At 43.8% G+C, this 142,152-nt stretch overlaps 2 protein-coding genes across 2 annotated transcripts; one reads left to right on the plus strand and one right to left on the minus strand.

Moving 5' to 3' along the window:
* Positions 1 to 1,042: 1,042 nt before the first annotated feature.
* Positions 1,043 to 87,811, minus strand: ABCA12 (ATP binding cassette subfamily A member 12). The gene is made up of 54 exons (XM_075153739.1): positions 87,743 to 87,811; positions 83,413 to 83,506; positions 68,348 to 68,495; positions 65,610 to 65,698; positions 64,049 to 64,158; positions 63,124 to 63,309; positions 62,153 to 62,331; positions 59,071 to 59,183; positions 57,864 to 57,960; positions 53,581 to 57,735; positions 52,835 to 52,950; positions 52,026 to 52,132; positions 50,284 to 50,537; positions 50,053 to 50,165; positions 49,506 to 49,630; positions 48,508 to 48,681; positions 47,420 to 47,584; positions 46,239 to 46,440; positions 45,512 to 45,651; positions 44,821 to 44,940; positions 43,556 to 43,646; positions 42,015 to 42,194; positions 40,245 to 40,560; positions 37,540 to 37,654; positions 35,864 to 36,193; positions 34,901 to 34,970; positions 34,661 to 34,795; positions 33,800 to 33,955; positions 32,852 to 33,029; positions 31,085 to 31,303; positions 30,239 to 30,435; positions 29,688 to 29,848; positions 27,821 to 28,045; positions 26,508 to 26,646; positions 24,923 to 25,175; positions 23,574 to 23,660; positions 22,289 to 22,382; positions 20,604 to 20,731; positions 19,602 to 19,689; positions 18,082 to 18,187; positions 14,482 to 14,536; positions 13,820 to 13,997; positions 11,732 to 11,847; positions 10,953 to 11,112; positions 9,344 to 9,612; positions 8,483 to 8,693; positions 6,731 to 6,840; positions 5,973 to 6,117; positions 5,693 to 5,827; positions 4,245 to 4,348; positions 3,891 to 3,983; positions 3,341 to 3,446; positions 2,483 to 2,620; positions 1,043 to 1,287 (listed from the first exon to the last, which is right to left on the minus strand). Exons 1-54 carry the CDS (start codon positions 87,809 to 87,811, stop codon positions 1,168 to 1,170), a joined length of 11,964 nt encoding a protein of 3,987 aa, XP_075009840.1. The 3' UTR covers positions 1,043 to 1,167.
* Positions 87,812 to 114,960: 27,149 nt separating this feature from the next.
* On the plus strand, positions 114,961 to 139,426 carry ATIC (5-aminoimidazole-4-carboxamide ribonucleotide formyltransferase/IMP cyclohydrolase). The gene is made up of 16 exons (XM_075153745.1): positions 114,961 to 115,167; positions 115,787 to 115,913; positions 117,685 to 117,761; positions 118,846 to 118,912; positions 121,258 to 121,346; positions 122,708 to 122,859; positions 122,992 to 123,148; positions 124,900 to 125,025; positions 125,195 to 125,302; positions 126,531 to 126,616; positions 127,840 to 127,929; positions 129,587 to 129,715; positions 130,696 to 130,788; positions 136,732 to 136,914; positions 138,446 to 138,601; positions 139,079 to 139,426. Exons 1-16 carry the CDS (start codon positions 115,146 to 115,148, stop codon positions 139,196 to 139,198), a joined length of 1,782 nt encoding a protein of 593 aa, XP_075009846.1. The 5' UTR covers positions 114,961 to 115,145; the 3' UTR covers positions 139,199 to 139,426.
* The last annotated feature ends 2,726 nt before the right edge of the window (positions 139,427 to 142,152 follow it).

A 142,152-nucleotide genomic window follows, 5' to 3' on the forward strand; every position in this document is an offset into this window, starting at 1 on the left:
AAAAAAGCAGGATGTGCGTGCTGGTGTGCTGAACTCAGCTACTGGGGGGCGGCTGCTCAAAGGGAGGCAGAGATCTCGTTTAAACCCAGAGGGCAAAGTCTTTGAAGGAGAAGCTAATTATGCCTTATTATGCATAGAAAACACAGCTCTAGAGTTACAGGGGCAGCCACCGCGCGGGTGTTGAGGAGGAAGGACACCGAAAAGGAAGCAGACAGGCAGGGCCGCCTGGGAGAGGGAGGTTTTCTGAGCAAGGGAGATGCTCATTGCTTTTACCCTGCTCGGGGAAACAATCTTACGAAGCAAATTTCGTATCAGAGAATTCAACCAATACACCTGCCGCATACCATTCTTCTGCTGTAATGGAGAAGCCCTGAAGAAGAAAGGGGCTGCTTGGTGGAATGATCTTCTGTTGGGTACCAAGAGCCAGGAACTGCCTGGGACGGGAGGACTTACTCGAGGAATTACAGGGAGCTGGAATAAACTACAGGAACAAACCGAAACCACTGGAAGTGCTGACTTTTAAAATAATTATATTTGTACTGACAAAACCCACACATACAGATAAGCTTTATGTCATTACCAAAGACGGCCCCCACCAACGGCATATGCGACTCTCAGTACATAACACCTACGTCCTCGCCACACCCCTGTGAGGTAGCGCGAGGCCGTGAACCCCATTTCACCGGGGGGAACCTGTCAAAACTGAGCGGCTTTCTCAGGGTCACCCAGAAAGTCTGTTGCTGAGCAGGGAGTGGAGCGTGGGCTTTCAGAGAGGACAGCCACGGGGCTGCTTTTTTGTGAAACACCCTGCACAGCCGATAGCTCCTCTGCTCCATCACGGCCATTTCTGCTGTAAGCAAATGGCCACGAGCAGCAGGTGATGTCAACTAAGTCCTCACAGGCATAAAAGTGATCATAAAACAAGAACTGGGGGAGAAAAAAAAAGGAACCTGTGGAAAGACCAATCTGATTTGTAACCAAATGCCAGTCTTAAATGCCTACTGTGTTCCTAGTAACAAAATAAGTGCATATCAAAAAAAAGTATTTTAAGAAAATGTAACTTTTTCTCTCCACCATCCCAGAATCATAGAAAACAGGGCTGGAAGGACCCCGAGGGGTCATCAGGTCTTTTTCCCAGCTTCTCTGATCCCCTGTGGTTGGGTCCCTTCAATAGATGGTGCTTATGGTGCTGTCTTGGCTACTTGTGTCAGAGCTGTCCAGTGTCACATCAGGACCTGCATCCACACCATCAGGATCTACTTGATCTTTAGCAAAGTTGATGAAAACCTAGAAGTTTAAAGGAGAACATTCAGTATGTAACAGCATAAAAGAAGTTATAATATCAGTGAATATACAAAAGGAATGGCTGTTCGTTTGACTGTGAGCCTGGAGAGAGTGCTCAGGAATGGATTCACGCTGGATTTGAGAATTGCAAATGTTGGGCTTCCGTGGGCTAATGTACATAAATGGATGCACGCTCCTGTACCTCGACACCTGGGATGCAAAGGTAGACATTCCTGTACAAAACCCAATTGCCCCGCAGGTCATGTTTCAAAAGTACTAGCAACATAATACCCGTGTGGTAGCTCATTTTGATCACAGTGTAATACAGCTATATTATTACTTATAAACCCATCTGTCTATATATAATTGACATCCATACACACGCAACTGCATATTATATAGATAGGTATATATAATCACACCTAACAGTCTTCGTTTGAACAGTATCTAGTGAATACATAAAATATTCTTACTCGAACACTACCTGCAATCACATTTGCACATACACAAATCCAAGCCGTCCTCCCACAAAACACGACTTGGGGCTTCATGAGGTTTGTCTGCCCGTTTCTCTCACCACTGCCCCTTTTTAAAACAATATTGAGGACCTCCTCCCCCAGACGTCTAACAATTTGCAGGATTACAGGGCTGCAGTTTTTGCTCCTCTCTGGGGCAGACCTGATATATCAGATGCTGATGGTCAACAGGATGATTTCTTCTGGGTAGTCCTTGTGGCTGATGTGTTTCGTACAAGATTTTGATACCAGAGGGAATGTTCTTCCAAGGGAAAATGGAAGGAACTTAACCATGAAGCTAGGTTTGGAGTAATGCTAAATGAACTTACAACCCAAATACAAGAAAGAGCAAAATCAAGCCCATTCCCAGGACTGGTGGAAAGCCTAGCACTGGACTCGGGGGTGATTCATAATCCTGCCCTTTCACGAGACTGCAGAAGTCAGCAGTGGCAGAAGGAAGAACAAATCCTTTATTCTACAGGCAGCTTTCTACGTGCACTTTCCTAGCGCCCGCACAGGTATCTGGAGGCAGTGGTACTGATGAAGTATCCCCAGGAGGAATATAGATGGAAATCCCTTTCAAAATGTCGTCTGTTGTGTGCAGCAGTCCATTGTGTGTAACCATCAGTCTGCTCCCCTGTTAACAGTTTTAAATGGATGGCCACACATCTTTAATTCCTTACCTCCTCTAACGTTGTTTGACTCACTGAGAAGTGCCTGATATTGAAGGCTGCTTTGCTGGCTTCCAGAAGATCAAATATATTTGCTACCCCTCCTGCAGAGACTGGAACGTGATACTCCACCATGCTGAAATGCTGATCCTGTGGGAACAGGAATGATGGGGTAAAGGTTGCTGCCTACAAAGAGCCAACAGATCTGGTAGCTGTCTGGCTGAGAACAAAAGCAAAGAGGAGCTGAACCATGGCAGAATGAAGGGGCAGAGCGTGTGTTCTCTCCTTCTGGCTCCCAAAGGTGAAGAATATTATTGTCTGGTATTGACCGGTGTTTCCTCATTGGGAGTTTTTGTGGTTTTTGTGACTGGGAGGTGATAACTAAGCCCCAAAGCTGGAAGCTTGAGGATAGCCATAGCATCTTCCAGCTCCAAGTCTGCCGTTCTGATTAATGCAGAGATTGGGTTACGGACAACGGATGGGATTTGTGACTTGGTTACTCTGGTTTTACAGTTATTCAGTCACTGGAAGCACCCGACCATCTCATTACCCACTGAATACGAAGTGGGTCTCCCTGCAGTCCAGGCTTCAGTGGGACCATTCCCAGGGGCAGAGGGTCACCTAGCAGCTGCCTTATAGGATCGCTGCAGCTGTTTGGCTGAAGTTATTTAAGCCACCAAGGAACTTGCATGCTCCAGCGCTTGGACAACGTTGCTGGTAGTGCTGACAAACGTGTGTGTATGAATCCCTTACACTCTGAGAGCACGGATCTATGTGCACAGTATGTTACAAGATGTCTACTTTGCAAGATGCTCTTGGTTAATTGAAGGGATTGAGAGGGCCTCTCCTGAAAGCATTTGTCCTGCTTACCTTCAGGCATGTATTTGGAAAGTGTGATTTCATGAACTCTGTCAGCGTCTCAGTGTTAACTGTGTTGCTATTTAAGTGCATCTTCACAGTGAATCCTCTTCCAAACCTGGGGAAAAAGAAAATCACAATTAACACAGTAGGAAAGAGAAACAGATAAAGAAAATCCTTTGAGAGTGCTGCACAGCCTCTTTGGGGAAATCTAATCCAGGCAGAGTGCAGCTTGAATGGGGTCAGGGTTGTTAACCCGGAGTGAATCTTAACAAGAAGCCGAGCTATTGTGATAACTAATAAAATCGAAGCTCAACCCTAACATGCATTTCACATTTTCAGCAGTGAACAGATTACTTTGGGGAACACATCTCTGGGAAAAAAGGCTGTGAGAAAGCGCATTAGTTAACACAGAATTTCAATGGTGTAGTAAGAAACAAACCAGAAAATGATGTTATTTAGATGCCCATTAACAAAGGTCTCATGTTCTGAGCCCTCAAAGCTGTAGGTGAGTAACTGCACACGCCGCTCAGTAAAAGTGAAATAGGTACATTTTACTGACCTGCTCTTGATATGCTGCAAAGAGCCAATGCACTGAAAACTCCCGTTCACCATAATAGCCAGCCTGGTACAGAGGGCTTCACATTCTTCCATGCTGAAAAACCAACCAAGAAACTCTAATAAGTCACTGAGAAGGTATAAAAAAATAGTTATTTTAGCGATCAGAGAACATTACTGATCTTCCCTGAAGTGTTGTGGGTCTCTGTGGGCACCCACATTCAGCCACAACAACCCCCAAACCTGTCATAGCTTGGTGCCCTGAAATTCTGCAAGGACCAACGGGGAGTGTGAAGGACGGGCCTCTCCACACCTCCTGCAGACCCTGAAACAGGAGACAGAGCCAAACCAGCCCTACCTGTGGGACGTGAGTATCACCGAGCATTTGTTCTGCACTTCCTCACTGATGATTTTCCAAAGGTGGCGTTTAGCATTTGGATCCATTCCAGAGCTCGGTTCATCCTGTTGGGAAAGACAGGACTGAATATAAATTTGCACTCAAAATCTGACCTTCCTAACACTTGTGCTCTTTTTAGGTCCATTATTAGTGTTACGTTTGCTAGTAAGGACCCACAGGAGAGCTTACACTGGTACAAATCCGGGAGAAGGATTATTTTCAATTGCATTACGGATTTGACTGAGACATCCTACGCTCCCTTCAAGCGGAAGCAAGTCAGCCTGACTAAGACCTCCATCCTCACGGCCCTTTGGAACTGCACAGCTCCCCGGGTGACTGGTGGGAACTCTCAACCTCTGTTGGACTCTAGAGGAACTGACCGGCTGTGACAGCACCATCTAAGATCAACCATTGATCATGCATTTTATATCATGGTGGTTTAAATATCCATAAAAACCACAGGCATAACCTCAGACAAGCAGCTGTCCGCTGGCACTTGGTTCCCATGTGCACCACGTGCTCCCTCTCAATATGCTGACAAAGCAGGTGTTGCATTTCTCCATTTAGAGAGACAGTAAGCCAGAGATGAAAGATGGTATCTGCTATCTTACGCATTGCTGATAAAATTGTTAGCCAATTTCCGACTGACAAATTGTTATTGTTGAGGATAACGCCTTATGTAAGGCAGAAATGAAACAGCTTGGGTTCAGGCAGCAGTCAGTATGGAGGAAATTTTCTCACCTTCTATTTTTATTGAGATTTTTTTTTATGTCACAAAAGCAGCTAGAGGGCTGGTGTACGTGGTCAGAAGTAAAGGCATTAGTGCTGGGCCGATACAAGTTGGGGCAAGGAACATTTATGTCCACTAGGTATCAAATTTAATATTGGGAAACCTGCATTGCACACATTCAAAACACAGCAAGTGGAAAAACTGCACAAAAAGGTCTATTTTAACAATGGCTTATCTCATGGAAGAACTGGAAAGTTCAAAGTGAAAGACAAAAGGGGAAGCCAAACCTAGAAAAACAGTTCTATGTTCTAATCCTGAGGGAAGTTGTCCTTTGCTCTCCTACAGATTTGGAGCCTTGGATACTGCTTTTCTTGCAACACTGTGCAGGGCAGTCGATACAAAAAACCCAAGATAGCGCTGGGAACATGGAGAATTTCATTGGCAAATATAGGCTAACAGAGAAACTGGCAGACTCACCACTCTCTTATGCTCTCAAAGAAAATTTGGGTGCTTGTTGGAATCTAAACTTTCCTCCGATGCATATGTTGTCAGGCTAAGTATGGGCATTTGGGGAGTGTCCTGCAAGCTGTGCCTAAGAAGGTTTTGCTAGACTGTCAAAGTTCCTCTGCCAGCCCAGAGATCTGCTCCTCTTCCCCCCAACAAGGCCCCCTTTTCTCACCAGCAGCAGAATTGATGGATTCCCAATGAGAGCCAGAGCAGTCGACAATTTTCTGTTGGTGCCATAACTGCACATAGAGGTGACTCTGTCTTTGTAGGCCATCAGATTCAGCCGGTGGAGAAGCTGAAGTACAACCTATGGGAGCAAGAGTACAGCTTTCACAACAATGTCCAGGTATAGATTACTACATGCATATCTATTTATTGAAAGACTAATTAAATCAACGTAAAGGCTCTCAATAACTGGAGAATGCTCTAAGTCAAGCCCCAGTGTTACTCACTCCTTTGATCTCTCTCTCTGGGATGCCATGGAGCCTAGCATAGTAATACATGTGCTCTTCCACCGTCAGCAAGTCATCCAAGGCATCTTCTTGAGGACAGTAGCCAAAGAGTGACCAGTGTGCCTCGCTAATGTCATTCAAGGACCTGTGTAAGGAAGTCAGCAAGTCATTTTAAACACACTGAATTTCCAATGCACTCTGGAATCAGACAGGAGAGAGAAAAAACCCTTTCTCCTGCTTCCTACTCCTTCCCCAACCCTTGAAGGAAAATGCTATGAATTTGCAGACCTTCACCTTTTAGGCCCTCAGTTCTGCAAAGAAAGAATTGTATTTGCAATGTCTGTTAGTCACGATGTCTAGTACATAGCTCACCAATTACCGCCAGCACTTCAGATGGCACAGCTGCCACCAAGCCTTCTCCTGTTAAAGAGCGCTTTGAGATGAGTCCTAGTGGTCTCAAGATTCTAGCTCAGAAGTGGGATCACACTCAGCTGAGGATCTGATCCCATTTGCAACGGAATGAAGTGAAAGAAACACCACTGAGAACAAAGAGGTACGACAGCAAAATGCAAACTCTAGGGAAGCAACTATACCATCTTCAAAGGATGAAATTCCCTGCCTTATTTATTTTTGCTCTGTTTTAAATATTTTTTTTTGTTTCGGACTTTTACATTTCTTTTCCTTTGCCATCCAGCCTTAAAAACTGCTCCCAGGCTGATTTGCTCACGCCTCTTCCCCAGAAATCACATCCTCCATACCCAGAATGATCCTGGACCCGCAACCTTCCGCTGGATGCTCCGATATCGCCTGTCAACATCTTAAAGATGGTCGTCTTTCCAGCTCCGTTCACGCCAAGCAAGCCAAAGCACTGGGTTGTGGGAAAGAAAGGTAGAAATGTAACCATGCTGTAACCATTTATAATACAGAAATATTGCTCCGAGATGAGTGCTCAGTGCATCTCGTCTCTTCTTTTCTCTGGACCCTTGAGCAAGATGAATTGCAAGAGCGGCAGAGGTACTCAAGAGCATACGAACGTTATAATGGAGGTTGTTTATGGTGCAATATACTGCAGCTTATATTAGGACCATTTGTTTAATATGGTGAAGAATCAAGGATGTGTCTCTAATAGAGTCATTCCTTTTACTGCAAGGTGCATTTTTGCAGTGAGCTCATCTGACAGGCCAAATCCTGATCATCTAATTTGTGCAAAGCCTCCCATTGACAGGAACAGAGCTATTCATAGGAATGAGGTGAATGAGGTTTGTGCTGTCATTGGTAAGACCTTAATGTGACACAAGATTTTTGTCAAATAATCTCACTAATGCACTACATTAATAAGATTAAGAACTGGCTCCCTGTAGTGCAGTTCAGTATCTCACGCTAAAATCTGTGTTTTATTGCTAAGGTTGGAGATACGCAGTTGTGTGTTGCATAAGCAATTACCATTGTGCTGATAATTACTATTATTTTGATATTGTTAGTACAGACCAGCTGATGTGAAAATCCTCGCGTGTTGGGCCCACTGCAGAGGCACAGCGTCGACCCAAGGCTCTTCCCCACCTCGAGGTCCGTGCAGGGACGGTATCTGTGCACAGTCTGCGGCACAGGGCCATGGCCTCTGCTGACACCAGCATCAGGCTGACTTTTGCCAGAAGCTAGAAACCTCGATGCCAGTTGCGGCTTGGAAAAAAGCCTCTGCCAGAAAGATCAGTGCCACAGTCTCGATGCGAGGCTGCTGTCCTCCTGCCCAGCACCCTACATCCTTTCATCCCAGTATCTCAGCGGGACCCAGGCAATCAAAAAAAATGAGGTACCAAGGATTACTTCCAAGCTTCCCCACAAGTCAAGGTGCACAGCCTGAGGCAGGGTCTGGTCTCCAGAGGCCCCATGAACTTTCCTCTGGGTCTCAGAGGTGTTCCGTATGCTCCTGTCTTTTCTCATGAGTCAGTGTTTTTGTAGGTAACTGCACTGACATGACCAAAGAATCTTTTTTCCTTTAGAGTTAGTTTTAAGTCTTGAGTCGTGAAAACGTGTTCAGCTGAAGTGATTTGTCTTTCTCCGATGGGAAATACAAGTAGATAAGCCTGACTCACCAAACAGTTTAGGTGAATAATTGCAACTGGACAAATTCTGCTGTCTTCATTTACCAGACAGTAATCCACAGTGACCCCCAAAAATTGCACTGTGCTAGATGCTGTACAAACACAGCACGCAGACATTTTGCTCTGAGTACAGCTCCATCACTGTCCCATCCACTTTTCCTCTTCCTAGAGCCTTCAAACTATCACTTGGTGTCCCAAATCCACCAGGAGCCTTTAGTCACTTCCATAACCCCAAGAATCAATAACTAAGGCAAAGGAAGGAAGGAAGAGGTCAGAGCAGAACAAACCATTACAGTCATGCTGGGACAGCAGGAAGGAGTGGGAGAGAAGATGACAGTGAGACTGTGGATCTGTTCCAGTTTCCCTCCCCAGGGCAGAAGGTGCCCACAGCCTTTTCTCCTCGCTTACCTCTCCAGCAGGGATCCCAAGGCTGATGTTTTTCACAGCCGTGATGCGTTTGTGAGGAAGGTGGTAGATCTTTGTGAGATTCTGGAGCTGCACCACGTCGAAATCAGCTTTGCCAGACTCCACCCGATTCCTCTCTGCCTGGACGTCTCCATCCTCTTCAGCCGCGGGTGGCAGAAGCGATGCTTTGCCGTGCACTCTGTCAAACAGGAACCTATGGGGAGGGCAGAAAGGGGGCTTTACCCTCTGGCAAGCAGACAGCAGTGGGCCTGTGTGCTTGGGATACTAAGGAGCCTTCCTGCGACATCCCAGGGCATGCAAAAAATACAGAGGTATACAGACAGTTTCTATTCTCTCCTGATATTTGCACCATTTAGGGAATTTAAAAACCCAATGTTCTCTTTCTGCCTAATTTTTTTTCTCTTTTTCAGCAAATATTCCGAGCTGGAGGAGGTCCTGCCTTGTGGACACACTTGTAATGCAGGTGACAGGACTGTTCTTCCTCTTCCCTGTCTGCACCCAGGCCAGAGGAGACGGGGAGATTCAAACAGCTGTCGGTGGGCTGACTGCTCTTACCAGCCAGCTGAACATCAGCCCACCAAACCCAGAGCCCTGAAACAAGGGCCATACTCTCATCCAGCAAGGACTATCAAGGGACTCCACTAACCTATACCTCTATTAGTTAGTACTCTAATTACTGGTAGGTACCGGGACTGCTGCCAGAGAAAACTTACTCCATGTTTGCAAAGTGTCTTGGAAATTTATGGGCTTCATAACTGACAATGATGGTGCAAGAGCCCAGAATTAAACCACTGAACGCTGGCTTGGTCTGTTTTTCATTGCAAGACTCCAGATGTTACTTACTCTAGTATGTTGTTCCAAACTCTCTGAATCATCCTGTCATGAACTGTAAGACGAATGGCAAAAAACACGGTGCCCTGGATAAACATGGCAAACAGCTTGGATGTGGTCTTGTCCAGCTCAAAGGTTTTGTCAGGGTAGTCCACTCCATAGGCTTTTAAGAAGCCCAGCAGCGCTTGATCCTGTGACAGTTCAATCAAGCCATAGCCAAAGCAAAATTGTGGGAACAGAAGGAACACATGCCTTAAGTTTTCAGCGAGATCATGCAAGCCCTGAAAAAAACAAAAAGCAGCACAGTCAGTCACTGTTTTTATTCATGGAATAAATTCATAGGTTTTACTGTGGGACTGAAGTGTAACAATTACATTGGGATTTGCTTGTGTCTCAGAGCAGAGATAAATTGAGAGCAAAGAGCTCTGGAGACAGCTCGTTTCACAGGCATAAGGTCAGAAAAGTCAACAGGCAGCTCTGAGGTTGTGATCACCCATAGCAAACAGTAGCCAGTTCCTGGCGCAGTCCCTCATTGCTGCTCCAGCTGCCTCACTCTGTGCATGCAGCAGCCCGAAACGCACCCACGAGCCAGAGCTGAATCCTGCCACTGAGCTGCACTGTGCCTCCCAAAACTACAGAGCCGCTGCGCCAGCCTGCTGCGGGGCACAGCCCACTCACCAATCCTGCTCCTCTGGAGAACTGTCCTATCTGTTTTCCTTGGACAAACATCTCCATAAAGCACAAGATTTGGCTTTAAGAGACATAGAAGGGCAGTCTCATACTTACAAACTCTCGTACATGGAGATTTGGTACATTTCTAGCAGAAGAAAGGATTAGTGCACACAGCAAAGTGGAGAGGCAGTAAATTAGCATGGAAAGAGACTGAATCCTTGCCACTGGGGCACAGAGGGATAGAAGATTATCATAATTGCACATCCCTAAAATCCAGAGGGTTGCTAAACAAGCACTATCCAGCTAGAGAGAAAAATCCAACCCAGCTATTGTTTTACAAAGTAATTGACCTTCATAAAAGAAGAAAACTAAATGTAAGGTGTACATTTTATCCCAGTGATTCCCAGGGATATCTCAGTTTAAGAGAATGCTTTACTTTAGGGAATCATCACTGTCTCCGAGTCATTTTTCATCCTTGCAGGGAGAAGATGATTGCATTACAGATCTAGATGACAGACAGCCGGTGCTGGGCTTAATGCAGCACATGTCAGACTCAGGACAATGACATCTAGTTGTCACTCTCCACAGTTCGTACTGCAAGAACTTAGCAATGGTTCAAAGTCCCCATCAACTTTTTATCAAACATCTATACCTACCTCCTGCCCTTCTCTGCACGGGCAGTTTTCTACCTCTCTTTTTGTATTCTCCCCTCTGTCGCCATCATTTCCTTCTTTGCTGGAGGTGCAGATTTACAGACAAGCAAGATTCGTATTTGACTCATGTCCTGTCTATGGAGAACCCCATTAAGTCCTGCGACTAGTGTCCTCTGCTTGGTCTACCTCAAATATCTTGAAGCCAGCCAGTTGCTAAGGACCTGATCAAACCCACCAAACTCAACAGGAAGCCTCCTGTTGTTTCACCAAGGGCTTACTATTAGTCAGGTTCCTACCTGGTCCGTGGCCTTTTCCTGGGAGAGCAGAAATACAACCGAGTGAGTAATGATGGTATTGATGCCAAAGAACAAGTTGACGCAGACGTAAACAATGAAGGCCATTCCTGTTTCTTTGAAAAACCCAGCCAGCAGGTACATCCATGAAAACGTTGCGTATCTATAAATCACCAACAGTGCAGAGAATACTACAGTAACTCAAAGTGTTATTGAAAACAAACAACTAAAGACCTCAGACAACGTAACAGTTCTGTTTTGGCCTGTGACTAGATTTCCGTATTACAGGAGCTTAAAGAAGGAAAAATGCCTTTGTATCTGTTAGAATTTGGAGAAGTTGTTTATGATTCATACTTTGAACATGGAGCCCCAACTGAAAGCAGACAGACTGGGCCTGGAGGATTCAAAGCTAGGGAGACAGTTTTGCTAAGTTTTCCTGAATTGTGCTGCTGTTTGGTTTTTTCTTCCCCCCCTCTCTGATTTTGAAATGCTTCTATATCTTGAACTTTGCAATAGTTCGGTAAGCATCTGCTTACAGCTTGGGCTGTCACTGTGACCTTGAATATTTCATATTCTCACGCAGAGTTTGCTTTGAGTAAAGCAGGCATGACAACAGTAGTTTAGCTCACTGCTCTTGGAAGAAGCACTAGGAACGAGTCACCATTTGTAAAGTGCATGTTGAAGAAAAAAGCCCACGTCTTGGACCTCAAATTGCAGCAGCCTACAATATCCAGTTCCTCACTCTGTGCAACGATATTTAAATAACTAAGCTCTACACTTACCCAAACAGTAACAGCAGAAGAAATACTGCCAGTAAGTTATTGTTGTTGCAGAAAGCTGGTATCTGGAAGGATGAAATAACTCCTATTGAGAGTCCAATAGGGACCATAAAAAGTACCTGCAAAATGATATTAAAAAGATGTTATTAGGATGATAATTCTTAAACATTTTTCTAGAACTATGCAGAAGGAACAATGCCAGGTCTGAAACTGGTCCCACAAGTGAAGCTTGGGTTTTCTAAGGGAAACCAAATACACGTGGGGTCTCAGTCCTCCTGAGACTTTCGGGAGTCTTGCAAATGAATTCCCACAAAGCCACTTTGAATAGGCTAAGCCTCAACATTCAGGACTGTGGGCAGAAAGTGCCTTAAAAAAAGGTTGTGAATGAAAAATACCCCTTTGGGTTTTCTGTTAGCCTTGCAGTCAGACCACTTCATTGTGTCCTGTAAATCTAGTCTTTTATAATGTTGAGTCAAGCCAGGGACCTACCAAACGTCTGCTTTGAGAGGTTCCTCTCTTCCCCAGCTTCGGGATTTAACAGAATTTACTGGCAGGGATTCACTGAGAAATATCAAGTTGCCGAGAGCACTGGATTAGTTTCAGCCCGCTGAATACTGATTGTGGCAAGGACTCTGGGGATTTTTCCACAGGCTGATTTACAAACATGCAGTGCTGGAGCAAGGGCCTGGATCAGGGAAGCAGACACGGGCCTGCCCCATCCCCACCCCTGCACTGCAACTCGGGGCTGCTCTGCCAAGCCAGACTGCAGCCACGCTGCCTTCAGACCCCTTTCAAGCCCCCCCTGCAAGGCAGGAGATACTTGTGCTGTTGCCTAATCACACCAGCCCCTATAAGCAGGCAGTTTAGACAACTTAGTGGTGAGAACTGTATCGTTAGGACTGCTTTGTTAGTGTGCATCGTGTTAACCAAAACACCTAGAAGCTTAGGCTGTGCTCTGCAGAAAGAGTCGAGGCTCACATTCCCTAAGGGATTTCAGCCCTCAGCCCTCACTGCATCAAAGAGGGCTGGCCACCCAAATGCCCTTGAAGATTTTCATATTTTCGGGAACTGATGATATCACTGGGATTTTAGGCACTAGCAGAATTGCATCAATAGAAATTTGCCGGATACATAGAGCTGATCACCATTACAGCATAGCTGGCAATGCCAAAGCTCACAAGCAGAGATAGTCTGCACTTGCAGATCTCTGTCTATGTGAGGGTTTGACATCGTGCACCGAAGGTAATTCATAAGACACAAAGCACTTCAGTCTATAGACACTGTGCATATTTATCCTCTTAGCCCAGCGATGCTTTCCAGCAGTGCTATTAACCCTCTTTACCATGAGGAAACTTAACTTCAGGGAGAACAAGGACATGCCTATGCCACATAATGCAGGACAGTGCTGGGGAGCTCAACTATCTATAGGAACAAGGTGGTAAATCTATACAGTGCAGTGCAGCACTGTAGAAAGGAACTTGCTCAGGCCCTGGAAGGCATATAGCTGCATTAGTAGCTTTCTGTGCTATGTGGTGCTTAGTTGCTGGCTGGGGTCAAACCACAACACTTTCCTTGGCTTAAAAACCTTTATAATATATAATCTTAAAGAGAACATTCAAGCCAGCAATGGATTTTTGCCCAACAGGGGAGTGTCAGCTGTGAGATGTCTGCTAATGTCACACCCCGTACTCCCAGGGTTTCCAAAACGGCTGTAGCCTCAAGCCCCAAAGCCTTACCCCAGATGCGTAAAGCCTGCACGACAACTAATCTAGCCCTGCAAGCTAAAAGAAAAGCAGCTTGCTGCTTGCATGTTAAAATTGAAATCAAGCTCTGGCCTGTTCTGTGTTGCTCTCATATAAATGTGCTGAGTGTTTTGCATACACTCGAGAGAGAAGGAATGCCTTCGCTTAGCAAAATCCAGTGTTGCGGTTCACATTTAATAGTCTTCAATGCCTTGGAGAACAATTACTACATTACGCTCTTGGTAGTAATAATATTAAGAAGTCTTGGCAACCAACTTTAAATAAAGAACTTTTTTTCCCCTGCTGTGTAATGCTACTCTTGGTGCATTTAGGAATGTGAATTATTTACCAGATCATAAACGAAGTTAGTCACCCAATAGCTTGTCATCCCCATGCCTGAAATATGCTGCAGTTGTTTGGCTTTGGTTTGATGTTCTTTTACCACGTAGAGCACAAAGCTTGCCGTTGTGATAGAGTAGCCAACCAAAACAGACATTGAAACGATGATGTCGAGTAAGCTGTTGAGCCTGGGGAGAAAGTGGAGAAAGATGTATATGGTGAGTCAAAGTAGCACATTTCCCCCATGGCAGAGGCACTGTTCAGAGCTCAAAAGCAAAGAGGTCCTGATTCTGTGGCAGCATCTTTTGCTGATGTTAATTATGCCTAGCAAAAAGGGTTCACAGCACTGAGTCGTAACACTGTACCATAACATTGATTGGAAAGGTCAAAAGGAAAATTATGTAATTATTATTATTGTCCAAAGTACAAAAACGTGTGATGCTGTAACTGTGACCTCCAGATCTATATGGGTTCCTACAACGAAACAGGAATCAGCAGCTCTGTGGCATGCAGGATGCTACTCGTGTAGGGGGAATGAAGACAAGGAAGAGAGCATTTTCATCATTTAGAGAAAGATATTCAGTAATTTAGGCTGTTTAATGGTTTCCAAGAAGCCAGCTTGCTCCTTTTGAAGCTAAACAATTCGGGCATCAGCCAAATGAACTTTCTTACATTACTTGTTCTTGACTCTGTCCTCCAGGATATGGGTGAGCTGATAAGAAAATACCTACAAAAACAAAAAGAAAAGAAATTGAAAATGTGGCTAACTTAAAGCTTCCTTCACCTGTTCCTGATATTGACAGTAATACAGAAAACTCTGAGTAGAGAAGAAAAGCATATCAAAAGCCTGTTTTTGCTCTGTCATCTTGGTGTGATCTTGGGCAGAATTTTGAGCATCCTCATTTTTCCTATGACTTCACTTCGATGCACAGCAGATCTGAAATTCAAACTCTAGGCCTTGTTTCTGCATCTATCTGGCTGATAATATCATTCACTTCAGTGAGAGCACTCCCACACGTAAAATTAGGCACATGCTTGTGGGTCCAGGTATTTTAGGTTAGATTCCTCAACATTGACACATTCAAAACTAATGAGTATGGGTTTTTTTAAAGCTGCTGTTTGATGTTCTCACTTAATTTCATTTGTTCTTTTATCACTAGAAACAAATCATTCCCTATTGGCTCTCTCCACAACTATTATCTTCCTATGATATATGTCTTTCTCAATATGGGCATCTGTTGAGATGCTCGCATAAACCCAAGTAAGCTACAGACACTTTTGTTCACAGTTTGGCAATGAGTTAATTCTGAACTATTCTGTCTTACACAGCTGGGGGGGGGGAAAAGAAAAAGATCATTTTGTCCAAAGGAACTAGCAAAAATGCATTTGTAAGCCCAGCGTGATGTTTTCCAAAAAGATCCCTTAAAAATGGGTTTGTATCAAGCACAAGCTGCAAGAGAGAAGTTTTCTGCTCATGTACAGTTATCTTTATAAGATTTAGTTTAAGTACTTCTTTACCAAAGAGAACACCTAGCTCAAAATATACTAGTATTGTTCATCACAGCGCATTTGCTTTGTTCAGAGGCAATTTGTGCCTATAAAAACAGAGTTTTCTAACAAAGGGAGGAACTTGGGGGGCTCTGGTGGGCCAGTTCCAACCTCCAGTGAAGGTCTCTGCCTTGGTCCCACCAAGACAACAGCTCAGGCTCTAAGACTCTGGCACCTGAGAAAGGGTTTAGGCCAAGATGTTTATGTGCCTAAAAACAAGGTTCTTAATCCGTATTTAGGCACCTAAGTAAATGCCTCAGTTCTCAGGGAGTGCTGGAGGACCTCTATTAAATCCAGAGAGATTTGCTAGAACATGCCACCTCTGAAATGTAAGCGCCTTACAGCCAGGTGCCTGACTTTCAGCAGTTATACGAGGAAGAATTATTCTACGCTATTTTCCCTATGAACGAGCACTCCGACATGGGGACCAGAAAGGAGGAGACTGTGGATTTAGCTGACTAAGTGCCATACTGAGCAAATAAATTTGAAAAGGAAGATTTCATAGGAAATTAATTTTGGAGAGGGGAAAAAAAAAAACCCAACATCTCAGTCTTGTCATCAGTGAGAGAAATGGAGTTAAAATCTTGGGCTGCTGATAAAGCCACACAAACAGTCAGGAAATGTTTCCCTTCTGTAAAAGAGAAAGAGAAAGAAAGATACCGTCTGTCTAATCTGTTGATACTTCACTATAAAGCCATTTTCCTTTACTGAAGCTTAGGCTAGAAGTCAAAATTTCCATTTCAATGCTTTCTCTTTTTTGTTGGTTGGGATTGAAAGAAGAGAAAGCACAATATACATAAGTCAAAAGCTATTATGACTTGCTTAGTGACAGGGTAAAAAGCTTTTTATGTATTTTTTAAAAATATACAGAGTCTAAGTCAAACCTCTAAAGCGGGACTGGCACCTCTTTCAAACTGCTGAAATGACAACACACTTTTATCTGGCCATTTCAATGGTTCTTAAGCTGTCATTTACTTGTCACAACAACAAATAGATTTAGCTGCCAAGAACATACCACGCAGAACATCTGTTCAATTGTATTTCAAACTGGATTTACACTACCCCAGGGGAGGTATCCTCGTCCATTCATTTTATTTCCCCCATTCTATGGCTTGGATCATTAGTGGGAAGCGGAGAATTATCTGTCTGGTCATTTACTACTAAGCATTTCTTTCCAAAAACACATAAGCAGCAGGACAGATGGAATAAAACCTGCTGGTATTCTTTCCCACTGAAAATTGTTATTTTGCTGGTATAAACTTTCCCTGTGAAAACTTTCTGACTGTTCACACAAGCTTCCTGCCTTTGCTCTCGCTACAGCATGTGTTGGGAATACAGAGACAGGGCAAGAAGCTTCACTGCTTAATAATTCAGCTGCTCTGGGATGTTCCTGCCGCTGGAAGCGCCTGGCTCAGGTCTCCTCTCTCTGCACCCGGGCAGGGGCTGGCAGCCTTGTGATACGCTCCTGCAGCGCGCACCAAAGACCTTGAACCTTCTGACCTGGAGGGCATGCTGCAAATCTCAAAGGCACGAGCCAGTGGGTATTTTAGGATGGCGGCGGGGACAAGGCACTGGTTTTGCTTGTGAGCCAAGCTTGTTGTGAGGGGAGTTTTAGTGCATCGGTATGTGGAGGTGGGAAGAGACACATGCTGTTTTGACTTGTAATCAGCATTCTGCTGTTTCTTTAATTCATGGCATGGCACTCAAAGCTTCAGACCTGATGCCTTTTCCATTAAAGTTCAATTTGGACACATCAGTGAGGAACAGTCTTATGAGCAAAGAGACACTGTCACCTATTTCACTGTCACCTGGAACGGCAGGCCTCTGAGGTGAGGGGGTGCTAGGAATGACGAGGACATGGCTGGAAGGGCACCATTTGTCAAAGAAAATCAATTGGTAGGGCATTCCTGCACACAATTGCTACTCTTGTCAGATCCCATAAATCTCTGTATAAGATTTCTCAAAATGGCATCAACATAAATCTCTTTCTCTTCTCCCTGCACCCCTCCATCTCTAGAGACAGGCATACACACAGAGACATATTTGTGCCCACGCTACACCCTTAACGTAGCCTAAATTGTAAACGGTAAGATAGGGCGCCCTGGTTTATCAGCAGGAATTTGGGTTGCTGCATTACATTACTGAGGAGAAGCTATGAGAACTGATAACCCCAAATGGGTTTCTAAGACTCCTTGGAATCTGTGTATGTCGTGTGTCAGAGGAAAAAATATAGCTGAAAATTAGGTTTCTCGCTTAATCTCACACACTCTGTCTCAAACACAAACATACACATACCCACACATACTGAGTTGCTCTCAGCAGAAGGCTGACATATTAAAATTTACTAATTTAAACCACCCCTGGAGATGATCTAAAGTAGCCTTTCTATGCATAACTAATGGGCATCTATCAAGAGACAGCTATTTCAGTACCATGATGAGAGGCAATAAATCAAATAGCAACCATTGGCATTTTTTGGATGAAGGAAGTGTTTTACATAAGAGCTGGGGTCTTCCCTGTCCAGCTCCCCTGAGTCTTTGACAAAGACAAATTAAATATGTGATTTATTCATGTTTTTCAATTCTGTTTTTAAAGGAATTGCATAACTGGGAATAAAGAAATGGCCTCATTGAAGTCAAGGTAAGTGTTGTCATCGATTTCAACAAAACCAGGATATTCCCCCCAAAGGGGAGAAATTACCTGCTCATGTAAAGGGACACTTACCATATTGGGAAGTCTCATTTTTTGGCAAGTTAGCTCGAAGAATGAAGTTGTTCAAGCTGTTGAGGTAGGCTGGAAGGCTGTGATAACCTTCGGGATTATACCACACCTGCACACAATTGAGAAATTGAAACAATTTAGGAGAGAAATTGTTACTGATAACATTTTGGTTTGTTCTGCTTGCACAAATGAATCATTCCATGGTTGTTATCTAAAGTCATAAGCTCTACAAGTTAAAGTCCAATGATTAAGCCACATCAAGTACCGAATGAGTACAAAAGCACATTTCACTTTCAGTACAAGCAGTCCCATCAGCTTCATTTGCCTTCTGGGAGAGAAGAAAGAAGCACTAGCTGGATATGTGACATAAAGCATACAGACACTTGTTTTCTTCTCTGTAATAAGTTGCTCAGATCTGATGAACACCATCAGTGGAGACTTCCCAAAGAAGGCTAAGCAGTCGAATGTCTAACACTCCTTGAAAGCCAGGGGGAAAAAGGTTGCTTTAGGGGAGAAAACAGCCAGTTGTCACCTTCTCATTCAGCAACAGCCCTTCCCTCCCCGTGGTAACTTTTCTTACCTATACCGTGATAAACCCTGAGAACCGAGAGGGAAAAAAATCAGGTCACAGGACATGCACTTTGGGGGGATTTACCATCACCTACTTTAGGCACAACCCACAGCACCCAGTTGGAGATATAAATTACCTATCAAAGGACAGAGAGCTTAGGCTATTAAGGTTAGAGGCTTAAGCGCAGCCCACAGCATCCACCTTTGCATATCCCCAAGTCCTGTGTGCTCAGTGATTTCATTCTCCTTGCCCCAGCAGAACAAGGACTGGGGTCTGCCCTGCTTCCAACACTATCAAGGTTTCCAGGTATTAAATCTGACATGTGATAAGCAAATAACAATGCTTTCAGACCTAAGTTGAAGCTGTAAGATTGGAGGGGTGAAAATATCTGCAAATTCATTACATGAGCTCCGAGTGTTAGTGAAACAATAAACCCTGTGATTCGCTTTTATTGGAGCCACCTCTTAAAACAGCGCTGCTCTTGCAGGAACACTCTCCTGGTAGCTAGGTTTTGCAATGAGATCACAGGATCTTGTCAACTCTCTTGCATTTCCCTACTACCTCAGATTTCAGCCTTGGTGCTTTTAATGCTGATGCGTTACAACATTTTCACTGAGCAGAAACAGAGAAACGGGTATCTCAGGATGTACCAGACAGCCCTAGTTAAGGTACATATGTTCCCTCATGAGATAAAGGTGCTACTAATTGATCTTTTCACCTCTGTATAATAAAATTATGACAGCAGAAAAATTGTCTCCTACTAGCACGAGAAGTCAGACCAATAAAGAAGAATGGGGAGAGAAAAGGAAATGAACTGCAAGTCATCTCGCCCATGCCAAGCTGCAGATTTCAGAGGGTTTCACTTTATTTTCTGAAATATCCCTGAACTCGACATCACTTCTCCTGGAACCCACACTTCCCCTGCTAGGACGAGCAGATGGAGGTTAGTTACCTTAGTCAATGTTCTGTTGGGGGGCACTGGCCTGATATCGAACTGAAGATCGGTTGTCAAAGGCAGCCCGAAGCTCCAGCCACCATACCTGAGTGAAAACCAGAGGGAAATGCATTGCTACCCTCATTCAAAAGCTTTAATACCTTCGATTGGTGCATGTTAGTGTGCCACTGTCACCCCAGTTAATTCTAGCTTGACTTAAAAGAACTTATCCCAGTACGTAGTGTGTGGCCAAGCCAACACTGCTGCAGGAGCCCTTATTTGGGGGAAAAAGGGAAACAGAATCTTGGCAGCACTATCACAAAACTGTGCTGAAAACCCCCACCTGGGAAACATTTTGGAGCCACATGGACTCCTAACCCACTTGCCTACCACATTGGAATAAGTGGACTGCTTCTTACCCAAAAGATGAGCAGCTCAGTTTAAATCGATGGCAGATTAACATATTCCTTGACAACCTTAATGGCAGGCTATTTTTGCCCTAAGACATGCTGCGCAGCTGTGTTGCAGAGTCCAGACACACTAATAGCTCTAACAGCCCCATGGTGCAAGAAAACGTTCAGCCTCTAATTTCACTGGAATGGATGCACTTGTTTAAGTGAAGCACACACTGAGACTTTTCAGAGAATCAAACCTGGAGGAAAGTCTGTCCCCAGGGTTTGCTTCATGACAAGCTGTGTCAGATTTTCCTCTTTTTAAGCATTTCTGAGTCAGACAAAGGCTTGTCTGTGGATCCAGCCATCAGCCTATCAGATGATTGACACGTTACCCCTAGGCTATCTCCACTATGATCAAGCGGAGCACTTGCACGAATCTGTATCTTTAACTCCATGATTGCAGGACGTTTTACCTCTTTTCACCAGATTCACAGAGACTATCAGCAGAGAGGCCCTTCTAAACCCCTACTGCCCTGTCACCTCTTCAAGCCCAGTGGATATGACATGTATAAGAGGCTGCTCCCGGTACAATTCAGAGGAGAAGAACTGGAGATTTATGCTGTACCGTTTTTGCAGGAAGTCTTTGGTAGTTGCCAGAATGTAGGTCTCCACATTGTGCCCTGTAAGGTTGTAAATTGTCCGTGTGGAGAAGGTCCTTCTGTGTGGGGGAGTGTAGTTCGTCTGTGGACATGTCTGAGCAGAGACAAATGAACAAAAATGTTAGTGTCTGTGTTTTAACTAAAAACTAGCATATCAGGACAAGATTGAGAGTAGGCAATGGCAACATTCTGGTCCTGGGACTGATTCCTACAGAAGCTGATAATTCACAAATCAGGATGCAAAGACACATGGCATACATCCCTGCATGCTGTCCTGAACATATTTAGCGAGGTGCTTAAAAACAACCTTTGCTTAAACCTACATTTCAGTTCTATTGACATCAGTGAGACCTTGAAATATGCTTCATGCTACACAGGAAGATTTTTGCTGAATTAAGACTGATCCTACTTAGCAGAGCGTCAGAGTGACGGCACAGACAACAGCAGAGGGCAAAACAACTCATGGAGCAGAAAACTCCATGGTGGTCTCAAACTCTCATCTTGCATTTCACAGCAGCTACGCTCTACATTTTTGCTTTACTGTCAGTCATTCGGAATATTTTACAGAGCTTCAGAGAAACCTTGGATTACTCCTGAATATATAATTTAACATGCTGAGGGTCAAAATCACATTGACTGTTTCATAAGGTTGAAGTGTCCTACCAGACAGCATGCTGGCTGCTTCTTTCAGCTCATCCATAACAAAAACCCTGGCCTCCCCCATTGTGTATCTGTTCATAACTTTGCTTCAGAATACACAAAATAGCTTCCTTCACGCTGAGGAACACCTGCCTGTGCCTGCTAGAGGTGAGAATCAGCTTTGAACATTATCCTGACTTACCGGAGAAACGATGCCAATACTTTTAATGATGTGAAATTAAGTGTATATCCAGAAAACTCCATAAAATAGCTGCATTTTAAGGAATGACTAGGAACATTCAACTAAGTACTTGCTTTATCTTACAAATGGCATCACACTGCGCCATGAGTCTGATTTCCTACTGGAAAAAAGCTGAAGACAGGTGAACAGCACTGGAGGGAGGAGAGCTCAACTTCAAACTGGACTGTAAAATTGTAACATCATTGGGGCACAATCTGCCTTTTCCCCATGTGCATAAAAAGACACTAAGCCCAGCAGTGCCCATATCTGATTCTGTATGTACCACCGTAATACAAATAACTGATGTTATTAATCATCACTATTTATAATACGAAGCAGAGTAAAAGCAGATGGATCTAGACTTTGCATGAAGTTAAATTCTGAAGCGCAAACAGCAATAATAGCTGTGCTTTCATATAATGACAGTGCTTGTATAAAATGCAATTTTCCTCTTGAATATATGTTCACCTCAGCTAAATGGGACAATCATACAACATTGAAAAACACCGCTAAACCGTTTCCCACCACGGGGAGGAAGGCAGATATATTAGCATGCGAATCTTCTGAGGATGCTCTTTCCTTTCCTGTCCCCGAACTGGTGCAGACAGTGGTTATCCAGTATACAAAATCAACAAGGCCAAAAAGAGACAGGAGGAATCTGAACACTGAGTTCCCCTTAGTATTATGCCCGCCCACAAAACCACTCCCAGCCTACAAGGCTCCCCAAATATCCCCCCAAAACTCCCTCTCTTTTGGGTTTATTCAAATTACCTGGATGCCCTCTGTGCAGTTGCAGGCAGAATATTTAGTTCTCTGGTTTCCACTGAAAATCCACTGGCCAAGCATGTCCTCCTTTAAACACTGCCTGAAAATGAACACATTTTCCTCTGAGGTTCTCTATGCTCAGGTGTGCAAACGATGCTAATTGCTGTCATGATTAATGACAATAAGGATGGCAGTGAGCAGCTTCAGCAGAAAAGCAGCTTCTTGTCAGCTCTGGGTGCTTCAGGGAAAACCCATCCTCATGCCACCTTCAGTGCCTCTCAGCAGAGAGCCCTCACTACCGCTCTCTGTGCCTGGATTCCTTTAGAAGGAATCCAGACACCACTTCATTCCCACAGTAGACAGTGTAAGGACTCAGCACGCAAAGGCAAAAATCATCTTACAGTGCAGAAATAAGGGCTATTGTCATTGCAATAACTGGGGAGTCCTGCAATGGACTGTATTGACTAGGCAGTCACTGTAAATACTCAGTATAAATATTTGCCTGCAGATATGTGGCAGGCGTGAGCATGCAAGTCTGCTAAGGGCTTTACTACCACTTCCTTGAAAATTTATCTGCAGACGGCGAAGTAAACCAGCTCTCATGGCACAACTTTTAGATACAGATAATAAAAGCTATGCTGAGAACTTTCTGGGTGGGCTCAGTGTTATAATTGGGATTATTGGGGCGGCAAGGACTACTTCCCAGACACGAGAATAGGTTGCTCTCATCCTGGCATCCTGCCACCACCAAAGCTGCTCCCTTACTACTCATAGTAATAAAGGAGTCTACTTGTGGTGGTGAATACTTCTTGAGGCAAACAAAGAACACCGGTGTCAAGGTCCTGGGACTGTGTGGTAGTCCCAGTCTCAGCCTTAAACCACAGTATGGTTTCCTGTCTTCAAGAATATCTACAGTTCTGTGCTGGCAGACACAAGCCTTCGCTCCAAGCCGCACGGGAGCCACGTAGGCTCTCAGCCGGGCTGAGGTCTGCTTCACACCAATCATGACTACACAGCTCCCCGCTTGCATCCTGCCAGTTCAAGTCTGCGAGCAGCGCAAGCTTGCGCTTGCCTGCAAAAGGCCAGTTAGACATCTCCTAATGAGCTGAAAGAGTTTGCAAGTCAATCTGAAGAAAGGCAGGAGATATTTTTTTTTCTCTGCATGTGGCACCGATGTATGAAAATTCTGCAGATGATCGAAGATGGTTATTAAGGTCTAATGGCTAATGGTGTTATGTCAGTTCTCTCGCAGATTCAGAATTTAAATGGAAGAAAACCAAGAACTACTTACGAATTGCTTTCATTCATGCATGTGTTATCCGTTCCAGGGAAAGCAAGCATCGAAGCGACTAAAGCATCTGTGGTTTCATTAAAATTCCTAAGATTTAGCAAAGTAAAAAAAAAAAAGAAAAAAAGAAAAAAGAAAAATGTTCAAGGTACTTCTACTACCACTGAGCAAAGGAAAACTATGTCTCAATGAAACAGGATTTATTTAAGATGCTAAATAAATGGTTATTTGTGGTGCTAGCCCTGCAAACCATCTAAGTACATGCAGTACATGAGGGCAGTCACACAGGTTTAAAAGGACTGCTTATTGCTTAGAGCTGCACACCTAACTCCAGTGATTTGCTGCCGCTAGATCTAAGCAAGGTACCAATGAACTTTTGGACAATCAAGATTCTGTTTCCAGGGAAAAAGCATCTACTGCAATTTTCAGGCACTACTCCCAGTGTTGCCTCAATCAGCTCTCTCATTTGTGAAGTCCATTTGTTTTTGGTCATTCAAGATGTTTCTTGCTTCTGACCCAGCTTTCTAACAATGATCCATCAGGAGAAGCAGAGAACATTAGGAACAGAGGACTCAGACATGCAGTTCTGGCTCATTCCCCCATCTAGCAGTACTGAAGTGGAAAGGCATGAGCAGTCCTGGGAAAGAACACCTAAGAGCAGACATGCTTGCTTTAGAGCTAAATTTTATATTTCTGACTTAAAGCTGAGAACCACTAGAGAAAGACAGCAGTTCACATCATGAAATCAGAATAATACAAATTATAATCATTTTGGTAATCAGATTTTTAAGCACAATTAAATAATTCAGTGATGACATCTAAATCACACCGAAAAAGTGCATGCCTTTCAAATGACTGTGTGCCTTGGACTAGTGGGGCCTGGACAGGAGAGCATGTTCGGTACTGACAGAGAGGAGGGTGATGCAGACAGTTCACAAGATGGATAGAATTTGACCCCAGAGTTGAAATGTTGGAGACAACTGATGTGGGGACCTCCATTTCACATTAGGGGAGGAGTATTAAGAAAATCCCCTTGGGGCGATAGGCTGTCACATGGCTGGAGGACTCCAATGGCAAACACAAAGAATACTCCTCATATTTCACAGTTAATTCCAACCGAGAGGTTGTTTTTCTAAAACTTTCTGATTGCTGGTCTAAGCCAAGCCATCTCCCCGAGAGACCCCTTAGGAACAGGATTTCTACATGTTATCTGCGTAACAACTATACATATAACATAGCTACATATTATCTGCGTAACACTTTTCCACTGGGTCTGCTTAGAAATGATCCTGACGGTAAAACTGGCTCTTTATAAACAAATGGATTTAAGGATCACAAAGAACACCACTCACCCAAAGAAGTCTGCCTGGTCGGATGTGCCGTACAGAGAGGGGGAAAGAATCAGTTCGGGATATTCAGTCTCCTTAGTTCTCAGCGTCCCAAGTCCCATCGCAGCCATCACAAAGAGGACCGGGAGGATGACCTGAGCAATGAAGCCTCTGACATCCCGCCGGGTGTGGTGGAATCTCTTAATGAACAAAGCTGTTGTCTTCTTAAGCAGCAACGGCAAACCCTGCAGGCTTTTTGACCTAATCAGGAGCTGATCTGGGTACAAAAGAAGAACGCATTTTGTCAGGGATCAGTATTTGTGAAATGCAGGGAATTGATGGTTATAGTACCCTGGGAGTATATTTAGCTTCCTGCACTCCTTTACCTGGCAAATCAAAACTACGAAGCTGGAACATACGCAAGGGTCAGGCTTGGGACAGGACTCAGATTTTGGCTCTTGAGTCATAAGCTCATCTAACACCACTTTTTTTGTTTAATTTCAAATGCATACATGTAGTGAATTCATTTTGAGATCTTGCAAGAGGAACACAGGCTTCCAGATGCAACAAGTTATCTATATCCTACCTACCCAGCTGCAACTTACAGGGGAAACTTATTATTCTTTTGTATTTGCAAACTGAAAATTTTCGTAATTTAGAAAGCAGGTCTTCAGACAAATCAATAAGAGAATTAATCCTGAAATAAGAAAATAAGGCACATAAACCAGTTGATCTTTTGCATGGACAGGGTTGTGGTATACTAAAAGCAGAGCCAAATCCTGTGCAACCTATTCCTCTTTATGAAATATTAACCTATATAATACATGAAGCAAATCCTTCTCAGGGTTCTCATTAAGGGTGACACAAAACACTTCTCTGCGCATATGAGTTACCGTTTACAGTAACATTTACAGTGCAGGTCAGCTTTGAGAAGCGAGTACAAAAATACCTCTGCATTGTCCCTTGGATGCCTCCTTAACTATAAATGGTGTATCTATAAGTACAAAAAAAAATTTCTGCTCTGAGAAAGCATTTCAACCAGGTATTTGCTCATTTTTGGGCCGTGCCAGTTTTTGCAGCTTTCAAAGCCTGAGAGATACTGGTATAGCTTGATTCTCTTGTGAACGTGAATTTATCCCACTGTCTGACCCTTTGAGCTGTTTGTTTTACCATACTGCAACGACTGGGACACCGCAAAAAACAGCAAAGAGGACCCAGCTCAGAGCTGTGCTGCTTTTGCAACAGGCTAAGGGGTTCCCACAAAGTTTCTCTCCAATTCTAGTAGTTATGTACACCAATTACAGCAATTACTTTCAGAAGTATACATTTGCTCTTTCACCCACACATTGTATTTGATTAGATTAAAACCTGGATCAATTTAAAGGAAGGCAGATGCAAACAAAACCCCTCTGCAATTTATTCTGTGATTCAGACTATTCCAAACTAGTGGATCTAAACTGTTGAGTGCTGTCCTTCTAGTGATTTGTGATTTCTGGTTGGGTGAAATGCGGTTTTCAACAAAAAAAGAAGACGAGAACTCAAATCAGTCCATCTGTCACGGTTTGCATCTGCAACAAATCTGGAATGAAACCTGGACGTAATTTAGTACCATCTCTTTCTGTGAAGGTATCCGTGCTCATAGACATTTCGTCATTGCCAATTTGACCACTGGCTCCAGGCAGCTGTTGGGGCAGTTCAGCATCTTCTTGCTGGTCATTCACTAGCTCTTTTGTCAGATTGAGAAACACCTATGGAGCAAGAAAATATGAAAGAACATTGTTCCAAATGACTCCATTTACCAAAATAATAATCGGAATCCACTCTCCTACTTTGTAGCTGTAGCTGGTACAGCAATTGTGAATTACAATCCTCTTTCTGTTCCCTTTGTGCTCTGCGAGAGAAATGAACTTTTTTTCAGTATAAAATTGTTGTTGTCCAGCTCCTTGTCACCTCTTGTCTCTCTCCTGCTGCAGCAGTAGAAACTTAAACCTTTGCACCCTGGACTTACCTTGTCCTAATACCACCTGCTACATGACTACTGAGTAGGTGTAAACGAAGCTGGATTTCAGCTCAGGCCCTACATAACTCTACTCCCTCCACACCCACACAGCGAGCAGCACACGGACAGCTCTCCATGCCTGGCACCAGTGAAGAAAGAAGGAGGGCTGTTTCCCTGGGATATTTTCCCCTCTAGCCTCTGACAATCCCAGCTGCCTCCATGCTGGGAGTGTGCACAGTCGTGGCACCCAAGCTGCACGTTGTACATGCTGTGTAACTCATTCTTGCTGTCTTAGGAAAACACCTTAAAAGCAAGCAAGAATTTCTGAGCAGAAGGGTAACAACCTCCTTCCCTCCTTTCTGTAAGACACTGCTCATCATTTCAAGTTACTTTTTGTTTCTGATGCAACTAAATGTTTGTGTTTATTTGACCAGAGATTTCCCATGGGCAGAAAGGTGCCTGTGTTAGTCCAAGATGCAGCAGGTGACTCATTTGTACAATACAGCATCCACGTTGAAGTTTATCACTTAGATGGTTTGCTAACTCCCTCCCTGCTGACTGCCTCTGTAGACAAACCCAGATTCGTGGAGTCCAGAAGAATAGTTCAAAGAGAAACACGTCATTGCCCTCTCTCCTTAGTCTAACTCCAGCACCTCATTTTCTGGGTAAAATGCCAAAAAGCTGTTAGCAAGGTGAGACAGCGGTACACTTCGTGCGTTAGTATATGTATAGATTTATGACTACATCTACACACTCACATGTTCGTAAGTGTAACACAGCGAACATCCAAACCACTTCTTCCCCTGCCTGCAACTCTCACGTTGAAAAAATGCCACCTTCTAGCCCAGAAAGCAGAGCTACACAGTGCTGTAAAGTTAATCTCCATAACATTTCATTAAATAGAGCGGATCCTGAGCTCATACCTCTTCCACAGTAGTGTTTGAAATCCCGTAGCAACCAAGGTGGAGATCACTCAAGCTGGTATCGAGGGCTCTGAGAAGTGCCTGGTAGGCCCCTGAGACTGTGGACTTGAAGGGAGGAAGCACGTACACGAGCTCTCCACCAATATCCTCCTTGAGATAAGCCTCCGGGAGGTGGGACTGGATCAAGGAGGTCACTGCTGTGGTGTCACACTCCTCTATCATGTTCTGAAAAAGGAAGAAAACACTGTGGTCACTGAGGGCTGCAAGGTCAAACTTCCTACCACAGGATTTAGCCCAAATCCTGTCCCACAGAATAATCAGTAGGTGATCTCAGTCCAGGGGTGCAACATTTCAGTTTAAATATCGAAAGGAGATGAAAGTGGGTTTCTGGCCCTTGAAGAAGAGGGGGTGTGTGCCCATCTTGGTCCATCCAAGACCTCGCTGGGCTCCCTCTGTCTACAGGGATACTGTGGGCCGAATATACCACTTTGCACTAGCTAGAGGGTTTGTAGTACAACAGAGGAAAAGCCTAACCACAAGAGAGCTGACACATGAACTCATCTGCCAGCACAAATACACTCTTTTCCCATGAAAAACAGGGCTTGCACATGCGTCTTTTTAAATTTTCTCTATATATACTGCCAGCAATTTGGAAGAGGGGCTGCTCTCTTCTGGTATCTGCACATTATTCTGTGTGCTGGGGCTACGAACAGCCCTGTAATAAATGCTATCAAGAGCAGAGTTCCCCCCTCCTTGCAAGCAGAATATTTTGCCTCAGGCCAGATACTATCGATGGACTCTTCCTATCTGCTTTATTTCTCTGAACTCCAGAATTCACACACCCTGCACCCAGCCTTGCCTTTAACCCTCAAGGAGACCCTGTTCTTTTTCAACAAAGCAAAGCACTGACATTCCTCTTTTCCGAGGGCCACAGAGGCTGGTCCGGTGGCCTCCCTCTGCTTCAAGGGAAGTGGGGGCCACACATTCTTTAGCATCCCTCACCGAGAAGCAGTGTGCTCACATCCAGATCCTCAATACTTCTTTGGTACCACTACCGTCCTTGGATCTGTCGCTCAGCTCCTGCCGATATAGCCGTAAGTGCCTGCATCCCTGAACAAGCCTTGATGGTCCCCCTCAGAGATGAAGCTGCTGAGAGCTCTAGCTCAGCTCCATGCAGGCTCGCAAACAGGAGAATCTCTGCCTCTGCTCCCAGCAGTGCCTGCTGTGGTGACCGTGCTCATGAGACAGGAAAGGGAGCTAAGGCCCAGCAGGGAAGGGAGGATAAAAAGGACTGCAGCATGCGCCTGGGATACAGAAGGCTCAAGTTCAGACCTCTGCCTTGTCTATTAATGCTGCAAGGCTTTGTGTAGAGGGGCTGAAGCTAACACTCTTGTGTTTTGGGGAACTCTCCACATAGGCTGTCTTTTTGAAGGAAACTTATTTATAAAAAAAGCATGTGAATTCCAGCATGGGACAGGCAGAGCGAGCCAGAGAGTAGAGTGCACTGTAACCCAGGTATGTCAGTGGTTGGTGCACATGAAAAAATTATCTTACTGGCAGCCTAAGGAAACAGTCCAGCGTATTCTTGAGCCTGTGTGGCCAAACCCAAGGGTTTCAACCCAAAACACATCCCACTTTCACCCAGGCATAAAGTGGACGCATAAAGAAGTGAAAATTTCACTTTCCATGACAGTGAAATTATACTGGAACAATCATTCCACTGCAGACATCTAAGACTGAGATGAACCTTCTGCAGCCTGCTTCATTTCTGTGGGACACTACGACATGCCTTCTTCTTCCCTGTCATACGACTGACTCAGTTTCCCACCCAAGATGCTGAAAATTTAGGACCAACTCAGACACAAACCTTCTTTTTTGTGAGTGTCAGGTGGTATCCATCCCCAAATGTTTCCTTGAGGTAGAATGGCGAACCACAACATTTGAGCCCTCCATGCTCTAGGAAGGCGATTCGGTCACTCAGAACTTCTGCTTCATCCAAGTGATGTGTTGAGAGAATGATGGTTCTGCCTGGAAAACACAAAGCTGATGTCAGCCACCACAGAATAAACACATGTGATTACATGAGACAGGTGAAAGCTATGCTGAATGAGGAGACAGAGCATCAGGTGAAAATCGACTGCGCTGCTTTGGAATTAGTGAAACTGGATGGAAGGCAGCATTAGAGAGAAGCTGAAAGTTACTGTCAATTGTGTATTATGGTAAAGTTACTTTTCAAATGACACTGTGAATTTACAAAAAACAACCAGGATGCACCCAGAGGGTCTGCAAAATCCCAGTCTCCCACAATTCGTTCTCTGTGGTCTCCAAAACCCACAGTTCAAAGCCACTCATACCGTATTTTCAAAAGTGACACGAATCACCTTTGCCACTGGGCAGCATCTTGTCTCATCACAGTACCTTTTTTATTCTTGGAGATAATTTCCCAAATACTTCTCCGAGAGCATGGATCCACCCCTGTGGTTGGTTCGTCTAGTATCACCACTCTCGATCCACCCAGGAGAGCAATAGCTATAGATAACTTCCTCTTCATCCCCCCGGACAGGGAGCCAGCTAGCTTGTGACGATGGCTGTACAGTCCAGTCTCCTTCAAAGTCCTTGAAAATAAAGAAAAAACAACGTTGTCCTTCAGGCATCTTTTAAAAGCAGGGAATCTGAAAATACCCAAAAAACCATAACTGCAAATGAAAAACTGCTCAAGTATGGACTGCTCTACTGAATGGTCACAGTGCAGGGAGATGATTCACCCTACAGCTCAGTCACTGGGATTTTAATTTAAAACATTTTTTTAGGATGTTTTCAAAGTTTCCGTCTGACAAGTCAAGGTTAAAGGCTCAACCTCATCGACTGAGAATACGAAGATCCAAACTCCCTGGCATGTTCTGGCTGCTTCACTTCTCCGCAGAACCAATAAAGCCGACATCATCTTTCTGACTGGTTGATTAAATCTCTTTCTGGGGAAAATTGTAAAGCAGCAAGGACTAGACCCTTAGGCCTATAAATTCATCTCCAAAGAATAGCCACAGAAGTTTGTAAACCCCCTGGAGAAGAGACGTTATTTTCTTACAGTCACAGATATCAACACTCCATATATTCCTCTAGTCAGACCAAGGCATTATTTGAACTCTAAGCAGGGTCTGCAACAGTCCTCAAAACCATTCATTTGAGCTTTGCAGTGGCAATGGCACTACCACACAATAATTTTGACAGCCCTCTCTCCCTTCTCCAACCCTGCTATTTTTATACCTCTTCACTTCTTGGTAGAGCTCCTGTTGACTCCAGTGAGGGACTTTGATGTACCCATAGAGCAGCAGGTGTTCCTTTGTGGTGAGGTAGTTAAAAAGCACGTTGTGCTGCATACACACACCCATGTTCTTCCTGATAACTTCCTGGTCAGTCCTGATGTCTTTGCCATACACAAAGATAGTACCTGATGATGTAGGGAACAACCCAGTCAAAATAGATCTGAAAGGAAAAATAAATAGAAAAGGAAGTTAGAAAAAGGAGAAAGCCATAGGTAATTCTTTCACATGGTCCTGTACCTATCATCCCGTTCAAAGTTTCCTTACTTCACCATCACACTTCTTCCAGCCAGAGACCACTAACTACTGCTTCTTCTGCTATCTGACCATGCTTTGGCAGAGTGGTGGCAATTAACGTCAAAGGAATACTTGTACCCCTCTGTGGGAACGTGAGGGCAAGTACCAAGCTCACACACTGAACCCTGGCTACTTTTCACATGTACTTTTATCTTCTTCAGCCTTCCCCTCCCTCAGTCAGAACCATTGCATATCCCATACATCAATACTCATGAATGCTGTTGGGCTTCAAATTTAATCACTGGGAATTCATATAATTCAGTTACTCTTCATTCTTTGAGGTCTGTCTGCAGTATCCAAACAGCTTCATATCACTAACCGCAACAGAGATTGAAAACCACATCTTCATCTTACTAACCACATCAGAGCATGGAAACCTGATTTCACTGCCATTATTTACAAGAAATGGGGGAGGGCTTCCAGACAAGACACTTCACAGTGGGCAGCACTTTCATCTAGTTTAAGCAAATAATTACCTACCTAGCAATACCTAACACCTTGACCTGAGTCAAACACCCTCTGCTCAGAATAACTACTTGCACAATACAGGTCATTTTTGGTGCTGTCCTACGGGGACTAAAGGGAGAAGATGCGTCTCAGACTGCCCTTCACCTCCCCAGAGGTTCTCTCTCTCCTGGGACTTTTAACCATCATTAAAAAGGAAAGAACTAACTTGTGACCTTACTCAGGATTTGAAGCCTGCACTGAGTTTCATGAAGCCATTATACTTTTCTGTATATCACCTTTGCCTACACTTTGCAAAGAGGATATGAGATGAATTGATAATAAGGTGAGATGAAGCACACATCTGTCTTATTGTTTCTGGCTCTTCTGAGGCTTCTATTTATCAGCTTAATGTTGCTTTCAGAGTGATGCACATATATATCAGTGGAGAAATCAAGTTCTACAGGTCTGTTTTAGTGCTGTTATCTAACAACTCAAATAATAATTTATAAATGGCAAGGCTGGAAGGTCTGAAAGGCCGATGTATTAACCCACTGCCATTCCAGACCAGCCAACGCATGAGTTTGTACAGCTGAAATATAACTTTATTAAGCTTTCTTGCTAATATCACTTCAGCTTTGGTGTGTGCACAAGCTACCCACAGCTTTCAGAACAACCTAACCCCAGGCACCATAGTGTCATGGAACAAAATGCTAGAACAGCTGCTGTGCTGTGCATTACAGGTACCCTACCAGATTAAAAACCATGTTCCTAAGCAGAAAAGAACCTTTAATTCTAATAGATGAAGGGACTGCTGAGGTCATCCATGAGCAAGATAAAACCACAAGAGAGATTTGGCCTAATAAAGCATCTTATTCAGTCTCCCAACGCTGCACAGCGCCACTTGCTCTCTTGTTCACCCAATCATGCCCCACAGTATAAAAAAAAAGCAGATTTAAAGGATACGCACATGGTCGTAGTTTTCCCGGCTCCATTGTGTCCCAGCAGGGAAGTGATATTCCCTTCATAGAAGTTGAGGCTGAGGTTGTCCACTGCAGCTTTGGATCCATAGACCTTTGTTATGCCATGGAGGGAGACTCCCAAGGTAAGATCAGTGGGCTCCGGTTCCAGGTGAGGAGGGGGGGCACCTTTGACACCAAAGGGAAGGGTCAGAGGACAGTTACTGCACTGCAGCAGGTGTTTCTGCTACTTTTTTCACCTCAGAGATAAGCAGGGCTTTTAAAAACAAAATACAGCAAAAGTAGGTGCCTTTCAGCTAGGAATGTAGAGAACATTTCACAGGATCTGTATCATTTTGAGCTCTCTGGGATTTCTCCTTTTTACTTCTGCAGCTTCTAATAACTCCTGACAATAAGCATTAATCACTTTTGAAAAGGTCTCATATTTAGATGTTTTGGAGCACCTAACAATTTATACTAAGCAAGCACAGAAAATTAGAGGACATACAGCAAAACTACTGAGTTATTTTCAGTTAGGTAGAATCAGCAAGCTTTTATGTGCGATTTCACAATATTTTACAGGCTAAATAATTAAAGAGATGAATAAAGAAGCACACATCCCTTTTGCCAAGTGGAAACCTCTATTTGCTTGCACAAACAAAAGTGTATTTCTACATAGAGCATTGTAGAGTGAGATATATGCATCTAAGGTAACTGCCCAACTACAACATACACAAATATGTATGTGAATATCAGTACTGGATTTCCACACCGAATAGGAAGAACGAGCATAATTTAAAATCTCTATTCAGGTAAGTAACAGCTTCCAATTTTTCTTGTGATACAAAGTAAGGATCAATACAGAAATGTGCTCTCTGAGTATGGTGCCCCTTTACAAATTTGGCTTCCTTTACCTAAAACGTAAGTTAGTATGGCTACCTCATCTAGCATTCACATACATATCTTGTTGTTGAGGGTGGCTTCTTTCCTTAACATCAGCTTGGTGAAGAGAAGGCCTTTTCGTTTCTCATTCCAGAAGGGAAGGTAACTGTTGTATTCGACCCAGTAAGATGGAAGCAATGGGAAATACCAGGGAGCAGCCATGCCGTATCTACCTGCAAGGAGAAGAGGAATCTCATTCAGGTATCTGTTTCTGCAAGAAGTATCACCATTGGTGTGCACTCAAAATAGCAAAAATAAACTCCACAGAGATCTGTCCCCTCTTGATGTGCTCATGTACTACGGATACTCGGTAGAGAATTTGCCCAATTGACACAGTAGGAAGCATTTGCTAATTTGTTATTCTGAGTAACTTCATAGCTGGAGGGCAGGAGTACTTTACATTTTCCACTGAGTAGATTTCCGTATGCCAGTGGACTGCTTCATTAGGTGAGGAAGAAAAGCAAAAGACAAATGTACTGGCTCTTGCCCAAGGCAAGAATTACTTTTTGAAATCAAATAATGTAAGTAACGCAACACAAAATCACTCAACTGACAAATGCAGGCTAACATGCTCTGTTCTCATTTTCACCGAGCTGACCACAAACACATCCTCCCATGTCCTTGGCTTCAGCTTCTTCAGGAGACCCACCTACTCATGTGATAAGCAGAGGAACCCTAATTCTCCCTCGTTCTGCTCTGTCTCAGTTTCATTAATACTCTCGGATATCCACAAAGTCATGCTCCCCTTGATCTAGAAACAGGGGTATCCTGTGTGTGCAGACTGTCTTACTGCCCGAACGATGGAATCAGCCAGTGTTGTATTCATTGTTTTCCAAAAGAGATGGTACAGCACCAGCCTCAATGCTTTGTATCCTTACCTGGGAAAACATTCCTTATATACCATCCCAGGATGAAGTAAATGAAAGAGTCTATCAGAATGAGCCAGCACATCCAGCCAAAGGAAGTGTTGTCGCCAATCATTGGGGACTTATACATGTTCTCCCACTGCAGACCTGCAGAAAGGAATTTAGAAATACAAACAGAATCCATATTAGTTAATGAAATGTCACAACCATAGTTTTGTCTACAAAGCCTAGTTTTGTCTACAATAAACATACCTATGCCCTGTGCCTCATATCGAGCAATGTATTGACTTGCATAACTGAATGCAGTTGGAGACAACAGACTCTGTGGAATAAACAAAACGGAAAACAAAGAACTTATGAATTAGTCTCAAAGAGAAATCAAGTCAGTCAACCAATCAGGTACCTCATTGGCTTGGTCCAGTAGCCAGAAAAATGAGTGGTTTTTTTTTTCTTTCCCCAACAGTCACAAAGAGCACTGGACCAGCCTTACGATGGGCAGTGCTTCTGGTGATAGGCTGTAGTGTCTCCTTACAGCCTGCCTGCCTTTTGCTTCCACACCCAGGACCCATCTTCCTCCCTCATACAAGGCTTTATTTTAGGCTTTTGAAATACAGCAGTGCTTGAGAATTACCTGCCATATGGTCAATAATTTTACCACTTGCATTAATAGATGTCCTTTCCTGAATTTAGTGACTCAAAGAAAACAAGTCTGGCTACTAGGACCTAATACCTACTTATTTCTACCCTTGGTAAGCAACAAGGCTTTACATCTATTTCCATGGCTAGGAATTTGAGATACATGAAGCTAAAGAATGAGCAGAGCCAGCCCTCCTTCACAGCCCTGCTACCTAAACTCTTTACTGAGACAGCCTCATTTTTCATGGTGGTTGAAAGTAACCCATTTTGCTTTGCAATTCAAAAGGGCAAAGTACATAACTCAAGCTACTCTGATGCAGCTGGTAGGTGGGAACTCAATAAAATTTCACAAGTATTGCTTTCAGTCATGCGATACAACTAATTCCAGTTCTCCCTCAAACAGGCCACGGCCAACTCTCCTGTCATGCTGTCGTACCCATCAACATCCACGGATAGAATTTAGAAAGGCACCCAACTCACGTATATTTGTGACACAAGCCATAATAAGAGCTGAAGTTTATTGAAAGTGAGTGTCTGCTTCCACACACGTGGTCCCTGTTACTGAAAAGCGGAACTTACCAGTAGGCTCTTCACAGAGAAGCTCAAATGATTCTCGATGACGAGCAACACGATGAAGGGGAAGAAGGTGAGGATGTACACGAGACTGCCCACCAAGGCTGCTATGTTGGTGTTATTGAAGAAAACACTGATGAAGTAGCTCATGGCTATGATGGACAGGCTGTAGTCCATAAGGTACACAAACAGGAGAGCTGTGTTTGTTTTGGGAAGGATGTCACCCACTTTTAGAACAATGATAAGGAAGGTGACAGTAATTAGAAGGAAGATGGCACACTCTATGAACCAGGCGATGAAATGGCTGCTGGCATTAACGCCCATCATTTTCATGTACTACAGAGAGAAAGGTGAAAAAAAAGAATCACAAATGACAACTGTTTATTAAGAGATCTTTCTGCTGATATTGAACTGTTTCTTTTTTCAGTTTCTGGACAGGGCATACAACCAAAACATGCTCTTTCATACTTTGGCATACTGCAAGTTGATAACCAGGGAGAAACGATGCACTCACATTTCTGGAATGCCCTCAGTTTGCAAAGCAGTCTATTGCAAAAGAACAGTACAGACAGGAACTGCAAGTAAGAAGCGTCACAGCCCGCAAGCTCCAAAGCAACTTCTGGCCTTAGATTTGTAACTTTTCTAAAGCATTTTGGTTATTTTTTAAAATAATGCTAATTGATCCAGTGGCTTGAGTGTAAAAGCTCTTAAGTATCTTTGAAACCAAACCATTTCTCACACCCCCCCAAAACAACAAATAATAGCTAAATTACCATGGTTATAAGGAAGCAATATGAATTTATATTGGCTGATGATCAAGTCCACACGACTTGTATAAAACTGTAAATTTGTACTGATAAATCCAAAAGAAACTACAGGTGCTGGTGTCTTGTTGTAGACTATTACACACCTAAAAAGATTACTGACACCCTGGTATTTAGAGACAGTGAAACTGGGTTCCCTAAATCAGCGTAAGGCGCTGTCAGCTAGCCACTGGGGTTCATTCATTTTCAATCTCATCACAGTTCACAGAGTGCCCTTTCTTGGAAATGTTTTTGGTGAATCAGTATTTGTTTCCATGGTACCGGATAAAAACCAAATCTGCTTGAGCTTTTGTTGCTTGCTGAAGCTTAGTTTTACAAAAGTTCTTTGCTGCTCATCTCTGTTGACCGTGTTCACACTGAAAACCTGAGTTAATTTAATAAATTCACTATGTCTCGATGTAATTTCTTTTTCAATAGGCAACCTGAATGAAGAACTTAATTTCAGAGGAGCTGATGTAATATGTAGCACCTTCTGAAATATTAAGTATAATAACTTCAGGGATAGCAAATAAGTAACTTTTCATGTCTATGTCCCCAATAGGTATGGCTCAAAGCCAATTTTTAGAGAGCTTTAAATCTTCAGAAATCTTGTAATTTTGTGAGGTCCCCATGTTTCCAGTGTTCAGAACTGCAAAGCAATATTCTCACCACTTGAAGGGCAAATGCCCTGCATTTCTATGGTTTTGAGCTTGGTTACAATGTCAGAATTCAAACACTGCAGGTCAAACAATAGGTATTTGGAATATTATTTTCCTTAATGCTTGTTTTGCTCCATTTAGTATTGCACATGAGACATACTACCCACTAATAAGGAAAATCTGTTTATAATTTTGCACGCCCCAGAAAGTTTTACCGTACCTCATAAAGCCTCAGATCTTTCTCTTGAACAAGTGTTTTAACAAAATCAGCTATAAACAGCACCCAGGCAGCCATCAGAGCAAATGGAAGAGAATAGGTCACGCTGGTTAAGAACCTGTAAAAGGCAAATGCAGGCTTTAGCTGAATACAAAATGTTCTGGGGATTAAGGCTTTACACAGAATATATTTTTCAGAATAATACTTTGGTACTGGAAAAGACATGCTTGTATTTCAAAACGTGGAGTATAATTAATAATTACAAAAAAAGCTATTTTGCCATTGCATCGGATTTTCTATTCATGAAACTGCTGACTGTTCAAATTTTTTTTTCAATTTTTAAATTACAGAGGGTTTTCCGGATGCATTCTGGAAGTTTTGCTTGGCAGCACCATTGGCAGGAGTAGAAACTGCCATGGGCAGTAGCATCTCCTGGCTCTCTGATGGGGTGCATCCCATTTTGAAACATCACAGCAGCCAGCCATAATTCCCAGTTCTGTTAATAGATATAATGGCCAAATTTTGTAATCAGGCCATATTTCCTGGTGCCGGAGTTTGGACATAGGTGCTTCCCCTCAGAGTGTCTGTCCTATCACCCCATGGGACAGGTATTGCGGATCCAGGTCTACAACGTGGGCTTCACAATTCTTGGCTCCTCAATTTAGTTAAAACCTTCTTCCTGTGCCAAATGTGCGCAGAAAAAAAGATAACAATGGCCAACAGTAAATTTCTCCTTTTGTGATGGAAAGTAAGTTTTTATACCAGGAGATTCACTTCATTGTATCTACAGGGCTTATGCTTTCCTCCCTCATTTCTAAACCTGGCTTAAAAAAAAAAAAATCAGTGTTATTCCTGGGAAAAGTTTAATGTACAATAACAGTAAGAAATCAATATGATTACATTTGGTTTTAAGTTTTTTTACCTGTAAAGCTGAACTTTTCCCATAAACCAGCGCTTTCAGGAAATGCTTCCACGCAAATGAAGTCATATTTATAAAGAACAATGAAAAGGCATTTCAGCAGCTCTACTAGTTCTTTGTTGTTTGGGGTTTTTCTGGCTACCACCTTGTGCATGATCTCTAGGCTATTAAAAATTCAGCATTTCCCAACACCTTCTGTGTACTAGTATATATATTCCTTCCTTTTCCCTACAGGATGGTAACTATATGATAACAATCGATAAACAGTCATTTTATGATGACTTCTACTGGACGCAAATCCAAAGCCTTTAGGTATTTTAATAACTGAGCAAACTCATGTCCCTCTGAACCTGGGGTGGGGAGGGAAACCCGAAAGCAAGCTCTTTTCTCAGCAGCCCAAGAACAAGAAAAGGAGCAGATAGCACTGTCGTAAATGCTTCCAGCAGCCAGGTAATCATTGTACAAAACTATCAGCAATAATCCATGTATTTGCTGCAGGAAGTTGACGCTTGGTTTGAATGCTTACTGCCTGCATATTTGCAGGCACTTTGCATGCTGTTACCTTGAGAAGAGATTATAGGTCCCTAGCTCTCTTAAGTGACAGGCTGACACAAGAGGGTCTGCTATAGCTCCTATAGCTATAGCTCCCAGATAACCTTTCAGCTCATGCAGCAGACACCGCAGGCTTTTCAATAGGAAGAGTTCTAAGGTCTAGTCTGTACTTCTAGTCCAAGGGAGACCCTCATGTCAGGGTAGAGTGACCACCCAACCTACCAATACTATTTGCTGAACATCTTTCAGTGCTTTCTGATGGACATGAAATCCCTTCCCTGTGTGTTTTCCACACAGTTTGGCCACCAGCTGCGGTCACGGTAATAACTCTGAGGAAGTACCATGTTGCCAGCTTTCCAATGCAGACCAAAATTGTTTTGCCAGAGGGGCAGGTCCTCAGCTGTGAGAGATTCGCTTCTCTCTATTGCATTTGGCAGAGATGCAGTTTATACTAGCTGCAGATCTGGCTCAAGATGAGTGGAAAGGAAGATGATCCAAAACTTTTTGATCCGCTTCACCATTCAAAACTTATCCTGGTCCACACACAGTTCACACTGCACTGCCCTGTATAACAGGCTGTTAACCCTGGCAACTCAGCACATCAAAAGCTTCTCTGTCCTCCCTCATTATTGCAGAGATGAATGGTACATTTTCATCTTCCCTCTTATCCTTCTTAAAGCATCTGAGAGGCACCTGTATTGAGAACTATTCACTACACACCGAACATTAGCTAGAATCACTGCAATGAATAACAAATACCACAGCTGAATAGCAATCTCTAGGAACAAAGCTCATAAACCTAGGGACTCTTTTTTTGCCCCATAAATACATTTTCTAAGTTTTGCTGCATTGTCTGCATGTAAACACCTGCAGAACAAGCCAACACTCATATTTAACCCAAGTCCTGCCAACCCCAGTCTCAGTTCCACCATGTGTAGTACAACAGGGACAGCAAATTTTACTTGCTGTAAAACCTATAGTTACCATGACAATTCAGGTACATACAGAGCACCGAAAACAAAAGATTAGGTAAACTAAACATAGACCATGTATACTAGAGTCCAAAATTCTCTCTTTTGTTCAGACCCTTGGAAAAAAAAAAACAACAAACACAAAATGAAGTTATTTCTATGCCATGTGAACATGGCGTTAAGGAGACCAGCGCAGCCAGTGAACTCCACTGGTCAGACAAGATGAGCTTACATAAAGCATGAAGGCAAAAGCCACACAAACTTACATATCCTTGTTGTAGCAGGGGTAAGGCATGGCCTGGACTTGAACAGCTATTTCCTCTGGATTCTTGCCAGTCTGTAACTCAATAATGGCTCTTTCAATGCTGTCCTGGATATAAATAAACGCCCGGCTGTAAATCTGACTCTGCGAGGTGGAATTGTGCGGCCCCACTGTCCAGATGCGCTCCCTTATTCTGTTGGTGGTTTGCGTGATCCTGCTGCTCATTCGGATGGTGTAGTTGAGCACAGGAGGGAGGGCCAAGTCCCCGAGAACTGAGCGTCCAGGGCTGCTATGGCTTGAAGGCAGCTTGAAAATGATACCTTGGGAAAGAAAGGGAAAAGGCTTTCCTTCAGAGTCGACAGTACGGGAGCAGTACACACAGATACGTAGGAACTCGTCATTTTTATAAGCCTTTTCTACATTACAATCCATCATTTCATTTCTTTGCTGCACAAATAATGCTCAGATGGGTAGGCTGCTTATCGAGGGTCTAGAAGTGGAAACTATACATCACTGCAGCTACTCGTACTTTCAAATGTGACATTGGGTGATTCTGGGTGCGAAATACACCCCCAGGGCCTTTAAATCTTTTCCCACTGAGCATTCAAAAATCAAAGGCCCTGAAAATAACCAGCTGTATTTGGAAAAATCTTGCTGTTAACATGGACTGTCACATATCTGTTAGGTGTGTCACTCAGCACACGCACCTCTCATGAACGTGGCCAGAGGTACTCTATCAATAGAGCTCACATAGCGATGCTGTAACATAAAAACCTCAGGAATGCGGTGTTGAAAATTGCTCATGACCTATACACATATTTTTGTGCCCACACAAATTCCTTCAAAGCTGAGATGTCGAAGAATATAAAAGCTTTGCAAGTCCTGTTAGGAAATGACATGCTGTAGATACAGTTTGATAGACAGGACTTTTTTCCCTTTAAAATGTCTGTTTGAGTAGAGGCAATACCACAGATGTTTTTCTCTCCAGAATGTTTTTCCTGATTATTCCATATATAAAGCATACGATGGAATGGAGGACAAACAGGGAAGAAAACTGCTTTTATGGGAATAGACAAATATTATCAGGGTCAGAAGTTCCAAGAAAAGAAAAGATTTCTATCTACCCCTCAATTATGAGGTATAAAACCAAACAGGACTTATCAGTAAATCCTAATTGAGGAGATATTGGGCATTCTTTAAAAATTAAGACACATTTGTATCATTCAAACTAATATAAGGTCTTATTCTCTACTCCCCCCTGCCCCTCTCTGCAGTCTGATCTGAAGCTGCAATCCTATCCCACAAATGTGAAAAGTGTGTCTGAGAAGACCCAATACAATATTGCAGTGCTTGGCTGGAAGGTCTCAAGAGCTTTATGACCATCTAATAATCTGAACTGTCTCATATCTTTCTCGATTAAAGCATCTTTTCCCATGGGGGCCTGAAAGAAGGCAGCTGTTGTGAAGATCTCCTAAGGGCAGAGAAATTTTGTTCAAACTGAGAATTAATCAAGAGAAAACACCAGCTGACCAAAGGCTTTCTGCACAGACAGTGGAGGTGTAAGAGAAGAGGAGGTATAAAAAGGAGAGTGTAAAACACTGCCATAAGGAGGTTTCAGTGTGCAGTTCCCATACACACTGGCTCAAAATCGATTGCTGTGCGTGGGAGCTGTGACCACAACAATTGCTGGTGGAAAGCCAAACTTCTTATGCTGAACTCCCACCCTGTACCAGGCTAACTTTAACTTACAAGGGGACTCGAGACTGTCACATACTTGCGAAAAGCTCGTTCTTCAGAAAGAGCTCTTTAGCCACCATTTCCATTTCCTCTAAGTTTCTGACTGCCTGAATGCGATTAAATGAGACACAGGAGGACACATTTACAGCAAGGGTAGCTAACGTATTCAGCTGATCGACAATGTCAGCGTTGTTCTGCAATTCTAGCCGAATATCATCTGGAAAAAAAAAAAAAAACAAACACAAACAAAACCAATAGCATCACTACACATAGAAAAAAATCCATCACATCATTCCGCTCTTTACACTAACAATGACACCAGAAAGTAAGGAAAAAACCCATCATCCTAAACATTAAGTGTAAAATACATTTCTGCACTTAGCAGTGCAATGAAGGCAAGTTGTTAACCCAATTTTTATGTTAATAATTTGTCATATGCTCATGAGTTTGCCTTTGGGAGGATGCCAGCAATGGGATGTGACAGCCATCCCCAATCAGAAGTTGCCACTAACCTGCTGAGGTTTTAGACTCTCATATGATGCTCGCCATTCTTTCCACTTCTTATGGTTTTTGATGTAATCAACTCATCTGTTGAGCTGCTCTGTCTCAGGGGAGAATGTGCTTTATACAAGCACATCAAGGAAACATTATGTCTGTTGTGCTGATGTGTGTACTAAACCCGATAATGCACTTTAATAAAGACGCTGCTGTTTCCTGGCTGTTTTAAAAGGTGACTGCATAATGCAGTGTAACTAATATGGAACAGCTGCTGCAGGCACGACGATTTTATGGGGAGTTAAGACAGGAGACGCTACTCATGAAATAACACAGGGGTCATCATGAACAGTATGTAAATATCCTTCTGACTGCAACAGACTACAACCACTCTTGGTTTATGCTGGGTTTTGCTGGTGTAACCCAGATTTATGTTGACATGTATGGCCACTCATTGAAAAAGCGGGTAGGGACAATAAGACCAGCTAGAAGGGACTGTGATCACCATGCTGTGTACTAACAGGGGATGCATTCACCACCGCTGTTAGCTGATGATTCCCACAGTGCAGATCAGCAACTCTCGCCTTGAAGGACCATGCAGGACCACCAGAAAACAGCAAATTCCAGCAGAGCATCTCCTGTAATGATGCCTCTGGCTTCATCAGCCTGGGTACTTTTATCTGATCCCTTGCTTTTCTGCTCTGGAAAACTTTCAAGTTGAACCCTGATGTGATGCAAGTGAGCTCTCCACAACATTTCCCAGCAGAGTCCCAGGTAGCTCATTTGAAGTCATAATTATGGCTAAACAGTGTCCTCCAGTGGCCACACTCAGCTGCAGAGATTCCCATCCTACTATCCCTTCAACACTCACGAGAAACATCTCTTCATACAAGCCCTTTGCTTTCTAAGAGTCTTTTCCCATAGACCACAAGATTTTTTGAATCACAGATGAGATTGCCTTGCACTAAAGCATCTGATACTGGCCAAAGGAGAGCAGTACCAGAAGATGGCTGCAGTTTAGTGACTCTGGAGCTCGCAGACCTAAAGTACAATTAGGAAGGCAGCAAATGTGGAACAACTTACCCAGTTCATTTATCTGACTCAGCAATTCAACTGCATCCAAATCCACCATCAGCTTGATAAAAACCTGCACAAAGGGATTCTGCAGGGTGTTCTATCAACAAGCAAAAAGAAAAAAGCATAGTTTGACCAGAGCCCCTTTGAGCTTATTCAGTGTATTTCTAAAATACAACAGATCAGCTGCCTTCACTGAGTACAAGCCCCTCCGACTCCTTTCCTGATCTTCCGTCTTTCACTCTGTGTATCAGATGGGGAAATGTTAGCAATGAAAACATCATACAAAGCCCTGTGATTCCAAGCCAGTGTTTCTTGGAGTCAACAGAAGATGGCTATTGAGTCTCCACCAGGCACTAGAGTCCCATGGAAAAATCGTGGATAATCTTTGTTATTCTAAAAGTGCAGTAAATTTCATTTGTGTCTGTTTCAAGTCCTGTGAACACAGCCAGAGGACAATGGGTAGGGGACCAAAATTTATCTTGGAGACCAGCAGACAGATTTTTGTTTGGCTGAATAGTTCATTATCCCACCAATGAGTACAGTCAGCAGAGACTATTTCATTTCACTTTTACATCTTCCACTCTGGATTTTCTCTCAGTGCCATGGAAATGACAATGAATTCCAGCCACTGAAATTAACTTCTAGTGCTTTAGGGTTCCAGAGATCTCATTTTCATAGTTTTGTAAGAAAAGGAGACAACTTTTACTGCAGAGAACGGGAAGCATGTATGTGAAACATTACAGCCTACTGCTTTCTGTATCCAAGCAAGCCTAGGCTCCTTAGGAGGGGAGAAAGAAATTTTATTTACATTCACTGAGGTACAAACACACCTTCCAGCTCTTATGTGTGTACCCAGAGCTACATGCTTATTATAGATACTGTTTCATTTTCTGAAAAAAAGTCATTTCTTGCCTGGTCTTGGCTGGCTGGATCACTCCATCAAGCAGAAAGTTAATTTATAAACTGAAGAGCATTCCTTGCTCATCTTAGTCCTCCAGCAGGCCTCAGCATGGCCAGTGTCAAGGAGCATATTACAAACAGATCGTTTCAGAAAGAGGATTTGCATGGAAAGGTGCATCAGGAGTATTTCTGTCACAGGAACAGGCAAGCAGGCACAGAAACTATGAAGTCCAGGACAAAAGCCTGAGAAGGGTCTCCCCAGCGGACCTAAGATGTCCCTGAGGTCACTGGAACCCCAGTTTATTTCATTGAAGAAATCCATCCTCCCAATTCCCTCCCGCGAGAGAGACAGGGGAGGTAGGATCTCATACCTTGATCATCGGAACAGTCTGGTTTAACTTAGTCAGTGAATTCATGATGACAGGAGACTTGTCCAACCACTCCTGGGACTTCAGGGCTAGATCAGCCATCTGCTTCAGGGTTGCATTAGACTATAAAAAAGCCCACAACATATAAGGAGTCATTTATTCATTACCTCACAGCTTTTAAACAATAAATAATAAATCAATAAAACAGCTAAGACCAAATTTGGTTTCCTTAGGATTTTTCTTAGCGACCTATCACTGTCTGGCAAAATGCCCCTTAACACACTGAATTTGGATGTAAGTACTTAAAAATATGGCCTCATATGTGACATTCGGCGCATGTCTTGGATATCAGCTTTCCTTCTACCACTGGTCTGCTTGCGAACAAGTACTGGTTATAGCATTTGTCCTGGGAGACCTCTCTCTATTACTGGCTGAAAATACAGGGGTGAAACTTCATAAACTGAAGGCCTTAAAAAATTCTATTATAAATATTAGACCAACAGCAATTTTTTGGAGGTAAGATTCATTCAAAGACAAAAGATGACTCATATGACCAGCAATGCAACTAGGAAAAGATAATTTGACTAATACTCCAAACAGTCAGAAAATAGACTTCTGCTTCTCAAAGAAACAAGCCTCTGCCCACAATCCTTTTGAGTGGGCATATTCTGATGTACTGTAAACAGAGCCATACCTTTCCCATGATTGCTCGAGTTTCAATGGTATCTGGTGTATAAAGGATCTTCCCAAGCACCATTGGTTTTAAAAAAGACCAAATCAAAGCTCCAGTTGGGGTCTTGACCAGGTCCAGGTAAAACGATAAGCAAAACGGTGCTGCAAGGGGAGAAAAGCAAACAAATTGCACTGAGCACAAAGAGACCAGACATGAGAAAGCTACCAGTGTATTTTTCCCCATCCGCCCAGTTTGTTGCTGTGTCCAGTGAATGACTTCAGGGTGCTCTTCACTGACTGATATAATGTGTCTTGACAAAAGCAATCCACCCCCAAGATCTCCTGTTGCTGAACTCAAGACAACAAGAGCGTCATTGTTCAAGCCAAGATCCTCTGCTTGAAGGTTATATGGAGTTTTGTGAACTCAGAGGTGCTAATAATGTCCGTACAGTCGGAAAAACTACACATCAAGAAAAAGCAGTGACCTGTCAAGCCCTAAGACCAGATCACCAACAAATGGGAAACAGTGCAGTGTCAAGCACTGCTAAGCTACATAGGCTGTTTTCCTTTTCACATTTATGGAAATAAACCACCAATAATTAAGGCAGTGCAGATCTTCAGCTAGCATAAATCATGAGCACCTACAGCCCTCCAGAGACATATGGGGGAATAGCTCAGCACTGGATCTCTCTGGAAACAGCAGAGTTTGGCTCTGAATTACTTTTGCCTTAAGGAAAAGCCAGACTTACTGGAGTCATGAGGAATCCCATATTTCCTCATCATCTTTTGGACATAGACATCCTCCACAGAAGAACTGTTGCTTATAGGGTCTCCAAAATCGGGAAGCAAGGACTCAAAAAACAGGGGTGTGATCTCCTGGTTGCAGAGGACTTTTGACATGGACTTAAATGTGCCATGTGTTATCCTAAAGTTGTTTGGTTTAAATAATGCCTGCAGAAAAGACAAAATGCAAATAAATGCTGCACACTAAAAGCATCCCGTTCTGAGAGGAAAAATAAATAACAGAATTAGAAGGCAAGGACTGAACATTTTTACACTGCTTTCTTATGAGAAATTTGTCTCTACAAAAAAAGGGACTTTCCATGGAAATCATGCTTTTATGGCTAATCTCTGCTATGACAGAGGTGGGAAATTAATTTCCAGGTATGAGATCCAATGTGGGAATTGCCTGTAACGTGTGTATAGGAATTGCCTATAATGTGTGGCTGGTGACACATATATACCCTGGGTTACAAGACAGAATTTGTCACACAGATGTGCCATCCCCTATCCCCATTTAGTCCACGACGGCATGTGGTTCTGCAATGCGCAGGTAAGGTGATTACTAGAAATGATTCCTGTGATCTATGCTGACATTGACTATGGATCAGAGAGGGATTGAATCCAGTGCTGGATGAAGTTAGTGCAACCGGCAGAGCAGGACTGGGTTTGTACTGAATGTTTTGGGCAGTCTTGAGGCTTTGGGTGTGTTCTAACGCACACTAAAGCTAAAGCAAATTTTTGCTGTTGACTTACATGGTTTTGGATAGCCTTTAGTGGGCAGTTCTCCAGTTGCTTTCACAAGCTGACCCCTTCCAGTAGACCGGTATATTTTGCTGGAAGTCTACCCTCCTTCAAGACAGTTGTTTATCCCCTGCATTTTTCTTCCTAGTGTCCCTCCCGCAGCCCATGTTCCTAGTGTCTGCCCAGTCATGAGCACATGATGGTCCCACTGCTCCAAATCAAAGCTCTCCCAGGAAGGCAACATATAAGTTTGACAGAGATTCTTCTTAGGACACCACTGCTTTAAAAGAGAATCAGTAATCTATGATTTAATGCACCTTTGACTTCTAGGGTGCTGTGGAAACTGTTCCTGTGGAAACTGTTCCAGTGGTGTTTTGCCTCCAAAGCACACGCAGACTACACATACCTTAGTCAGTGGCACATTTCTAGACTGCCGGAGCTTTTTCAGTGAGTGAATAGCTTGTAGCAATGGATCAACGCCAGATTCAACCTGGTGTCTGAAATATTTCATTTTTGTCAGAAGGCCTAACATCTTGTCCACGGGTTTCTGAAGTTCCTTAGGGAAAAACATCTACAAGAGGCAGGGAGGAAATCAATTATGATTAGCAGGAATCTGTGCACACATGCATGTACACGCCCATATTGTGTTAATTCCAAGACAAAGCTTGTGGGATTTTCAAAACTGCTAGGAGGCTTAGGGAGCGGATGTCCCATGGGAAATGAATGGGATTTATATTCCTAAATCCCCAAGCGCTTTTGCAAACCACTCCCCTGAATATTACATATTCTGAACAGTGCATGTTTCCAAACACATACAGTTGAGAAATGTGTATCAGATATTGGCTGGGATATAACCCGAGTCTCTAAGAGGTAGCATTTCGCACAACACAGATGTCAAACGCTACAAGTGACTTTTGACCTGAGCCAAATTCACTGGCATTCTCATTTAATAACTTTTGTTCCCCAGGATCACTTCTGTAACATTTTAAAATATTTGTTCAATATGCATTTCTCTGTGAATGGTATTTTTACATGCTGTGTATATAGTTGTGTGTGCGGGATATTTGAATCATTTAATAACTTGGCAGTGCCAACTAGACTGGGAAAATATATTTTACAGGACTTTTTCCAGGGCTTCCCTTTTCAAGGAATAAAAAAATTTAGTCCAGTGCCTTATTTTTGGGGAGCCTGAACTCAGTTGGGAATGTTCAAGAGGTTGTGACACCACATAAACAATACTAGCAGATAGGGAGCCATTTAGAGTAGGTCCAGTGCCTTTAAATGAGGTTTGCTGGTTTACACCAGCTGGGATCCTCATTTATATCCACACTGTCACAGCATGGATATGCAATAAAAATTACTGCATGAGCAAAGCCTGATCTTTGGCTTGTATATATCAGTATAGCTTCTGGCCACTGCAATGATATTTTATGACCTTTCAGCCACTAAATGCAGCAAAGACTATAGAAAGCACTCTACAAATCCAGCACTAACCTTGTATAAGAAATTGTAAATGTCCAAGTGTCGTAACAGTGTGACCCCCAGGATGTACGTCTCACGAGTCCTCTCTGAAAGAGAGAGATTGCAGAACTCCTCTACTACTGTTTGCAGCTGTGGGTCAGCAGGACGGATGCCGCAAGACTCCAGCTGGAGGATCTGAGAAATGAGCTGTGTTTGCACAAAGAAAGAAAAGATTTGTTAGGGGGTAGACTGCTCGCTCCAGTATGCATGGATTAATCTTGCCTTGCTGCTGTTCTTTCCACACTGTCATATTTCAACCCTGAGAACCAGAAAACGCCTACCCATTACTCCTGCTCCAAGGGACAAATCCTAAGGACTGTGTTTTACTGCCCAGCTTGCACAGTACTGCCGAGCTTTTGGGGCTTTAATTTCCCACTGACTGATGCATGTAAAGTTTGGAAAAGAGCACGCTGTTTGGGGCTCAGTCCAGACAAGATGATTGGGAAGGGGAAAAGCATCTGGAGCTCTGTTTGCGCAGGAGGCTGAGGAAGGCAAGCTCATCTCTCATTATGGGAGGCTATTTTTGGACCCCGAGTGCTCTCACGAATTGTGGCTAGAGGTGTGCTTTCCATCCGGACTGCAACAACTCCTCAGCACTGAGGACCCCACCAAGGACTCCACTCAGTCCTCATTAGTCCGTTGCAGCGAGCTGTGCCCTTGCTACGGATCGGAGCAATCACTCACCAGGCAATGCATGGCTGCTTACCAGCTACTGGTGACAGCCAGAGAAACCATATGGCTCTTGGTCTCCAATGGCTGAACTGACATCGATGACTGCTCTTACTGCGTTTCTGGTGGCTATTTTGATCCATAACATGCTATGCTGTCTATCCCTGTGGGATCGTCTACCTCTCCCTGTGCTGTCACACATGCAGTGATCTGCTTAGCTGCATTCACTAACAAATTCTGGTTTTAATGGTCTGAGAGGTAGAAAGCAACAAGATCTCCCACCAGGATAACAGCAAACTTACCTGACTGCTGTTTTCCGGGAGAGATGCTTCCAGAAGAGCATCAATACTGGCTGTGGACATTCCTGTTGTGTTTTTGAGATCCTCTTTGAGCTGGTCCACATTTTTAAACACATCTCTCAACTTTTCTGTAAAGAACAATCAAAGAACAATTGACATACAGCAATCTCAAGCACACAGAGAGGACTTTAGGTAAAGTATGGAAGCGCGGTACATCACTGCTGATAAAAAAAAGGAAACAACTTGCAGAATACAGCCATGTTTCCTAGGTTTTACAGTCTGATTTGTGGGCTGAAGTCGACACATCTACTAATAGCAAAACCTGCTCAAATACAAAAACTTGGGACTTTCAGCACATAAGACGTTTTGGGCAGTACAGAAAACAAAAGGGTGGTCTAGAACAGGCTCTAGAGGACATGGGACATGGTGTATGGCTATTTCATTAATCCCATTTCTTCCTGGCACATAAACAAGTCTTGGGATTTCCAGCAGAAATTACGATACCAGTGATGATGTTTACCAATATTGTAAAGTAAATACAGAAAACTACCTTGCTTGCTAGAATCTGTTAAATTCTCAGTGATGTTCAACATGGAATTCAAAGCAGTCATATACTGAGGAATCTCTTGAAAGAAAGCAATTTCTGGTACATTTTCTTGAAACCTAAATTGGAAAGACAAAACAACCAACAAAATTGGGAATATGAAAAGAAGGCAAGAAGCCATTTCATCATTTCATAAATAGAATACTAAAGCAGTCTAACTCAGAGGGAGAACCTCACCACTTCATTTGTGTCTGGATGTTTGAGGCATCCCCAATCAGTATATTTTGAAGCTCTTGTGAGATTCTTCTGTGATTCAGTACATTGGTCACAACTTGATTGCTCAGTTCAATAGCGCGGAGGAGCTGCTCATGAGATTGACTTTGTTCACACAGTTCTCCAAAGCTAACATTAGGGAGATGGCAAATATGCTGTATTGACTTAAAGCTCTCATAGTCACAAAGAAGTGTTGTCAGATCCCGGAGGCGAGATATCTTCAAAAGAAATTTTGAAAATGAAGACAAATGCACAAACACCCGTTAGATGACAGAATTATAAAAGGCAAGTTTTATAGAGTCTAGCTGTCCTTTTCCATTTTTCTTTAGGATTAAAATTTTAGTATATATTTTCAGTTCATTCCAAAGGTCTCCAATAGAACAGTTTATAACAATCATTCCTATATGAGTTTGTAGCAGACCTGGCTACACAACATTGCACAGGATCTAATAAACCTTGCAAGCCTTAACATATCATTTCCCCTGCCCAACACACATACGTAGCAATACTCCATTTGGACTTACCTGTTGACCAATTAATCTTCCCAGAGACCAAATAAATCTACCTTGTGCAACAGGTTTAGCCTTTCGGACACCACTTGGTCATCTCTACTACAGCATATGAAATGGAGTTAGCTAGAAGTCAGGAATTCCGCACCTGCCAACCTGTGTAAAATTATAGTCCTGTGCCTACTCTGCTATTATGGGCTGCCCTCTTGTCTGACATCATTATTTACATTATCAGTCTCTTATGGCAAGAACTGTTTTCTGTTTTGTGCCTAAAAGTACCTGTCACACTGAGGCTCATCGTATTATTGTTACAGATATATTAAGCAGCAACAGCATTGCATACTGTTATCTTTTCTAAAAAAGACTTTTAAATTCTATTTCTTATACAGAGAAATAGAATAAAATGCATGCATGCTATTAGTGCAGTCATGTATGTATGGTGTAAGAAGCATTTCAACCGGAAGAGGCATTGCCAAATCCAAAGCTGTGAGGGAAAGCCATGAATCAATATTGCTTAGGCGCTTAATCTCAGAAACCATTATGGTGTTGTGAGACATCTAGGGCTAAGGGAGCATGTGGGGACTTGGACTCCAGCCACGCTGGTGTTGGTATAGCTCCTTAGGCATAGTGGTAACTAAGTTAGTAGTGGTTATAATTGCTAATTGGGTATGCACAATTCCACTGATTTTCAGCAGGGCAGAGGTATCTAACTGCTAGTTGTGCCTTCGAAAACTCCTCCCTACGTACTTCTCAAATGAAGCTGAGGCATCCCAGAATGATCTCAGCTCTGCAAGGTGCTTTGCTAATTCTCAACGTACTGAACTTAAAAACCACTGGTGCACTGATTTATGAGGAATATGCTGCCAATGGCAATCTATGCAGTGCTCATCCTTTTGGGATGGCTGATGGAAAATAGAAGCCATTATATCCAACAGACTAGGAGGACAGAAACACCTCTACCTTCTCAGAAAAATGGGTGTACACTTGGTAGGGACTTATACAAGAACAAGTTCCTCAGCCCAGTTTAATGGTGACCTTTAAATATAGGCAGCAGGCAGAAAACAGAGTTTCAGTCCTAGTTTTTATCAGCTGTTCTTTTAAGAAACTTTTTTCAATATGCTGTTTTTCAAAACCTCCATTGCACATTCATGTATCACTGCGGGATGTCCTTCAAGTCAGCATTTTAAGCAGACTCACTTTTAGCTTCAGGAGCTCTGGTATGGATGAATGTTTCTCAGAGGTGTTATTTTGCATGAAAGAGTTCTTTTTCAGATGAGTTTGCTTCAAAAGCAGTGTGATGTTTTCTGTGCAAGGAAGAAAACAAAAGTTACTTGAGACAAAAATGCCAGACTTGCAGAAACTTCGCAGATGGGAATATCGGCACTTTTATTCTGAGGCCTACTGAGCCTTGCTATTTTCCACCAAATTCATGTGGCCCAGGACCTCTGAAATCACAGACCAAGACCTAAGTTGCAATCTGGATTATAACAGATCCAGTCCACGTAGGCGCTCTGGTCCTAAAGAAATTCACCCCTACTGGTAATAGGACTTCTGACACTGCCCTTCAGAGCACACATGGTATCTCTATTCTGTGAGCAGATAAACCTCTCAGGTTTTACAATAAGCTCATACGATGAGTATCTATGTGAAATACCATGTTAACTCTCAAAAATAACTGCTGTCATCTTATGGGTACATAAAGCTGTGAAGGGAATATAGGTTTCTATTTGTAAGATTTCTTTATCTGAGTGTCAGCAACCTGTCATCACATAGCAAAGAGTAGATGTGCCTTTTGGATAGAGTTGGATGGAAAACTTATATCCGCAATGTGACATAACTCAAACAAAAAAGGAGTCTGGCTTCCCTAGGTCTCCCAGCTCCAGTTAATTGCCAGCAGATGAAAACATGTAGCACCATTCCTTCCTGTCATTAGACAAAACACTTTGAAAAGACAGGCACAACATATTCCAGCTGAGGTCCCACAACATTAATGAAATCATGATTACCTGTCAGTTTGCTGTCTTCAACTTCAGTGGCATTTATTAAACACATCAGGTAAGGGTTATAGCTGTTATTCACTGTCACCTGTAAAATGGTGTTTTCAAATTCTAAAAACAGAAATCTGAAAAATAAGATAGGATTTTAAATCAGCTTCTCCTTCAGAAACAAGGTATATTAGTGAGCAGCCTGTCAGCTGTATAGATGCTGCTCCTTGGCAATGTAAATAAGAATTCCAGATGAAGCCATGTGTCTCCCATGACATCTCCTAAGTGGGTACCCTCCCAATTTTATTTCATCAATTCTTTTTGCTGTTATCTCTCAAAGCTGTCATTCACTCTCAAACCATATGTACAAGAAAACACACTTGGAAGGTTCACTGTGGATGCAAGATACAGATGGGAAGGTATGCCTAGGGGAGACTGAGAATAAAAAATTAGAGTCATACCACAAAGAAGGGGTTTCTGAAGAGTTTATCACTGGTGGCAAGCCTCCTACAGGATTCTGCTTCCACTGTGAACCGATACATGCCAACACAGAAAATTTTTGAAAGTCTCACTTTTGGCTGTATGTTCAGTTCAAGGAGAAATTTCCTCTTCTTCAATTTAACCCACCTTAGACCTAGTGTCCTAAACTATGGTGATCACAGGCTTAAGTTGCTCCACTGGAAGAAAATAATATACTTCACATGCTGGAATGAGAATGGTGGTCACTACCCATAAATGCAATTACAATACCCAAACAGCAAACTCACCGTGTGATCAAACTGGTTGGTGACAGAGTTTGGTCACTCTGAGCCCAAGGTAGGGTCTTGTTGTACACGGTTTCTGCCATGACAATGAAGTGATGAGCGACAATATCAATGACACTATCAAAACTAGTTTTGTTAGAGAGAAAAACCAAACTGGAACTTATATTGAATTCATTTAGCAGATCAAACAAGTTCAGCCTCTTGAGAATGTAGTGACTAGCTTCTATGATTTCTAGAGCTGACACATCGCTAGCAGAGTTGTTTGCCACTGCTTCCAACAACTTTGCAAAGGCAGCTGCTTCGGTTAGATTCCTTTTGGTGTTTAGGAAACTGTCAACCACATCCCAGACACTTGAGTAATAACTCCATTCGGTAAGGTTGAAGGCGTCTTGGAGTCTCTGCAGCAGGTCATTCATGTGGAGCTCATCCTGTGCCACATTGAAGAGCGAGGACAGGTAATTCCAGGCTGCCAAGGTGTCAGAGAAATTTAGGGAGTTCAGTACTGTTTCATTCACCATGAAAGGAATGAGCATGTTCAAAAGCTGAGACGGGAGCACATCGCCCACATCTTGGACTGGGATGGGACAGGAGGCGTTACTCTGCAGCAGCCCCTCCGTGAGAGCAGTCAGAGCTCTCACCTTCTCCTGTACCCAAGAGTTTTCCAGCTCGGAGACAAGGCTTAATTTGGAAAGGAAACTCAGAGAAAACTGCAGAGACTGGATGATGCACGACAGCTCTTTGGAAAAGCGTTCACTGCTGTTCTTGTAGACAGCAGCAAACTCCGGAGACAGTTTCAGGCTTGTTATGGCAAGCTGGAACACTTTTTTAAAGGTGTCATTGCCCATTGTTCCACTCTCCACGCTCATGGAATCAAAGAGGGGTTTGCAGGGGCTCCCAGCTAAGGACTCGCTTAGAGTGGTATTTTCAAACAGCATCTCGAGTGTTATGTAGAGCATGTCCTCAGCAGAGCAGTTCTGGGGTGTCCCATAACCATTGTCGCTGTTCTCTAGGAAAGGACTCAAGGCTAAATGCAAGAACTCCCAAACTTTTGCCTCTAGTGAAGTATTGTGCCATAAGGAAGACTCACTGAACTCCTTCTGCAGCAGCAAATGTGAGAAATGATAGACAATGTCCATTTTTTCTTCAAATGTTTTGTTTAATTTGGTGTCATGAAGGACTTCCATTCCTGCTCTCCATATTTCAATCAGTCTCTGGGCATAGTTACTGTAAGAATCAAATAATAGGTTGATAGTTTCAAGCTCACTGATATTATAACTTTTCTGCAAACCTTTTAAAATTAAGATACTCCTTTGCATGGCTTGCAAGTACATGGAGATGTTGCTTCCTCTGGAGTCGTCTTCATCGTACAGCTCAAATATGGAAGATGCAAAGTTTACCAGCTGCTTCAGTTCCTTACTGAAAGGAAGACTGGAGTCATTTTTCATGGTACTGAATTGATTTTGCAGTATGTCTAGAAGTGACTGGGAAGTGAGAGTGTCTGTACTATTCCAGTTCATGGACTGGAGTACTTCAGCAATCTGCCAGAAAGCACGAAGTTCATTTCCCTGCCTTCCATAAGGGGAACTCTGGAGTTTCTGCATTAGCTTAGACAAAGAAGAGATCAGCAGATAATGATCACTGGTATTCACCTTTGCCATGGCAGCAAGAAGCTGGTCAAGGGACAAGATCTGTTCTGCAAAATTTTCAGAAGTTACAGGGGTCAACAAGAAGTCAGAAAATAATGATGATACTTTTTCATGTGTGCTGAGATAATTTTCAATGTCTTCAAGCGAGATTGCATGAAGTGCAATCATTTTGATAACCTCCCATGCTTTCTCTGTATTAAAATGAGTCTTGTTTAAAATTATCTGATTCCAAATCACTGCAGCCATAGTTAGAACACCTTGATTTTCTTTTCCGTAGGGATTAGGGTAGAACAATTCTTCACCACCAACTTCATACAATGGAAGTATTTCTTGAAATATTCTTTCCAAGTCCAGTGTGCTGTTTGTGGCAGAAGTTGAATTGAAAGAGAGTTTTAATGAACGATACAAATCATTCAGATCTGAGGATTTAATTCCTCCACTAGAATTCTGAAAGATCTGATGTACTAAAGTTTTTCCAGGAGCTATCCCAAGGTCCACAAGAATTAGAGCTTTCTTCATAATCTCCAGGAGTTTCACATATTCACCCACCTCCGTTAGGTTCCATTTGGTGATCAACACGTTGCCAGTGACTTGCCACAGCCGCAAGAAGTGCCCCCACTCAGACTGGTTGGAAGCATTTCTGCCCACCTGTAGCAGTTCATATATACTGCTGTTCCGCATGGAAATAGTCAGTAACGGATGGGAAAACCCAGGCAGCCTATGCCAGTCTGCTGAGCTGTCAGAGAAATTTAGGGAGTTCAGTTCTGTTTCATTCACCATGAAAGGAATGAGCATGTTCAAAAGCTGAGACGGGAGCACATCGCCCACATCTTGGACTGGGATGGGACAGGAGGCGTTACTCTGCAGCAGCCCCTCCGTGAGAGCAGTCAGAGCTCTCGCCTTCTCCTGTACCCAAGAGTTTTCCAGCTCGGAGACAAGGCTTAATTTGGAAAGGAAACTCAGAGAAAACTGCAGAGACTGGATGATGCACGACAGCTCCTTGGAAAAGTGTTCACTGCTGTTCTTGTAGACAGCAGCAAACTCCGGAGACAGTTTCAGGCTTGTTATGGCAAGCTGGAACACTTTTTTAAAGGTGTCATTGCCCATTGTTCCACTCTCCACGCTCATGGAATCAAAGAGGGGTTTGCAGGGGCTCCCAGCTAAGGACTCGCTTAGAGTGGTATTTTCAAACAGCATCTCGAGTGTTATGTAGAGCATGTCCTCAGCAGAGCAGTTCTGGGGTGTCCCATAACCATTGTCGCTGTTCTCTAGGAAAGGACTCAAGGCTAAATGCAAGAACTCCCAAATTTTTGCTTCTAGTGAAGTATTGTGCCGTAAGGAAGACTGGCTGAAGTCCTGCAGTATAAGATGTGTTAAGTTATAGACAGAGTTAATTATTTCTTCACTGGAAGCTTCACTGGCACTTGTATAATGAAGGACTTTCATTCCTGTCCTCAGAAGTTCAGACAAGCTCTCAAAGGTTTTATTGTCAAAATTAAAGAAAAGATCTATAGATTTTAATTTACTGACATTATAATTCAGCTGTAAGTCTTTTAATATGTACAAGGTCTTTTGTATGGCTTGAGTGACTAGTGAGATATTGGCTACCTCAGAGTTTTCCCCAAACTCATTAAACACGGCTATTATAAATTCTGACAGTTGATCCAATTGTCCACTAAAGACACTATTTGAATTATTGTTCAGCTTTTGTAAATGGCTGTTTAATACCTCTAAAAACTGCCCATAGGCTATGATGCCTGTGTTATTCCACTTCATCGATCTCAGTTTCTCCCCAATGCGCCAATAGGCATTCAACTCATCCCACCAGGCTTCACCCATGGAGCTTTCTACTTTCCGCATCAGTTCGAACACAGGCATCAGTAGGTACTGATAACCTATGTTTATGTCTGTCATTATAAAAAACATCTTCTGGAGAGCTAGGAGCTGGTCTGGAAAGTTTCTGTAGGTCACAGGCTTAAGCAGATAATCGGAAAACAAAGATGGTATTTCTTGCATTCCATTTAAACGGTCTCGGAAGTCTTCCAGAAATGATGGCATGCTAGTGGAGAGCAACATTTTGAGAGCATCCTTAGTTTGCACTGTACTAAAATTAGAATTTAACAGAACTGGATTCCAAATCATTGTAACTAATTTTAAAGCACTCTGAATTTCTTTCCACTGGGTCATTATATTGAAAATGGAAGTCCCATTAAAGTCACTCTGTAATTGCAGTGATGTGAAGTTATAGATTTCATCAATTATTTCCTTATTATATGGTTCCTTTAATTTATAATCATGATGTGGATTCATTCCCAGTTCAAGAATTGCATACAATTTCTGTAATGTTTCATTCTTCAAATTTCTGAATAGATTTAAGCTTTTTAATTCACTTCTTTTCATTTTTTTCTCAAAGCCTTTTAAACGATGTACAGACTTTTGTATGGCTTCTAAATCATCTGAATTAATGGACCTCTTGGAGTCTTTTCCACCAATCTCTGGTGACTTTATTTTTCTGGAGGGGAAAAAAAAAGCATTTTAGTGAATATGAAATCAATGCAAGTGGAAATGTAAGGTGATTTAGAGCAAAGATCATAGATTTGAATTATACTGTTAGTAATATCCCTTTAGCTAATGTCTTACCTCAGAACTTCCTCCAATTCAGATACTAAAGTCTGATTCTCTTTCCACTTAATGAAGGGATTACAAATATATCTGGTCACCAAGCTTTTTTCTTTATCTATAACAAACATGTAAAGAGTATATTAGTAAAGATCACATTAGTTTTCAAACTGAGAAGAGCTGTCTGGCAAATCTGTCAAGGAGAACACGCATGTATGAAGTTAGGCTCCTACGACAAGACACAAGATCCTGGTTAGAAATTTGAGTGCTCTTTTGGGGTGTAACTCTTCCTGGCCTTCCGAAGAAAGTCAGGATGCTATGTGCCGTTGTAGAAATGATTTTCCATCTGAAGAACAGTTCAATGCCCCTGTGATCTGGGTGCTAATGGAGCTTTCCTCCTGCTTTAGGAGAACTTTGCCATCAGTAATGCAGCAGCATAAAGTGGCCTAATATTTATTACTGTTTCTTTCCCTTCATCTGGGAATGCTTTTTTACTACTTGCACCTAGGCTTTGTCTGCAGCATCATTTATGTCTCCCCATAGCCACTTACAGTCATCTTGATATCCCCATGTGTCCAGTCCTCTCACTAGCCACATCTCCACGTTTTCCCTACTTGCACTGCATTAATCAGCTTTCTTCTTATACACCTCAACTTCCACAATCTCCATCAAACAAGTAGAGAATGGACAGCACTTACCCATCTGTCCCTTGTAGCATTTAGATGCTGTACCCTTCCCTTGCCCGATCACATAACCTCAGTTCGAGATGGATGTCAAGGACCCTGCCCCTGCTGTAAGCCAGCAGGGGTTTAGAGGAATGGCTAATCTTGACGCTTACAGCTTGTTGTGCAGCCCAGCCCCAGCCCCTACCTTGATATACCCAGGTGAGTTTGACAGAGCCCACAACTAGAGGCAGATTTTGACACCCCACTCCACCCACCCATCCCCCCCCCCAAAATAAAAAATCAAGGTAAAAAATTACTGCTCCCCATTTCCACTGAGACTGCAAACTCATGTTAATTCATTGTCTACTGACAAAACCAAGCTTTTTTACTTCTGCATTTGAAATGAGGTATTTTATTCACATTTTTAAAAAGTTGCAAGAAGAATTCATTATGCTGAGCCCTGAACAGTATGCAATCTGTATGGTTACTTATTAGCCTGCAGTTTGCTCCTCCTCAGCACCACAGGTTTTCAGCAGAGATATGACTATATAGAGGAGTCTTACCTTGCTCCAAGCAGTTCAGGGAATATGGAGGATCTGTAACCCCATTCTGAACAGTTTTGAATCCATCATCAGTCACAAATGACGCAGAGACATTCTGAGCTGCCAGCACAACGCTAAAAGGGGAAAAAGAAACCCAAACAAAAAAAAAAAACAAGGGAAATAAATTGTGGTCACAGGTTTATGAGAAGAAATAAAACAAGTGTTCAAATAGGAAACAGCTGGAGTACAGCCTATCATTCTTAAAACATCTGACAGACAAGCCATTGCCCCTACTTTTAATTATTTGTTTGATCATGCACAAAATACAAATACAAAGGGCTTTGATGGGAAAGCCATGGCGGTATGTTAGCACAAACATATGTGTTGCACTCATTAGATGTACTTATTCAAAGGGTTATGCAAAATCTATAGACCACTTAAAACCTCACAATAGGGCTTAGAAAACACTCAGGTGATATGCCAGTCCAGTGATTCACTGCTGCGGGTGAATCTCCTCCAAAAAGAAACCAAGAAGCGAGCAGACAAGGCTCAAGGGAGAGCAGGGATCCCTAGGGAACAACATCTGTGGATGGAAGAAGCAATCACAAATAACTGTTACCATTTCCAATTCTCCTTCTTTCCTCTTTTATACTGTAATAACCAGGCTGACAGGGAAGCAAGGAATGTTTTTCAGTCTTAGGAAAGAACAAGCTGATAATCAGGCATATTGTATCACAGAGGAAGTAATTTAAAAGACTGTCTGTTCAATGTGTGCAGGTTACTGAAAACTTCACGGAGATTATTAGTCCCTTTTGCTTCTCCTGCATAAAGAGTAGCTCTTCACCGTAGGCATAGGGCCACCATGAAATGCACAATCTCTCGCCTGCCTGAAGTTCTGCAGGTGATACACACAGGGAACCTAACTGAGCTGATTTCAGTGGCATGAATAAATACATATTGATTTGTGGGAACAGACTGCTAGTGAGAACAGAGCACCAGGGATCTCTGTTCTCCTCATTTAACATAATGTCTTCATGCAGGTTTCGTGGACTTGGTGCTCACCATTTCCATTCTGCAGAGGTGCTTGTTAGTAAGAGTCTTAGAGGGGGAAGAAACTGCAGTTATAAATGATGTATTTTGTTGAGCAATAGCAGAACCAAGGAGGAGGGAGGCATAGGCTTGCCAAAAGTGGACGCATATCAGAGATCAGAAGGTAGCCAACATGGAAACAAGTGCTGTTGTTGCCCTTTTATTTCAGTCTTGCAGGGCTTTTGCAGACATTGGCTTTAGAGAAAAAGCTCAGCTTACGTGCGTATCTGAAAAACTATCTTAAAGCAACAAACAGGAGCATTTGTGAATTCAGTCTGTAAACCAGGTTTGTGTGGGTAATAAAATTTGCTCCTAAACTTTCCATAGAATTAATGACTTTGAAGTTACTGTTTCACGGTGGTGGTGTTTATCACGTGGTTAATACAGATGCCACAATGAGCAAAAGTTCTTTTCTTCTGTATCTTCATATTTACACCTCAGAAAAATTCCCTGTACAGCATTTCTTTAGGAGGTCAGTACTGCCTGAGTAAAAGACATGGCCAGGCTCGCTAAGCTGTGCTTTTGTAAGCATCATTAAAAATACTATTTGTGCAATCTCTTTGCAATAACTCTTTACTCATGCACTTACACTGCCAGATGCTAGGCATAAAAACACTGCACAGTTCTGGTGATGAAATTCTATGTGCCTCTTTGTTGTGCTTATGATAACTTTGCCCAGCTCTGCAGCTGTAGAGCAAAGCAGAGCAGCACAGTAAATATTAATTCTTCCTGGACACTCAAACAATGCTGGTTCTCAGGCTTGATTCTGCAAGGCAGTAAATGCAAAGAAATGAAATAATCCTGTGACTGAAACAGCAGCATGGACAAAACATCTCTGAATAAAATTAAAATTCTTGCCACACTGCTACTGACTCCTTTAAGGATAAGGACATTACAACTTACAAATAGTTCTCACAATGCAGTATGACAAATTACCTAGATATTAAATGTACAGGTTTTTAAGTGCCTTGGCAACATGCCAGTGGTGAAAAGTGAGTCCCTCTAAGCCTGGGTGTAATCAAAGTGGCAAAGTTTCTACACATTCTTTTGGCGTCTTTACCCAACTGCTCATGTATCCAAGGAAAAAAAAAAAGTCTGAAGACACTCAGTTGCTTGCTGTCCTCCATGTGCTGTAACAAGTGGACTATTCAGAATAATTTATAGCAGTGTCAGTCACTTATTCAGTGAATGATTTGGAACAGAGTCCCCTAATCTCTTCAGTAACTCAAGTCTTCTAGAGATCAGTGAGAGTTTAGCCCAACTATGGACCAGGAAAAGGATTTCAAGGCTAAGCCTATTTTAGAACAGTTTTTATTGTCCTAGCTGCATACAGCATCAAATATTTCAGCACAGTTAATTAATGCAGTTAAGCCAGCTCTGTTTTTCGTATAACCACTGAGCAAGAACATAACTGGTAATTTCCTTCTTAAAGTCAGACATATTCAAAGCCCCATATACTAAAAACCAGGCTCCCTCTCTTCTCTGATTTCTTGGGACCAATCTTGAAAGATAAACCAGCAGTAAATCAGGTAATAAATTAAAAAAAAAAAAAAAAAAGACTTTATAGCTCCCCTACAAACGTTTGAGGTGTTCCAAAGCAACTTGAATTTGGCTCTATGCTTTTCTGGAAAGAAGCAGCCAGCTGCTTTCTTTAGCAGAACAACTATACAGCCAGGAGAGCCTTTCTTCAACCAAAGGCAGTGGCTGTTACTCATCACCCTTTCTATCTGCACATGGGCTTGACAGTGCCTCTATGCAGGCTGGAAGAAAACTAAGAGTTCATATCAAATTCCCATTTAAAAAGTGACACAAGAGTCATTGAAAAATCAAAATACTGCTCACTGTCCATAGAGACTTTCAGAGATGCATTAGTATGGAGCCATATCACCCCCCAAATAAATCATACTTTTAAGCTAACGTCCTTCCTTCAAGATGAGAAGCAACATGTCCTTAGAGTTCAATACACAAATCCACCAACTTTCAGTGCCTCTCCTGGCATTTTCTGTATTTTTACCTGCTTGCGTTCTGAAGGAAATCAATTATGTCTTGCAGTTGCACGCTGCCCTGAAACACATCTGGGGCCAGCAGAAGGAGATGCCACAGGGAGGTGTCATTCTGCACTTGGGAGATGAGCATTAGAAACGAGACCATTTCATTGACGAATGCTGCCTGGTACTGTGGGTTGTGTTGCACCTTAACAAATAACAATGCAAGAAATTATTTAAGAACAAGAACCCTTGTTGCCGGTAGGTGTTTTTATGTTTTTCAGCTTGCACTGCACTTGTACACAACTCTACAAACAATACATTCAAATGACTCTAGTGACAGGCAATAACTGAGAGAGTGACTGTGCTTTACCTTCACACCCCAGATTGTACAATAAATTCTCTGTTTAGACAAGCCCTACGATTCACAATGTCCCAAACTGTCCAAAGACTAGGAATACAAGAAAAATGAATATCAATCCTCACCCTGGCAAAAAAGAAGGCATTACCTTTAAAGGATTCATTTGCTTTAATTATATAGCTTTCCCGAAGGCAAGTACTGCTTCAATCATGAATTGTTGGATCAGTTGCAGGAGTTATAGGATGAAGTGATACGGCTGAGGTAATACATGATCAAATTTATTGCCTCCCCTAGCTTTAAATATTCTTATTTACCACATCCTGACAATGTCCTATCTACCTGTCACTGCAGCAGGGTAAATAAAGAGGAGAAACAAGACCTAGGTATGGTGAGAACCCTTAGTGGCCACTACTGATGGCTGGATGTCCTTGCCTTTCCGAGCTGTGTACTCAACTCTAAGGTCTTTGGGCTAATCCCAGTCACAAGAATTAGCTCAGCCTCATCATGCACTGTACGCACTTTGGTATAGAGGTGAACAACTCCTGGCCAGGTAGGGTCACGTTCTATTTCCCAAATACTGCAATAACATGTGTGAACTAACACTAGCTGCAGATATTAGGAAAGGTCCTAGGCACTCACCTGAGAGAACTGACTTCTGAACTCTTGAGTAAATGAGTCTAAAAGCGATGAGTCAGTAAAGCAGAATGTCCGGTGGATATTGGCTGCCATTTTCTCTTCAGTAAGACCGGGATGTGCTACATATCGCGACAAGACTTCACACAGAATGACTTTGAGATTTGCTGCAGTTGAATATTTGGTCTCGCTCTAAAGATAAGATGTAATGTTAAAGGTTGCTTTAAAGCAATACTCTGTTTGGGATGGTTTTAAACGCAGTGATGAGACTTTTTTTAAGGGGTAGGAGTGACATCTGAAAAGCTTTGTCATTACAAGCACTTACACACATACAGAATTCCAACAGGTGAACAGTGTCACTGAAATCCCTCAAACTCCTCATGTAGATAGAGAGAAATGTGTGCATAAGTGTTTTTGTATTAGGCCTACAAACATAAGCATACCAGTGTCCATTACATGGTACCAAGTTTCTGTTACAAAGGAGTTGTTCCTATATGCAGTCAATACCTACATAATAAACACACAGTCCCTCTGATGCCATTGCAGGAGGGTTGTGGGCAAATAATGAATTCAATGGCAAAGCCTGTAATATCATATCTTTAATTTCATGTGAAAGAAAACACACTCTAAACACCTTAACTCACACAAGTTTTGAGCAAAATATCTCAGGGTATTGTGGGTGGCCATATTTGGTAATTCATGGTATTATGTCCCAAGGTGTCTGGTTTAATCTGGTTTCTGCTTAAAAGATAATAAATTTACCACAGAGCTTAAAATAACTGTCTTTCTCTTCACAAAATAAAGCATATTCACGTAATAGGGGAGATCCAAAAGCAGTAAAAGCTGTATGTTGGTACTTTGAGCTTCTAACTTTTTAAATATGACTATACATAAATGCTCACACTCAGCTAGTATGCAAATACAGACTTACCTTCCCAAAATTGAGGATTTTGTTGAACATGTTGATGCTGGAAGTCAAGTTGGATGGTGATGAAATATTCCGAAGGGTTTTTCCTCCACGAGATACCAAATCCCCAAATGCTGCAATAACAGTTTGAAACACTGTATTTTACTTAATGTCTTTTAACCTCTTTGCTACATCAAACCATGACACAGGATAGCTGACTACAGCTTTGGGCATGCCATCATTATTAATCTGTTTCCAAAGGTACAGCCAATGGCATCCTGTAATTACTTACTTAAGTTTTTTTCTGATGTAATTAAATCCTGGACTACATTATTTCCTTCTGTAACTTTTTTAAATTAAATGCATTTAACTCTCTGCATGCAGGTCAACTTTAATTTCTACCTCTTTTCTCCAGTCCTGCAGCTCCCCCATGCAGGAAGAGAGACGAGTAGCCTTACAAGGAAGCCTTCATCAGCTCAAGCCGACAGACCTGTCAGGGAGAACTCTCCAGGTGTCTTTGGCACCAGTGGGCGATACTCGTTGTTCAGAAACAGCTCCAACACAGATTTGGAGCTCTGCTGCCTGCTATACACAGTGGCACACAGCCAGGTGCCCAGCTGATGCACACCAAAGCCAACACTTGCACTGAGCTACACTCTCAAACAACACAGCTCACTGAAACCAAAGGAGCTATCCCAGTTTACAACCGCAGAATCTATGACCTACGATTTTTTTTTTTTTTTTTAAATAAGATGTAGAACTGAGTTCCTCCCTGACCATCCGTGGCCATCAACATGAGTTGATAGTTCCCATAACTGTTCATTGATTATTTTGTTTTTCCCCACGCCTCTGCATTCAGTCCCTTTTGCGTTCTGCCTTTTTCTGCCTTTTTCTGCCTGTACACCAAAGACTGAGTGCACTGGCAGGAATGCTAATTGGAACAGTGAATGGCTGGAGCAGAGCAGTAACAGAATGCAAATCTGTAATCATTCATTTGATCGTGAGCTCCCTGGAGAAAGGACTATCCATCATGATGGCTTGTGGATAGTACTAGCCATTACCATCAATAAATAATAATTGTAATGATTTTATGGAAAATTTAAGTCCGAAAGTTCCTTCAGGAAAGAGAATCACATCAGAGGAGAACATCACCAACAATAAATACCCACTGTGGCACAGAAGACGACTTATTTGCTGAATAAGTCAGAACTATAAGAACAGAATAAGAAATACATTTGAAAAAAATCATAAGCTGTTTATGGACAATTTGTGGGCAGTAAAAAGGCAATATTCCATAAATGGCCAGGTCTTTAATTAATGTCCAAACAGTCCGTGATCTCACATTGCTCCTGTGAAGCGCAACAATTTAACCCTGGTTTCTTGGCCAAATTCCAAAAGTCTTTTCTACAGACAGTTACTTGTAATTATTCCCAAGAATTTACATTAATGTCATGGACATGGTCACGTACCTGTACAGAACACGTAAATCATTTTAGCAGTGCTCTAAGAATTGCATCTCTGTCCAGAGAGCTTCAAAAGGTCAGCCTTTAAAGACCAGAACTCTGCACAGCAGTGAATAACCTACCCAGTGAAGCGTTCCTGCTTTTAGGAACCTCTGCACTCCACGGTGATGGATGGTTGTCCTTGGCCACACTGGATGAGCTCCTCCGCTTACTGGGTGCAGGAAGGGGGAAAAAAAAAAAAAAGAGAAGAAAAAAAAAAGAAGACACCTGTAATAATTCACAGAGGTTCTTATGAATAAGCTTACACTTAACTACTGCATGATCAGAATAGGTCTATATCTGGATTTTATGGCAGGTGTGTTGAAATCTGGGTGTGCAAAAGTCTTGTTCCTTCTAGAGGCCTGGCATGTATTTCGGGGAAGCACACTGCAGCGCTCTCAGACACGAAACAGATGGAAGGAACTGCATTCACGCCTGCTCTGCAGCGACACCAAGGACAGGGAAGGCTTGACATATGTATTTGGTCTAATTTTAAACAAATTCCCACTTCTGGAAAGAAGGCCTCATTGTATCAAGTCCTACTCTGTCCTCCACCAACATATGCTCAGCAGAAGAAACAGTGCAGAACTTCATGGCACTGTTAATGACACTCAGACTGAGCAGAGAGGCCTTGATGTAAGCTGGAACAGCTCTAAGCTATAACAGCAGGTTGCATGCCCCTACCAAGAAATCCTTCACGACATCAGGACCTTACTTCATCCTTCCCAAACATGTCACTATAGGGGAAAAGATGGAAGATGTTGGTGTTGAGCTCCGTTTTTGTACTTAGTTCCCTTTTACTAAGGGAAATCTCAAGCGACCATGTCTTGCACACCTTGGTAAATGCTTCTAAGGAACAGAATCAAAGATGAGAACCTTGCCCATTTTCTCTGCTGGCCACTGGTAAGACACAGTTTTAGGGCAAGTTATAAAACAGTTTAATAAGAGCTTCAGTGAGTTGCACAATGGGAGGGGAAAAAACCAGTCTGGATTAGCTGAATATTACAAACTCTAGAATATTACACAATAATATATCCAGACAGTAAAGGGTCACAGCTCAAATACCGTGCCTTCGTGACAAACTCACCCATGGTGATTCTGCTCCTGAGGCAGAGCTGCATCTATTCATGTTGGCTTCTGGAGCTTTCCCCTGCCCAGACAACCTTCTGCTGAGGTTTTATACCCTGCTATATCCTGCTAGTTTTGCTGTGGCTACTTAATAGTTGGTGTTTTTTCTTGTAGAACACAATATATTTCTAAGGCTGACATTGACCACACAAGGGTCATTGACCACATAGTTGTATGATACTTCACACAGCCAACTTCTAGCATCAATAGTGGTAAAGATGCTCATCAATGACTCATGGGACTTGAGCTATAGTTTGGCCAAATCCTTTGATTTTCAGTTGGCAGGAAAAAATAGTTATTTCCTAAACAGCTGTACAGAAATCAAAAACAGAAAGCAAGGAGGATTTGTAGCTATTGAAACCCATGGAAGACCTCCAGCTTTGGCGCTAGAAATTCCCATTTCTTAATTTCAATACCCCAAATTAACTATTGTTCAACTTGCCCAGGGAAAAACAATGACACTGAGGAAACGAGTGAAGAGATGTGAATCCAGGCATCCAGTCTCTGTGCGGCTCTGCCCTCTTCTGCTGTGTGACCTTGAATTTAATTAGGATTCACCTTCAGTCATCCAGACTCCTTCTAACCAATGGAGAGATCCTGACCATTGACTTGGCCTGGGAAATGCCAGTCCCTCTGCACTGACTAAGGAGGACTCTTGAGGAGCCACCAATCCCAGGACCCCCCATCCTGCCTGATGGGCTCTCTGGTGGAAGGCATGGAGCCCACCTTAGCTCTTCAGACTCTCAAGTTCTGGCCAAGGGGGATTTTGAGGCTCTGACGTAGCCACTATGGAGCAGCCTCTCACGTGAAAGCAAAGATGAGCAACCAGGGACGTTGTATGCGAGATGCCCAGACTTTCAGCTTTCCATTAACCAGCCAGGCCTCAGAGCAGCATGTTCCCCAGGGGTGTGCCAGAACCAGGCAGCCAAGATGTAGAAACAACCCTGGCTGGCATGTCTCAAAGCAAATGCTATTTGGCTTCAACTAGAACATCAATGAAACTGAAATGCCTCCACTGAACATTTCAATTTCAACAAACTGACATTCCAACAAAACATGCCCAGCCAGCTCCACGCTGCAAATCTACATGCTTTTGTGGGCAAAAATTGTTTCTTCATTTTCATCTGTTTCCCGATATGTTTGATGGCTTGCAGAGAGGACGCCCATTCTGTTTGGCACCTGGAGGATCTACTGAAAGAGCAGTCGCTCCAGAACAAGTGTACCTCAAGCTAGAGCTGTTGGGGAACATTTGCCACTTCCACCCAAAGCATCATGAACCGATCACCACAGTGGTGGATCAGCACACTGGGCTGCTCTTGGTGCAAGTCTTAGCGACTGACACCCTGCAGGACCTGACTCACAATCATGCAAAAAAAGTTTCTTTCCTCTGATCTGGGTAAGCAGAAGCATTTTTCTCAGGGAGTAAAATTCTCTTCTGCTATCAAGCCTGGATCAATTGACACATTACTGATAGCTGTCCCTAATATGAACATTTTTAAGTGTCCCATGTTGCAGCCCATATTCTCATTTTTAAGTGTTCAGATACCTGAGACTGTATCTGTTACAACAGGTATCTGAGATATATCTGTTGTGGCCACACTTACACATACACACATGCACGGCTGCTCCCTCCACCTCAAAGCAAGTCTTGCTTTACAGCTTGTAACACCCAGATATATTCAGATTCCCTTACAGTCTGAAAGATGAGATGTCATTAAGTCTTGGCAGCAGATCTTCTGGTATGTATGGTGTGCCTTTACATCTGGCATCTGAATCACACAGCACGGTTTGCAGGAATGGGAAGAAGCCTGCACTAGGAAGGTTTCGGGGTGCAAGATAACCTAGAGGAAGGAGGAGAAAGAAAATGCCATTATTATGATGCAGTCATGCACTTTTTTGCCATGTGTTTCTATCAGTACGTGCTATTTTCTCTTCCTAAACCGTGGGCTTGATTCCCACTTTCACTGAGGCTCTTTCACTCCACCCTGGCAGCACTATCTGCCAAATCCCATTAGAAGCCCCTCCTCAACACTGACAAAGTCATGAAAGGTTATTTAATTAAAAAAAAAAAAAAGAGTCAAGCTGTTTGTTTATAATATACCTGTTAGTCCCAAAGCAACTGCAGATTCCCCACCCCACCATGGGTGGAAACAGGCAAGACATGACAAAAGCACCTTAGGTTTATGATATCCTAAATCTGCCGTTCAATAAATAGATAAATAAAAGCAGGCACATGGCCAGAGTAACCTGAAACACCCATAAGAGCATGTTCTCCAAAGCTTGATTGGATCAGTTTCTATGCAAAGCCACAAGCTTCAGTTTCAAGCCAGGTTGTTAAAACAGGGCTCTGTCTCAGCTTTTACCATGGGAAGGGGCGATGGATGCAGGACCAGACAACCTCCGTTGCTTTTTGTGCAGACCTGCCCAGGGAAGGGAGAGGAACAATCTATCACCACCACCCGCTCCGTGTCTCCTGCCATCTCAGAGCAGCTCCCGTATATCTGCTTGGTGACCTGTGATGCTGGCAGCCAGCGCTGAGGGGCGAGATGTATGTCCCTGTCTCCCATTTCTGCAAACACAGAGCGGACCTGAGCAATTAGAGACTTTAGTATTTTATGTGCCACTTGCCCCGTGCTGCTTATTGCCAGCCCGCAGAGTTCACCGGCTGCTTTTCCTCTCAGTGACAAACGCTCTAATAAATCTCAAAACTCTTTTGCTGGATCACAGCAACATATTATTTAAAATAATCATTTGGAAAATTACCTGGCAAAGGACATTGCTATTATTTCTACTATGGAAAGGAGCCAGATTTACAAAAGGCCCGCAGGCAGGCTTGTGGTAATTGATTACCTTGGTCTTTCGTCTCCAAAGACAACCTGCAACTCTTGCCGAGGCACAGCTTTATCTCTAACCCCTCCAACAAGGACACCGTACTACATTTGTTCTACATTTATTAATTATAGCAGTGGTCAAAAAACAGATGTTCCCAAAGGGGATGGCAGTGCTAGGCGGAGTGTATGGCTGTCGGTCTCCCTGAAGGAGACTTGACTTTCCTGAGCTTTCCTCAGCACGGTTGGTCACAGCCCATGAGCGTGCACTGCATTTTTGGGTGAAAATGCAAAAGCTCATGCTTTAGCGTGGGAGTTCCCACTGCTTCGGGCCAGATAGCAACTGGCACAGAAGATTGCTGAGACCTGCAGAGTCAAAGGCATCCATTTTGAGTGGTGTTGTGATTCTCTTGTATACCTCAGCAGAGAATTGCCCTAGAAAATTAAAGAAGATACCCTGCCAGAGGAGAAGGCTAGAGCTCTACCTGCTATGGGAAGCTCCCCCAACACTCACTGCATGCCCCAGGCCACCGGGAGTTACACGGCAGGCTAAGCCAGCTCCCAGTAATCACAGAGCACCAAGGAGAGTAAAAGATCTCTCTTGTCCCTACAGGCAGTCCTTCTGGTGTTGGGGCCAAAGGACCAAACATACGCCACTCTAAAGGTGTAATTAAGTCTGCTGTCCATGAGGGAAACTTCACTTGGGCACTTTAATCCGGAAGCATCCTTATGTGAATATCCCCTGCCGGGTCTGGGACATTTGCCCTTTGAGTTCACCAATTACAACCCTGCAAAAACGGCATTTTGCACACACTGGCATTTTTCTCTCATCTTCCTTCTGATCTCCCATACCCTCATTCCCATGCAGGAAACTGACTCACACCCCAATCCAAAAATGCACACCACAGACCTCACTTTATCAATGTCTCTACCAAAATGCAGCTTCAAAGACCTGGGAAGCCATGAGGTTCAGGATGGAGAGCATAACCACAATGAAGTGAGACAGGTAGGAGCTACGAGGGAAACAGCTACACCCTCCACAGCCATCCACATCCACCGACGACAACCAGGGCCAGGAACCAAGCTCATGTCTCTTAGGAGACCTGGAGCAGCTAAAGCTGTGTAACTCCCAACTGGACAGCAGAGTGGGGAACACAAAGATGGGGCTGGGAGCTTAGGGAGCACTGTTCTTCTCTGGAGAGATGAGAGAAGTTTACAGAGACAACTATGCAAGAGATCCTGCTGAATCCAGAGCAGGGGAAGACACTTCCTTGAGATATAAATAGCAAGAAGAAATTTAAAAATTGGACTCAAAGGTGGTACACTTTGAATTAAGTGGACAATTAAGCAATCAGTCGTTGTATCACAAGCGAGGTGTAGTGTAAGAACAAGGTGATGATATCGGCTCTTTCTTTTCTTTTGAAACAGCAGCCTGAAAAATAGAGAGACCGGAATTCATGACCTGAAGTTTTCAAGTGCTGCTACTCATGGTGGTGGCACGATGCCTGTGAAGACATCACTGGCCCAATGCGATTGAGGTATTCAGTGAGGCTCTGCCAACTCACATCAGATCTTGAGCAGTTTGCTGGCACCTGGTTACAACCATGGTGATCAATCACTGAGTCACTGCAGGCATGAACTGGTGTAACCCCACGATGTTCTTGACACAAAAGCAGTCGAGATGCCAGAGAGGACTTTTCTGGAAGAGGCCTGGACTGACAGCAGTTAGAGGATTAAGGAAGCTTTTCAAGAAAGACTACAATACAGAAAAATCTGAAATGACTGGGCCAAATTCCCATTTGGTGTAAGTTAGACCTATGCTGGTTCTTAATCCTGAATATCTAGCACAACCGTGCTCTGTGTCAAGCACACAAATAACACTCAGGCGTATACGTCAGGATGAAATGAATTGTTACGTTGGCTCTGCTGCCTGCATTGATGAGATCTCCACCAACTCCAAAGAAAGTTTAAAGACCTGGTTCAGATGCAGGCACCCCTTCCACAGACACCTAGCGCTGGGGGATGAATCCCACCCTTGCTTTCTCCTGTGGCAAGCTGATGGTGCTGAAAAAGCTACACCATGCCACCCCACCAAGCCAAGAACAGGGTGGCCAGGCTGGTGTGACAGGTCTGTCCTTCAGGGGCCACAGAGGCCAACAGCTTAATTTAATAGAAGCTGAGCAGCGCAGCCACAGGAAGCTCAGCTTCTGACTGTGCTGCTTCTGGCCGGTGTTCCTGAGATCAGAGCAGAGCCAGAGCATAAGGCACCATGCAAGCAGCATGGCTGATTTGGGAGTCCAAGCGCCAGACAACATAGTGTAGCCTCAGAACTCTTTCCTGTAACTCCCTCTTACCTTACAAGGGCAGGAATTTACTGATGAGAAAGTGAGTCAAGAGATTAATGCGCTCCCTGCTCCATCCTCCTGCCCTCCATCCACTTGCTTGTGGTAAGGAGACATGACTCCACGGAGCCCTCTGCCCACACATACAAATTAATTACCCGTGTCGGCCCGCACGCCACTGCAAGGCCAGCGGGAAGGAAGCTGGCTCCTGACTCCCTTCCATGCTTCAGGAGACGTTCGTAACTACCTGACCCTCCCTTGGCTGAGATTTATCCAGCACGTCAACTACATTAGTACACAAAATAAGCACTACCTATGAAACATTATTGAAGGAAAGTTGTAAACACACTGCAAATTTTGAAGGACAGTGTTTTGATGGAGACAGTTTTGCAATCTGAAACGTAACACTTATCACCATTAGTGACTTTTGTAGTATTTCTACTGTTGGGAATCCCTTCAGTCTTCTACACGCTGCAGAAGACAGCTCCTTCTCCCACCGAAGTCTATGGCAATGCCATATCCAAGGAATACAGATTTCCCTAGCCCTGTAGTCCCCAACTTTATGATGCCATGTCACACAATACAGCAGATCCATAACACACGACATCATTTTTCATTCTCCCCACTGCTGTAAGCTTTAAACTTCTTAATTTCCTAAAACTACTACCTTTGGAGCATCTCACTACACTGCCTATGAGCCGAGAGGGAGAGATCACTGCACCCACTACTGCCCCATGTCTGAGCTGAGAGGTCACTAGCCCATTTCTTGTCAAATTGACTTGTCTGCAACCAAGATCTGAGCCCAGATCTATATCGTGTTAGTAAAGACTGACTTCTGGGTTTGCCAGCAGTAGAATCCGAAGTGCAGAGGTTTTTGCTCTTCCCTCTCGCTGAGAGCTTTGATTTTCTGTCACCATTGAAAGAAGGGCACCAAATCTGAAGAAAACAAGACAGGTATCCCAAAGGGCAGAAGAGGCCAAGGGCTCAGCGCTGCATGGGCTGGCTGGTTCCCCCTGCTCAGCAGCATCCAGCCAGGCCAGCCACAGCTCCAAGAGCTGAAAAGAAATATGGCATGCACAGCAGTAAAAATAAACACAAGATACCTATAATAAATACATGCATGCCACTGGAAATTCTGGCATTTCCACATTTTCTTTCATTCAGAATAAAATGAAGAAAATTAATTTCTCTTACTTCCCTGAATGTTGTAAATCCCAATATACTTCCTTTCAACACGAGGAAAACATTTTGTTTTCTTCAGGTAAAGGTGCTTGGTATAATAACGATGAAAAATGTCAGGGTAATAATAAATGTCATACAAGAAAGATGAAAATGCTATTTCACTACAATCTATAAGATTAATTGAAATTGACTGAAATGTTTAAATCTAAATGGACCATTTTTTACGCTGCCACATTGATTTTGCTGCTTTCATCGCACTGAGGTTTCAGGCATTTGCGCTAGCTGAGTCCAACCATTCATTTCAAGGAATTGGGCGTTCCAGCAGACTGCAGGCACAGCACCATCAATGCAGCCCCCCATGTCATCCCTTCCAGCCTGAGGCAGGCAGGGCTTACCTCCTCCAAAAGAAGTAAGTGCTGGGAGGACAGCAGCCGCTATTACCCAGACCAGAGCAAAGGAAAATAAGTATGTAGTATTTTTAGGTTACTTGTATTTATTCTTACTGCTGTGCATGAAACAAGGGTATAAAGATAGGACCACGTCCACATTTGGTACAGGTTACACTCTGGTTTTACATCAGCCAGTCGTCTCTCATGTAAACTAGCAACCAGTTCACTCAGTGTGCTGCTAAGCACCTTCCTTTCCCTCAATTCCCCAGCCTCAGCTCTGCTACTCTGAGGTGCTAACTATATTGCAGCCCCATCATTTGAACATGCAAATCCCCTTAAATATAATGGAGCTATCCAGACCATATCTTTTGCTTTCAAAATATCACCCATGCATTCCTTCGCCCTTTTCTGCCCACACTGTGTTTTTGGTTTCAGGGCTTCCTACCTTGCTTTGCCATCCATCCTGCAAAACCAGACAAAATCTATATTCCATTTTATTCATATCAAAGATACGGGATTTCCATTATGAATGGCTACTTCTTAAATAAATTTCAGTACATTAACTGTATTTTCTTCCTCCTTTACCATTAATTTAAAAGGGCATGCTGAGTTTTTCTGTTTTCTATGCACCTATAGTTTAGTGTCGTATCACCACCCCTCCTTGGGCATGAAAAAATTATCTTGGGTTCAGATTTCACACACTCCGACACTGCATATACCTTATGCATTAAGTCCTTCCATAGTTCATAAAAAAAATCCATACAAATCTCAACTCCCCCGCTGGTGAATTAAAGGCATTAATGAGCAAATGACTTCAATAGGAATTATTGTGTTTAATTGAAAATGCATTCAATCATTGCTAAATCATACAAAGAGACTTAATAACTGGAACTTTTCAGCAAAGAAGAAGATGGTCAAAAAGTGGTTTGATAGAGAAATAAATAAAATCATGATCAGTGATGAAAAGGGTGAGTAAATGATCATTCTCGCAACACAGGGACAAAGAAACACAATGAGATCATGAGGTAGCAGGCAAAAGGGACAGAAAGTACCTTTTTTTAACAAATACCAAGATGTTGTGGAACTCACTGCCACAGGGTGGTGTATGCTGAAATGTAGACATTCATTTTAAAAAGAATTAGACAAATTCACAAAAACAGATTTGTCAGTGGCTATTAAATATGATCACTTGGATTCAACCCCTTCAGCTTGTGGCTGAAGAAACCTTAAACCCTTGAAGATTTTTGTAGTGGAAGGAACACACTGTGCTTTGTGTTCCTACACGCTCTCTCAATCATCCCTGAGCACCAGCAGGGTGTCTAACCCAGAGTGGCAATTCTGACTGTTTATTAGCTGTGATTTATATTTATCTAAGAAAACATATAATGAAAATATTTACTGCTACGGTGATCTCCTCCCAGTTTTCTAAGCAAAATGTTTAACAATATTTTGTACACACGATCTTCTTGCTTCCTTTCTAGACTTTCCCATAGTCACACAGCATTGCTTTAAACTTTATTCCTTTGCCTTGTTAGAGTCAAAAAGACAAACATACCTGTTTCATTACACGATGACGATATTGCTTCTCTTCAACCACATACAACTGCCCATTTCCAGCTTTGTTCACATCTATTTATTAGTAATAACTTACACTGCATATTTTTTATAGAAAGCTTTATGACAATGCTATGACTTCTGATCTCTCTCCAAAAACTAAACTCTATCATCAAATCTATGGAATAAGATTAATTTTGAAGCAGGGTGCTTGGGTTTTTTGTTATTTGTTTTTTTTGTTTTGTTTTGTTTTGGTTTTTTTACATGCATGGAGAATGGTCCAAATAGCAGGCTGGCCCATCCCTTGATCTATAAAAAGAGAATATTTAATTGCCATGGCACTTGTATTACTGTGACATTGTGACATCCATGCACTCTGAAACTCACATCTGACCTTGAAGCTGGAGAAAGGGACCTGCATGTTCCTAGTTACCTGGGAATTAGGTCTTTAGTGGGAACAGGACCAGGAGGCAAATGCCAGCTGAGACTTTCCTTGACCTTTTTCACACCTGCAAGATCAATGCCCACACAAGTCCCACACTTGTTGCAAAAAAAAAAAACAGGGGGTGAGGCCAGTAAGTGTTAGAGTTCCCGGCAGTACAGCCCAAATCTCGTTCAGTGTGTCCAAAGCCCATAGCACAGCAGTGATTAGCCCTACTGATTTTAATGGGATTACTCAGACTTCAGGTTAAACACATACTTAAGATCTGTGCTGGATCAGAGCTAATGGTTCGGTATTGCACTCCCTATTGCATTATCCCTATGCTGTTGCCTTTCATATCACAAAGCCGATTTTCAAAACCACTCCGGAGCTAGCAGGTGATTTCTTTCACCCTATTTTTGGCCAGCCAGCAGAACTGTCATTTACCTCCGCAATTTCACCTGTTGAGCAGACAGTGCTGAAAGAAGAGATTCCCTGAGCTTACCCCGAAGTTGCAAGACACCAAACAGCCTCAGTATCTATCGTATCAGAGTAATTTTTGTGCCTCTTCAAGTCTCCATCACTGCTGTATGTTAGGACAGGTTCATGCTGCAAGGTGGCATGCAATAAGCTCAAATACAGCTGCCTGCGCACACCAGCGCAGGTCCGGATGGCACGCAGCGCAGGGAAACCTGCCAGCTGGGCCCTGCACCATGCACGTTAATTATGATGATCTGGTGTTAGTCCAAGTCTCCCTGTCCCTGGAGCACACACATTCCCCCACAGCCTTCCTATTATGCTTTAAGCAGTGTCACCCTTGGCCCTCTTTCCCTCAACTCTAATTTGACTTTTTTTTTTTTTTTAATTTCCCCCATACAAATCATTAGGTAACAAAAAGATGTTGTGAGCAGCTATTACACATTCATCAGTTCACCTGTGTACCACATAGCCTACCCTGATTTGCAAGCCATACACCCATTACTTGGCTCACTATTTTTCAAAATGGAAGCTCAGCAGGACCCCAGATAACTCCATTCAATCCCCCAGATGCCCAGTGTGGCTGGGTGAGATTTGAGAGCTTCCATTTTTCATCTTGACAGCAATAGCATCCTTGTTTTCTCGAGTGTCCCAATAACACGATGTCCTCAGTTGTCTGCCTACGACAGTGAGATTGAAGCAGCAGACAACTCACTACTAGACTCCTCCCTGTGTTGGTGGCCTCCATGGAGGAAGCATTTCATTGCCTAATTCTTCCCTCGAGCATTTCAGGCTCTGCAAATAAGACGACCAGCCCAGAGCAGACAGCATCTACTTCCATGCTTATTAAGACTAGGCAAGCTAGTTTTGCTCACCCACAGACCTTCACCTTCCACCCTCTTATTTAATAAATTAAAAATCAGCACTTGAATTTGAATGCATTGGGTTCACGTACTGATCAGGGAGATAGATCATAAAGACCAGAGAGCATAAAAATTGCAAAGGAGCGGGAGAAAAAGCAGGTGTAAAGGGAGGAGAAAGAACCTCCAAACCAAACACAAAGAACAAAGGAGGGGAGATGGAAACCTTCTAAGAGGTACTGCAAATTCAAGCCAAGATGGGGAAATGACAGAGCTGATGTCTGCACCACAGGGCAGAGCTGATGGGGAGGGATCGCACTGGAGGTTGACTGTGTTGTGGAGGGATGCTCCACTGCCTGAAGCACAAACACACCAAGAGTGGAGGAACTGTACACTAGCCCTTTTCCTACAGGGCTTTTTAAAGCAATGTTTAATTCAGACAAGGCTAACTTGGTCATGTTGTAATGCAGCCAACTTGCTCTTATCTGTATGAGCAGCAGGGCACTGCACAAACAGGACTTAAGAAGAGAGTCAGAACATTTCCCAGCAAGAAGCTGGAACCTAAAAGCTTAAATCCATATCTAGACTCTTGAAAAAAACCTGCACAAAAGCTGTGTTTCGTAAACCAATGTCTTTCAATGCTGAGTGCCTCCAGGTAGTCTCCACAGTGCAGGTTTAGATTCATTAAACAAAAGTGACCTCCTTTCCTCACTTTTGAAAAAATACTTCCGCACTTCTAGGTCCCAGCATCTGGATTCAGATGCTTCAGGAAGTCAACTAGAATTAAGTGACTGCCCCAAGGCCCTGTTGTAATTCAGTGGGGAGGAAAAAAATACTGGCAACTCAGCAGTTCCAGTCTCCAACTCTAAACATCCTTCAGTCACACCTCACAAGGCGGAAGAGTCCGTAGAAAGAAATAGAGGTGTGGAGATTTATGAAAAGGGAGGCATTATAAACATCACAGCGCTCTGTTTAGGCTATGGGTCTCTGAGCTTAGGCAAGTCACAGGGACCTGTATAGCTGGACACTGCTTATGTACGTAAGGAGATCAATGTATATGTCTATTCCAGCAAATGTGGGGATAATTAATATAATTCATACCCCCCTTCAACACTGTTTCAATGAAATGGCGCGTTATATGGCAGTCTGCTCCCTGGCACAACAGCAGCACAACAAAATGAAACAAAACAAAGTTCATATCAAAGCAAGGAGGGATCTGATGAGGCTATTTTGCTAATCAAACTGCAGTTGAGCACAGACAAAAATCTGGTGTTGGGCTGTCTAGAAAAGGGGAGAAAACTGATAGAAAAGAAGGGAAGGAAAATGAAGCAATGTAAAGGAAAACAAGGAGTGGGGCTGCTCCACCACAGGCAAATAGTGAAGGAGAGCTGGAAGTCTGATGTGTGCTTGTCTGTACACAGGGTAGGTTGAACCCTTGGGGTGGATTATGCCTTGCATAAATACCCATGACTTACCCAAATGAATGGAGTGGCCCGTGTAGCTGAGCCACCATCTCAACTCCCTGTAATTAGCATGGGAACCTATTAATTTTTCAACACTTCTGGGAAAAGAGATGAGTTCAGGTCCCTCCAACTATGAAGCAAATTCCTTTAAAGTGCAAGTATCTTTTGAGAGCTTTCTCATCTCCAGGATGGTATCTCAGAGAAAGGACAGTGCTGTGGCCCACCTTGCTCCATGCCATCTGCCCTCACACGTGTCCTGGCAGCCAGAGCCATCACTCACACTGAGAATTAACCCAGCTCAAGGTCCTTCTCTATTAACTGTCGGACAAAGTTTAAGGGCTTCTGCATCAGAGCAATATGCTAGGATTGAGGCAGGGAACTGTCAGAGCTAGAAGTGGTTTTGAGGTCCTTAGTTACGCAGACCCAGAGGGCAGGAGCCCCCTGAACTCATCTACCAGCACGCTGCTGCAACAGCCAGAGGGGCGGAGACACACATGTGCGATAAGGAAGGTGATAGGCACTGCCTGCATGCGCTTGGCAGAACAGACACCTCGCACCCATCACAACCAGCTGGTATGGGAAAGGGGATACTACCTGCATTTATCCTTTTCTTCTAAGCTATATAGAGCATCCTGCCTCTCTTTCTGACACTGCCCTGACCAGGGTAACGCGTGCCTCAGTTACCTCTAACATGGTAATAGTGCTCAGCACAGAAGTCACAGGAAAGCTCCATCTGCAGATACAACAAGCTGCAGCCTCTCTCCTAAGGCATCTCAGATCTGTGCTCTGTGACTCATACTGATTTTTCCAATCAATTCTGGACCTGTTCAAATCCTAGCTACTGATCACAATAAGACTGAATGGAGTATAGGTCAGAGACTCTCCCATCCCAAGCCCTCTCCCAGGAGCACTGCACTCAAGAATGAGAGCAGAGCATGAGCATCTGCTCCTATGTAGTGTTGTGCGACACGGCTCTGGCTCTAAGCTAGACCTAAGCACCTATGCTGGTACTGGCAAACAGTCTGGTGCTCAACTATTATGATATTCCCCCAGAATACTGGCTGCGAAGAGCAGCCTTGCAGAGCACTCTGCTACCGAGTCTATCATGAATATCTCCGAGTGAATGCAATACACCCTGCAGGCACCTCCACGGGGGTGATGAAATCTGGGTGGAAATTCTGGGCAGAGGTGAAGGGTAAGATGTGCTTCACTGAGAAGAGTTCAGGCAACGAATTGCCTGGCAGAAAGAATTTGGTGGATTTTAAGACCAGACCCAAAAGCACAGCTTCGTTCCACGAAGAAGGATAAATATCTGTGAATAAGGCATGGCTTTTGCAGCCCACTGGTTGTCCCTTGGAAAGCCAGGTGGAGCAGAGCCCCGGGTCTAACAGGAGAGCAAGATTTCTACCACATCTTCTCCACAGCAGTAAAGAGCAGGGTTTCTGAATGAGTGGACAAATAACCACACCCAGGAGAGCTTCTACAGAGAATGATGATGAGGTCAAAGTGACAGGAGGGGAGAGAAGGAGAACAGAAAAGGAAGAAAGCGGGTGGGGAGGGCGTGACAGGGTGTGACAGTGCTAGTTAAGGCAAGGAGTGTAATTGGGCTTCTCTGTAGACTGAGTGGGTTGAGCCCTGAGGGACAGATTGTATCTCATCCACAATTCCCATACCTTGCAAAAACCTGCAGTGATGGAAAGGGACTTTTGTCCCTACTCACTCTAGAAAACAAGTGATACAGGCACAATAAAATGGAAGATATCATCAAACCCAGTTCACTGGCTTTCACGCTGTAGGCTTCCAATCCAGAGTTTCCTATTCCACACATATGCCACAAAACACATCCCAGTACCTTCTTAGCAAGTACAAGGGCTGTAATAAAAAGGTCAAAAGCCACAACTGCGATGTGCATACTAAGTTGGATGGGGATTTTGTGTGGTTAGAATCTCAGATCATCACGGGAACTGGGTATGCAGAGACAGAGAAATCTCTTTTTCATTTCTCCTGACAATAATTTCTGCTGACCTGGAAATACATCATCAAACAGATGCCTGGAAGTTTTTTCCTCTTAGATACTAGATTCTTTAGTTGTGAAGAAAATTATACCTCAGATAAATTTCGGCTCCTTGTTTTCCTCAGTTCTTAGTTTTCCTATGAGCATCTTCTTGAATGGTGACATTTATTTGTCACGTCATTTCCCTTTGGAGTTCAGTCTGGCACAAGCTCCCACTGCATTAGGTGCTACACAACATAATTCAAAGCAAGCAACTTGCTCTTGCAGGAAGCTCTTGCCACTTGTTCATTCTTGACTGATATTTGCTAGGTAATTTCTCTACATAATCTTCAATCTATTGAATGAGTATTAGACGTCCTTCAAAAGAACTTACTGTCTTGAATTTGAGCTGTTTTAATTGAGCAAATAATAGATTTCATGATATTTCTGTGGCCCTGAATACATGAGATAAGCATACAGACAGGTCTTCCGTGGGGTTATCTCTAAGGCTTCAAAACTCAGCACCTGAGTAGCTTATTTTATTTCTATGCCATTGATTCTGTGCTTCCTGACTTCTGTCTACCTGCTATAATCTCTCGACAGCAGAACTGGAATCAGCTTCTTGCCACTACTTAACGATTGTGTCTTTTAAGGCAGGCACTGGGACTCAGCATAAAGTGGATTTTATTCCTGCTCAAATGAACAAAAAAAAAACCCCACCTGTAATAGTTTTCCTAGATGTTTCCACCTGCCTTTTTTTTTTTTTTCTATCAGAAAAGAAAGTTCCCCAAATAATTTATTTTTTGCTTTTCAAGCAAAAAGTTGATACATTTTTCCAGTTGTCAAAAAAAGAGGGTAATTGTCAAGTGGCTATTCTTATTTAACTAGAAAAGCAGCAGAAACTGGCTGTTTGATGCTCTGGTTAATGTTCTTCCCCATTCCCTTGGGATTCTGAGATGGTCTCTGAACGTCTGGATCATAAGAATACACCACAACCATTATTTTCCAGCATTCTCTCTTGCAATAGAGAGTTCCTATCATCCACTTTTAAGAGAGACAGACACTTACTCACATACTTACTGAGACTTGTCCCAAAACAGAATTCATATATGGCAGAAAAGGGAACTAGTCAAAGATACTGCCCAATCTTCCCCGTTCCTGCAAAGCACAACTGATGGAGCTACTTGCTGTTCCTAAAAGCATTCCTTCCAATCCATTAATTCAGAGATGCAACCATCCAGAGCAAACATGCTCCAAATAAATATACATTCAAACTAATAGCCATAGAGAGTAAAAGAATAAATATTTTACCATCCAGTTGGCTCTCTTGACATTCATCTTATCTGATATATCAGGGACAGGAAGTACAACCGATGGAGCGGCGTGGGAGGACTGCCATTTCCACACTTGGCAAAATCTGGGGTTTTCACAAAGTACAACGTGTCCTGTCTTGCCTGCTCCAACTGGTTCAAGGGAATTTGGGAGAACATAAAATATAAAACATGCCTAAAGAGGCCTTTTGCTGACAGCAGACGGGCTTGGGGTTAAAAGACCACCCTAAGACACCAAGAATGTCCATCTCCATTAAAGACTTCCTGCGACATTTTCAGAAAGTCGCTTACTCTGGCTTTCCATCCCTGTCTACAAAATGAGGTACACAAACCTTTAGTCAGATTAGGCCTCAAGCTCTTTGGGACAAGGGCTATGCTAATTGTATATCCAGTATTTGTCACAATGTGGCCCTTTCTCACACATCATACAGAAACAAAGACTTTTTAATCAGAGAATCACACGTGTCACTGGGTCGAACATTTCCAGTGCACACACACATCATCACGTATAGATCCCTCACAACCACATTTTACTCATCTGATAGTTACAAACTCTGGAAGCCAACTGCTTGTCCCCACTGCTGCCAGAAGCTGTCTCCTCTCCCCCTGCATCAGCCTCCTTGCCCCAAATATAGAAATCCAACATTGCCCATGCCAGGGCTTTGTTCTTGTCAAGTCGATGACAGCCTGATGCAGGTCATCCATGGTGGTGTCTGTCCTATGAATCAGATGTTGCAAATCTTTCAGCAAGGGTAATTTTTGAGGGCCTATTCCTACCCTGTGCTGGGAAACTATGGCTCTCACTAATAGCTCTCTGCACAGCTTTATGCTGCAGCACATGGATGTGATTCAGCAGACTAGATGTGCAACATGAAGCAAGAATCTTGCATACACTTTCAGGGTCTCTGCAATGATAAGGGCAAGGAACCCCTCTAATGAGCAGATAACAGAGCGCAGCTCCATGATTGATTTCTCCCAACACAAAGGTAGACCATCACTGAAAAGAGAGGCCCAGCCCTTTCAGTCTCTCCCCTCCCTTGGGACTGCACTTGTGAGGCCACAGAGAGCAGAATTGGAGATTTGATCCAACTCAAAATTAACACTTTGGAAGGGAAAAAGGCTGCCAACTGGATAAACTCCTTGCTCTGTTTTACCATATAACTTCATGAACAAACGTAGCCAGTGTTGGGGGCATGCTTCTTCTGATGGTGATAAGGACTCGCTAAGTCAGTGTAAGTTTTTTAGAGCAGATTCAAGCACACCCATGCTCCGAGATGTAGACACGTTCTCCTGACCCAGGAAGCAAGGCTTGCAAGCAAAACTGACCTTGTGTAAACTCTTCACCCATTTAACCACCACCAACTATTCACCCACCCAAACTGCTGCACTTTGACTTGCTAGAAAGGGCTCACATACACCATCAGGTCACGGGAACCAAACAAGTTACCACTCTTCAGCTGAGCCTTAGTAGCAAGCTGCCTAAATAGGCGCTTTTTGCGTGTAGCATACACAAGGTAAAATCTTTCATGTTGATCAACCCCATGTTTGTTACCTCACCTTCATAGTCCTATGCCCTTACTCATTTTACTGAGTGAGATCTCCTCCAGCTGCCCTCTTGTCCCCCAATTTATCATGTAAATTTATATCGCTGTCTACAACAGCAGTATCTGAGTGCATCTTGATGAGACAGTTCTTTAAAGTTGTTTTCTAATTATAAAACTAATTTGAAAAAACATAAACAGAAACAACCTCAAAGGAACACAGACATTTTATTTACAGCATGCTGCATCCCAGGAAATCTCCACTGGAAACTACAAAGAACCAAATTTGTAAAAGTAACAAAACACATCAAATTAACACATCAGTCACTGAAATGAGAACTAAATCCCAAAGACATAAAAACAAACCAGTTACTTACAGTTTGGCTGTGGTTCTGGAGGGAATTTGAGACGGATAATGGCCAAGATTATGAAAACAACCACAGGCCAGGAAATTAAAATGAACGACCATACCTATAAAACAGCAATGAAAATATATCAGTTACGTTTGTTGTATTGATGTGTCTCAGAGCTTGTCTGGAATGTATAAGTACTACCCTAAATGAGTTATAGGATGCATTGTAAATCACGCCTGTCTTGGTATGCATACTGTTAAAACCCAAGTATTATCTATGCAGGAAGAAAAACTACATAAGATTTCAAGAGCAAATAACAAGCCTGAAAATAACACAAGCCTTCCTGTGTTACAGTTTGGCTGATAATTACGGGGGACAGCGTTTACACAGCTTTGAGACACTGCTATGTAATAGTAAAAGCACGCTGAGAAGTACAAGACTTTTGGATGCACTGATTGCAAGATAAAAGAGCTAAAGTGTGAAAGGTTGGTTTCACTTTCAGTGAATGGCACTGCTCAAACAATGGGTAAAGATGACTTAGATTTGATTATACCTCAAAATTAAAGTGTTTGACAACTGAGTTGGCAAGTCTACAGCATTTTTTTCCCCAAAAAGTTTCACTGTTCTTCACAAACAGTAGTTCAGCCTCACAGTAGAGCTGAAAAAGGATTTTCATACTAGTCATTTACAAGACGTGGAGCTCAAGCATGGTGTAGGAAGGGGTTTATGGGGTTGTGTAACCTGTCAGCTGGAGAAGTTGCATTCGAACACGGATCACCAGGACCCCTCATCTGACTCCAGCAACCTAACTCCCTGGCACCCTTCCATTTCCAGACTGTAGCAGTCCATATAGATGAGCTGAGATGGAAGAGAGATGATGTAAAATTGGCCTAGTACAGTGGAAAAAACATGAATATTTATAGAGCTCTTGCCTCTGACATGAGGGTTGACCATTTCAATGGACAAGAATGAAGAAAATACAGTCTGCTGATCATTTAGTGTAGTCAACCAATTTAGGTAGGAGGCCCAAAGTCAGTCTTACAACTACAAACCTTTGTTTTGTAAGCTAGGAAAATGCGATTATTTAAATAATCAACTGCTTTTGCACTAGCTGGCTAGCTTGCTACCATGCTTACTAGATTAGAGTTTTCCATCCATCAGTAATTAACCTCAAACTACTCTGTGCTGCAAAATTGCTGTCCTATCTTCATGCCAATCTTTGAAACTGCAAAGATGTCCTTCTTCAAAATCATCCCATTTTTCATCCTTGTGTTGCTATTTTTTTCAGATCAGCACATATTACCCAAAACTGTTTTTCCAAAGTCATTCCAAGCCCATAAGTGTTTTCATTTCCTGTAACACTTACTGGAACATAAAAACAAACAAACAGACAAACAAATACTGGAGAGCAATTCAGCTTAAAGACGGTTGTTTTACAGCAACTCCACGCCTATCATCCCTGATGAGATGACACAGCCATGAAAGTAGGAGCAAGATTCATGCCCCAAAACAGGCAACTGACGGACATCAAACCACAAGACACCTCCCCACCTTCCCTTCAGAGAGGGTACTCCTGTAATTTCAGCATTCAGCAACATTTTAGCTTTTACAGACAGTACTCTTCCTGCCTTTTATATATACACTGACATCTATAACAAGATTCATCACTGAAACAAACATCTTTTTATAATTTTTTATATCACATGCTTTGCCTATGATCAGTCCCCAAACATACTGTTTAATCTGATTAATTCACATGCAAACGGTATTATTAAGGTATCCTCCTTGTTTAGTACCATGTAGGCTAAAGTAAAATTATGGGGTAACAGCACAGAAACTGGTATTAGTCAGAGGCCGCCTAAAGGAAGGGCAAGAGATTTGTCATATTCTTGGGGGAAGAAATGAATACTGATTGTTTCTACTCAGGGAAATCTTTTTAGCTCCCTGTTTGGGGCTAAAATAGTGCTTTTACTCCCCACTTTCCAAACAGCTCTTCCCTTAGTATCTCTGTCCTTCGACTTAATTGGATTTAATAGTAGCTGGGTACATCAGTTGCAACATAACAGCATTCCCCCTGTCTCAGGCATTTCTAGTTAACAAAAACAAGACAACCACCCTGGCCAAACTGATTGCAGGTAGAATTTGTTGACTTGAAAGGAGCCATAACCAACCTCAGTTTGGCTCTTGGGACATGAAGCACTGTGCTGTGATATAGATTGCATAATCCTTTGGTTGCTGGATTATTTCACTGCTAAAAGTAGATTTAATTGCTCAGACCTTACTTAGTATCTCTGGACACAGGCACATTTTCTCTCCCTCCTGCCTCTGTTTAAATAACCAAGCTGCCTAGAAGCGACAGATGGAAAGCAACAGAAGTGCAAGAGGCACCGATTTCTCCAGTTCCTCTTGGAGCGCAGGCCAAACCTTGCTCCCGAGAAGGCTGCCTCCTAAATTCATGACCATTCCTTTCTCAGCAGGAGTAACCTGTATCGAGGCACTCCCTAGCCATGGATGCAGAGCTTCAGCTGACTTCCACAAATTGACAGCCGAGCAAGCTGTAGCTCTCCCCATGCCGCGCAGGTATAGGCAGTCTCTCCAGGGGCTCTGCAGAGAGCTCACAGAGGAAATAAAGTGTAAAGCAAAAGGCAGAAGCAAATGTGTTTGCCAGCCCTGGAGAGGCTGATAAACAGAGCAGGAAAGCACTCGAGTCCGTGGGGGGAGGATGGGGGCTGCTGGTGTCAGACCATTCCGTGACATACCAATCAGCCCCAGTGAGGGCAGCCAACACCACTGCGGCGGCGGGAACCACCTTCACTCCTTATCAGAAACTGAGAAGCACAACAGAACGCGTCCCTTGTAAAACAAGCATGCTGAAAAAAAAGCTTTCTAAAAGCCTGGTCTGTAAGCGAATTCAGATTACACAGGTTAAAAAAAACACGGGAGGACAGAGAAATCAGGATATGTTTGGGAGCAGAGATCTGGGTTTACCTCTTCACACACTCTCCAGACTGAGCAAGCTCCCTAATGAGCAAGAGATGGAAATAAAGGAGGGTTGCAGGGAATGCCTGCCATATAATAATCAGTAGTGGCCAGCTTTTTATTTTAATTGACATTTCAATGCTACAGAATTGATATTTCAACTCCACAAGAAACCAGAATTAAAGCAAGTGAGACTGTATGGGCAGAAGTACAGGTAGGGCTTAGGTTAGCATTTACTCTGGGTACACAAGGGTTGAAAGAGACCCCAGCTGCCTGCTTTTAACAAGGCTGTTACAATTTCTCTTGAGAAATTAGAGGTAATTTATTGGGATTCCTCTGCATCTCAGAAAAAGTCTCCCGTATCCTTAGCACCAGCAAAGGATATGCTACTTTAAGGTGCACAGCATGTCCATAGCTCCTATGGAGGATCATAAGGAGTCAAATGAACTCAGCACCTCTCTGAATCAGGCTCCAAAACTGAGAGGCAGGACAGGGCAAGCAAGAACGGAGCTTGCAGAAGCGGTGATATGAGGCCTTTCGCTTCATCCTCACATCACATCCTCTACAGCCCTTTCTCTTCTGTCAGCGTTTTCTGCACCTGCCAAGACTTCCATTCAACCAAAAAGTTTGAAAACCATCACATTTGGATTACTTGCAAGACGATAGGTTGCAATGCAAGTCCATGAACTGCAGCATGCTTCTGCTGAAATTACAGTGCAGCTGTCCCAGCCTGGGACAAAACTACTGAGCAGACTTTGCCTGGACATGCAATGCCACCCAAAGGAACGTTTGCCTCCCTGGTGCTGCTGCAGTTCAGATTGCTCTCTGGACATTGCTGGCAATGGCTTATCTTTTGGAAAGACAGACTGTTTGGGGTGTTTGATTTGCCACACACTGTACTGCACTGGAAATCTGTCCTACCTACATCTCTCAGAGTTACTTTTTTCTTTGTCCATCCTTTACAAATGGGTCTATGTAAGAGCCCCTGCCATCGCCCCCAAATCCCAGGGACTCCCTGGAGGCTGTACACAGGCTGTGGGGTCTGCTCACATGGGCGCAGGTACAGAACTGCAGCCTTAATTCAGGTCTGCCTATGAGCTTGTGCATGATTTTGTTTGCACAGACCACTGCCTCGAGGAAACAACAATGGCATCCATGCTACTCAGTCTAGACTCCTGAGCCCTCATGCATGAGCTCCAACGCAAGACTCACCTTCACTTCCATGCCATTCCCCTCCTTCCCTCTGCCCCTATCACCAGCCTTTAAATATTTCTATTTTAATACTGTGACCTTCCTCTCCTGCAGTGCCTCCCTTGCTCCTCAGCTCCTGTGATTTCCAGGTCCCTCTCCTCTACTACTTTGTTTTCACACTCACCGGCTGCCTCTTGACACTCAGCCAGTTCTTCCACAGCAGGATCCTCAAGTGCTGAGAGAGCGCAGCCATCCTTGGCTGACCCAACCAGAAGCGAACGGGCTGCGTATTCTTCCTCCCCGGGCTTAGGAGGCAAAAGCGGAGGCTCTAACCCAAATGGGCATCCAGTGTCCAATATCCAAGCCCCTGCCTCTTCCCCACAGCATAGCTCTGAAGCAGCTACTTCATCCACTTGTGGCTGCTCTACTCCCAGTAACTGTAGCTCTTGTCCTCACAGCAATAGCTCCTAGCAAATTCAACAGGTTATTCTTCTCCAGGCAGGCAGGCAGACGCAGCAGCCTGCCTCCACTTGTGTTAATTACAATATCCAGCCTCTGCTGGCTGCTCGTTGTTCAAGCCCTAACCGATAAAATGGATAGCATTCCAAAAAGATGCTTCTGCTTAAACAAAAGGTGATGCGTGCCTCCTCCTCCCCATGATGAAACTACCTGTCTGCCCACACACCGCTTCTGCTGGAGAGGTGTCATCAACAGCAAAGAGTTAGGCCACTTGCCAGGCCAGTCCAACTTCCCCAAGTTCACAGGGAACGGCTGGGAAGAGGAAAGTATCCACAGCCACAGCATGCGTCTTCCTAGCATTGCTGATTTGGAATTCGTATTTTCTTTTTAATACTTTTGAATGTCTCAATTAAGTCTACCCAACCAGGGAAATTAAATGAAAGAATTAAAAAAAAAAAAAAAAAAAGAAAATCCCAGGGACTGATCTAATTGCTCACTTTCCGGCATCTTCCCTTTCCTCCAGGAGATCAGTCCTGGGGTTCTCGCTCATTCAATATATCACATCAAATCCACTGGGAATGGGATTGCAGGATCAGACCCCACAAATATTTCAGAGCAGTCATTTAAACACTTATTATTCAACCGATCATTGAATTTTTCAAGCTAGCGGTAAGATATCTAAAAAAAAACCAGCTAGAGATGAAAGAGTAAACTGCAGGTAGCGAGGGAAGCAATGACAGCAGAGGGGACTGCTCATTGCACTAAAGACTATAACAAATCTGAGCTTTGAAACCAGATACAGACTTGTTTGATGAGCTCTGGTCATCCAGCAGAGCTCTGGTCCCCCTTGGGAGAGGAGCATGTACACTGAAGTATCCCATCTGCTAACACTGAGATCATACTCAAAGTACCTAGGCAAGCCATGGAAGACTTCACTGCTCTCAGCATATTTCATGAGAGATCAAAAAAAGATTCTCCTACATGGCATTTCTTCCAGCCACAAACTAACTTTGTGCCTCAAAAATGAAAAACATCTTGAATGAGTCCTTGCCAAACTTCACCCAGGGACAAAAGTGGAGGCGGCAGCCCTGCCATCCAGAAATATCTTGGAGCAGAGGAGCTTTGATCTAAGGGTTGCAAAAAGCGCTGAGTGAGAGTAAAAGAGGGGAAGACAGAGATGTGGTACTCAGTGAAAAGAAACAGCTTCTCTGGACTGGTTAGGAAATACTTCAAAGGTGAGAATAGCAACAGAGATGGAGCAGTCTCTGTCCCACATACCTTCCGTCTAAATAGATTGGACATTCCAATGGTGGGAGTGGAGCTGGAGCTAAAATGAGCCTAAAAGGCTTCCCTGGTATAATTTTGATAGTCATGGGAAGAAACACAAATGTCTAACCTCCCAGCTCTACATTCACTTTTTTTTCTACCAAATGTCCTTAGGAGAGAGAGGGAACCTGTTTGGGTCTGTGAGCCAAGACCAAGCACTGCTCCTCAGGACGCTGTTTGAGTTCAGCTACATGTAAGAGGCACAGCCGAATTCATTGCATTTGGTCCAAACACCATTTGCAAACTTGATTCACTTCCTCTCTGGGCCTGAAAAAAGAAATCCAAATATAGATAATTTTGCTCTGAGGGAGTACGAGAGAAGAAATTTATAATTTCACCATTCACTGCTTTGCCAAGGTCTTTTAAGGCAAGCTGATTGCTTCTTTTTGGTATTCAGTCAAACAACTGTTTCAAAAGAACACTGTGATTTGGATAATAATTTTCCCAAGCAAATGCACATCCTTACTTCCTTTGTGAATCGAGTCAACAAACATTCCCCTTGGGAAGTACCCAAAAGGTAATTTGTTCGAGTTCACCACTGTAAAACCAGAATAACTCAATGTCAATTGGCTCTCAGAGCACCTGCACTCAACTCCCCAAACACCATACTGTTCCAGTTCGAGAACACAAGATGAGAACTTTATTAAGCCATTATACCTTTTTGCTTTTTAATTCCTTCACTTAACAACTCCTGCAGATGGCACAGGAGGCTGTACCACATGGCCACTCCTGGACAGAGTGACCAGAGCAGACAGATGTCCCAGTGACAATGCAAATGTGCATATAGGCAGAGGGGGAGAGGAGGGAAAGGCCAAATTCTTCCTTCTCCCAATAAATCCTCAGTTGGTTTATTCCTCTGGCTGAAGAGCTAGGGCGCTTCTGGGCTGAGGGGCAAATCGTTGGTTCCAATCACAGGGAAAAAAAGCAGAATCTGCTCTGTGACCGTGAAGCTAAGTGAGGAAACCCTCAGGGGAGCTCTGAACTGTGATTTCATCCAATGCAGGCCTTCAGAGACATGACTCGTCACATGTACTGCAGTGGTGGCTATGGCTCATGACACCATGCAGGGGCTGAAGCCTCCAGGGCAAAAAGACTCTCCTCATGGACCAAGAACTCACAAACTCTGAGACCTTCCCTTGGGATGTGTTTTCCGGTAGAGGAGTTTTTACTTCAGTAAAAATGAATGCACTCCTGCCGAGTTACCGCTGTGAGAAATGAAAGCTTAAGGAAGTGATGCAAGACAGAATTAGTAAGAGAAGAGGATAAAGTTCATGAGTGAACAATCTGCAAGAGTGCTGGAAACATGCTTGCAGAAGGACATGCCCTTATGGGTCCTGCTGTATCAGGGCCAGCAGCTGCATGTGCCACAGGCAGCGGCGCTGTGCAATGCAAGGGAGGGATCCATGAATAGAGAAAACTGTCCTGTGGAACAACTGCTGCACAGGGCCACACCAGGGATGCGGGGGGCTCTCTCCAGATCTGGGAGAATGAGAAGAAAAGGCCAGCCTTATAGTTAATGTTTCACTAGTTGCTTGGTCAAAACAACAGGTCCACACACCAGAAAGCTAACAGCACTACAGAACACAAACAGTTGTCTGCTTATTAACACTCTTGGCTTTTAAACACAGGGGTAGCTGGAACAAATCTGACAGGGCAGAATATTTACCCCCTTGAAGTCAGTGCCAGACCAGAAAGAAAAAAATGTATTGTGCTGGCTACCAGGAAAAACCCCAAAACAAAACGCTAATCTTGCAGTGACTGTGCATGCTACAATTAACCCGCAGCAGAGACTTCCAGAGGCACACAGGCAAACAGTGGTTAGGTGCCCTCAGGGGCCCAGGGGGGGAGAGATCACACCAGCAGTGAGCAAAGAAGCATAACCAGATTAACTACCACGCCAGAGAAATACAGGCAAAGCAGAATGAACCGAAGGAGATCTGCAAGGGGAGTGATGGGGTAATGCCATGACTCATGAAGAGGCAGGACTCTGAATTTGGTACTTTTCTTTTACAGAGTTTGCAGTGTCTTTAGTTACTGAAGTTAGCTCAGGAGCAAGCCCAGACAGTGCAACAGATAGGCTTTCCTCATGGCTTGTGTAAGCTAGTATTGATCAAATGTTTGACACACTCTCCTTAGAGATTTCAGAGATGCTATGCATAGACTTTAGCTGTGATCTTTTATCCGCAAACCCAGCCAGGGTAAGGACCGCTGAGTGAGCAGCCTTCAGCCCCATGCTCCTATCTGCAAGCTGTAGGGCCCTCGCAGACCAGTGCTGAGCAGACCTATGTGCTTAAAGGTAAGTGCACGCTTACGTGTCCTGTTAGACACACTTTGCTAAGGTCGTGTGCACTAGCAAGGCGCTACGAAATACAAGTGTCACCATGAATGAGTAGGAATCAAAGAACATCACATGCCCTTACAGCACCGAGGGAGGTAGAAGTTAAAAGTCTATGGCCAACTTAAAACACTGCCTTCCTCACAGGTAGAGAAGCAGTTGCCTGAGGACTTGACAGCATTAGGCAACACAGTGCACAGTGCTGGATGATGTTGAAATGGCCTAAGACACTTGTGCGAACTGGAACACCATTTGCTAAATGATAAAAAAAGGCTTTTGTTGAGCAGCCCACGGCATTCCCTGGTGAGAGGTTGCACATACTCTCTGGGTTGCTCCAAATTCCTTTCAAAGGCATGGCAGGAGCCTAGAAATGTAAATTCCTCCACATTTCCTGGGTGCCTAATTTCAGGCACCTGAACAAGGCATGGTTTTTAGAGAGATGCTCACTCAGCATTTTTGAAAAAAAAAAATCAGAGCCCTCAGAAAAACTAAAATGAGCAGCAATATTTTTAGCCACTATGGAAACTGCGGGCATCACCACAGTACCACTGTGCCACCAGCAAAGACATTTCCACAATTCATTGGTGATTTTTTCCCCTCATTAAAATGCATTTGCAAAACAGCCCCTCCTGGAAGCAATTTTCCCTCCAGTGGTCCACAATCATCAATTAGCTTGCAAATAGAAGGATGTTGTCACACAGGACCCACTCCAAAGAGTTCAAGGAGAACTCTGCTGCTGATTTTTGGCTCAAAGCCCTTGGATATTAACTGCTTATTTCTATAGAGCAGCCTTGTTTCCACAAACAAGCCCTCAAACCAAGTGCAAGTTTTGGGGTACTCTGATATCAGAGCAGTTAAGGACCAAAATCAAAACATCTGTGCTTCCTGCAAGTGAATTAGAGGCACCACAGGCTGAAAACGTTTGGGACAGGATTTTCAGAAGAGCTCATAATGGGGCATTTTCCTCTTATGTCAACAATGTTCTGCCGGAACAGATTTAGGGAAGAGTAGGGAAATGCAATTTTTGACTGTAAAGCCACGGTGCTTCCGTTCAGAAGTGCAGTGTTACCAGCCAGCCCTTTACCCTACTCATTCGCTCCTAAGGTCACCTTCATCTACATCTGGTCCTAGCAAACCTACAGGTCCATGAATCATTTCCCACCACGCCCAGCAGCTGAGGGCTTTATTTGTGAGGCTCCCACATGCACACCTACCTTGCTACAGGATGCTCACAGGCTTCACGCTGCCCCTTTCCATCAGTTACAAACTCCTGTGATACCATTCACACACAACGCTGAATCAGGATTAAAAGTTAGTCAGAAAAGAGTTGTGGGCATGAGTAATGAACAGTGAAAGGCAGCTACTCCTGACAGATCCTGGCAATCACCAATAACCCCAGTTTAGTCTCTCCCTGGTACAGTAAAAGTTCACCAGCAGAGCCATGCACCCCTTCTATTCCACCCTCTTGCTCATCAAATAAGCCCAGGAATGTAAAGCTCTTCAGAGTATGCATTCAAGCTCACTAACTTGTGGTCCATTGTGCTCAGTTATGTGTGGTGCCTCCTCAATTAAATCTCTTTCTCCCCTTTCTTATTCTCGGGGCCAGGGTCTAACTTTCAATCTACACAAACCCACTGAATCCGAAGGCTTGCAAGTGGGCATTACCTGACGCAACAACTGTTTCAATGCAAACTTTGCTCAAGAGCCTAGCTTTGTAAGAGCAAGCAGCTGATATCATTGCAAGTTTCATTACTATGTCCTTTAACCCTTCCTCCAGATTATTAACAACGTTAAGACTAGATCTAATGCCAAGGCTTGCAACAAGACATTAAACAGCTACCAGCATCCAAATCCTCTGACATTTCTCATTTATCATTCTTTCTGCATTGAGCTAGTTTCCAATCTGCGTGGCAACGCTCATGTCCTGTCACGTGAACCTGGACAGCTGACAGATGGACTAATTAGAGAGCACACTATTTATGGTAAGACTGATAACAAGGTCAAAGCAAGGTCACTGTGAAAAATGGATTTGACTTTGCAAAGAACAACGGGTATTTCCAAGGCTGGGGACAACCATGCTTTCCAAACGAAAGTGTCAGCAGAGCTGCCAAAAAACTCCAACCAGCTTCCAAATTAAGAGGCCTAAAGACACACTGCAAGCATAACGAGACAGCAGAGGCAAGATGCACTTGTGACAACAGCTGTATCACGAGTGTGCCATTCTGTATGCAATGGAATCACACATTTTCTGAAAGATGAAAATTGTATTAAGTTGAAAATTAACTATAGTCATCTGCACATGATGGGAAGAGAAACCCTCAATCATGTGGATTTAGAAGCAATGATTTTCTTTGTTCCATAAAAAGGCAAGATTGGCTTCACAACTGCTTGACTTGAAAAAGTAGAAAGAAAAAGTACCAAGAAAAAAGTACCAAGAAAGAAAAGTACCAAGAGTGTATATCCTGATAGATACTGCAACACAGAACATGAAGCCAGTATCAACAGAGCAGCAATCACCAGTACTGAAAAAGAAAGCTCATCTTGCTTCTCCCATATAAAAATGGGATCAGCTAGCTTACGTAGGGACAGACATCCTTCCACAGAGCCTGAAATAGTGGGCTGAAAGACCCAAATACATGTCTAGGTTGAGTATAGATGAGTGCAGATAACCAAACAGCTGTCGCATAACATGGGGCAAGACATTCTTAGGAAGGTATTTTATGGTCTTGACTGCATAAGATTAGAAAAGAGCTTGTTATTTCAGATTTAAGGACAGCACTGAAAAATAAGTCTGATGAAACCCCACCAAAACAGAGGTAAAGCAAAAGTTCAACTTGTACAGAAAGTATCACTTGATTTCATTGAGCTATTCAAAAGGCAACCAATTAAACAAAAAACCGGCTCAGTGTTACAAAGACAACCAAAGCAAAGCTTTGTTTAGCTCCAAACAACATAGAGTCTTTGGATATACAAGCTGACTGTATCTGATATCAAGCACTAAAGAGTCCTTGGCTAAGCACATACATTGATGGCAGACCACTTCAAAGCCCCAGGCAGCTTTAGCAAAAGCCCATGAGACTTGGTTGACATATACTGAAGACCACAGAAGCCTAGCAAAATGGAAGACATCACTAAGCTGCTGAGATGAGAGAATTTAAAAGTAGCAACAGGAAAAAAAACATAAACTGAGGTTATTATAGGATAATAAAACACCTACTTACAGTCCAGTTTGCTCAGATTTAGTAACTGAGTCACAAGCAATGTTTTTTCCCCCCCATAGCTGGGGCATTCATACATGCTCCTTCCCACATAGATTTTCTGTTACCTAAACAAGCACAGGATTCTCAATCCAGGCACTTAACCTATTCTTTCTCTTCTACCCTGTGGCACATTTCTATGAAATATCTACAGGTCTGCTCACTTCTGTGGGATTTATCCACCAGCACAACCTGGTTAAAATCAACCAACAATTTTAGAAGCTATGGGGGAGGATAGACAAACAACCCCACAGACTCAATTTCTGGAAGCAAATAACAATCTGAGAGAGTACTCTAAGGACATGGAGTCACTACACTCCTGTTTAATGGGTTTCTAGGGTGTCTATCCATCACCAAGTCACCTGGGTGTTATTACAAAATCAGCTAATTAAAGCCACACCCTGAGATCTAAACGAGTATAGGGAGTGCTGATGAGTAATGACAAGTTACACAAGGCCTGTCAGCCTCCTATAGCTGGGAACTTACTTGCTGCAGAAGAAAAATATGTGTTGTAATAATCTCATACAAGCACTGCAGTGATGGAGGAGCACAGACAGAAGCAGAGAAGGGCTTGCTCACCTACAGACTGTTTTTGAAAGCTCCTTAATTTATAGCAAAGGAAGGGTTAAAGAACCCTTTTCCCTCTTCAGGTCATTGATAAAAGACAGATGTCCCCAAAGAGGGTTTGATTCTCTGACTCATACAGTGGAGATGGGCAATCTTCATTGAATGGGTGAGGGAGGGTGGCTCAACCTGAGGCTCAGTAATCAGCCTGAGAGAGAGTGCTCACCCCTCCTTTCCCTAATGACTAGCACCCCAGCACCCTTCCTGAGAGAAAAGAGTCTGGTCCTTCATGAAGGCTTCTGATCTGATTCACTGAGCTGAAGGCAGTGCAGCACACATGAGAAGGGCTTATTATAGGGCATGCTCTGAGTTTATGGCCCGTATTTCAAAATCTGTATGTGCCTGAGCACAAGGCGCGCAGCGTACACCTTGGAGAGGTGGGGAGCAGGTGTGGTACACGTGCTGGGGAAGACAGCGGCTCCCTGGGAGTTGCTGTAAGATGTGCTGCCGTGTATCTGCGCCTCAGCTGCAGAGCTAGAGTTTGCAATTACCCAGCTGCCTGCCACCAGTACGCACTCACTAGTGGTTGCACGATGTGCCCTTATCTTGGGAGTCGCCCTTGATACGCACAGCGCTCTTTAGCTATGATATGCCCATCCCTGGATGGCCAAACGGGTAAGACCACACTCTAGATTTATATCTCAGAGAGTTGTCACTGCTGGACTTAATCTAACAGTATGCTGCGGTTTTATTTTTCAAACAGAAATGACAGCAAGACAAAGTCTAGAGTTGATATTGTGACTTTGCCATCACATGGAAGCTTTCTTGGGTATGGAACAGAGAAAGAGGAGAAGTTAAACAGAAGTACTGTTGGACAGACTTGCACTAAGGGCACAGCAAGTCCAGCACCTTCTGGATAGCCACAGGTAGTCAATCACACCCAAAACAAGCCATGCTTGGTGGGCATATAGCGATCCACCATGCAGGACCTGCTCTGCAGGTCAGACAGGTCCTGGTTGTACTGGTCCTACTATATGTGCACTGCAAAGCTGAAAAGCAAGTTGTCTAGAGCCATCGGTCCAGGACCTCTGGATGTCTGGCAGGCCTGGCAGGTCCCCCTGACTGTTAGCAAGGTTGTTTGGTGACTATATTCTGGGCTCCTTGGTCCAAAGTCCAAGACATCCCAAATGATTTGCTGGGTTTTGCAGTTACCAAGTTGCAGAACTGGCCAGAATTCTAGTCACCTCCAGTCTGGATGTCTGGAAATCTCAAACAAATGACCTTGTTTGTTGCTTCGTGTTTATTTTCTTGCCCAAACAAAATTTCCGTCTGCAAAAACTTTTAAATTATCAACCCTCCTCCCCTGATGTGTGTCCTTTTGGATGCCATTACAACTACCACAATAAGTTCTGTAAGAAATTTAAAGCCATGAAATGCAGCTGGACCAGTGGTAAGAGAGGAGCACAGGACAGACACTGTGCCTGTGCATGAAGATTAATACCTTTCACCAGGAAGTTACAGTCTGTCTACCAGGGGCCCTGAAGAGCTTTATTATTTATGGACAGTATCATTATTTAGAGTCCAAAGGTCTGCCCTTTTTCTTCAGTTTGTTTCAACAGACATCAAAGGAGGATTCATCAGTGTCTTCCTCTCCATTGCCAGAAGGTAGTAGTAATAATAGTAATTGGGGCTCTTTACAGTCAAAATGCTTATAAAAACCATTCTCTAATTACTTAGTAACGAGACATTTGATGATGCACTGGGAGCAACATTCATTGCCTCCGAGAAAACAGAAGTAGCATCAGATGTCTGCTTGAGGAAAAAATACCATGAAAGAGCGCACTCTCTGTAGACACTAATCTATGTAACCCCTTGAAAGGAGCTAGCTGGTGCCTTGTTTTCCAAAAGTAGTTTCAAGACAGACTCTAATATACATACATATACATGTATCTCACTAGAAATGGGTGAACAAGCCACAGTTTGTGCCATTCTGATAATTCCAAGACAGCAGTAAGGACTTCTGAAAGCAAATGGGATTGTGATATTTATCTGGGATATAACTTCTTCCTAGAAGTTAAACCAGAGGATAAATGTGGAGATAATATCCAGTGTCAGTCAGATGACATAGCAAGGCATTAACCTTCTCACCAGTGCAGGCTGTTTAACTTGTATGAAGAAACCTAGAGTACACAAATAACATAACATGTAACAGCAGAAATCATCAACCGTCTCCCATAGGAAAAACTTCCCCTCTCAGCACAAGAACAGCAATATGGAGGAGTCTGTGATATCTAGACAGTGGCTTGCATGACTACTCCAGCTATGGTAGAACAAACATTTTGCCTCCTGCATTTACATGAGGCGAGTTAGGCACAGATTAATTTGGCAAAAGGCTAGGCTAGCAATGGAATAAAATATTGCAAGCAATTCTGAGCTGCATGACTATTTTCACATTGCTTTGAGCACAAAGGTTGCCCAAGAATGCATCATTTTGAGACAGGTAAGAGCCTTGGGGCTCCATTAATGTAAAACACTGCGTTCCTACACCACTGGTATTTACAGAGACTTGCTTAGTCCCATATATTAATGCCACTTTGATGCAATTTCTTACAAGTGGTCCAACTGGATGGTTCATGGAAAAGTTGATGAAAATCTTAATTTTAAAAAAATCCTTATCAAACATTGGTTAAACAATATTTTTGGGAAGGGAGATAGATTTTGACAAAAAACTCTCATGCATGTGAGAAAGTGGAATGATTCACACACACACACACAATCTGGTATGAGAGCATATGTAGTTTCAGCAGCACCTTTCTTTGAATATTAAGAGTCCCTATAATTCCCTTGAATTTTAGAGGCACTCATAGATGTGGCTGCAATGCTTAGAGTTAAGTATGTTCAGTCCCCAGAAAATTAGGTAATTTGGGGACCTCTGTCTTCACTTGATAGTAAAGTAGCTTGGTAACACTACATTCAGGCGCTTTCCTGTGGCAGAGGGCTTCATGGACCATTTCCATGCATGCAGCCAACTTCGGTGCACTGAGTCACTCCCCCATCACCCTCCTCCCTGCTGCTGAAGAGAGACCCAAGCTGGGACTCCTGCCGCGGTGTGGGTAGTTCAGCCATGATCAATAACACAGATATGACCTCTCCTTTGGCTCTGAGCTGAGCAGGAACAATGCAAATGCAGCCATGGTGAGAGGCATGGTGTATCAGCTAACTACAGACACATTTCCACAGTTGAGGTTTTCCTTGGAGTATGGGCAGGGCAAACTCACATCTGCCTGCAAAATCCCCAGAAGAAACCATCTTAAAATTTATAGCCCTTAAATATCCCAAAGCTCCACTTCTACAATCATTTATACACATGCTTAACTCCACAGACAACTTTAATGTGGAGCAGCTACCCACATATGGGAAGAAAAGCCTGTGACAGCACCCTTGCAGGACTGGGGCTCCAGATTGTAGGAGCCAGAGGCCTCTCCTTGATGGCAGCAAGGCACTTTGCATGCTGTGGATGCAATGCAAAGCACCACAGAAGTCAAACCTTAAGATAAACATTAGCTAGAACTATTTCATTATTCAAATCTTGGGAAAGCTGTGGAGTCAGGCATCTTCTCCTTTTTACATGAGAAAATGTGAAAACCCCACACTGCCTTCTTCCTTTGCCCTGGACTGGAAGTTGGGGACTTCCAGACAAGACTCTGCTGCTTGCATTGGCTTTGAGCCTTTTTTTTCTCATTTTTGGGACGCATGATAAGCGTCGCTTGCAGTTATTTTTTTCCACAGACAACAATCAACAGCTATAAAACCAATTCCAAATGCAGCCTGGATCAAGTTTCAAAAAGCCCTCATATTCTCTGTGTGTGTGTGCATGTGTGTGCACAATTTAATTTACTGGGGCTACAGAACTGCATTTGTAGGACTACATTTAATTTTTTCTTTTTTAATCTCCAAGGCAGTTATCTATGACAGTGAGTGTGTCACAGGACAACATCACTTGCAGCGATTGCACAAAGCAGCCTCCAGCCTCTTGCCTTAACAAGCTATGTGATCCAGTGATCTTCAGCATGACACTCCTTGTGTTTTATTGCTGGCTGGAAAGATTTTTTTTGAGTCTCTTTCAGTTCCAGAGGTCTTTATTGCTAAATAGCCCTGGCTGTTGAGTAATATGTGAATTTAATGTACTCATACTGGGATGCCCGCTTGGAAGGTAGTGGAAATTCAACTTAAAACTGCAATCAGCTATTTTTTTTTGCTCTTTTTCTTGCTCTTTTTCATTCTGTCTCTGAGTTTACTCTTTGCTGTTTGTAAACTACTTCCTAAGCTGTTTCCCGTGCTGTTACAGCTCTTCACGAAGCAGATTATCACCTCAGTCCTGCTCAGGCACATGAAAGAGATGATCTAGAGGAGGGAGGAGCAGTGGCAAGTCTCATAAAAGCAGCATCCTACTTGTGCTGCTTTGACAAGTCATGAAATAGTCCCATTCTTCCTGACTAGCTTATTAATAATCAAAATCCATCCACAGAACAAAGAGTTGCTGGTAACGTTTCAGCTGTCTGTTTGGCAAGATGCATGTGGGGAGGACATGGAAGAATCTTATGAAGAAGAGCACCAAAGCCCATGTGGGACTGTTTCATACCTCGAAGAGGTCAAGGAAGGTTTCTGGGGGCCAGGCTTTGGAGAGGGAATAGAAATCATGCTTTTGAACATTCTGCATCAAAGCTCTCTCGAATGTACCACTGTTGCCTCTGGTACTTTTTGCTAGGAAACAAAAAGCTCCTGTGACAGCTACCAGCAGCTAAAAGAGTGGAGCTATGTTACTACTGGGGAAAAAGTTCTAAGTTTGTAAATGTGTATCTGAATTTTTAAACAAGTCTGTTTGGCGCTTTTCACAGAGCTTTCAGCAAGCACTCTACACTTCCAGCAGGAGCACTGACAATTTACTGGGTGCAAATCCTGTGTTTTATTCTGAAAGAACATTTGCGATTTGGTGCTCTCAGGTATTTCATCTTTCCCTAATGTTCCTGGTTCCGGGATCTGGGATATAAGTGAGAGTACTGTCTCTCCTTAAAGCAGAAGATCCATTTTCAGCCCTCACAACTGCAAGAAATGCTGTAAAACATAAACTCTAAAAAGACATGGACATAAGAAAGACCACATAATGCAAAGATGTCACAATTTTTGAATGGTTTGGGGTAGCGAAACTGAACCTGTGATTGTCCCTCTGCCCATTGCACATGAGAAATTTGATTCTAAGAGTTACGCTCCCATGATCAGTGAAGAGAAGGACACTAAGTAGCTATCTATCCAGTTAACGCTCCAATTTGACCACTGAATATTGCAATAAGCTGCTCTCAAACAAGTTACAGACTCAGTATCATTTGCAGAAATAATAACAACCAGCAATTGGGCATCCTCTGAGAAAACTGTTATTTTCTAATGGGCTGTTCATGGCGACCCCAAATAGACAAAATTAACCTAATAAGGTATTCAATATGTGTCGTTTACCAGCTTGTGCAAGTGTCAATCCAGAACGCAAGACCACACCTGACCTTTTAATAGACACATTTTTCTAACAGCCACTTTCTATCAGGCTACGTTGTAAAGCAGCTTAGCTTTTATCCTGGTGGCTGATCAAAATATCCTCCTTTTCCTCTAGCATTGAGCATCCTGCTCCCTTAATGCTCCACAACTCTTATCACACCTCTTGAGTCCTGTTCCTGGGAGGAAGAGCAGAAGGAACATTATGTCTTCTGGGGCCTCTCAGAACATCTCTACTGCAGGTGCAGGCTACCAGAAAAGAAAAAAGAAAAAAAAAAAGACAAGACATGAAGCACAGAAGCAGTGGCCTACTGCTGCAAGGTCATGATAGGAGATGGTTCTCTCTGGCAGGTCAACGTGTGTTGGGATGTCCCATCCGTTATCGATGTCTGCTCTACGTCAAAGCCCATGGATCAATGTGAAAATGAGACATTCCCCAGGTCAGTGCCCTGACTCTTGTACACTGATGCAAACAACAGTAGCTGTTAAAATGTCACTGCCTGTCCTGCCCCTGCGCTCCAAGTTACCATCCCTAGCAGGGAACAGCAGAAGCAACTGTGCCTCTGTGCCAGCGCTGCAGCATACCCACGGCACCCACCTCCGCTGGCAGCCCATATACACTAGCCAGCCCGCAAATTAGGAACCAGGAACACCGGGACGTGTTCCCTGCTGCAAGGCTAGTCACCCTCGGTGGCTGGTCTTGTCAGCAGCTGGGACCCCTGCAGTCTGATCCGCCAGGGCTTCTGTGGTGCAGTTGGTTAGGTGCAGATAGTTCAAGTTTTAGGCATATGCCTCAAGACCATTAAAGCTAATCTCAACAGGCAAAAGGGGTTTACAAATAGACAGGCGTAAACCAGTTGCCTATGAAAGAAGCATCATCATACTGCATCAGACACTGACTCCTGAGTCAGTGCAGCAAAGCATGAAGCGATAATCTAAGTTTGCAACTACCCAGCAGCTCTGAAAAAATCAGGGCCCGTTCTCAGCTACCGTGAGTGCTTTGAGAAGTTCCTTTTTTATAGCTTTGATGTGGGGCTCAAAGCATCTTCCTCACTGTGGGGGAAGAGACAGCTGTCTCGAACCCTGAGGAAAACTAGTGCCATTCATCTGAAGTGATGCTATGAGGTACTCCCACTACCTGTTTTGAACCCCATGGGCTCCTGCATCCGCTTTCTGGGGTCTTCCCTGTCCCTGTGTGTCTGCCTTTATCTCAGCTGCTCTGCGAGGTGAGGAGGACCTGGTCAACTAACTCCTAAGTCCTGCTAACCAACCCAGACACATACTGCAAAGAGCAGAGATGAGTCACCTTCAGATTTGCCCTGGGAAAAATGTGTCCAGGTGCCTGCTCCCATTAGCTGCAGTAATACAGCTGCATCTGCATGATAGGCAGACACAGATGTATCTGCATCTGGGGATGCAGATACAGTATTTGTTTTTATGTCCATGAGAAACAAGGAACTGTACATAAGGAAAGAGAAGATGCAGAGATTTTTCTTCTCCCGTTTTCTGAAGTGGCTGAAACAACCTACAAACTGGTGCTGCTGTGCTGTGGCTGAGGGAAACCCGTTTTTGGTTGCTGGAGAATTAAAGGAAGAAAAGTATGAACATGAAGACTGGTTTTGTTTTACAATAAACATCAGGCACAGACAGCTCAGCTGTGCCAAGTATAGACAAGCATGGCTCTAGCTGCCTTTCACTCTGCGGGTACTTAAGAGTCTCAGTCCAAAAGAGTGACTCTCAAACTCTCCATAGGAGTGCTGGCTGATAAAGTCAGTGTTTCAGACTGTTCCATGGCTGTCGATGCAGAACCCAAAGGTGCTCTAGAACAGAGTTACAGGTTAGGTAGGGAAATGCAGGCAAAAGGTTCCCAATGAATGGTAACGGCCTCTATCTGTGGCACATTCAAATCCAACTCACATAAGCTGGGGGATTTTTTAATACGGAAGATCCTTTCCTTTTGGGTACAGTTTCCTCCCACTTGAATCAATGACCATTTGTTACATTAATTCAGAGACAGAAATCAGCTACACTGCATTCATGCTGTTTAATTGTCCAGCCGGAGAAATCAATGCTTTTATTGAATTAGCCAGTTGCCACAGCAAGTTTTCTTTGATTTCTAAGGCTCCCGTGAATCAATAGGAGTCTGTCATTGCCTCTAAGTGGAGCAAAGTCAGCCCCCAAGTCACGCTGGTGGATGAAAACACAAACCTTCCTGCAGAATTCTCTGCATTAGGTGGATATGGGACTACTTGTCAATTTGCCAAAAAACTACCTCCAATCACTTCCTCCTCTGCCTCACCAACTACCCTCAGCTCATAACTCCACCCCTGCCTTATCAATCCTCATCTCTCACACTTAGTATCTTCTGTTTTCTTGCTTCCTTATCAGCTTTTTCTGTGCCGTAGGCAAGATCTGCTGCTGCTGTCTCCATATTGTCTTAGGTGCAGGTGTCTATGCCAGAAACATCTTTCCCTACACAGGCCTGCATCTGATAAATCTAAATGCCTCTCCAGGACTCCCTTCTCTGTGCTGTCAGCAATAAGTCATCCTTAATCAAAGTGCTGGTCCAAATATTTTGTATTTTTTTTTACAAAGGTAATTTTGTTGTTGTTGTTTTCCAGCCCTCCCATAAAACTGGCCATTTTTTATCAGCACAGCTGGCTGGGAAGCGTGACTCATACATAAATTACCACTTTTACTGCATTCCTTCCCTTTGTCAGCCCTTCTGCTGTCAGCTCTGTGGGACAGGACCATTATTCTTCAGCGTTTAGCAAACACTCTACACGTAATGGGCGATACTGTAAATAAATGAAAATAAGACCTGAAATCAAATGAAAGCTGACTGACAGGACTTTCGTGAAACCATCTGAGCTTTGCAGGTTTTTAATCAGCCATGCTGCACTGTTACATGGCACTTACAATGGCTCTGCCTTACTTCCATTGTGTTAGACAGGATCGCAAGGGGATGGTAATGGAAATCAGGTCTTTAGCTCTTTTACTCGTGGCTCACTTCAGCTGATTAAGAATGATCTGTGCCTTACAGGCTGAGAAGCACCATGTAACTTGTGAGTGGCATAAAATGATGGATGGCCCAGCATTTATTCCTTAATCAGAATTTCTTCCTGGAAAATTGGGGGAAGTGATAGAAATTAATGCTAAGGAATGACGGGTTGCAGGAGGTTATCAAAGTGGAAAAGTGATGGGGGAAATTTCAAAAGACAAGTTGGCCCATCATTAGTGAGTGCAGGAGTTCATAAAAATCCGGTGCAAACAAATTTTGAGCATGTTGTAGAGAAGAGAACAAGGGGGAAAGGCAAGGATTGCAAAGACGAGCAAGTGCTAATCTGAGCACAACTGAAAATCAGGGGAAAACAGTAAAATAAGCTCAGAGGGCTGTAGTATTTCAGCTACCAGGTGGATATAAAAGAAATGAGTAGCAAGACAAAAACAAAACTGGTGCATTGCATGACAAAGCTCCAACTGGGACATCAAACTAGTATGAATAATATTACATGGTATTATTTGTAGGAGAAATAGCAATGTTTTCACAGTGCCAACATTGAGGGGCTTATGGCTGCACATGTGTTTGAAATAGATATTTTTTGTGTAGTACTGCCTACCCCAAACACTCAAAACTTCCAAATTAGGCTTGGAAACTGTGAAACTGGCTTGAAAATTAATGGGTTTATAAAAACACTCCATATATTCTGAATTCCAGCTTTCAACCTTCATGCAACTTTCAGTTTCCTCAGTAACTGAACTAGAGCTTCATTTTTTTTTTGGGGGGGGGGGGGGGAACAACACCAAAAAAACAAACAAAAAACCAAACCACCAAGAGTCTCATCATCCTCAGAAAAAAATCCAAGCCACTAATTATTGCAAGATCTGCAGTGAAACCGTGCGATCAGCAAAAGCCAGCTGCAAACCAAGTAACAATGAGTCTCTAGACAGAGGAGAACATAAATACTGATGGCAGTGAAAAGGTAAAATCAGAAGATGGGGAAGGACTGGAAAGAATTAACCTAGTGGTGGCTGGTTCAGGTGAGCACAGATCAGCAGCTTTGAGGCACCTTGTTACGCAGGGTCCCTTCTGCCCAACTCAGAATGGTAGATTCTGTGGGGAGAAGAAAACCAGTAGAGCATATTTTGTTGAGCATCTTTCAAGATGGGCTGATTTCAGAGGGAAATGCATATATAGCTACTACTGATGGGGTGAATCCAGCAAGAGCCAGGCACGTGCACACACAGCAGCGTGACAGCAGGCAGAGCGGCGGCTGATGCTCCTGGTGCCAGTGAGGCACCGAAGGTAGAGAGAGCCCACCCCAATCCAGTCCTGCTCACGCCACCCCTGAACACAGAGAGGGTTGCGGGGGCGAACACCAGCAGACCCGGGCGCAGCCTCCGACCAGCACCAGCCAGGAAGAACCAGGCACAGCCCTGCGTTAAGCCAAGCCTGGCATAGTCAGCAATGTCAGCTGTGGCTGCAGAAACCAAGGCGTATGGTTTTGTGATTAATGTGGAAACTTCTTTATGGATTAAACTGGGAAGGCTAAATCTACTCCCTACTATAGCCACAGCTTCTTTCTGTTGTGCGAGGGTAGAAGCTGCTCCAGTTGTCACACTGGAGGTCTGCAACAGAGCTGGAGATCGGACTTCAAATGCTGGACTTTCTTGTCATTTATCCCTGCTTCTTTGGGAATACAAGGAACCCCATGAAATTCAGCATTCAGGGTCTTCCCTATGCCCAAGAGGCTTAGAAGAGGATCTCTTTAGCCTAAAATGTCTCTGAAGAAAAGAGACCTTCTCTTTCCAGATGGGATGATGCTGATGGTCCAATAAAATTAGGAACAGTGGATCAGTAAAGGAATTCAGCAGAGAAATATCAAAACTGAACAAAAAGACATGATGTGAAGAATTAACCATCCTTTCCTCAAACTGTAACATTAGACCCGAGTCTCTAACATTAAGCCAGGAGTAAAAAACATTCCACATGATTCAATCACATGTATTCTTAACTCCTAGTCTCAGTGTGCTCCTTGCTATGGTTTATGGCATTAGTGGGATTTGATGCTGCCTAACACTGGGATTTCAGCCCCTTGCAGGAGTTAATCTATAAATGAAGAACTCCCCATGTTCTTTTTAAAGGATTTTTATCTGACCCATCACGATTAAACTGCCTCTTGCCTGGAGAAATTGTTCTTCCCCCGTGTGTTTGCTATAATGCTGGTGTATGCTTGCTGGGCACAAGATGAGTTAAATGGACGTGACCAGACCCAAGCAAGTCTTTTTCCAGGTTCTGACAAGGTGTGTATTTATGTGAAAACCAGTATAAATAATAATAATAATAAAAAAAATCCTACTCTCCAACTCTCCAGAAGTAGCTAAATGTTGCATATTGTCAGCAAAATTTTACGTTTTGGGAATTCTGTCCCCAGCATGTTTGCTTTTTTCCAACTACATTAAATTAGTCAATAAACCACAGCAAAATAAACTGAAGTGTTGCCCTGTCCTTAATAGTCACCCAAGTCTTATAAGGCAACGGGATGAGGCCATAGTTATGTGATTAATGATATTATCATTAATTAAAAACTGGGTCTGGAGAAAACATTAGTTAGGTAAACTGAAAAACACGGCTGAAGTCTGTAGTTGTGTTTTGCAGGAATTCCCATTAAGTTCCCTCTGGCCCTCCTGCCTTGGCCTCAGTCCCAGGCTCAGTTTTTACCACTGAACTCACATGGGGCCAAAATTGTCACCCCCACGCATCTGTTAATTTAGCCCAGGAAAACAGCTCTGCCTGTTGGGTGTCATTTGACTGCCTGCTCCTACAGCACAGTGATGGGTGCTCGGGGGACTTCGTCTCCCAACCAGCCGACGCATAAAGCCAGTGGTACCTCCAGCCCGCCCAGCGACAGAGTGCATCGGGAGCCATATGATGACGAACCTGAACTCTGTCAAAGGACTACTGCTGCTCTCCAAGCGTGACTGAGGACTGACATGTACACTTCCTGTGATCTGATCCACGTCAAAATAAAACTTGATGATAGCGGCTGTTTTCCGAGAGCCCTGCTTTCCACTCGGTCCCCCTCTTGTTCCTCCTTGCCACTGGAATTTCAAGTGCCTATGCCCACAAAATTCGATCTACAACAGCCTGTGGATACATAGAGGGTTAAAATCCCAACAGAAATCAGGTGCTAGAAAAGCAAATAATCTTTAAAAGAACATTATAATGCTTCCCCCGCCCAACTCTCCACACAATTAAAGCATGACTGATAGCTCCAGTGACTCCAGACGAAGAGCCACTCTGAGCCATAGAGTCACAGTTTCAATACCTGAAATGTATGGAGACAACCAAAAGCTAGTGTAGAGGAAAAGTGCACTATTGCAAAGCCAATGCTAATCCTGCTCTTGCCCCAGACGGGCGAGACCCAGCCACCTTCTTCGCTGCTGATCTGCAGGAATCAACAAGCAAGTCAGGACACAGCTTGCACGTTGGCAGGAACTGTGAGCATCTCGACTGCAGCTCCAGGGTAATTAGTACCTGCCTCAGCTCTGCCTAATGAGGGGTGGTATTTGTCATCCCCATCCTGAAGACTCCCTGCCTCTTACAGGTGGATTTGCCACACGAACACAGGCAGTCTATGCCTACGATTAATGTAATTCAATCCTGCCCAGGGCTTTTCATCAATAGATTTCAACTGCCCTGCAAATGCGGACACGTTGTTGCCCTCTGTTTGCATGCAGGGAAACACAAACACCCGTCACTTAATTTGCACAGGATTATTATGCAGGAAGCAGAACTTGCATTTCCCAAGTCTGGAGCTGGGCAAAGCCTGCTCCAAAGTTTTCCTGGGGACCCTGGTTAACGGAGCAGTAGCTACATGACTAAGTCCCATTTTTCTGAAAAATATTATCTGGAAAATTACATTGTTTATTTTAGAACCTGGAAATGTTCATTTTAAGGCCTCCTGATCAATTTCAAATACCTGTTTATTAATGAAAAGCTGAAAAACTTGGCTTTGATTGAAGTGAAAAATAAAAAAGGTTTGGTTGAATGATGTTTTCTGGGGAATAAAACCCTTTATTTTCTAGTCATTCCTAGCCATAAAACTTCAGTGAGATGACTTTGAAAAGCCAGAATTTGTCCTGTTGTGACTGGAGACTCTGAGCAAGGGAGGTCAGAACAGAAAGAAGGAGCCACAACTGATTATTAATGCAGGGCATACAGGATAGCAGCCTTTCAGAAAGCACAAGAAACTCCTGGGGAATCCAAAGCCATCGAGTTTTGAACACAGAAAAGAAACAACATTAATTTTCATTTTTTTTCTCCACAATTCTTCATTAAAATGTTATCCATGTTTCTAAGGCCAAAATACAGTGACCTGGTCCAGTTTCTTGGGAGGAAAAAAAAAAGAGTAGTGAGTGATTTATGAAAAAACATTTCACCCTCTCTTTCCTTGTTTTTTTTTTTGTTGTTAAAATTAGACCATGTGTAAAATCAGCAAAATCTGAAAATGGATTATTCGCTGCAACTAAGAACTTCCTCTATTAGAATAAAAACAGCTGCCAGTTTTAGAGACTGCTCCAAGCCTTCGTTGGCTGTGGCACTGACTGCCGTACGATGCTGGACATGTCTTTTCATACAACTCTGTGTCTTTTTCCATCTTCCTGTTGAGCCATGATTTCTACTCAGATCACAAGGTTTTGCAGCAAGACCCATTTTTAGCCTATGTCCTAGCTCCTGGGGGTCCAGATCACAGTTAGCTCTAATGCAACACACATAGATAACCACCTATGACTGTCTTTCCAGGAGAGCCTCCTTGTGCTATCTTTGGCAAGTTGCTGTTTTTTCAGGCATGCTGCAAAATGGCAGCTGTGTCTGCATTTGCTGTCAGGTCTCCTATGAGGCTGTTAGCAATCTGACAGGGTTTCCTGGGTCCCCCAGTGAGCTGGAAATGAATACAGATTCACCGCATTTGCCTCTCCCTGTAAACCAGCTCCTGGATATTAGACAGAAAGGTGAGAGAAAGTTTGATGGAACTGGTGTGCCTAAACCCTTCAAAGCCAACATGGGCTAGTCTTCCACTCAGGGAAATTACTTTCCCCCCCCTGTCTCCAGAGCCTCTCTCTTCCCTAGACAAGTGTCTCAGGGACTTTGTGAACAAAAGATGACTGAGGCTGGATTGCTATACAAAATGCCTGCGTTCCTTCTTAATCTGTTGCAGGCTATCTCACCAAGCTTCACTGGTTTCCAGATGCTTCTTGACACTTTTACAGTCAGCCTTGACTCTTGCATTGCATACTAAGAAGAACTCCTCGAAGACGATCTGCTTTGCTTTTTGCTGTAAATCCCCCACACTCTACAACAGATGATGCCTGGTGGACAGTAAAACTATGTCACCTATCCCTCCAGGCTCTCACTGGGAGACAGGAGAACACCCCACCCAGGGAGCATTTCATCATCTCCCAGATCCTGTCGGAGCAAATTCCAAATATGTGGGGAACCACAATGAATTAACATGCAAATTGAATCCTAAGCTGAGATTCATGTCACTGTCATCTTTATGTATTAGACTGTAGATCATGAAAGGAATTATGCTCCAGCTGGCTAATTAAATAAACATGAAGCAAATGAGGGTAGCAGACAAGGGCTAGGGTCTGGGACTCTGGGTTCAAGTACTGGCTGAGGCAGAAGATGATGGGCAAGTTTGTTAGGGGCAGTTTTGAAATGCACAAATGACAATCGGAGGCCATTAATGGGACCTTGAGATGGACTCCTGTCCTTGTCGAAGTACAACACAGATTTCAACTTCCTCTGTCATACAGAGCAGTAAGCTAAAACAAGGGGACTGTGACATGAGACAAGTTAAATAAAAGGCTTGAGAACAAAGCTTCTCCCTGCCCTCTGTGTATAGACTGGGGTCTTCCAAAAGGTCTTTCCCAGCACTTGACTCAGCCCACACCTCAGTGCACTCAGGCAGCTACAGCTGGCTTTGCAGCACACTTCAGCCTCATCCGGCAAAACTGTAGCCAAAAGATGGGAAAACTAGCCAGATTCCCTGTTTTAAAAACAAAGGTGCCATTTCTTACATAGGCATTTTGATGGTTCCACTGTGATCCCAGAAGAAAACCATCTCCATTTTAACTGTCCTAGCGCGCTCTAGTGGGAGCCCGTTCCCTGCACAGCTCGGCAGCATCCCTGCAAGGCTGCTCTCCCAGCAGCAGCTTTCTCGCCCAAGGATGCAAACTTACCCAATGCAAGTGTCAAAAGAGCTGGGGGCGAAGGGAGACGACTAAAAAACCAGCTCCACTGGGAATGATTCAGTGATTTCAATGGTCAAATTAGAGAAAAGGTAAAACAGCCTGGTATTATTTCAGGATAATGTCGTTTCTTCGCAACTACACCAAAAAAATCCCCAAACCCCAAAACATTTTCTCCCCTTTTTAATGGGCATTCTTCCTTTCATGTCAATAGCTCACGAAGGCATGTAAAGAAACTCAAAGTGGATGGGATTTTTTTTTACTGCAAAACCCATATTTGCAATTACAAACAGACCTGTCCAAGCATCGTCTTCCTCCCATACGTGCACCCTGTATGTCAGCAACATACCACCACCACTGCCTCCATCTTGCTCAGCTGAAGCTGCTCTGAGGGCACACGACCTTTCTGTAAAACACTGCTTGGCCCCTTTGCTTACACATCACAGGCTGCTTCCTCACCCACCAATACAGGGTTTCATGCTCTGGGATTCATTGTCTGACTGTACAGTGGTTTCAGACAATAGAATAAGCACCAATTCACCAACAGGAGAAACTATTTCTTACCTTTTTATTATTATTCTTCTTTCTATGCTTGGATAGGAACAAGCCTCTGTGAGGAAAGGAATGGGAACATTCAGAAAATAAATTGTTGTTCGGTTTATGCACCTTTGGGTCTCATTCATAATCCAGAGCGTTACGAGAATAACTCAGGTTGAAATCTGCAATATTTATTCTATTACAAGGAAATTGTTTCTTTGGCAGGAAAAGCATTAGACAGGGATATCAAAAGTTTGGGAGAACGGACCACTTATGTTGGTGCTTGAACAGCGGACGTAACCTTCAAACCCCAGGTCAAATTGTACACGCAAAGCTCTTTGGTGTCTCTGAACCTTAGCTAATAGGCTACTCATCAACTCTGCAGCTACGTGGGACCCTGATCACAGATTTACAAGGACGGCCGACAGACAGTATGCCAGCCCCACGTATGTGACCTCCAAGGAACACAGTAAAACAAAAGCTGCTCCAAGCTGATCAGGGTTGAAAAAGAAACTCAAAATGCATCAGAGCTCTTGAGTCTCTCAGTTATTGTGGAGTAGTCCCAGCTAGCCAGTTCATAAGCTCAGCTGCTGGAGCTACCCCAGAGATTTGGTAACTGGTGGCAAGTGGCATGGGCAGTGTGATGCGGCTTTCGAACAAGGTTCAACAGAGCAATACTTAGCAGCTCTTTTTCTCCTGGAATACACCCAAAAGACGTTACCCTGCAGTTCCCATGAACCCCTAAAGCAAAAGGCAGATAAACCAAAAGACTAGATATAGCACTATCCATTGAGAAATAGCCTGTATTAAATTCCACTTCCGTCTCTACTGTTGTGTAATATTTGAGACAGGGCATTTAAAGCCAGCTTGAGCATGCACCTTCACGAGTACTCAACTTTGTGGTAAGTCATCCCATAATACTGAGTGTGGGGGTATATACAAGTGCTTGCAAGACTGTGGTCTCTGTAAGACTGGAAAAATTGAGGCCCAGTGTCTGGCAAACAGCACCCTGAAGGAAGATACCAGATACCAGAACAATGCAGATGATAGCAGTGCCCCTTGTGAATGTAACATCTTCCTCACTATGCTTCCTCACTTCCCATTTAAATAACTGTCAGTGAAGAAAACAGGAGTTTGGGTAGGACAGAGATGTATTTGTCTTACATCATGCTAAATACCACCATGCTGAGACATCATAACCTTTGCTTGAAGGCAGCTCAGAAAGAGCATAAAAAAGGAGAGGGCTTGTTTGCATGTGAATAGGGCGTGGGGAGGTATATAAATGAAAGCGGGGCCTGGTTAAGGAAAATAAACTTGGTATGATGAAGAATTTCAAAGTTGAAGATTGTTTTCATACAGGCAGAGATGCCCACAATATCATGCTTTTCCAAAGCAACCTCAAGGCAATGAGACACATTTACTGGGGTAGGGTAAAGGTCCAGATCAGACCACTGCTGTAACACTCACCACCGATGACACTTCGTTTCTTAAGCCAGGCTTGCCTCAAACCAGACCAACCAGGGACTTGCACTTTGGTTTCCTACATTTCGGCTGGGTCTTCCTTGGTCCACTGCCAGGCCCAGCCCACCCCTCTGCTAGCTCCCAGGCAGCTGCAGTATTAGCTGGAGAATCCTAACTTGTTGGCTTCCTACCCTAACAAATTAATACACGGCCAAATTAACCTGTTTTTTCTACTCTCCTCTTGGTGTGCTACATGGAAAAAAAACCAATAGAGACGAGACTTACAATAGGGACTCAGAGCCAAGCTAAAAAGCATTGCTATTATTCCCTACAGTCTCAAGAGAAGTGAATCTAGGGTGTTGTCCTGACAACAGCAAAACCAGGAACGCCACCCCTTTTGTATGTCTCTATTCAGCTTCATCCTCTTTTTACTTCTCTTATTAACACAGCAGAGTACATTGCTAATTAAGTCTGATTTTTCTTTCTTGGATATAGGCCCTGGTATGATTTAGAAATAACCTTAATCTGGTATTTGTAATTCTAGTGTTTACCTCTTCCCATGATTTCCAATATGATGTTACTGCATTCTTGGCTCAAGATGAGCTTCTGCAATTGTTTAAAACACCAGGAAAAAACTCCAGTGAGACCTTGTTCCTATTGAATTAATGACAGGACATGGGCAGAGCACAGGATATTTGAATATCCTCTAAACATCACAAAAAGCAGTTAATTAGTTAAGCTCTATAAAGCAAAACTAAACCTTTGGGGAGGCAGACTGTTCTCCCTGCGTGGCCATCCCAAAGCCAGGATATTATCTGTCCCATCCAAATCCATACACCCCTCTAGCACACAGCCAAGAACGCCCCTTTTCGGACTTCATCCAAGAGAGGACACGGGGTAAACCCAAACCGCCCTCCTGCCACGCAAGCCCCTGTGCAAACAGAAACCTCGTCTCATGCGCCAAGGGACAACAAACTGCTGGAGAAGCTAAAAAAGCAAATGCCACTATTTATCCTGATAACGTCCCTCCGACTGTTTGTCTGAAAGCAGTAGCGGCCCTGTCCTCTTGTGCATAGGCTGACACGGCCACCCGCTCGCACGCAGCTTCTGCAATATCACAAAATACCCTGCTTCACAAACAGCATGCACGCTGTTCCTTAGCTTCTCAGGCGCTGCACCAGAATACGCAATTGCTCTCCAACATCGGATAAATATGCAGAGCTCTGTCGAATTTTTCAGTTTCACATACGTTAATCATCCCCAAAGCCCACCTCAGCTGTACAGATCTGTACTCTTTGTACAACTTTTACTCTCTCAAAGGTGTGTATTTTCATAATGATAGTGCTCATGTACCACTTAGCAGTATATTTTCATTTGGCCCCAGCCATACTTCTGAACAGTAATTTATTACTGCTTGTCACTAGCTGCTAAGAGTAATACATATACTGGGTTTAGTATTTCTTGCTTGACTCTTTCTTACACAGACAATACTGCCCATACCCAGAGATTCACAAATCAAAACAGCCAAGTTTCTGGGCCTTCCAGTTGTACTTCTTTTGCACTTCACAGCTTTTTGTCTGCAAGCTCTAGAAACTTTCATTTATTTGTTCTTTTTTAATGGAAGTGGAGAGCCTAACGCAGTCTGCCTGCTCCAGGAGCTGCAAGTGTGCAGTGAAAACCTACGTGAATGATGAAAACATGAGAGAAGTATGCGGTGATGTCTCAGGGGCCTCAGATGCTAGCTTTATTGCTTAAGGACCTGATTCAAAACCCATATATACCCCCCAGGCCCCCTCCACCCCAGAGGTAACACGTGTCAGGGATGTGCATGTTATATGAAGGCAACCAGGTCCCAGCTTGCTGGACGTGATACCTGCAAGAGGTTTGCCATTTTGCTGGGCAATGCTACCCACTGGGAATGGCAGCACTGACTGCGTGCTGCTGAAGTGATGGGACAGCCATGGAGAGGTCTCGTGCAAACACTGGCAGGGTGACGGCCAGGGCTTGTGCTGCAAATTAACTGCAGAGGTCTCTACCTGCAAAGCACTTTTACCTGCTGCACTTTAACCCTGCTGGGGTGTACAGGGGCACAGTGGAGATTTTAACCGGTGATGATAAAACCAACATGTTCTGTCAGTGCTCCCCGTCAACCACAAGCTAGAACGAAAACAAGAAAAACTCTTTTGCAAGGAGTTCCAGGAAATTTGGAGGCCTGTAGGGGACAAAAGCTCCCCCGTTAATTCCCCTTACAGAGAAAAATAAAAAATAAACGAAGGGAAGAAAAGCATCCTTTTACTATTTGCAAGCTTAATTTTTTACCTCAGAGTTGGTAAACAAGTGCTTTGTCTTTGCCCCCACTCGTCGGTAGACTGTAAGCTCTGCGAGAGGATTTTCCACAGATGAAATTCCAGTGAGTATTTCTGCGAAAAATTAATTGTCCTTATTGCACCACCTTTCACTGCGATGAGGAATTGCCTCACCTACACCTCATTTTTCACCTGGGTAATAAGGTGGGTTTCCTGTCTCTGAAGGGGACCAAGAAAAACCTGTACCTTGGCCTGAAGGTGCTTGGCCTGCACGTACCACACTTGCGGCCGCCCACCCTGGCCCCACTGGGACCTGGTGAGCAGGGGCACCACCACCTGCAGCCCAGACGGGGCAAAGGCAGGGCTGCCTTGCACACCCACGTTGGCACTCCGCCGCCTTCCCTCCATTCCCCGCCCCGTCCGGGCCGGCCCCTCAGGCTCCCGCCCCCCGCTCAGCGGGCGCCCAAATCCCGCCGGGCCGCCGCCGCTCGCTCCTTCCTGCCTCCCCGCCGCCGCCAGCGCGCACCCACCGACAGCGCCATGGCCGCCCGGCAGCAGCTCGGTAATGCGGGGGCGGCGAGGCCCCGGCAGCCCGGGGTGGGCTGCGACCGCCCGCCCGCCGCTGTGCCCGACCGGTCGCGGCTGTTGGAGCCGCCGGGGAGGGTGGGGGGGTGGTGGGGCGGGGGGCTGCCCTCCCGCCGTGCCCCGAAATGGCCGCCGGGCCGAGGCGTATTTCCCGGCTGCCGGGTTCAGCTAAGCAGGGCGGCCCCGGAAGGCGAGGAGCGGCCGGGTGCCGCTCGTCTCAGAGCGGGGCCAGCGCTTCCAACCCGGTAGTTCCCGTGCCCTGAGGTGAGGGGTGTGTGGGGAAGACGCGTCTTTCCCTCCGGGCTGGTTATACCTTGGCTTCGATCCGAGCTGGTCGGCAGCCGCCGCTGTGTGAAAGAGGGGTTTAAACTCCCGGGGGGGAAGAGAGGCGGGAACGAGGGTGAGGGGGTGTCCCGCGGTGGGTGCCCTGAGGCAGGCACTGGTGGTCAGCTCCTCCCGCCCCCACCCAGCCACCTCATGTCGGAGAACATTCGTAACTTCTAGAACTTAAAAAGGCTTTAGTCTCTTAATCCTGTTGTTTTCTTTCTCTGTTCCGCTTTTAAAACCGAAATATTTATGCTCTTCCCACCTGTTAGCTTTACTCAGCGTCTCTGACAAGACCAGCCTGGTGGAATTTGCAAGGAGTCTGAACGCTCTTGGCCTGGGTTTAATTGCCTCTGGAGGGACAGCCAAATCCCTGAGAGATGCTGGCTTGCCTGTCAGGTACAGACGCTTTCCTATATATCTCCAACAAAAATGCTCATTTGGGTCCTGAGGTTGCTTAAATTGTTTTCTCCATCTGTGAGCAAAAATGATTGAAAACTGGTCTGAAAGCAATCTTCCCTTCCAAAAAAAACCCACCCCAAAAGCCCCAGAGCAAACTTCAGAACCTTCTTGGCCCGAAGCTGGTTAACTGAGGCCAAAGAGTGTTGCTGTGCAGGTCAGCACTCTCAGAGATGTCGGGAGCGTTGTGTTGGAGATGATGCCTTGTCTGCCTTGAGCCAGCTTTTTTCCCCGTGAGACAATCAGTTGTCTTGAAATTCATAATCTGACCTTAGTGCTGCTCTTCACAGCCAGGTGAAAGCTGATCTTTGCCCAGTCCTGGGACAGGAAAGGTGACATGTGTCAGGAGTACGTTGAAGCTCACTGGAGATCATTTGTCACAAATAATTTTCCCAGCATGATGGTCAGCTTTTTCAGACAGAGCCTTTAAGTGTTGTGCATCTGCTGTTTGAGAAGGGGCAGGTACAATCACCGGCTGTTTTAGCCCATGATTCTAGGCAAATTTGTTTTAGTTTCTTCCATGCTGTGATTAAAAAAACAGCTCTGGCCAAATAAATATTGTTTCCAGTACAGCGATGAAAAATCCATCAATTATTTGGCAGGACAGGTGACTGTGACTCCCTTTTTGCTTCCAGTGAATGCAGTGATAGGCCCCTGGGACACATCAGCATGAATATAGGCTGCCTCCCTGTCCTCGCTGTTATCCAGCACTTGGTCACGTCTCTCCGACTTCTTTGCTTGGCTGTGCTATCAGTGAAACCTGAAGCAAAGGCTGGGCACGTTTCCCCTTCCCTCTCCAATTTATTGTTCCTTTACCATCATAAGCAGTCACAGGGAGTGGTGAAACTTTAGTTAATGTTTTGGCTAAGCTGGGAAGAAGAGTACTGAGGTTTGCTTCTTTTGGGGATGGTCTTCCATTCTCTCTATAAACCATGTTGACTTGGGATTTGCTTATCTTGGTTATTTCAATGTATTCGAGAAATAACCATACTGCTTAGTTGAGTGTGACCCATGAACTTTGTTTCCTTTCATGGGAAAAGCAATTGTTGCCTCTTTGGCATAGGGGGCTTTTGTAGTCAAATTTATACAATTTTTTGGTTTGGGTCACTTACTAGAAAACAGTGTCCTTTCTGTCTTCTGTCAGATGTAGCTTTTGCATAAGGTACAGATCAACATCTTGTGAAGCGTGAGAGAGCATTAAACCAACATTTTGGCTGTTTCTACTAATCCTTCGATACCTAGCAGCATTCTGCTAACTAGTTGACAGACGCCAACCATAATAAAAACAGTCAGATCTATCTTAATGTAGAATGCCTCATCTCAGAACTACTTCCCAGCCTTCTGTAAGAAGGATGCATCCTAGTCTGTCACTCAGCATGGGTTAGTAATATACCTTCCATATGTTGTGTTCCTACTGAGATACAAGAAGCTGAAGTTTAGAGGAATCATGCATGTGTTTTCTCTCTAAAATCGTCCTGTCATTGATGGAAAGGTGGTGATTTTTTTTTTTTAACAGATGGACCAAAAGAAGACTAAGTTTATTTCCCCTCCTTGCTGCCTTCAAAACTCCTAGGTTTTAAATCTCATTCCAGTAAAACCAACATTGCCAGTAGATCTAAATTACCGCCTTGATGGGGATAATAAACATTCAACCTATAGATTAAGTCAGTATGGCACATCTATTATCATGCTGTGTTTTCTCGTTGAGCAGAGATGTTTCGGACCTGACAGGGTTCCCTGAGATGTTAGGTGGACGTGTGAAAACCCTTCATCCTGCAGTCCATGCTGGTATGTTTTTGCTAATACATTTTCAGTCTAAAAGAGAAATCCATGGGCAGTGAGGGTGGGAGGAAGGGGCTGACAGATCTTTTTTTAAGGGTTGTGTGGAAGAACTGAGTAATGAAAACAGATTTGCTGTAGCAGCAGCAGGAGACGTGAAAAGCACGGGGTGGAGAAGTGCATGGTGGCACTCTTCTGTTGCTGGCATCTATGCAGTTGGCAGAGCTTTTCCTCCCCAGGGCTACGAGTAACAGGGCTTCTCTGTAAATGCCTGTGCGCATTCTTTGCAGAGTCAATTTCAGACCTGTTCAGGCAGAGAGCTCCACTGAATTTAACCTGTGGATGAATCTGGTGTGCAGCATAAGCAACATGACAGCATGGTCTTTAGTGGGTGATTCCTGCATATGTAATCTTCCCTGGCTCCTTTTCAGCAAGGAAGATGCCTGATAATTGGTCAATCTGCACATTAACCCATCTGCTTTTTCATCTCCTGTTACGGTGCTTGAAATCCCTCAAATTGAACCTGTTGCCCATCATTCTTGAGGGCTGGAGACAATCTCCTCTGACAACCTTGAACCCAGGATCGTGCTATTGCTTTCTCTGTGCCAGCCAGTCACCTGCATGTTTCTCCAAGTTCTTAGACCCAAGCCGGCCACCTGTGCTCCTCAGCTAGAGGCACAGCTTCTTTTGCCTCAGGTGCTTCATAGGCTTTGAGTGTCGCTGGCTGATGAGCGGCAGGTGCCCTTTTCCTCTCCCTGAACTCCTTAATGACAGTTTTAGTGTTTTAAGGGTAGCAACTGAATGCTTATAAAGTAGGTTTTTGAGGTTGCTGTTCAGCACTTGGAATGCTCTAGGATTTAGCATTGGGGGAAAAAACCCTGTTGGTATGGAATTGGAACAGCCAAAGAATCAGTAAAATGGAATAGGGTAGAGGAGTAGGGGCTGAGGACTGTTGTCTGAAAGAGAATCAGAAAGTTTATAGAAGAAAATCTCTGAGGAAAAGCACAATCTGAAGGAAGATGTTGAATTAAAAAAATGTTTGTTGGTAATTTAGTTCTTTTTTTAATAAAGATGTATTGTTGTTTGTAACTAGGCATCTTGGCTCGCAATATTCCAGAAGATAATGCTGATATGAACAAACAGGATTTCAGCCTTGTAAGGTAAACGTTGGGGGACATGATGCAATTCATCAGTAATCAAAAATGAACATTGGAGACCAGTCAACACCGGTGAATGGGAACAGTAGGGACTGTAACATCTGCACACCGGAAGATCTGCAATCTCCTTCCTTTTCCCTGTCAGGAGATACTATGTTTTTAAAAATACAATTTTCTACAGATGCATCTTCATCACTTGTATTAAGAGAAAACTAAAACAAGAAAGTTACATTGTGGTTTCCACAGGGAACAGAGGTTTTAATGTCTTCTGGTTATCTGGGAATTTTGACACTTTACATTTAGTCAGTGTTGGACCACGTTACACTTCTTGCAAAGTTGAATTCAGTACTTTTGAAGCTGACGCATCTCCCCTAAACTTGGCTCTGGGTGTCTGATCAGATGACAATTCCCGATTTTGAAATACTTGCTTAGTAAATATACCCTTTGATATTTGCATAATGTTTACTGAGTTTCAACACATAAATAAAGAGTAGATGTGAAAAGCGGGTCAGGAACACGCAGCATTTGTACAGACAGAAAACACACAGATAACAGACAGAAAACTGACTTTGAGAGCCATGATGGGAGCAAGTGAGCTGCAGCCAGAAATTGAGCTAACACAGTTTGTGCACTAACGTACTAAAGATTTTTTTCTGGTTTTTGTTAGAATGTATTTACTCAGTACACTCACACAGAGCAGTTTGGGATTATGTTTAACTAATTGGTTTTAACATCTAACTAGTGATTGTGAGTAACCAATTCTCTCTTGGTTTAGAAATGAATGGCTGAATTGAACCTACTAAACTGTAGGTATAGCCAGGATGGGAGGTATAGTTTGCCTGTGGTGATTGGGCCAGAATGCATCTTAGCTTTTAAAATTACTTTTAAAAACTGATGTGCCTAGGATGGATGGATTTCCAGGCTGAATTTGAAAATTGAAATTTAAAACCACAGGAATCCTCATAGATGGCTCAGCAGTGGTGGCTCTTCAGAGTACGCTGCATAGTAAAGCAGGCTCTGCTGAATTGCGGGGGCAGTAACCTGCCTTTACATCAGTGACTTATAGTGCACTTGCATCCGGAGTAATAATTTGGATTTGGGTTGTCTTACATAAAGCAGAAGGAGCTGATCCTCAGCAGGCGGGTCTTTGCATAGTTGCATAAAATTTACATCCCAAGTCGAGGTAGGAAACCTTGATATTGATTGTCTTGATTTCCACAGATAAAAGCATTAGCAGTGTTAAAGTCCACAGATTCCTGATGGTTTGCAACAGGTCAGGAGCATGAATGGATTGGGGGAGAGGAGGTACTCAAAATAGAACAGACAATAAAAGGTATCATGGGAAAATTAGAGACGGAGGGGGTCTGAAAACCATACTGGAAGCTGATCATCCCTTCCGCTTGAATTCATCACACAGTGTGGAAACAAAGGAATGCTAAAAGTTGGACGCAAGTGTGTGCATCACAGCAATTCACTGCCAGTACTGGGCATGCATTGGGGTTCAATACCTTCATACATTCAGATCAAGAGAGTGAATTAATTCTCTTGGATTAAAAACATTGTGAAGGTCAAAATAGATACCTCCTTTCGCTGCAGTTCATGTGGCACTGGTAGGATGGGACAGGGCAAGTTATTACTTCATGTTTTCTGGAATGCAGACTGCAGCTTCTTCCAGATTGGATCAAGAAGCTAATTCCAGTCCAGTCTTACTTTGAGAGGGGAAGTCAATTCTCCCACCTGCTTTCATGTGCCCCAGAGGCTTTTCGGGATCCAGGCTGTGCACTCAGGTTTCATATGCTGTTGGTATTTTAAAAGTCCAGAAGTGATATGTAGGTTGTTTTCTGCTCTTGGAAAAGTTGTGGAAAATTAGGCTGTTCATGCTTTGTTTGCAATGGACCTTGCTCTGGGTGCTTACTCTCTTATGAAAGTTGACAGGTGCCCGTTTTCAGTACTGCTGAGAGCCCACTTTGAAGTCCTTTGAAATGGCTCAAGTTGTGCACCAAAATCACTAAACATTTAAACACAGGCCCATGTATTTAAAGAAACTCTTCCTTTTAACTAACTTCTGTAAATTGTGGTTCTATCCACTGTAACATTGTTTAATGCACAGAGTTCAGTTAAATTGTATGTACGTACTGTTTCACCGTTGTAACATCACTTGGCCTTTGACTGAACACCGCTGACTCTTAAGTGTTTTGGAGAAAGAAGCCTTGGCTACAGGATTTTATGTTGGTCCCTGATCTGAGAGACAAGACCATAAAAACACTGGTAGTACCTTGTGCATTCCAAGCCCAATTTGGCCTTTTTATTTCTCATTCAGTAACCCTGCTTTTCCCCTCAATTTTCAGAGTCGTAGTGTGTAACCTGTACCCCTTTGTGAAAACCGTATCTTCTCCGGATGTAACTGTACAAGAGGCAGTGGAAAAGATTGATATTGGTAAGTTAAAGGCAGAAGAAAAATCTATTCTCCAGGCAGACTTGATTCTGGTCTCTAAGTGGTCTCAGGTCTCTTCTTTTTATTTGGTGGCCTTGCACACCCATAAAGGAAGGAAGTCCGCTAAAGAGCGCAAGAGTTGCAAGGAGCAGACTGAAAGCATAGTTGGATAAATCTCATTGCTTTTAAGCAGACCTACAATTAAAATGGCAAGTGGCTGTTGTAACAGGCTGGCAAGTCATGCTGCGTAGGTGGGCAAGTCATGCGCTGCCCAAAGGAAGAAGCCTGATGTACTGTAGAAGGCTGTGCTAGGAAAGGCCAGGTGGAGCATGCTTCCTACTGAAACACGGAGAGCAGATTAAACCTCTTTTGCAACCTCTGGCAGCGCAATAAAAATAAAAAACATGAGCTTTGGAGAGAAAAAGCTGAACCACTGTAAGTGCTTTGGGGATTGCTGAAAACTTCACTGCAGGAAGCCGTTATAAGGAAAGGGGTTGGTCTGCGTATGTGGGAAAGTAGTTTGTACCTGAGTTTGGAAGCGTGGACGCCTGTATCATCAGCAGTTTTGCACTTCCTGCTAGTATTAACCCCAAAAGGCTTGCCGTTCCTTCACTGCAGCATCTCTGCTTGGCAGCTTGTGAACAGTACAGGCACAGTTTTGTGCCATGAGGTTGGATTGGGATTGAATTTTCTTGCAGTAGTTTAGTCCAAATGATGCCCAGCAGAGCTCTCTAATAAATGTTTTATGGAGTAGTACTCACTCTGCATGCAGCAGTGCCAGCCTCTACTTTTCCTTTCCCACAGCCTAGTATCTTGTATGATTTAAAGTGTTGTAATAGCTGTGCAGAGTCAGATTTAAGGGAGAAGCATGGCATTTTACCTTACACAGAGGACCTGGGCAGGATTCATTAATATTTGCAGAGAGATTTGGGAACCTCAGTTGCTTGGCTGTGTAGAAGTAAATCTTCCTATAGACCCCTCCCCAGCCCAGTGTTGCAGAAGGTGGTGCTTGAACGGTATGTGGAGGCAGCCATCCTCTTCAGGATGTGGCTGCGCTGCTTGAAGGCGTTCGTGTCCCAGCTGCTCGTCGCAGCCCATGCATGACCTGTTTTCTTGCCCCTGCAGCTCTGCCCGTATCTGCAAAGGCCAATCAGTGTGCACCTTCACCAGTGGATTGAGTCAAACTCACCAGCCTCGTGCGTTTTGAAGAGCACTCTTACAGTCCCTTCTCCTTGCTGGAGAGAGGGGTCACATTCTGGCACAAATGATCGATTGGTGCATGTCCCTTCTTTGCCTCAGATGTGGCTCTTTATTATGCCGTCTCCAGAAGGGAAGTGCTTCATGCCTCCATCCTTCTCTTGCAGGAGGAGTTGCCTTGCTGCGGGCAGCTGCCAAGAACCATGCTCGCGTGACAGTTGTGTGTGACCCTGCAGACTACTCTGCAGTAGCTAAAGAGATGACGACATCAAGGGACAAAGACACCTCCATGGAAACCAGGCGTCACCTTGCGCTAAAGGTTGGTCCTGTTTCCTTGCAGCAAAAGGCTAGGCCAGACTCGTTTGCATTTTGTTCGTTCGCTTCTTTAAACACCAAATTGTTTGTGAGTTGATGTTTGTGAGTTGACAGGTGTCCCCCATTCTGTCCCCAGGCTTTCACCCACACTGCTCAGTACGATGCAGCCATCTCTGACTACTTTAGGAAGGAGTACAGCAAGGGGGTGTCCCAGCTGCCCCTGAGGTACGGCATGAATCCTCACCAGAGTCCTGCGCAGCTCTACACAATGAGATCCAAACTTCCCCTGACAGGTGAGGCCTAGGCCATGCTGGCCAAAAGGGACCTCTGGGATAGCGAGGAGGTGGTTGGGCATGTCTGCCACTTGTCTTTAAAACTGAAATATCATCTTGTACCTTAGTCCAAGGGATGGCCAGCAGTGCCTTAACAGCTACTTTATTACTGAGTGGCACTAGCTTTGCAATGAAAAGGTTGACCTGTGTGAGACAGAAAAGCTTGTCTAGCCGTGTGAGACAGAAAAGCTTGTCTGCTGACCCCCACAAGACTTACTGTAGCTCCACGTTCTCTGTTGGGTAAGATTGTGTGTCCACACTGAAGACGCTTGGGCAGATTTATGTGGTGCACCTTCTGCTTGACATCAGATCCAGATTTTGCAAAGGAAAACCTTGTTATCCTTTTAAGATGCTTTTCTCCTTTCCATTTTCCTTACTTGGTATCTTCCCAATCTTTCTGTCACTGTTTCTGTCTAGAAACCAAGCTGTTCTCTATGTTTGAATGGGGTTTGTTCTCTTTTCTTTCTTCGATGGTTTTGAGCAGAGGTTTATTACCTTAGTTTCTAGAATGCTGCTTCTGCTAATGGTGGCAGAGGGAGGGGTTACTAGCCTCACTCGCAAGAGTTTGGGACAGGTCTGGTGTCTCTCTGCCATTTTACAGGGTATGTCACTCATCGCAGCATTGCTGCAGCGAGGGAAACCCCTGTTATGGAGAGAAAGAAAGTCTGGCTACTCTCGTTCTTGAGATTGCTTTTAATGATGGTGAAAACCAGCTCTGCCTTGTGTGCAGGCATTGTCCTATTGAACAGATAATGAAGCTTTGTGTTGCAGAATTTCCTTATTTCAATTCTGGGATCTCATAGGAAGCTTTTCCATGCCTGCACTGGAAGTTGATTTGCTTGCAAGTCTGCCTCCCAGCATGGCAGCAGAACAACACTGTGTTCACTTGCTCTGGCCATGGACTGTTGCTAAAATGATCTTTTCCTCCTATCTCCTGAAATGTTCGCAGTCCTGCCATGTCAGTGCGAGCAGTTCTTCTTGCAGGGCCAGGGCAAAAGGTTTTGAGAGCAGACCTTTGAATGACCTTTGCTTTCGGCATGGATTTCTCATGAAAGGACCAGATGAAGCATTTTGCTAAAAGCTTGCCCTAAATTTCATGGCTGTGAGTGGTTCTGTTGACATCAGTTAGAGACAACATGTGCTTAAAGTTTGGCTAGTGCCGGAGTACTTTGTTGAACCAGAGCCATAGTCACTATATAAAATTTATTTACTAGATTTGTAAAGAAATCTACCTGCTAGGGAGCAGGGGATGTGCTTTTTGTGTTCTTCCCTGACAGCACTGCCTATGCACCTTGGCCAAAATCAAGCTCTGGTAGGCTCCCTCAGAAAGAGATGCCTCTTGTTCCAAACGGCTGCCAGCTGAAGAACTCAAAGAACATAAGGGGGAATGCTCTTTTTTTGTTCCCCTTTCACAAGAGCAGTGCACAAGGTGCATGGGGTCAGTGTGTCTCTTGCTCCAAGGTTGTATCAGCAGCTTCCAGTAGGGAAGAGAATTGTATTGGCATCTCCTGAGTCTCAAGCCTGTGCATTCCTCACAAGTCACTGAAGCTTTTCAGGGCACTTAACCTTGCTGAGGAGTCAGGGTCATTTAACAAGAACAATTTGTAGTGATTTCAGTTCTTGGTGGGAGAAATCTCTTGTGCTTGCTGTCCAGACTCTGGGGAGCAGACTCTGCCTGCTTTAATGTGTCTATTTGTGTGCTATGTTTGCAGTGGTGAATGGCTCTCCTGGGTTCATCAACCTCTGTGATGCTCTCAATGCCTGGCAGCTGGTGAAGGAACTCAAGCAGGCATTAGGCATCCCTGCTGCAGCCTCCTTCAAACATGTCAGTCCTGCAGGTGGGTGGCTCCTTGTTGCCGTGCTTTTCTCTTTGAACGGACTATGACTTTTGGCAGGCCCTGCCAGTGGTGTATTTGTGTCCCTCACCCTGGCAGTTTGGGGAGGTCCCAGGGGCAGGGACCAGCGAGAGGTTCTGGTTTGAGTGCCCTGGCTTGTATTTCCCACTAGGTGCTGCTGTTGGAATACCTCTCAGCGAAGAGGAGGCGCAAGTCTGCATGGTGCATGACTTCCACAAGACCTTAACGCCCTTAGCGTCTGCCTACGCACGAAGCAGAGGTGAGAAGCCCAGGAATAAACCAGCATGTCCAAAGACCTGAGCTTAATTCTCGGGACCTGAGCATCATGCTTGGCACTTTGCAGGCTCTTCCCTTTGCACCGCATTACTCCTCTGTAGGGCTTTTTCTCCATAAGGATCTGACTGACTGACTAAATGAACTGACTGCCTATCAAAAATTGCTCTTCAAGTGAGCAGACCTTGCATATTGTTTCAAAGAGACTAAAAACATTTTGGATTCTGTTCCTTGATGTATATAGAAGACTTGTATTTTTTAATTTAAGAGAGTGTATGTATATATATACATAGATACACACACACATATAAATCTGTGGGGTTTTGGCTAAAGGATGGATAAACAAATAGCTGTGCTGGTAGCACACTCGGCCTTCCATTGTATATGGGGTGCTCCGGAACTTGAGTAGAGATGTTTCTGCCTGGTATTTGGTGGGTGGTATTTTTAAGTAAATAAAAATAGCTTCCTCCGCTTAGCTGAGATACTTTGCTGATTCTCTCATTTTCCATGGCATTCCTAGAAAATCTGCACAGATTATAGAAAACAAAGCAAACTTACTTGATAAGGGGCACGCTGGCTTGGGTTCATTTTTCACTGCTTTAGGGACTACCTTTGAACACTGCCCTCAGAAAACCGTTGCATAATTGGTAGAAAAACAAACTTTTAGAATGGCAGGGACAGAAGAATTGACCTTGCTAAGTAGTGGAGCATCTGTGATAGGAGCTGAGTGCCATTAATTGTTCACCTTAGCTATGCCATTAAATACAGAGAATATTTATTGTAAAGAACAAGTTGCTCTTGGCTACATTTCTGGGTCTGGTTTCTTGCAGGAAAAGCCAGATGGGAGCATAGGCATCTAAAAGCATTCCTCTTTTTCCACCTGTCTCCCATCTAAAATCTTTCTGTACGATCCTTGCCTCTCCTTGTCCTCTTGCCACCATGGCTGCAGCAGAGCTGCTTGCGGTAATGGAGGTAGTCATTACAGAGTTAGAGCTTTGACAAATGCAGTGAAGAAGGAAGAATATCTGAACTATGGGAATATTTAAAGGTGCATGTGTTTGAGGTAGGATTTTTCATCCTTGTTGCTCTTATATGGCCTATGTTTTTTGCTGTGTTATTAGCTGTCATGGAAATTGACTGGATTGTAGGAGCAAAGACTTTTCTTTGTATTATGCCGTAGTTGGTTAAATTAGTTAAAACATATCATTTTCCAGGTGCTGATCGGATGTCTTCTTTTGGTGACTTCATTGCCCTGTCTGATATCTGCGATGCGGCTACTGCCAAGATTATTTCCAGAGAGGTTAGTTAAACAGCAGCAAACTATTCTAGTGTAAAAAGGAGAATCATGCTAGATGGAGTCATTGGTTTGTAACAGCCATTCTCTTTGAATTTGACCCATTTTACTGAAGACTATTTATTGGTCCATTTGTGTAATTCGGTATCCGGAGTGCAGAATTTACACCTCTCTTTTGATGCATTTTTCCCCCTACCACTTAAAACCTGGTTGTGTGGGAGAACCTGTGAAATAGAAGTGCTTGAAATGCTGCTTTCCAAGAGATGATTGCAAACCTCTGCCTCCGAGTAAGCCTCCAGAAATGAACCCTGATTACGCTGTCGCAAGTATCTGGTTGAACAGCTGTCATCAGAACAACAGAGGACCGGGGAGCTGATGGCCAGCCTTTTGCCCGAGGCAGGAATGTGGATTTAGGTTGCTACCTGCCAGTTGATACAAGTTATGTGTAGGCTCAGCCACTTTCCAGGCTGCACTTTTAACTTTGCTGGATTCAACGTTAACTCCATAGCTGACTGCATTGCACAAGTTGCTAGTTCAAATATAGAGTCAAACAACTGGGAGTTAATGCTTTACCAAACACGTTCATCCCATTATATGTTGGTTACAATTTTTCTGAGAGGGGGAGGGCACCATGCAAAGGGCTGTCTTGTACATTGGAGACTTCTTTTCAAACAAATGAAAGAGCACGTTTGACTGGTTGGTGAGGATAACATTTGGTATACTGTTACTTAAAAACAAAAAAAAACCACCACCCACCCTGTAGGATAAGAATGTGAAAGGTGTATATCACTTCATGGCTCTGATGAATGTAAACTCTTCTCAGTTTCAATGCTGTTAACAGCTCTTTTGCCAACATTTTTGTCTCATCAGGAGTGTCACTGTCGAAATAAGGATTTTTTTTTTTTTTTTAAGTCATGTTTACTGTTAGGGCTGAGAAAAGTGGGGATGTTGTGCATGAGCTGTTTCCCCCAGGAGGAGAATATTAGTTATTAGTTCCATTCTGCTTAAAGTGATGGTGGGGTATTTTTTACTAACTCCTGCTAAGAGCTTATAGTGCTCTGCTGTTTCCAGGACTGAAACCAATATTGTAATATTGCTTTTGGTATTGTATGGTACAGACAGACTCCATGAGGTGTGCTTTCAATGCCTTTCTGGAAATGGCAGGTGGAGTTTTCAGTATTAGCTCCTCTTTTTTTTCACATGGAAGCCGAAATCTCTGTGTGTTGCAGGTATCTGATGGTGTGGTAGCTCCTGGCTATGAGGAAGAAGCTCTCAAAATCCTTGCCAAAAAGAAGAATGGTGGTTACTGTGTCCTCCAGGTTTGTACTCCTGCTTCACTATGACCCTCTACTGCTTTTCTGTACCTGCTTTTCACAGATGTTAGTGTCCAAACAGCTGGGGGGCTGATCCAGGCCCCCCTACAGTGCATGGAAGTGTTTCCTCTGGGTCTTTGGGATTCCTCTATGAGCTGGAATTCCACTAGCAGTGTTGTGGTCACGTTTAGCCTATAGTCCTAGAGGGGAGTATTTTTATAATACCTTCCTTGGCTTTCAAAGTGATGTGGATTTAAAGTAATTAGATCTATGAACCAGCAAGAGAACTTCAAAGAAACAGAATTTCTGTGCTCTCTTGGCCAGCTTTCCTCTCGCTTTTGCTGAATTTGTTTCCTCCCTGAATTCTTTATGTCTAAGATATAGGGCCTCAATGATGTTGTGAGTCTTGGCAGTGAGAAGCATGTGTCGTATATGACTGGGGGAAGCCTTGTCTGGGCATGTGGTATTTGTAGAGCAGTCCTTAGTACAGTCAGTGATGAAGATAGCACAGGCAGAGTTTGGATTTGGGATGATGCACCTTTACATACTGCAACCAGGATGCTTCTCAAGGGATATTAATATAGTGTGGTCAAGTCAGTGTCAGGTTGCCTTCCTAGTTCCCGCAGTGATTGTTGGGACTTCAAAATCATCCAGTTTTGGTGAACACGACTAACAGATTACATAATGCTGTCAGAGCAGCCAAACGGGTCCTATTTCTCCCTGACTCTGAAAGACAAATGAGCAGAGAACTTTACTATAACATTACAAAAAGAAAATCCAAAGCTTAGCTGAAGTTGCAATCGTAGTGTTACAACCAGGGGAGCTGTAGAAGATGGCTCAGGAGCTTCAGGCAAGAAGGAATGGAATTGCAGACAATCTTGGCAGCTGATTACCTCCTGAATTCAATTAGCTTTGCAAGGATGAGGTCGTATTGGTTAAGCCCGTATCTTGAGGGCCTGTCTGCAGAGGGGTGCTAAGGAAAGTTGATCTGAACAAATTTAAATGGATTAGGGGAAAACATATAAAGCATGTGCACGCTTCTGTTACGAGCTGGTAGCCTTAATCCGGTTTACTTCATGTCTCAATAACCTGAACTGGGGCTACCAAATTTCTAAATAAGCCCATGCATGGGTACACCTGAATGCAGTTCAACAGTTCCATTTAACTTTACCCCTTACACTGGTGTAAATTAACTGTGCTGCATGCTTGTTTGGAGATGTGCCCCAAGAGAGTGCATCTCTGGAAATAATTGCAGTCACTATTTAATGTCAAAGAGGTTGGGAGTTGTACCTTGATGCATGTATGAAGCAACTCAAAATATTTCTACCTTCCTGTGGAAGACTGGAAGACTCTCTGTGTGTGGATGTTTTTCCCTTTCTGTGAAAGACTAGAAGACTGCGTATATTTTTGTGGCTCACAACATGGACATTTGTATGTAAGCATCTATACTGTGTTACTTCTCTTTGCCCTGTAAATGTCGCTTCGTGCTGTTGAGACCTGGCTGCTCCAGTTAATTCTGACTTCTGATGATTTGACATTGCTTTCTATAAACAGTTCACTGCTTTTGGATTCTTTAGATGACGTGTTTTAACCCAAGCTATTACTGGACGTTGGCTTTGAAGAGCTTTAAGAATGTTTTATTGGCCTATCCTTTGGCTTTTAGATGGATCCCCGTTATGAGCCAGATGACAATGAGATTCGAACCCTCTATGGACTGCATCTCATGCAGAAGAGGAACAATGCTGTCATCGACCGGTCATTGTTCAAGAACATTGTTACAAAGAATAAAAGCGTAAGTGTCGGAAGATAAATGAGCTTAAAGATTGGTGGCATGAACTGGTGTGCTTTCATCAAGGAAGTCATCACTGTTCTATTTTAAGAGCTCTTAAAATATTTTAATGAGATTTAACTGGCTTTCAACAAAACAATGCAGCAGACTTTCTGGACCAAATATACTTGGGTAAATCAGGGTAGTTTGCCTTTGTTTTGATTCCTTGCATAAATAAGAAGAGCTGGACCTTGCCCTTTATCTCCGACTACCCAAATATTTGTATTTCTTATAAATAAGAAGCTACCTTGTGTATTTTCTTACAGTGAGACAGCCATGTGCTAAGGATTCATTGTGATCTCATTTTGACTCACTGTTTACTTCTCCCTTTTGTGTACAGTGTGTGGTATAAACTCTGGCCCTGCTGATACTGCTCATCATTTAGAGTTCACATCATTAGAAAGTTATCAGTTATTTCTTTGTCTCTGACCTTGTTCTTACTAAAAAACAGATGTTAGTGAGCACGTGATTAGTCATGGGCTCAGAAGCAAGTTCAGACATTGAGGTAATAAAAATCATTTTAATAAATTAGTAATGGAATGGACTTAAAAATAATACTTAATGCAGATATTGGGAGCTATTTTTGTTGTTGTGGTCCTGTGTGTACTTAAGCATGTGCTTAGCTTTTTGCCTGTGAGCACATCTGATGACAGTGAGCAAATACAGAAGACTTTGCAGGCTTAGGGCCAGTGATAGAGCCCTCTTGACTTGGTAAGATAGAGTCTTATCCCTACAAGCTATGAGATTAGCTGCCAAATCAATCAGTTATAGTTTTTAATCTGAACAAAATTTGCTGGTAATTGAACAAAACGGGATGTTTTTAGTTACCTTGTTTTCCCTCTCTATGATACAGTCCTTGTGATGGCTTTGGGGGTTTGCAGATCTAGCCAGTTGGCTAGTCATGGTTGTTAGGATGGGCCGTTGACAATGGCGTTTTGTTTCAGCTGCCCGAGTCTGCTGTCCGAGACCTGATTGTTGCCAGCATCGCTGTCAAATACACCCAGTCCAATTCGGTTTGCTACGCCAAGGATGGGCAGGTAACCAAATCAGACGGCTCTGTGGAGCGTGCTTTCACAGCCAAGCTGGTCCGAGAGTGCTTTTATGAGGCTTGAGTTTTAAAATCGTTTAGCATCCAGGAAGCTATTAAACAGGTACAGATGAACTACCCTCGACAGTGCCATGCAGAACAGTAGCTAAACCGGTGTTTCTCGAGAGGCTGCTTCAAAACCTCAGTGTAAATTTTTTCATTATAATGACAGGCCTGGCCCTTTCAATGATAGGGTTGGAAAAGCTCTTACGTGCTTCTGCAAGTTTGGCCTTGAGTCATTTCTTTCTAGCTACTCTCTCCTTTTATATCCTTTTTTGGGGGCATGTACATATGTTGTAGTCTGTATAGAGCCTTAGGAAATGACAGTAGTTTTCACAGCTGGATTCTGACTGTCCAAATGGTTCTTAGCTTTATTTTCATTATTTTTATATAAGAAAGATGTGATGTGCTTTCTTTTTTTCCCTTTGGGGCATTCTCCCTGATTTTTTTTAAAAGCTTAAGATGGATGTTGGGATTTACAGGGGCATTATCAAATGCGTAGTTGATATGAATCTTGAATTTTAAAAAAATCCATTCTTTCCACATTATCACTAGGTATTCATCTTAAATCAGTTATCCAAAAGTTGTAAATGTATTAAAAATTGTATTTTTGCCCAGCGGCTCATTCTTATAATGCTGCTGTTTAGCTGGTTCTTTGCTCTCTGTAGTAACTTTTCCATAGGCCTGGATTATTTAAAAAAAATACAAAAGAAAAAGACAAAGAATGTTTTTGATCTTGAGCTTTGGTACATCGTGAATCAGCAAAATGGATCAAACAGTGTACCCTACAGGTACGAACGAACTGCAATGCTGTCCTTTTTGCATTGCTACTCATCTGCATTTGTCAGATTGTTGTTACAGCCTGAAAACATTGCAGCACTGTCTCACAGTACTTTCTGAGGTCATGTGCTGTAAGGTTCTTGAAAACACGTCTCTGGAGATCTGGCATTTTTGTTTTATTCAGCTTTAGGGTTTTTTCTTGCTTTTAAATGGTTCTCTGTACTCAAGAGTGTTAGTTCTTGTAGCTGCAGAACAAAGGCGTCACTATCTTTGCTCCTTTTCCTTTATTACAGCAGCAGTTTCCCCAGTGCTTTTGCAAGTCTGGACTTAACGTGGTGCTGCAGATGTTTCTGAAATGTGTGTGGTAATGCATGTACCATATGGAAGGGAGAAGGCATGAGGGAGGAGTGAAAAGCAGTGTGGGCAGGCAGGGATTTAACTAGCCTGGCTTCGGTAATGTTTTGCATATTTGCAGGCATATATTTTAATCAAATATAAATGTGCTTTGTATTGGTTTGTTGTATATGTGACAGGGAAGGCCAAGATCAGAGGTCTGTATACTGCACTAAAAAACAAGTGACTTTTTGAACAGTAAAAATCAGCAGCAGTGAAGATCACTTACCCAAGGAGGTGATGAATCTGTGTTGGGTTCTTCAAATCAAAGCTTAATGTCTTCCTTAAGAGCCTCAATACAGTCCAAATGCAGAAACAGCAGTGTGGCATGCTATAGGTAGTGATGGAGAAGCTCAGATAGGAGCTCTCTTCTGGTTTTAAAACCTCTAAAAGCTTCCTGAGACTGTTAAGTATTGAGACCATTGTTCTTAAGGTACAGATGGGGAAGGAAATAAGGTCCTCTGAAAACCAGTCTTACTAAGATAGTGACTAGCTCAGATTCTTCTTGGTGATGCCATGCAGAACTAACTCTGGTCATATCACCTACCAAGGCATAACATCAGACGTGTACAGGAATATTTGGGTGCAAACCAAAAAATAGCACAAATCAAGAACCAGGGATGGGAAGTAACTTCCAGATTGTTACACTTAAAATGCCTTTCCAGGATCTGACTTGGTTTGGGTTACATGAGCCAAGCCTGGGAAGTCCAGCTTTTTTTCAGTTCCATTGCTTTTGGTTTTCCAGGGGTTATTTCAGCCTCACAGCGTCCCTGTTACCTAGCAGAACTCTTGTGTGTCAGACATCCAGAACGTTTTTGACAGCTTGGCTTCGCTGGGTTTGTGAGTGGATTGGGCCACTCCAGCAAGGGCTGGTGCTTGTGTTAGTAAGTTCTAGGAAAGCATAGAGTGGGAGGAAGCATTTATGGACTTGAGTGTCACTTAATTTGCAGGAAGCCAGCTGCCACTAATTGCAATAAACACTTTCACTTGTTTTGTCTGACTTTCAGCACCAGCGAAGCCAGTCTGTAACGTGTTGATTTACACTTTCTTTAATGATACCATCATTACTGTCATGTTTTAGATTAGAAATTTAAAATTACTCTCTTTCTTTATTCTCTGCACAGTAGGATAAACCAAACCTGTTAATTTACCTTACTGTTTTCCACCGATGGTGCAGACATTTGTCCGTAACTTCACTGTTTGTTTGTCTTCCCAATTGTGAAGTCCTTTATTTGATTTTTATAATTCCAAATGTATTTAGGGTTTCTGTTTTCACTCATTATTCAGGGTAAATCTGAATAAATCCAGGCCAATCTGGATCATTTTGCAAGGATCCTTTGGGCATTATTCATCTCATCCACTCTGCTTTTGCACAGTATTCCAGCCATGGGGCATGCTTGGCTCTCCTGCGAGCCAAAGTGTTTTGGTCAAGTAGTTCTCAATTTTCACCCAAGTTTTTTTTATTAGGTGTTTTTTCTACTCACCCTGTATTGCTGTCTCCTTTCACTCCTCACACTTAACAGGCTCTGCTTAAGCACTTTTTTGATTCCCAGGAGATTAAACTCTGAAAGAAACATAATTAATTTTTGTGTAGAAAATAGGCAGAAAATAGAGGGGGAAGGATTCCTTTGTGGAGGATTTTGAGGTTTCAGCTGTGTTTTCGTATGGGAGGAAGCCAACATTTGAGGAAGGGAGAGATGAGGTGTAGGAAGAAGGATTTTCACTTCACATGAAGGAAAAAGGTGGCGAATAGGTACATTCAGACAGGCCAGTGTGAAGAGAGATTCAGGTACAAGTCTATAGTTTGCATTAAGCAGAAGCTCAGCTTTCTGGTTTCTCCTCTTTAGACCAGAAATTCCAGCCTAGACTGAAGAAATCTTCCCGAGCAATGTTGCATCAAAACACATTTTTCTACAAAAAAGGATTTTGCTTTCCCTGGATCACCATTTTCCAGTGAAGTGCATCTTACCAGCACGTTCTTCCCAGGCTGTAACTGTGAACTTCCTTCTAGAACAATGTGGGCTCATCAGAAGGAGGCACAGAGAAGCAGCATTTATATTCTTTTGCCTGTTAAGCCGTTATGAAAACAGTTCCATGTGTTGCAGATAATATCTCTGCAGATTTGGGGATGCCCATGAAGAGTTTACAGGATACATCGCTTTGTTTAACTGAAGTACAAAGTTCCTGCCGTTTCGGAGTTGTTGAATACGAGCCAAAGTTCAGTTATGCATCTTTTGACAAAATTTAGATCACAAAAAATGTAAAATATTTTGAGTAGCTCATAGAGAAAAGGAAAAGCTCTTTTTGAGAAGGGTGCTTGGGTGCTGACAGGTAAGAGAGCTTGGTTTCTAATGTGTGCCCGTGAAGGAGCCGTGTGTGTTTGGGGCTGCACTGGCCTGGAAACTCTCTCCAGTACCATTGCCCTTGCCGGCTGAAGGCCAGGGCTCGCAGCAGACTAGCCAGTTCCATCACAGGCGTGCAGGGCCACAGCTCACAAGTATGTGGTGAAGATGAGGCACCATTCTGGCTGGGAAAGGGCAGAGAGGACATTGCGCTTCTGGCACATGACATCACGTTTTTTTAGAAACTTGGGAATGTTTCATGGTATTTTGGCGCCTGCTACCAGCAGCCTGTCCAGTACTCTCTGCCATCTGCATCCCTAGCTAAAAATTTCTGCCTTAGCCTAGCCTGGCTTGCTAGGCCTGCTCTTAAGGGCTGGGTGACAGTTAACGGCGTGCAGTGCATGACTATTTTAAGTCCTCTTCTTTGTCCAGGGAGAGAGGAGAAACCTCTGTGGAAGAGACGATATACCTACGCGCAGCTGGCTTTAAGCTCCCTTGAGATGCGGGGTCCCCTGCAAGTCTGAAGGTTAAACAGGGTGGATGCAAGAGCAGCGGTTGGACATCAGGAGTGTTTGTGGGGGGGAAGGTGTCACTAAGCCGTGAGAAACTTTGCATCTATTTAGTATTTATGATAATGCTAATATTCTTGTGGGTTTATTAAGCACTGATGACTTCAGTTATAGCTGAGCAGATGATATTAGATAGCAGCCCAAGTCTTTCATTTGCTCCTTGGGGGAATAGTATCCAGCAGCTTGTTTTATGGTTCTGGTAAGAGGTGAAGTCACTGTGTCTTGATGAATGAGAAGACAAATGATTCATTCCTTTGAGGGCAGCCTTTGACTTACAGCTTTACCATCTGTTTCAGTCTGAGCTGGAAACTCTGAGGCATTGGCCAGAACCGCTCGCCTCAACACAGTGTCCCTGGAGCAGTTCCCCATGGGAACAGTCTGGTGAACAGTTCAGCTGTGGCTTCATAAGGGGAGAAAATTATGGGAGAGAGACTTGTTTTCCATCAGATCTCTAGTTTGAAATGGCAGGAGGTCTCTTTGGAAAGCAGGAGCCGCAGCTCTGAAAGCCATGGAGAAAAGTTACCAGCCTGAGTTTGACAGCCGCGGTGGCTAGGTCTAGGCTTACTGTCATGGTAGAGGGAAAGCTGAGGGACAGCAGACAGTCTGGAGCCCAAGAGACCTCAGCTCAGTCTCTTGGGCTTGCCAGTTGTGACTGCAGGCAGACCATATCTGCAGGAGTTGTTCTGCCAGCGTCTGGTAACCCAAATGTCTCCAGCCACATTCAGTTTTCAGTGGTGTCAGCACCTAAGAGTTGCCTTTGTCTTCAGTGCGAGTTTGCACCAGCCCAGACGGGATGCAAGAGCTTGTTTGCACTGTGCATTGAACTGTGTCAAATGGCTTGCAGAGTGACCTGACCACCAGACTCCAAAGAGTCTCTACATATTTTAATCTATAGCGTACCTGAAAAAATTGACAGAGGTTGAATTTGTCTGGTGAGACCTCCGAAGAAAGTGGTGTGAAAAAAGCAAATGGAAACTGAGCAAATACCTTATTTTCATAGAAGCTTCCGTGAGGAAAAAATCTCCTTTTGGATTTTGCTTCTGGAAGCCCTAGGTCTGTTTGATATCAAGCACAAGTGCTATTAAATAAGGTTAGCAGCAGCTATTTTTAAAATCCTGGACTCTCTGGCAGATGGCAGAGTGGGAAATGTGTTGGTAGCTCCAGGGCCTTGATAATTCATGCGATGTAATGGTCCTACTGGCCAGCCTTCCTGATTGAGCAGTGGATTTACTTTCTTATCAGCCTTGACAGACAAACTGCCCTGTAATCCACCACACATCACCGTTGATCTGTTTAAGCTGTGTAAGCCTGGCCCACCAGGAAAGATTATGGTGTTTGGGTGACCCGGGCTCAGACTTTAATCCTCTAACCAAAGTGCCCTTTCCAAGAACGGGTAGGCAGCCTACCATCTCTTAGCGGTCACATTTTTTTCTACAACCAACAGGATATTGTTTTGCCTTAAACAAAAGCCATAACTGTATTGCTCTCCTGAGGTTAATGGTTTGACTCGGATGACTGGGGCTATGTTATTTAGAAGGATGAAAGAATGTAGTGTCCTCAGAGTGACTGTCAGCTCAGCGGAGCCATGGAAGTTAGCAGTGCCGAGAGCTGTCCCTGTAACCAATTTACAGGATTGGGGTTGCAGGTATTTTCCAAGTTTTCCTTGCTAATTACCTACACTCTTTCTCTGCTTCAGTGAGAGGCAGCTAATTTGTGGGAGGTCTTTCCTAATTGCTTGGCTGGATTGCAGCTCTGATTGTGATCTCTGTGCAGCAAGGCGTGATTGTGCTTTGTATCTATACGCTTCAGGTCATAGGTATTGGAGCCGGCCAGCAATCCCGGATCCACTGCACGCGTCTGGCTGGTGACAAGGCAAACAACTGGTGGCTCCGGCACCACCCACGCGTGCTCTCCATGAAGTTCAAAGCGGGTGTGAAGAGAGCAGAGATCTCCAACGCCATTGATCAGTATGTCACTGGGACCATTGGTGAGGTAAGGGCTAGCTGAAAGGTTTCCCTGGAGAGTCCAGCTTCTGCGAAACAAAGCTGGAACTACTGCTTGAAATATCAGCTGTGGGTGATAGGACCTGGCAAGACTTCCTGATACCTGGGCCTTTACTCCGCCACCTCAGTTCTTCTTCCAGGCCCAGAAAAACCAAGTCCTTTCATAGCTCACTTCAGAGCTGGTCAGACTGTTTCCTCTGGCATAAAATGATGCCCTTGCCGTTTCCACTTTCTGCCTATACTGAGCTGTTTCTGTGCTGGCTCCATGCTGAGGGGACATTTGTAAGGACTCAGGCAAGTCCTTACAAAGGATGAAGTGTTAAATCTGTAAGGACTTCAGGCAAGAGGGGGCTTGGTTGGTCGCCACTTTTGGAACTGGTCAGCCTTTATAAAGGTAGTGATCTCTGTTAGGACAACAGATGCCAGCCACCTTTAACTCCACGTGAGTCACGGAGTTCCCATGGTGCCTCTGAAGGTCTGTAGCCCGCTAACAGGAAGCTGTAGATACCAGGATTTGGGTGTTTCGACTATGGCTTGAAATGTCCACAGATATTCTCTACAAGAAGCCTCCATGCTGGCTGTCCAGCCGTCAGAGCCAGAGGTGATGGGTGCACTTGCAGGTTTTGGTCTTTATGTAGAACTTAAGCCTGGCTTGAGCTTTGTGCCTGGGTGTCGATAACAGCTGATCCCAAAGAGCTGGGCGATCAAGTGGCCAGGACCCAGGATGGTGACTTCCCCAAGGTCATTTAATGGCCCAGCGGCAAAGTGTCCCAGTTCGCCCCTCTGATACTGTCCCGGTGCTGGAACCTGCCCTGCGCTTTGGTGTGCAGCTTGGTTTCACCTGGGAGTTCCCCCCAGCAGTAAGGAAGGGTTAAAGCTACAATTAATGTTTCAATCCTCACTGCCCTGTCAGGGCAGCTGCCCTTCCCTTCTCGCACGGCGCTGTTTGCTTGTGTGGCATTTTGGATTCTCAGAATCCTTCTGACCTCCCTGTCACAAGCAATAGTGAGAAAGAAAATAGTATGTCCTTTTTAAGTATCGAAAGCCAAGAGCTGGACTGGGGACCTCGTGAATCATCTCTGTGAGCAGCTGCTTGTTTAAGGGGGTAAGAACTGGAGCGGTTGCTGTTTCAGAAGGTGAATCATAAACCAAGCTGCTGTTTGTCATGTGTTAAGTCATCTACCAGATCCTGTTTGCGTGTGCCGGCATTTACACAGAGCAGCGTACTGCAGGCAGGCCAAGTAGAGCATCTTGGAATTAAAGGCGGGGGAGAAGGAATCCCTCAGGCCCTGGGGTGAGGAGGGGGAAGGAAGGGCGTTAAAAGGATGCAAAAAGTGCTGATGGTGGTAATGTGTTCCCACCACCTCTTGGGATTTTAAAATCCCTGGTACGAAGCTGCCGGCAGCAGAGCTGCGGGAGCAGAAAGCACAGCTAAGCTGGGTGTCAGAGGGACGCCATCATCACTCACCCTGATGTGCTGCCCTGCTTTGGGGCTGAGCTGGCTCTTTTTGTGCTCGCAGGGTGAAGACCTGGTGAAATGGCAGGCGATGTTTGAAGAGGTGCCTGCGCAGTTAACGGAAGCGGAGAAGAAGCAGTGGATTGCCAAGCTGACTGCTGTCTCTCTCAGCTCCGATGCCTTCTTCCCTTTTAGGGATAACGTCGACAGAGCTAAACGGGTAAGGTCATGGCGGGGCCAGGATGTCAGGGTGACTCCGAGGAAATACCTGATCAGACATGAATTTGTGCGGACTGCTGAGGAATGTCTGCTCTGCACTGCTGGCTAGAAGAGTGCATCCTGGGAAGGATGTTTATCGTGGTTACTGGTCTCACATGGATAGTAATTATCCAGCCATTGCTCAGTTTGTTGATTTGGGATGAATAGAGGATTAAAGTTTATTAAACTGTTTAAGAATATCAAGACAAGGCCTATTGCTTCCAGAGGAACCATTTTACGCTTATTTCTGAGCTGTGGAGAGAACTGACTGCTCACATGAGGAACTCCCCTGTGAATGGCTTTGGGCAATGGAAGCCGTTGTTTGCTCAGCGCTTAGTCTAGTGGGATGTGGATGAAGGACTGGGGCTGCCAGCTCCTTTTCAGGGGGATTTTGGTTTTCCATCCTCTAATCCTTCCACTTATCTCTGTCTTTGTTCAGAGCGGAGTACAGTTCATCGCTGCCCCATCTGGCTCGGCTGCCGACGAGGTTGTGATCGAAGCTTGCAATGAGCTGGGGATAACTCTCATTCACACCAATCTTCGGCTGTTTCATCACTGAGTTTGCCGCGGGCTGTTGTGGTCCCTCTTCGGTCACGGTCTCACCAGCAGCAGTGACTGGAATATCACCAGCTTAATTGGGAGGCACCTGCGGTCTGTGCTTAGCAAGTGTTCGTAAGATCTGTAAACGTGATCTTTCCCTGTGTTAACAGAGAATGAAGGCGCAAGAAGGTGGCCTTCAATGTAGGAAAAAAGTCTCTTTTGCAAATAAACATACGGTTCTTAGCTATGTGGAGTCTGTAGTCTTGTGTCATCCAAATACTGTGTCTTCAGGAAAAAGGTTTATTTTTGAGGTAAATTTTATAGTCCAGACTTTACTAATTCATTAGAAGGCCTATGGAATGGTATGAAAGCCTGGCTTATGCCCAACTTCTCAATGAACTGATAAAAATCTGTGTTGTAGACCGAACTGAGCTGGTTTTGGTGGGGTTTTTTTTTGGAGTCAGCAGGTAGTTTTCTCCAGGTGCTTCTAATCCATTATCCTCTTTCCCTGTGAAGAGAGGGGAACGGGTCCTTTGTGCAAGGCAATCTCTGGTTCCATGCTCTGAATCCTGCCCTAGACATCTGCCTTGGGCTGAGAGGCAGGGTCAGATTGCTTTCTCCAGGTAAAAGACTCATTCCTGCGAGGTTGCCATGCGAGGTTGCCATGCTTGTTCTCATGCCGGGGAGTTCAATTCAGAGTTCACAGGCAGGCATCTGGGAAGCATCTTGCCTGAAGCCACTTCCCTTCTCCATTGTGCACAATTTGCATTAAGCAGATTTGAACTCTGATTAGAAAAACAAAGTGAAAATCTGGAGCACAGTGAGATGAATAAAGTAACAGCCCAGGCACGTTTTTGCTGGCAATCACTGTGACCATTTCAAAGGCTTTTTTTTTTTTTTTGGTTCCATTTTATAAAATCTGTTCAGTTTTGGCAAGGAAGAGTCTGCAGTTTTGCAATAAACACTTCTGTCGCGGCTCTGATCTCAGCTGGTACAGAGCAGAAAGCCTGCATGTGTTCCCCTTGCTCCAGCAATGGCAGGGAGGAGACAGACCTGGAAGAGGGGAAATTCAGGTTGTGTTCCTGGCTCTCCTGCTGACTTGCCGTGATTGTGGGCGTGTATTTTACCTGACTGCCCATTCGATGCAGACTGGTTTGAACTGAGCAAGGCAAAGATACTTCCTGGGGGATGCGAGTTGTGTAAGAGATCATAATCCACATGCTGGTTTTACCTTAATGCGTTCATTCCATCTGCTCTATGTACGTGTGCTCTCCCTGCCCTCCTTGTGTCTGAGGCCCTGGGCACTGACCAGGAATTCTGTGCGCCCAGCCCTGCCCTTGCTCTGGCCTGAAAGGGAGCAGTCTCCTCTCTTTTCTGATCTCTACAGTGGATTATTTTTGATTTTCTGATCTCTACAGTGGATTATTTTTTCTTTTCTGATATCTACAGTGGATTATTTCCAAGTGGCTGGATTAGGCAGGACAGAGTAGAGAGAATTCTACTTTTTGGGTCCAGATTAAGACAGTAGTCCAAAATAAAAATGGCACGTTGCTTAATGGCTCGCATGTTGGCTGTGCTAACCGCAGCCCTGGCCCATCTGACTGCTTTCTGTGCCGTTGTTTCCCATGGAGTATCAGTGTTTGGAGTCTTCCTTGGTTTTATTAGCTATATGCTTGAAAAATTGGGTTTCGGACTCTTTTCTTCCACTGTTGTTCTACTCCTTACGTGTCTTTTCTGTCATGCTGTTTTGGTCATAGCTGGTATGTACCATGCTGTGAGGTTCTCTCGGGAATCTGTTAGCCCGTTCTTTACCTGCATTTTCTAAATCAGAGGCTGGTAATAAGCATCTGGCAGCTCCTGTTCTGTATTCCTGCTTACCATGTACCCTTTCTTTGCTCTCCTTCGGGCACCGGTTGATCTACCGATGGGAGTTAATGGGTACTAATCTTCCAGGTGAGATTTCTGCATGAGATGCTAGTAGACGTCTAAGTAAGGCGATATCTATCTAGGGCCTCTCTGCTGTGTTGCTTGGGCTGAGCAACTTGCAATCTTTTACATACGCAACGTCTCACAGCATCCATAGAGGGATGCTTTTGCCTCCTGCTGTGCCTATGGTAAGGTTAAAGGATGTACAGGAGTCATACAGAATTGGGGAAAGGCACCTAAGTGTCCAACGTCCCACGCAAGTGTCCTTGACTACCCTGCCTTACTTTTCTGACTAAAGGCTGATAAAAAAACCTCTGGTCTAGCTCCAGGTGTGAGGTGCCCTCATAGGAATGCCCTTCGGGGTGGCTTGTCACCTGGGCTGTGGTGACAATTTCAGCTAGCCTGAAGCCTTCCCCTTGAAGGAAATTGGCAGCGCGTGAAGCCTGGCACTTGACTGTCTCCTGTTTCGGGCACAGAGCCACGCGTGTCCTTCTGGAAGCAGTACGCAGGTCTGGAAGCAACGGCTCCAACCGCTGCTCTGTGAGGTCAGGTCGGGAGCTGCTGTTTTTAAGCTGCTGAGAGATGCCTAAAGGCAGGAGGACGCAGTCCTTGCCGGTAGCAAGTCCCTGCCGACAACTGGGTTCAAGAGCTGTGAGCCTTCCCCCGGTGCAGCAGGCCAGATGAGCGGCTCTTTGTAAGAAAGGGCTGTGTTGGTCCGTAACGGTTCCTTATGAGGTATGCCGATCTCCTGCTAGTTGAATGAATTGCTTCTCCCTTTGATATTTACCATGATGAAAAGCGAACCGCCTAGCTCTGCTTAGTATCTGTTTCCCATAGGAAAGGGCATGTCTCTTCTCACGGCGGGGATAGGTCTGCTCCCCTCAGTTGATGCTTTTTGAAGAGCGGGCTGCTGACAGGCTGTTTTGCACCATCACCATATGGCGCCTCGCCCCTGGCAGGTCCCGTGCTGGGAGAAGGAGAACAGCTCCCAAAAGCGTGGAAGTGAACGGAGGGCAGGGAGGAATCATTCTCGGCCTTCGCTGTCAG

This window comes from Calonectris borealis, chromosome 6 (genome assembly GCF_964195595.1).
Source record: "Calonectris borealis chromosome 6, bCalBor7.hap1.2, whole genome shotgun sequence".
NCBI lineage: Eukaryota > Metazoa > Chordata > Aves > Procellariiformes > Procellariidae > Calonectris > Calonectris borealis.

Excerpts from the sequence above, each read along its gene's own strand:
- ATIC (XM_075153745.1), top strand. The coding sequence starts at position 115,146 with ATGGCCGCCCGGCAGCAGCTCG. Across the intron at positions 125,026-125,194 it reads CAAACATGTCAGTCCTGCAG|GTGCTGCTGTTGGAATACCT; the intron begins GTGGGTGGCTCC and ends ATTTCCCACTAG. Across the intron at positions 138,602-139,078 it reads ACGTCGACAGAGCTAAACGG|AGCGGAGTACAGTTCATCGC; the intron begins GTAAGGTCATGG and ends GTCTTTGTTCAG.
- ABCA12 (XM_075153739.1), bottom strand. The coding sequence starts at position 87,811 with ATGGCTGCGCTCTCTCAGCACTTGAGGATCCTGCTGTGGAAGAACTGG. Across the intron at positions 68,496-83,412 it reads TCCAGAACCACAGCCAAACT|GTTATCTTGCACCCCGAAAC; the intron begins GTAAGTAACTGG and ends TCCTTCCTCTAG. Across the intron at positions 22,383-23,573 it reads TGCATGAATGAAAGCAATTC|GCAGTGTTTAAAGGAGGACA; the intron begins GTAAGTAGTTCT and ends GTTCATTTTCAG.